At 40.3% G+C, this 135,298-nt stretch overlaps 3 protein-coding genes across 5 annotated transcripts in view; 2 read left to right on the forward strand and 1 right to left on the reverse strand.

Moving 5' to 3' along the window:
* The first annotated feature begins 23,617 nt into the window (after window positions 1–23,617).
* On the forward strand, window positions 23,618–25,971 carry LOC117471479 (small EDRK-rich factor 2-like). Its single transcript, XM_034116535.1, has 3 exons — window positions 23,618–23,753; window positions 25,073–25,175; window positions 25,532–25,971. Exons 1-3 carry the CDS (start codon window positions 23,747–23,749, stop codon window positions 25,614–25,616), a joined length of 195 nt encoding a protein of 64 aa, XP_033972426.1. The 5' UTR covers window positions 23,618–23,746; the 3' UTR covers window positions 25,617–25,971.
* Window positions 25,972–32,346: 6,375 nt separating this feature from the next.
* On the reverse strand, window positions 32,347–97,580 carry LOC117471481 (semaphorin-4B-like). 2 transcript variants are annotated; one of them, XM_034116537.1, is made up of 15 exons: window positions 84,245–84,420; window positions 68,192–68,605; window positions 55,123–55,283; window positions 53,749–53,811; window positions 53,052–53,150; window positions 50,258–50,369; window positions 49,704–49,820; window positions 49,274–49,431; window positions 42,434–42,615; window positions 41,870–42,020; window positions 41,117–41,327; window positions 40,412–40,527; window positions 39,401–39,558; window positions 37,956–38,047; window positions 32,347–37,254 (listed from the first exon to the last, which is right to left on the reverse strand). In XM_034116537.1, the coding sequence occupies exons 2-15, from the start codon at window positions 68,310–68,312 to the stop codon at window positions 36,479–36,481; spliced, it is 2,517 nt and encodes an 838-aa protein (XP_033972428.1). In that variant the 5' UTR covers window positions 68,313–68,605; window positions 84,245–84,420; the 3' UTR covers window positions 32,347–36,478. The 2 variants fall into 2 exon arrangements, with proteins under 2 accessions (XP_033972428.1, XP_033972429.1); XM_034116538.1 differs by lacking the exon at window positions 84,245–84,420 and adding an exon at window positions 97,419–97,580 and having other exon boundaries at window positions 36,479–37,254.
* A 27,316-nt stretch (window positions 97,581–124,896) lies between these two features.
* The window catches only part of znf710b (zinc finger protein 710b), a 25,050-nt gene continuing 14,648 nt past the window's right edge, over window positions 124,897–135,298 (forward strand). The window contains exon 1 of one of the 2 annotated variants that reach the window (XM_034116539.1): window positions 124,897–125,075. The gene's annotated coding sequence lies outside the window, so the exon portion shown is untranslated. The remainder of the gene's footprint in view (window positions 125,076–135,298) is intronic. The other variant, XM_034116541.1, reaches the window with a different exon arrangement.

Raw genomic sequence — 135,298 nt, forward strand, 5'->3', positions numbered from 1 at the left:
GGCTCTGTTCTTCTAGGTCAGGAAACACGTAACAATCCGATCAACATTTCTTAATAAATAGGAGTTTATGTTCAATATGCCAACCATAACAAATGTAGCAGCTTGTTGGTTTAATGACATGCCAACAAACGGATTAGGATTTGTTAATGAAACAAAATTAGGCTAATTTTGCTTTGCCAGCCTTAAAATATGACCTGTTTCGATGTTATCTAAGTCAAAGCACAACAAAGGTAAGACTGTGTCAGTGTAAATGTTTCTTTCTAGCAGCACTATGGGAGTTAAAAGTTAAAAATGAAATGATAAAAATGCAGGTTGGACCGCTTAATGGGCTGACCATTAAAAAAGCATTTTAATACACTGAATCCACAATACGTGAATGTTTTTACTATGTTCAAGTTATGGTAGCAACAGTATAGCTAACTGTATCTGCTGTACCCAGGAATCCAGCCCATATGTAAGTTATAGTAGTAATATAATTTAGCCAGACATTACAGAGTGGACTCAAATCAAATGAAAGTTGTGATGCCATATGACCAAACGTAAAATTGTAAGCTTGTATTTGGCAACATATTTTCTCTAAATAGGGAAGACAGATGTCAGCAAACCTTTATTGGATGTCTGGGATCTTTCTTGTTAAGGGTGTCGAGTTATCATTTTGAGCTCTCAGGCAGTGCTTTACAACAGTGTGCGTCAGTCACTCAGTAAAGGGCATCTGCGGCCATAGGCCACCCTGCTTGTAAACCTCATAAAATGTTCGCTTCCAGCGTAAGGAAAGACATTGTTAAAATCCAGTATTACTGGGGTTAGAAGTCTCATTGAGTTACGACAGTGATCACTAAATGTGAAAGGTCAAAGTTCAGGCAAGTATTGCACAAATTATTGATGGTAAATGTCCTAGCATCCGGGTTTCACATGACATTTATAGTCAAAAAGCAATGAATAGAACAACTGAATATATTATGGGGCTGCTATGTTCAAAGCTCAATCATTTTACATATTTAAATATACCTAAGCAATTGTTTAACTATCTATTGTTTTAAGTTGATCAAATCCTTAACTGTCTGGTGAAGTACGCAAGGAGCTAAAATAATAATATTCTACGAGGCTAAGGATGCTTATCCTGATGAGTTAATGGGCTTAGTTGTCGTCTTTTTTGACAGTCTCTCCAGCTTTCAATCCTCTTGTTGATTTAGGCTACACAGGAGAGCTGTTATCTGTTAAGAAAATCCACCTGCCGATTTATGTGTCTCAGCAAACATGACCAAGCTGAATGACGGCAATTCTAAGCAACTTAAGTGTTTGCATAACTGTGAGCAAGCACACAAGTGTAATGGAGGTTAGCAAAGCAGATGACTCTGACTTGTAAGCCTATTTAGGTAAATTACTAAGCTACTCCCTGAATGAAAGTATAGAACAGGAGGGGGATGGGTTACTTGCGGTCAAAAGGGAACAGGTGGTGCTGAATCTACAGGTTATGCTCTTCTATGAATCTGAGATAAAAAAGACAACAACCTATGTATCTTCTGACCACTATGTCATTTTAACAACCAATATATAGGAACAATCAGCTCCAGAAGTGATTGCATGCTGTGATATTGTATTGTGCGGCACTCCATCCCCCCTCAGATGCATAAAGGTTTGTAGTCGCTCCTTCAACAGCCAAGCAGTGCAAGATTAACCCTTGGCAACCCCTCCCTCCTCTTTACCTGGCTCGTCTGTCTTATCCACTCATTGTGTGTGGCTTGCCATCTGCTGCATGGGAAACCGCTAATGCACACCGATCCCCTGGGAGTGACGTTTCACACCTGAGGTCAGTGACTCCCAGGACACCTGCAGCTGGTAAGAGGCAGCCTGTTCACATTGTGCTATTGTCCCTAATGCTCGCCGTCTTCGGTGCAAAGAAACATGTGTAAAAGGATATAATGGGTTCATAACATCAGGTTGAAATACACAGGTTACATCACAGCATCAAGAGGAAAACCTAATGGTCTATGAAACATAATACGCACATGGGCCAGGGTCGGATGGGGAGAGGGCTGTTATGCGCATGTTAGGCCGTTTGTGCATGTACACCGTCTGTGTCTTTTTGATACTACCATTACATCAATTATCAGTAACAAAAATGTTGAAATGTAACAGAGAAGGTGCTTAAAAAACTAGTTTACTACTCTAACGTTTTAGCATTGTTATCCTTCAACATTTTCTAACACATAATGAACAATTGAAACGAAAAGGATCAAAATCAATGCAGTAGAACCAGACATATTGTCATTTGTTTTTTCATACCCTTTTCTTCTTTGCCAAAATCTGGCACCCACATTGCAACGCGAACGCAGACAGCTTGGCTATGTATTTGGATGTGGTATGCTAGTAGTGGCTGAAGTAGCCTTAAGGATGTATCCCTAAATAGATATGAGGAACCACAGAGGACTGGTAAGTTTTTCACACACACATATTTTTCATTTTCTAACTTTCTAACTTTTACTTTCTAGCTAAGCTAACCTACATTGAGTGAAGTGACATTACTTGAGAAAAAATCAAATACATGTGATACAAAAGGCATCATTCAATTTGTTTCTCACATGCACAATTACTGCTAAATATCTGTAAACTGACTTTGATGTTTAAAATCAGTGCAGTTACCTTTTAGACATCTAACATCACCACATTTATATGTACATGTTAGTTTCCTAAAGTTAAAACATCACAAATTCCAGCATTAAATTCTTCCATATCAACTTGCTTCTTCCGTTCATGTGTCATTGAGATGGAGTAACCTTTTCTACGCACGCAGTACGCATCACTGCGCATTTAACTGTGAAAACCCAGTTAAATGTTCACGAAGATGGAACAAATGACTCAAAGGCTGAAGCTCAGAGCATTGTTATTTCTGCTGGCAGCGATGGTGTATCCGGCGGAGCGAGAAAGTGCTTATGAATTTGGGAGAGGTATCGGGTTAGACACACTAACGCCTTTTGTTTGAGACTAACACTTTGCCTGGTGTCAAACTCGAACAGGCAAAATATTAAGATTTCCTTTTCGAGCAGCCGCTTCATTAGAATATTTACTGACTCCAGCATTCACAGATAATCTAATAAGTATTCATTTATTTTAATGAGCTCATAAAAGCTGATGTATAGAGGTAGTAATAGGTTCTGTCATATAAGGCTGATGTTTAGACACTGATGACTTTAGCTTGTTCTCCCTGGTTAAAAAAAGGATGCACTGTGATGAAACTAGAGGCTGAGCTGTAATAAACATCACCTAATTGAAGTTTCCAGCAGCATATGTGATGTTTGCAAATGATCATGATTTCAGAATTATAGATTTATCATTACGGACTGTCATACTTCAATATGACAGATAAATGTCTCATGTTGTCTCACATCTCATTAATAAATATTACTGCAAAATGAGCCACTAAAATGTTGGCTCACCAAATAAGATGACACATTTTATCAAATGTTTTAACAGACATGACACATCGCTAGAAGGACTAGAGAATAGAGAAAGCTTTTAACTGTATTTACATTTAGTTATGTTTTTTAGGCTTGGTACCAGTTTTCTTCAATGTATGTGCACTAAAATGTAGATTAACACATTTATTTTCAACACTCTGTATTAGAAAAACACTATCTTGTCCAATGCTATAAGGCAGGGGTGTCAAATTAAATTTCATTGCGGGCCACATTAACATTATGGTTGCATTGAAAGGGCCGGTTGTAACTTTAAGACTATATAAAAATACATATATAAATATTTAATATATATAAATTAACGTATTATATTACATTATTGCCTCTGCATTGGATTATTTTCGGATAGGGTAATAACTTCATAATTAACTACGTCTGAAAGAAGAAGTCTAGGGCAAATTGCAAGTCTTTTCAGTGAGAATGTCACAAAATGATTGAAAAAGAAAAGCCAAATTCTGGAAAAAAAAGGAAGTGACATTTTGAAAAAAAGTAACATTTTGAGAAAAAGGTAAAATTTGAGATGCATTGTGGGACATGTAGTTTATGGGCAACGTGCTTCTGTAAATCGGCATGTAACCGTATAATAAACATATTATATTCTTTGCAAGCTCTTGTGGGGCTACAGAAAATGAAGTCACGGGCCGGATTTGGCCCCCGGGCCTTGAGTTTGACACCCCGGCTATAAGGTATACTCTAATTGTATTTTACGAAGAAGTTTTAATTCAAATATTAACCAAATAAAAACGATCTTTCTCTCTTACTAATATTCCCATTTGTCAGCGGCATTTGAAATTGAAATGAAATGGTGAGGTTAGTTTGACCATAATCTTGGCACACAGCAAGGCTGCATAGGCTAGTAGGCTTTTCAACGTTATCAATGAATCCATAGATAATCAGTTTCATCATTTTGTCCTGGTGTATTTTGTTATATCATATCTTAAAGAAGCTGCTCGTGTTTAAGGAGTCACAAGATAAGCCACCGCTGTCTGTTGACCGTTAATGAACCTGTGCCCCCGTGACCTCAGAGGTGACACAAAGAAAGAATAGTTGTTTCCAAATAAATACAAAAATCAATAAATCCACATTTCTGTTTTAAGTGTTACTAAATAGGTAAAAGAAAAATGTGACTATTCACTGGGCTAGTCTATAAAGCCTAAGTGCAAAGTTGATTTAGGAATCCTATCATGGTTGCATAAAGCCAGACTGAAGGCGTCTGTGTTTCAGCGGTGGAGGAATTTCAACTCTGTGTGTTACTTGGGAGGCATGTTGGCATAGACCGGCCCAAGAGCTCTCCACGTACAGAAGAAAAAATGTACACCTCCTTTGGAAGATATCGAAAAGAGATCCACGTGGATTTCCATGGTCATAAAAAATTGAATCTATTGAAAAGTAATGAAACTTTTCGACAAAGAAAATGCTGAATTTTTAAAACGATCTCCATACAAAACATTTAAAAACAATAAAGTCCTTTAAAAAAATAGGTTTGTCCTACTTGTCTACTGTAGGAATACAATTCAGCCTTGATTTGGAGTAAATAAATCACATGATATGTAAGCCAATAAACTAACACGATACATTTGAATAAATACATTTTTTAAAACTAGGGAAAAAAAATAGGTGTTCCCAACTCACCAAGTATGGTAATACAATTCTGAATTGACTTGGAATCACTAGCTCACATTGTATGCAAGCGATTGTATTTTTCAGGTAAAAGACTGCTGTTTTCTCATTAAAATATTAAATAGAACACGCAATAAAAAGTTATCATTAGAGGTGTGTCCTACTTATACAATTCTGAATTGATTTGGAGGCAATGGGTCACATGACATGGATGCATTTGGATCCAGAGTGATTGTCAGCGAGTCTCCAACCTAAAGCTAAACCCAGTGCAGTCTTACTTCACATTTACTATGCAATAAGTGGTTTCAATATGCTCCCATCTAACCCCAGGCGCTGTCAAACCTCTCCTTTAAGGAATGTGATGAGAGCTTATCTTTTGCTCTGCTAAGCATAACACAATTCATATCATGTTCTCTTCAACTTGGGTCCAAGGACAAAGGCTGCAGGTTTACTCAGCAAATTCTGTGGATTAAGAACACATCTGAGATTTTCACATTTGTTTTTACTGTCTTCAAAGTGAAGGTGGTCGCAAACTCTCCCACAAAGAAACACAATCAGACTTTGGATTCAGCTTTCCATTCCCTCTGAATGTGTGTCTATGTGTGTGTGCGTGTGTGTGTGATCCTCTGTGTCTGTGCCAACCCTCACACATGCATGTATGCACTCGTTGCTAAGCAGACCCAGGTGCTTGGTGTTTTTACGGAGATCACAGGGTCTTATACAGCCACCACTTTTACTGTGACTGTACAGGTGTGACTGATCATTCCACGCATGAAAAGAGACAGCAGTCAAACAAAAGCTGCTCTGTGTTGGAAAGCATCCTCACAGAGCTGTTATGCATCCACGTAGTAAACACTTTTAAGTATTCAGGGAGTTGTTGGCATCAAGATGTTATTAATTGTTTGGGTTTCAACAATGGTCATGAAAAAGATATCATGATGCATCTCCAACCATCCATATCCTCTGTTGTTTCATGCTTCACTGTTTTCAGCCTGAGTTGTGAAAATACTCCGGCAAACCGCCACTTTGCCAACAGCGAAATCTCAGAAGTGCACGGGACGGTTGATGTGTGTTTCTTTACAACATAATTGGCATAATTGGACAATTTCTGATTAAAATATCAGTCTGCTCTGGCACAAGCAGCTCTCTGCCACCACACACAATAGACAACAATGAATGGCGCCTGCCACTGGAACAGGATTGGGTAATTGTGAGCAGGAGACAATTTCCCATAACAACAGAGGCACAGTGACAGAGTGATCCAATAAAAGTCAGACACCAGACTACTGAAGCAGTTATATCAAGGGACCAGGACGAGGCTGAGTCTTTGAAACCATGTTTTTGACAGAGCAGGGAAATGTAGTGACCAGACATTTACAGTCTGATGAATCTGAATCTAATGCCTTTCAAATCCAAATAGCATGCAGGCTGTGACTTTAAAATGCATCTGCAATATCATTTTAAGGATTTTATTGTCCCAAAGGATTAATAAACTGGCTCAATCTTGGCTCTAGCATATCTTACTTGAACACATGACCTCTATCAATTTAAATATGAGCATCTGTATGTACTGTGACCTCCTGCCTCATATAAAAAAGCAACATGTGACATAAATCATTGCATATTTATCCCTGCGCCCTTTGTACTCCACACCATTTTACCATTACACATTACATGTTACTTGTTAGACGCTTTTAAAAGCGACTTACATACTCAATACTGTGGGCAATCCCCACAGGAGCAATTTGGGGTGAAGTGTCTTTCCCAGGGACACAACGACATGCCAATAATAGTTTAAATGTCTTCCTTACAATTGTAAGCAGTTATGAAATACCTGTTTGTGAAAGGTTATTTTCTTTATTGTTCCTATAGAAACCACTGCTTTCTGCTCACTGGTGAGTTAGCCTATGAATGAGTGTTAAGCACATCAGGCTGGCAGTTGTATGTGCATTGCACTATGGTAGTTGTTATTTGCACATTGTTAATCCTGGGCATCCTTAAATTGTTTAACTGTGAGGTGTTATAAAATTGAACTGTACTCTGGAGACAGAGAACACTACTACACTTGTGAAAAGGCCAGCTTGTGAAAGGTCCAAGTGTTTGTTTTTTTTAAGGTAAAAAAGAAACAGCATGATGGGATGTGCAGTACTAGTAGAGAGAAGCAAATATGTGAAGCACTTTTTTGTTAATGTATGATTTGCTGCATATAAGGAATAAAACAAAATCCTCTGTCGTACCATATTGAATTGTATCATTACTTTGCATTGTGTTGAATCGCATCGTATCGCCCCGTATCGCATAATGTTGAATCAAATCGTATCGAACTGTTTCGCAACAGGGGTGAAGCGTATCGTATCGCATCGCCTGGTGTTTCCAAGGTATCGTTAATGTATCGTATCGTTGGTAGCGTATCGAGATGCGCATCGTATCGGCCTCAGTGATGGAGATGCACATCCCTAGTACATGGTCATGGAAGAAAGGAGTCGGTATCTGTAGCCATGTTATATTTACCTTTGTACTGCTATACTGACCCTGTTGTTAGCCTCATGTATATTTCTGTCCATGTACATATAGAGCATCAAAACACAAATTCCCTCTATATATGTAGGCTACACACGTTCCTTGCCATTTAAGCTAATCTGATTCTTAAATAGCAGCTCTCTGAGGCTGGAGCTAAATGCTAACGTTACCATGCTATAAAGTTGTTAATGGAAATACTAACATGCAGATGTTTTGTCGCTTATTTTGTACATTTTCCTCGTCTTGCTTTGGCGTGTCAGCATGTTGTCAATATGCAAAACTTCTAAGCAAAGCCTTGGCTGACTCACGATGTTCTGGTTTTTCTGAACAAAAACAAATCATGTGTTCTTTTTGTTTGTGTGTGTGTCAACCACATGATACACGTTCCCTTTGAAGCCTGATTAAAGTCGTTGCTTGTCAAGAGCTTCATTATGTCTTACTAGCAGGAAATCACACTTGAAAGTCAAAGGACTAGAAACACACAAAAGAGTTGCTCAGTGTCTTATCTCAGAGTTTATTACTACTTATTCTTTGAATGTTGTTCAGCCGCCGGATGATTGGAGCTGCTTCATCCCGAGCTTCATGGGTGGGGGGAGACGGCTACAGTCATTCAGCTCACTTGAGTTTCCCTGCAGCTCTTTAGGGTCTCGATGACTCACTGAGGCCACATACGTCATCTTATTCAGGGCAGGTGCCTTCATATTGCCACAGCTGCACAACATTTCCATGAAGGAGTGAGAGTGAGAGTGAGAGTGAAGAATGTGCAAAGACAGAACAAGATGGGGTATTTCAGCCTCAAATTTGGAAAATGTGTAAAAAATTACAATTGCTTCTCTATCAAAGTTTAAAACAAGTCATTTGTGCATGTAAAAGTGCCTCTTATCAACTAGCCAATGTACCAAAAAGGACATCATGCACACATCTTCATAGTGACTAAATGTGATTGTCAGTTGGACCTCTTCTTCCAGTCATTTTGGGACATAAATGAGTCGTTAAGGTCAATGTATTTTTCATCTGATTGACTATTTCATATTGGCAACAGTTCAGCTGAAGACAGATTGCTGTAATAAATACATGAGCTTCATCAATCATTGAGATAAAACTGTATATTCCTAAAAGGGAATATACATGAAACATAAAGCACTTTGGCGTAAGATATGGAAAATGGCCAGTCACGTAAGTGTGTAAAACCGTGCAAAATAAAGCTGCAATTATCAATATTTATATGTTAAAACCGTGTCACATGTGCCATTAAAAGCAATTACATGTAGTGACAAACCCACAGCTCAGTATCACCTGCAGTTTCTCTCAGCTCTGCAGACAGTGTAGTGTCTTTCAGCTCATTGTTATGTTTTTTATAGCCTGGAACCTTCCTGTTTTGGTTACTTCTCATAACCATTGTTTCCAGTTGTCTATTTTCCGTGAAAACGTTTTAAAACTGAATTTACACTACATAATCAGATCAATGGGTTACCAAATCATCAACTAGCTGGTAAACAAAAAGGAACATTGAGATATTTTCCTCAGGGATTGGAGAAGTCCAAAACAGAGCTAAAAGAGTCAATATGAGACGAAAGCATGGCTCCAATTCAATTATCATTTTGAGTTTACTATGTTGATTTATAGGTGATTCTTTTTGTGTTCGCATTTTAATAATTATACTTCACAGTTTAATATACTATGAGCCGTTTCAATATCATTTGGGATTTCATTTGGGTTTAAATAATGATGGTTAAAATGTCATTAAATTACTCCCACACATCACAGACTGTGTTTAGGAGTCATCATTATCGAGCCTACACACACCTTTAAAGCTGAAGAGCCCTGGGAGCACGGAGCAAGATTAAAGGAGCAAAGTACATCTAATTCCACCCTTCATAATATTTGTCTCCCTGCGCTCTCCCAGGGAAAAGGCCCTGTGGATATATGTTACTTCTCGGACCGACAGTAATGGGCTTTACTGTACAGAACCAGTCTGATGAACTCACTTCCCTCGGCTCTGGTCCCAGGAGACCCTCTCTAGATGGGTAAGGGTTCCCGTGAGTCCTGCCACTCGGCTAATTGAGGACTAGTACAGGCGAGTTGCCATGGAGGAGTCTCCCACAAATGGGATGCTACTTTTAGTCTCGCTCTCTGGGGAACATTGGCAAACTCAAGATGAACGTTTATATATTTTTCTTGCAAAGAGGAACAGTAGAACATTTCAATTTGGCATCTGAATGATTTACTTTACATTACTCACATGTTTCTTTCACATACAGAGAAAAGGCTTAACCCTTGTGTGGTGTTCATATTTTTGTTACTCAGCCAGTGTTCGTGGGTCTGGTGGACACGCTGCCTTTTTGGGCTTCAATTCAACACAATCAAACTATTTTATGTTAAAATACTCAACAGATGTTTACTTCATCCCAATTACAAGCAATGTAAACAACATATATGGTTAATATTTGCCCTTTTACATTTGTTAGATCACATTAATTAATTAAAGTGCTACTTGTTGTTTTGCCCGCTGACAGGCTGGTCCTGTGGCTTGTCTTTGTTTTGTAACTAGCTGATGCTCAATCTCTTCCTCTTCTTCAAAGTCACTGTCAGACTCAGAATTCTCAGAAATGTGATCCTCACATTCTGAAACCTCTTCCTCTTCCTCTACACATCATCATCAAATGGTTCTCACTCTTCCAAAATCATTTGCAAGGCCCTCTGAGCAGAGAATCGTTTGGCCATCTTGATCAGTTGTGATAAGGACCCAAACTGGCGAAGCTTTATTTATTGTGTCTTGCCCCACATTTGCAGCTGGGATAGAGTGTGAAAAAAATAAAGATTGGTTCCCGCAAAACATAATGCGGGAATGTGAGAGCAGACAGGTGTCCATGCTTGAATTTATCAACAATGTTGCAACCTTGTGCGGGAATGGCAGGGGCAGAAACACAAAAGTCACACACACACACACACACACACACACACACACACACACACACACACACACACACACACCACACACACACACACACACACACACACACACACACACACACACACACACACACACACACACACACACACAACACACACACACACACACACACACACCACACACACACACACACAGGACCTACAATTTCCACACCCGAACACCCTGTATGTAATATAATGTGTAGGGGGGGTATACAGTGGGTGGTCATTGCAAATGAGCCAAGGCCATTGAGTGTGAGTTTGAAAAAATAATTGATCATATAATTTTTCTTTAGCTAAATAATGAAAACGGGTCCCACAGACCCGAACACAAGGGTTAAGATAAAAAAGGGACTTAAATAGAACATGTTTTGATTTTTGATTTCCGTTTGAACTGTTACCTTTATTCTATAGATGACAGTGTAGAAATGGGGTGCAGACCCTAATTTTCAATGTTTTAAGAGTCGTCAACTCTAATGCAATAAAACATTTCTCAAAATCTGAAAAGATCTCCTCTTTACCAATTTGTGTGCTGAAAAATATGGTCTTCTGAACCAAACAACAGTATTCCAGCCAGGAAAGGGGAAAATCCATGAATATATCAAAGGAAAATTAGTAGGAGCAATCGGAAAGTCAAATTCGGCACAACATTTCTAAATGAGCATTGACAAGATGGTTGAAATAGTTTGGGGTGTTGATTTTAAATACCACAAAACGTTCTCTGTAGTTGCTGACTCTACCTGTGAAGACAAATCATTTTTGTCGTCTATCAATTTCTGTAACTTCAGTTAGCGAATTAAAAAAATGTGTGAAAGTGAAAAAATAAGTAGATTTGAATGAATTTTTTAAGCTCTCTTTTTTTATTCTTTACCCATAAAATGTGTCATTTATCATGTCTCATACTCAAACAACAGTATGAATGCTTTCCAGGAGAGATGTCTGCACTTTGACGCACTGATGAGCTCAGATGAGTCAGTAGCGTCTCACGCATACAGAGTGTTTTCAGTGAGACGTCACTGCTCTTCCTCTAGATTTCACAGAGATGGAGTATCTCTCTGTACTCTACGTGCAGAGTGAGGGGGGGGGGGGGCGTCATTCAGATCGTCTGGAAACAACCAGGATGAGTCAGCCAGCAGAAAGTGGTGAGCTCATGCACAGCAGGAGGGCGAAGAGACAGAGATGACAAAAGAGACAAAAAATGCTCAAATAAAATCCATCTTTCAACTGTTTTTTTTGACAGTTGAGGATTTTTGTGTCTACTTTTGCGACCTGGTCCAATTATCCCCTTTGCACAAATCCATTTGACTAAGCAACCTTATCAGATACACTTGGTTTGATCCAGCACACCAGCCACTGTTATCAACTCTTCCCTATATTCTGGACATCATGCATTAGCAGAGAAAGGGCTGTTACCGTGGCAACCATTCGAAATACACATCATCTGGACAATGTCATGATTTCATTTCATATCGTAATGAGACCAGTCTTGACGTAAGCCCATTTTGACCACGTTGGCAGTGAAAATCCATGTAACATATTTCAGGATTCATCTGGAAGCTTTGCTCTTTTTAGTATAAATATTCTTCAGAATCACAGATGCAATGCCAAGGACTTCTTCTAACAACAGCCTGTTGCTTTTACACTTGATTGATCACTTTCCTTCATTTCGTGCAGTTTAAAGGCGGGTTACAAGTGACCTTAAGAAGGATACAAATGCAGAGGAAGACAGAGTGTATGTCTGGGGTAAAGTTAGCAAAATAAAATCATAATTTTCCCCTTGGATGAATGCTTTTGTTCCGCGCCATGTGAAAGAACATTCGGTTAAGCTTGATCAGAGGACAAGTTGTAAAGTTCAGATGCACACCGCAACACAGCAGTGTCACAATCTGACGTTTTCAAAAGGAAATGTGTAAATCAGCTAAATGTGTAAGTATCTTCCTGCTAGTCTAACAATGTTCACTTGGTGTCACAGCTCTTATCATAGGCATTTAGTTTGTGACTGCACTGATAAAAGGTTATGGTACAAACGCAAAAAAAACGTCTGACTCAATTCATGTGTGTGCCACTTATTTGCTTTTTACCGAGCCTCACATAGCATATTTCCTTTGTTCTCTTGCACCTGACTGAAATGTCCTCTGTGCTTTCAGTGGGTTACCTCCATAGTCCTGTCAGTGAAATTCAACCCAACCTGATCTCCACGCCTGCTGGCTTGTACTCAGTGTTTCCACGGCTCAGGGTCAACCGGTGCAACATCTGCACTCCAGGAGAAATTACCTTGACACTGACGTATCTTCTTTTGTCCCCAAATGACTTTTGATATAGCTTCCTTCAGGCAAAGCCTTTTTACCTCAGATAAAAGGTGAAACAATTGCTCTACGGAAATGGCCTCTAAATGATGCGAGAGAGGAAGTGAAAACACTAAAGAAGATTAGGAGAAGATCATTTTGTCGCCTCAAAACAGTAAAACTTCCCTCCCTTTTTAATCAGTACAAGAAACAGATGGACTCTAAAATGTGTTTGTAATTCTGAAACACAAAACTTGGATGTTTCAGCTATACTAAAGAGAAGACAAAATAAAGGACTATTTCTTTAGTTAAAGGTGGGGTAGGTAAGTTTGAGAAACCGGCTCGAGATACACTTTCTGTTATATTCCATGGAATGCTCTTAACATCCCGATAGCAATGAATATCTTAAGTGCTTTGACAAAAAATCCATAAAAAATGTTAATCTGTGGAAGCCGTAATACTGTAAAAAGCACGACCAATCATTTTAGGCGCCGTTTACACGAGGAGAAAACTGCTTGTATCTGCATAGTTTCGCGTGCGTATAGCCCTATTATTTACACGAGGCCGATAGAAACTGACCCCACAAACAATAACGGGTCCCAAGGTGGATAGATTTGCAAACGAAACGCTCTGGGGGGTCAACCGAGTCCATGTAATCACCTCGATACGAATATTTCCTGAAAAAATAACGATAGCCCCGCCTCTCCCCACCTCTCCTGCTCACTGCTGTAGCAACTATCAAAAATAGCTGTGTTAATTAAACGCACAAGGGGTTCTTGAATGAAATAATATTATAAAAGGCAAACCAGAATTGTTAACGCCCAATATACTCCTTAAACAAAATAAACAGAGTCAGATTTCATGCATTGATCCATTATATTGACAAAGGAGGATCTCACCCGGTGTTTGTAGAGAATATCTCTCTCTTTCTGAGCCGTCCTCTCCACGGAGACGTGCTTCTTGGTCGGGATGCAATATCCACAGATTCGGTTTCTTTCAGTTTCAGTTTCAGTTTCGGGGCTTAAACAGAAGGGTAGCCATGGCAACATTGCAGCGGGGCTGCTCGGTTGCTCTTCTTCGCGGCTTTTGGTGTATTTTGGCGGAAGTTACAGCGCCACTTACAGTCCCAGCATATGTACTACAGCGTTTCCAGCGGCCTCGTTTGAACAGACACGTTAAATGAAACAAATGCATGTGAACGGAATACTTTTTTGAATACGCATACTGTGCATAAACGCAAACGGTCCCGTGTGAGCGGGGCCTTAGCCAGCCCGGCTAAAATAACTGGATGACCTACCTGCCTGTCAGCCTTCCATCTGTGCACAAACTTATCTCGTGCCCTCATTGGTCATGTGCGCGTTCGTGTGTGTTGGAGGAGGGGCTCGGTAAGGAAGTGGCAGATTTTCTCCGGTTGTGTATTTTCAAATTATAGCACACTCGAGCCGGTTTCTCAAAATTACCTAGCCTACCTTTAAGTGAAAGCCTAAAAAGATCATCACATCATGAAACTTAAGTAAGATAAGGGCTGTAGACATTTTGCTATGTAATCAATAACTCCCTTTAGAATATGCACCCATTCTCCACCAGCCTATATCTTTATCTTGTCAAGGATTTCCCTAAAGGAGCCAACACACAGGCAAACATGCCCCATTTCCCCCAACAATGTGACACGTTAACCCACTTTAATGTTCTCTCCCACAATGCAAACCGTGTTTGTATTGTTGAAGGCGTTATGTTCAGCAGAGGAGGACAAAGAGCAGGTGAAATGAAGCACTGCATTGCATAATATAGAGGATGAGACCCATGAGAGCGGAAGAAAACAGCCTAACCTAAGAAACAGTGTGTCTGAAACTTCTATTCAATTCTTGTTGTATGTTATTTACTTTATTTCATGCAGTCATTAGATCACATAATGTGCAAATCTACAAATGTATTACTGAGGGAGAAGAAGCTTGCAATATAACTGCATCCAATCTGACAACTCTGAACTATGATCCACTGCAAACGGCATCCCTTTAAGTTTAAAGGGCCATAAATGGGGCAAAGCCTGCGAGCTAGTTCAGGCAGTCAACTCGAGCACCAATGATACATTAACACGTGACGCACCTCATCCCTCTTACAACCAACCAAACACATTCTCCTAAACATGCCGCTCTATTTAAGCTGCCAGGTCTTCCTGCCTCAGCCTCGCTCATGCTGCTGCTGCCACTGCTGTGTTCACTTGCTATTGCTACGTTCATGTTCCTGCTGCTGTGTTTCATGTTTCTGCTGCTCGCCTGCCCCACCACCACCCCAGCTCCACCCCAGCTTCCACCTGTAGGCTCGGGGGATAGTTATCTAATCATCACTCAATGTTCTATGTTAATCTGTGGAGTGATGAGGCCCGAGCCTAGACGCCAAACTCAAACTATATGCTGCTTATAATAAACATATTAAGAAACACGTGAGTTGTCTGACTGAACTGAAAACTAATGTTGGGCTATAAGAACATTCCTATTTTATTTTTGTTTTATTGGTAAGATGCTTAACGTACTATGATCCCAAGATCCCTTTAGTGAAAATCCTTTTGTTCATGAGCCACTGTTTTTGTGTGTCCTTATTTTTTACTTCACTTGTGCTAATCTGACTCTACCCACCATGCACAGATTAAGAAATATGATTGTATATAGTATAAATATTCAACTCTGCGAAGCAAACTGGATAATTCTTTGGCTAAGCATCATACAGCCTTTTGTTGTATTAGTTCAATCAGATTTACAGCAACAACCAAACAATGAGGACTCTTGTTGTGGTTGGAAAATTGAAACAACTTCAACAGCATTGCCAGCTTAAAGGTAGGATAGGTACATTTGAGAAACCGGCAGTGGCGGCCGGTCCATAGGGGCGCTAGGGGCGCCGCCCCACCTCTTCCCATATTAAAAAATAAAAATAAAAAATATATTTATAAAAAAAAAAAAAATTATTTTTTATTTTTAATGAACAAGGTAAATATTATATAATTGGTATCAGTAAAATGTATAATCTACAATAAAATCTCGTTTAAAATTGTGTTACGATGTCTAAAGTTACTGATAAGTCACATGTTTCCTGCCTGGCCTTGCCCGTGTACCTTCTCTCGTCTGGGCGCTAAGAGAGGAGCCCTCAACCAGTGCAGCAGCAGCCACTAGCAGCTGACTGTTGCTATCTGTAACATGTAAACTATGCCGCGAAAACATAATTTCAGCCAATCAGCGTCGTCAAATATGATGGTCACAGGGCTCCTACGTGAGCGCCCGGTGCAGTCTGTGAGTTGTTTGGACTCGTATCCAAGGAGACAAAACAGGAAGCTGTCATACACTCTGGAAGCTACAGCTAATGAAAACTCCGTTTTTTACATAAAAATGGAATTATGGATCATCAATCATTTTTCAAAGTGACAGACACATTGGATTAACCTATGGATTAACCTTCAGCTGCGTTTTTCTCGTTTTGATCAGAATTGTTATTCTGCAAAAGGTGAGCATATCTCCATGTTTTGCTACCTAAAGCTACGTCGTGTGATGTCTGTATTTGCTTCCCCTGTCGCGAGTTCTGATCGCTCAGTGATGATACTTATATTTCTAGAATATGTGGAATCTCAGTTTGTAAGCTTGTTTGTGCATATTCGATAAGTATATCGATTGATTTATACCTAGAGTGCGTTAGCATTTTTTCGCTCAGGGCTCATTTAGACGCTTCTTGTGAGACTTGTGTTTTGTTTCGGTAAACATGGTTCATATCATCAGTTAGATGCGTTTCCTCTGAGTAGGACACATGAATAGTTTATTACATTTTAAGAAGCCCTGAGACACAGTTTCGTGAGAAAAAAAACGGGGGAAAAAAGCCCCTTAACAGGTTAAATGGGAATTAAATCAGTGTTCCCAAAGCCCCGGTGTTCTGCAGTTTGTGTGGGCCTACTGTACTGTTGCACAGTTTATGCTGTAGAAACTATGTCCAGGACAAGGTGTTTAGAAGTTTTGGAAGATTCATAGCTAACCACACTGAAGTTATGGAGGTATTGATCAGTCTTCTCATATTTTTAAGCCTCAAATTGTCCTTCTCCCCCCCCTCTAACATCACCAGAAGTAATGATTTAAGGGGTCTTTTCTCAAAAAGAATTACCGGGGGAGCATCCCCCCGGACCCCTCTAGTATTGTTTGATCACCATTTCCACAGCCCCACCTAAAATATTTTCCACCAGCCGCCACTGGGCTCGAGATACACTTTTTGTTATATTCCATGGAATGCTCTTAGCATCCCGATAGCAATGAATATCTTAAGTGCTTTGACAAAAAATCCATAAAAAAATGTCATCTGTGGAAGCCGTAGTACTGTAAAAAGCACGACCAATCATTTTAGCCGGCCCGGCTAAAATAACTGGATGGCCTACCTGCCTGTCAGCCTTCCACCTGTGCACAAATTTATCTCGTGCCCTCATTGGTCATGTGCGCGTTCGTGTGTGTTGGAGGAGGGGCTCTGTAAGGAAGTGGCAGATTTTTTCCGGTTGTGTATTTTCAACAGTGGCGAGCCGTCAGGGCCCTCTAGGCCCTCTGTGAGGGCCTAAGATATTCCAAAAAATAATATTTAAAAACATTAAAAATATATATATTTTTTTTAAATATATATATTTTTAATATTATTTTTGTTATATTTTTCATTAGTTTTACCGAAAAAAAACTTGATTTAATAAAATAACATTTCCAAAGAAATAAATCCTTCGAATCTGCCTGTTCAGTCTCTGTTTGAATGTCAGTTACTATAGCGGGCCTCTCTGCGATTCACAGAGGGCCCGCTATAGTAACTGAACGAGAGAGTAATGTCAAATGACAGTACAATTGACCAATCATATCTTCCCTCTAAATGGGTGGGTTTTATTATCGCGGACTTTATGACGAGTTCCGGCCGCTGTGAAACGTTTCTTGTTTCCATAGCAACAACAACTTCCTGTCAACAGCGTGAACTCGCCTTCAAAATAAAAGCATGCCAAATTACATTTAAGACATACAACTGCAACGAAAGTAACAAACACAATGCAATATCATTTTCAATGTCAAAGAACACAAATTGGGTTCACAGGTGTTGTTTTGTGTGGTAGAGGGTCGCTGTCATTGATGCGTTTTGCACCCTGGGCCGTTGTTTTGATATTCCGCTGAAGTATACGCTGTGACGTAATAACTCTTTTTTTTTCTTTTTTTCGAGGGAAGGGGTGGGGGTCAGAGGGCCTAGGTATAAAGCTCACGGCTCGCCACTGATTTTCAAATTCTAGCCTTGAGCTGGTTTCTCCAAAATTACCTACCCCACCTTTAAGTAAAATGTGTAGACTTTGTTTGCACTTTGAAGCTTGTTTAAAGTACTGTACCTGCAAGAAATATGCGAAGAGAAAAGGCTGGAGCAGGACAATGAGGACATGGGACAGGAGGAGGGTCTTCTTCCTCGCTGCTTCTTAGTTTATTATCGGAGGAGCGCAAAGCAAACCACACTGCCATCTACTGCATTGGAACGTATAGAGCAGACAATAACTATTAGTTAAAAAGTATTAAATAAAATAATTCGAAAAAAGGTTTTATCTTAAAATGTCATAATTGAACATTTAAACATTTAAAATTGTTAAAAAATGTACATTTGTAACATTTAAAATTGTTTTTAAATAAACCAAAAAATGGAATACCCTTCCTTGCATTGGAGTGTAGACCTGAATTATATATCCTAAAATCAAAGACAAAAATAAATTTAAATTAAAATGATTTAACCCGATCCACGCCGTCCTTCGAGCTGCACAGCTTCTATCTGCAGGGACCATCTACTGTAGGCTACAAGGTGCAACACCGAAAAATGATCAAACTAAAATATAAAATAACCTCCCTGTCATAGAGTAAAGTTCTACCAAAATCACTTCACAGATTTGGCGATGCACATCTGAGCATAGCCAAAGACTTAACATGTAACCCGGCCCCTCACATGTAAAACCATTAACACATAAGCTTGGTTAGAATATGCAGTCGCTTTGTTTAAAGAGGTACATTTCAGTTGAGTTCCAGTGAGAAAATAGACGTTTTCAGAGAAGAATACTACATGTACAGTAGTTTGCATTGCAACACACGCATGGACAACATAATGATTTTACAGGCACATGTCAAAATTAGCTCCAACAATCAGGACACGAGGGACATTAAGGCGATGCAGAAGACGGGATCAGCAAGTCCCATCAATCATTCATGACAGCAGGCAGGACTCTGGCAGCGTGATGGATGACAGCGGTGAAATGAGACAGAGAGGAATGCACAATACGTCCAGCTTGTCACACTAAGTTTATGCTGCCACACATCAGTGCCTCCACCACTTCATAATCCACGTTAGCAAAGATCTCTCGAAACTGTGTTGCCAATGCATGAAGACGGTGCAATGAAATGTTGGATGAGAAATTAATCATGGTTGTCCTTTCGTCACATCATCCTCCATGAATCATCTGTTTTGTGGGAGTGAATAAAGTGGCAGTCCAAACACAATTACCCCTAAAAGAAGCAAAGCTCATATAGTACTTCTGATACTTTAATATTCTTATTCTTATAACTCCTTACTTAATAGTGAAACATGTACACACATTTAAGGCCCAAACTGAAAGCCTGTCTGGACTCCTACTGTTCAATTAGATGGAATTTAATGGAAAAAGTTTTTCTCCCCATCATCTCCATTTGATTAAATTGCAGACATGACTGGTAACTGAGGCGCAGCTGCAGCAGCAGTTACACAAGGGCAGCATTAACATTCAGAGGCTTTGTCGAAGCAGAAACAGTCAACATTGTCAAAATTACCAGGTGGTGATAATTGCACTTGAAGACAGAAATAGTTTGCTTTAAGCAGGAAGCTGTCACTGAAAGCAGCTGTGGGGAAAACAAGTGGAAGGCAGACATCCTGGGCCGTCCCGTGTGTCGCCAGCAGCCCAATAAACTGACCACAGTGTTCAACACGCTGTTCTACACCCTGTTAACGTCTCCATGCTCCAGCACGCAAGTGGCATGAAAAAGCCATTGCTCTGTATCCATTCGATTTACTGTGGTGTTCCTTATTCTGTTTACAAGTTCTCACTTTGGGAGGACTCAAAATAACACAATTTTCATGGGTCCATTTGTGATGGATGTCCCAGGATACAAAACAACATATTTCCTCTCTGGAAACATTTTAAAAATCTGGTGGAAGATGATTTAACTTCATGTGCAAACAGTTAGAGGGAATCAGGACTTATGAGGGACTGCAAATTGAAATGGAATATTAAGATGTCTATAAGATCACTGTATTTACACAGATATAGATGCACAATACAAAACAAACCATATGAAACGGTAAGTAAGAATATAATAAAATACACATATTATAATATTGACAGTGACATCTTATATTCTTACATACCAATTGTATGGTTTGTTTCTCCAAGTAATGTGCAACTTTATCTGTGTATGATGGGATGTTATAGACATCTTAATATTCAATTCAGTCTAATCAGCAATCGGGAAGGGACTATACTACAGCTGTCAGTGTTTTTGGACAGATATCGGTGATGTGAATAGCACTCCTACAAATGGTCAAAATATTTTTTTAATCATAGCAGATAGTGCTTTTAGACACTATTTTAGCATTGAGCTTCGTACAGCGTCACAAAGATGCTAGCATTGCTTTGGATTTTTAATAATTGAGTTAAATATTTAATAATTCCTCCAATTAAACTACAAAATATGTTGTTTTTAATTGCCCTTTAGAATAGCCCATATATGAGTTTGAGTGTTGATTGGGTTTGGTCCTTATAAATAATTCAGGGTAATGATGATGCCTATTAAGTATGTCCTCAAATTAACACATACAAATACCCTGTGGACTCGAGTATGCAATACATTTTAACTTACTACAGCAGTCTGAGCTTCATGCTTTTTGCCAGGTCAAATGTGTGCAAACACATATATATACTGTATATATATATAAGCCCATAAATCAGCACAGCAATAAACATTGTCCTTTACTGGTAATGTGTTTAGTGTATTCCTGACAGTGACGTGTGACCACTGACAAAAGGACATTTCAAATTGATTGCTCATTATGCTTGACCTGAGTAATGTCAGTAAGCTTTAGGGCTCTCAGCTATAGTCTGTGTTTGGCCATCCATCCATCAAGAAATAAAAACCTGAAGGCTGCAGAGCAGAGCAAACTTACAGCACATAATTAAATTCAAAGAAGACCTGGCTCTTCACCTAAATAGACAGCTGGCTAGACAATCCCAGCTGTAGTTTGATGGCTTATTGTATTCAAACAGTAATTATGTCCTAAAAATACAGTATTCCTATTTCAGAAAGAAACCAGGCCCTGTCTTCCTTCTCCTCCTTCAGCTCATTTCAACCAAAATGTGCATATTTAAATGCAGATGCAATGTGAAGACTGTATAGGATAGTTATTATCATATCGCAACAATGAATTTATGTTTCCAATTATTCCCAAAATAATGTTTGGCTGATTCTTTTGAAATATATCTTTGGATGTAAACAAATGTTATATAGCTGCACAACAGAGGTGTTTCCATAAGTGTAGACTTGGAAAACTCTCCTTATGCAGTTGTTTGATTGTGGCATGATGCAGGTTCAGCTACGTTTTCTTCTAAAAAACATTTATTGCCGTGCAGGTTTTCACTTACAATGACTCTGCCTTTTGTGCATAAAAAACATTAAGAGGAAATAAAGCAATAGGCAAAGCAATGTAAAAGGAACAGAACAGAAATTAAGAATAACAAAAATACAGTTGAAATAATAAATAGATTGTATGTATACAATAAGTTTTAGAAACAGAGAGTATAGCGTTGCGTCATGATGTGCATGGATGGCCTTCTATTTAAAGTCTCAGTGTCTGGGTAGGAGTTTAGTTTTGAGCAGACATGACTCAAGCATTTATTTAATTGCCAGACAGTTCATAAAATCACCCAACCAAAACTGCAAGGAAAACAGCATGTGGTTTTCTTATTGCAGTAAATAAATTAAACAATTAGGAAAATTCCATGTTGCACTCTAACCCAGGGGCTAGGCCATAATTCAATACTATCAGAGGAATCTTATTATGGAGATGGCTCAGACTGTTATACAACACTATGATGTCCAATTAATGACTGCAAGCAGTTTGTATTTACAGTTACACAATCGAGTGTGAGATTAGTCTAATTTAATAAAACAACAGTGGGTTGCGTATCATAAACCTAAGTATTTTACATGTTCCATGTCTATTTAAGCATTTGATTGTAACATTTGTAAAGGTTTAGTAGCCTCTGTTTCGATAATTGGTATAGTAAAGAGTAGTCTGACTGCTTTTATTTCAAAATGCACATTAGCTGAGTCTGCCACCTGCTGGCTAATTTGTAGTAAGCTTTTCGTAAGAGATAGCTGTGGATGTATTTGAAGTTAATGTCTCATATTGCAACTGAGCTTTTATAGTAAAACGTTGCCTATTGTAGCCTATGCCATTAACAGAGGAAACGATTTAAGACATCCAAGGACAAAACTCTCTGTGTTTCCATCCTGGCATTGGCCCGGATAGACGGACAATACTAGGCTTCATGTCCTTCAATCAAAGCCTCAGACTGTACAGGCCTAATAACACTTCCAATCCACTGATGAGTACTTTCGTCGAGAAATTAGCTGAGTTTTAAAGTTCATTCTTCACATTGCATGCTACAGCTGAAAGAAAACAAAGTTGTCCCTATACTGTATAAGGGTTTAGTTTAAAAGTATGCCAAAGTGTTTTTTCTGTTTGGGTAAACAATTTAAATAATAACAGTTAAGCACCTCGTTAGCCAAGTTACAACACATACATCGAAATTATGACATTTTGTGAGTACATTCTGAATCTGCATCTTCACCACTGAAATCTATATGTCAGGTTAATGCAGTAGCTACTTGGCTAAAGTATTTTCTCTAAAGTAGAAGTAACCACACAGTAAGGAAGTTTGTATTTATAAGTTTAATAACAATTAACTTATGTTTATTAAACCCCTTGTGAAAATATTAGGAAAGGCCTAAATAAATACATTTTGGATGCATGCCTTCCCATTTGAAAGGTTGTACAACTAATGTCGAATTCCTGCTCTTACTTATAAGTTCAGTATAATATATGTAAAGGCAGTGGTGGAAAGTAACTAAGTATCATACTAAAGTACAATTTTAAGGTACTTGTTCTTTACTTAAGTATTTTATTTGTGTGCTACTTGGTACTTCTACCCCACTAAAATTCAGAGGTAGCCTAAATAGTGTACTTTTACTCCACTACATTTATTTAATACATTTAGTTACTTTGCAGATTTGGATTAATGTGACATAATCAACACTTAAATAACACTTTAGTAACACCACAAAGGACTTCAAAGCTCCACCTTTTCAAGCTGTGATAACACATTAATGTATGAATAATAATAATCAAAACATGATATATTATTCTGAAATGGGCCTATCAGCATAACGAGGACTTTCGGTACTTTAAGTACAGTGTTGTTTTGATGCCTATACTTTTGTCCTTTTACTTGAGTAACATTTGCTATGCAGAACTTTTACTTGTATTCCTAGACTCTGGTACTTCTACTTTTACTTAAGTACAATATCTGAGTACTTCTACCACCTGCTCTGTGTAAACAAAGGCTTTAAATATGTAACTCTTTGATAGTGGGCTGCATTGATGAATGACTAGCGCATGCGCAGTGCAGTCTGTGTGAGAGAGACGGAATGTTATAGTTCTCGCACGAACATCTCGCGAGAACGTGGCAGCCTCCGAGGTGCAACGAAAGCAGAAAAGCGGCTGGAGCCACGAGAAGAAAAACTTGGATTTTGGGCGACAAAAGCGAGGATTACCAAAATGACCAGTGGGTATCGAAATATATTCGGACTGTAAGGCATTCGTGCACTTAACTGGGTTGAATGTAGTCTGTTGTTATCTTTTCCGCTCGTTAGCCATGGCCGCCGTTGTCCTGGGCTCCGTCTATTTGCTGCAAATTACGTAAAGTTATTTCTCGTAATTCACGCCAGTATGGGTTGTTATTTACGCATGGGCTGGCTGTTAAGGGGTTAAATAGAGTGCACGGGTTTATGCAGTGTGTCAAGTAGGTGTTTATTTTAATTATGTGCGTTTTGCATTTGTCAACATCGATAGGTGGTGTATTGTCAGGCTCTTGCGTCGGAGCCTAGGCCTGCAACATCAGCAGAAACATAACACTTGCAGCTGTTTTTTTCGCGGCTTGTAGAAGCTATTTTCATAATTTTAGTGTCCTTTTAACACGTCTGTGCCTTTATTTACCATCTTTAAATAACCGATTGGACACACATGACATATGACATATGACATATGATGTCCTCTGTTGTTCTGAAGCAACTCCAGAGCGCCTCCTTGCCACGTCGGCTGCACGTTTTGCACCATTTTCTGTTACTGACGGTCTGTCTCTTTAAATGTAGTCTAGTGTAGACATTAAGAGAAAGCCCTTTCAACAGAGGTGGAAGAAGTACCTATATATATATATATATATATTGTACTTTAAGTAATATAAAAAATACCAGAGTCTTGGAATACTCTGTTACAAGTAAAAGTCCTGCATTGCAAATGAATGTTACTCAAAGTACAAGTGTACAAGTAAGTGTTGGCATCAAAATATACTTAAAGTAAAAGTACTATTTATGCAGATTGGCCTATTTTATTATAATATATATCATATGTTTCTATTATAATTAGTGATGCATTATTGTGTTTATCACAGCTGTTAAACGGGGATCTAATTTGAATTATTGTGTACACTGCAGGGTAGCATTTGGATTTACTCCAGGTGTAACTAGAGTTTTATTTAAGTGTTGATTATATTTCACATTATTAATCCAAATCTGAAAAGTAACTAAAGGTTTAAACTAAGTGTAGTAGCGTAAAAGTACACTATTAACCTCCCTGAATTGTAGTGGGTTAGAAGTACAAAGAAACACACAATTAAAATACTCAAGTAAAGTACTAGTAGCTCAAAATTGTACTTAAGTAAGTGTACTTGTGACTTTACACCACTGCTTTTCAAGTTGTTACTTTTTGGGTTCTTGAGTAATAGAGGTGTTTAAAGGGTGTAGCTGACATACCTGATGTGTAGCTCATCATAGTGCCTGTTGTTGTATTACATTGTTTTCTTTCTTTCTTTTGCATGACATGCAGGAGGTAACCAACGTGAGCTTGCACGTGCAAAGAATGCCAAAAAAGGTGGTGACAAAGGGAAGAAGGCCGATGATGGGCTGTCTGCCGCGGCCCGGAAGCAGAGGTAAGGTTTGCATGCGTTAAAGAAATGGGATGAACACAAACACAAGATATAGATTTTTGCAGCACCACACGCAACATGTGTTTGATCATGCCTTGAATGTTGTTGACTAGTTCACTGATCATGCAGTTATGTCTTTTTTTTGTCAGATAATTTAATTTCTTTAAACATTCCCATACGGAAGAATACAGATACAGTGCTGCAAAAAATAACCGCACAGCATTTTTTTGTATTAAAAAAACCATCCGTTTTATTTGTTGCTGTATAATCCTTGCCAGATAACCAATAGCTAGGTGTGTGTGTTACCATTTAGTTTGCCTTATAACATCTCTCTTTTTAAATGTCCCTCTCTCCCCAAGGGATGCGGAAATAATGCAAGAGAAGCAGAAAGCAGAGAAAAAGGGGGCCGGAGGAGGAGGGAAAGAAGAAACCAAGTCCAAGTAAAGAATGAAGAGAATTCAGAGACAGATCCGACTCAGTGCTTCAATAGCATCCCATGTTCAGCATTCTTCCTGATATTTATGAGAATGGTTCTGTCATTTCTGCCTCAAGAATCTTGGATCCTTCATTCTTCCATATTGCAAATGACATTGCTTGTTGGATTTGTTATCTTTACTTGGTAATATTATATCTGAGCAATTTAACGGTTGTCCCACGTTGGTGCAGCATGTGCACCAGTGGTGGAAGCAGCAGGAGAAAGATGAACAATTGTTGACACTAAGCACCCACGTAACATTTGTGTATTTTTGTAAAAACATGTCCCCGGCAGGTTTTAAATAAAATGTATCTTTTTAATTCATGCTTTCTTGTATTCTGATGGTTGGTGTTATATTTTGACATGACACGCAATACTTTTGGGAGCTTTTGTATTAGTATTTAAGAAGGGACAATGCACATCAATTAACATGAGCACTTCAGTCCTTCTTGTGAATTTGCCAGATTTAGGGTCTCATTTTTTTTATCTGTAGTCCCTGGTAAAAGAAAACATACAAGAGCACAGAAAGACAAACCCATGAGCAAAATGACAACACATTAGCACAGGTAGAAACATATTGAATAGATGACTGTTACATCAGGTAGTATTTTTTAAATTGGCATCACATTGAAATGCAATTTAAATATAAAATGTAATATGACAGGGAACATAAGGAATCGCCACTAAATGAACTATTACTTACTAGATCTTCCTCAATGTTATTTTATATTTAGATTATTTCACTTCTTGCTTTCAGTCAGTGTCTTAAAAAACATTGCGAAAAGTGTCTCGACAAACAAAAGGTGAATAATTGCTGTTTCGGATTTTAAATATAATTATTCCCAGGCCCTTGAAACATGTTAGACCTTCCCTGCATATAAACATCTCAAATCTATAAATAAAGCAATGTCAGGTACAGAACAGTATGCTCATGACCTACTTACATCAATGTAAGCCTCGGCAATGTGTACACCCCGGGAAATATAATAGGCCACCGTACTATGCAGACAAATTCAAGTGGGCTCCTGTCGAACACGAGCAGAAGACTTACATCCAGTATCAGGGTCAGTATAGCAGCCAGACACCTTACAAAGACAACCTAAAAAAAAACTGTTTTCACAACTGCAGTTTGGTTTCATATTTAATTGGCTTGATTTATGATCATGTTCCTGCCTTAGAGAACAAAGTACGTAGTTGCATTCAACAGTTTTCCTTAAATGGTTAAATGTTAGTGGAAGAGTTGTACAGAATATCTCTTATTTGAAGTCCTATTTTCCATAAATAACATGAGACATAACATCCTGCCAACACAACGTGTGGTTTAGGAAACGATTAATCTCTCTTCTGTCTGTCTGGGTTGTGTAACACTAGAGTCTGCCAAATTGACTGTAAATAGAAGTGTACCAGCAGACAGAACAACACCTCAGTGGCATTGTATGACCACTAGAGGGAAGCACACATCAAGGTATTTTTTATATTATTCTAACTGAACAAGTGAATCGGATTTTTTAGAAAGCAGATCAATTGTTTGGTCATGGGTGTCCCCTATTTGTTAAGCCAGTTTTAAAAGCACACTGTTGAAGTTATGTGTCAAATAAGGATTTAAAGGCCTTTTGAAGTGAAAAAGCTTTCTTACTATTGTCATGAAGTACACATTTTTATGACTGTCGTGTTCAAGCACAAAGTGCATATTGCAGATGTTTTATAACATTTTTAAGCTACAGCTCAGCCTATTTTTAGTCAATAAGCTATGTGTCTACTTACTGAAATCCAGTGAGTTTTTCCTCAGTTCTCAGATTACAGGGTGTATAATTAAGTCATCAGTTTAGCCTTTTTCCATCTCAGATTCCAGGGGAAGAAGCTGAAAAGCTGAATAGCAATGAGGAACAAATGCACCATCAGCAAGTTGCTTATATTCAAGAAAATTCAAACCTTATCCGCTATCATCCACGATACTCTGCTTACAGCTTGGACTAGATCTCCCTTAAATTCCAGCATAAGGCCCAACACACTGACTGTGGGTTCTGGCAAGTTTTCTTACATCAGACCAAGAAAGGACGTCAGTGGTAATGAGAGACGCAGAATGCAAAGAAAAGGCAAGTCAGCTCGTCTAATTAAATTCATACAAGAAGCCTCGTCTCTTTATGCCTTCTCTGCTGGATCTGTTGAGATAGGGGAGCAGCGCTGCATGAACATGCATTGTTGTAGCAGAGCTGATGCTACGCTATTTATGATGTTGAATAGTCAAGTGTTAAAGTGCAAATTGGGGAGAAGATGGACAACAATGAACTGTAGCTGCTTGGCTTTACATGTTAAATATGGCTTAACATTACTCCACAGCAAGCAAGAGTGTGGTTATTTAATCGAAGAAAAGTCAAATCCTATTTAAACATTTGCACATTAGAAATCCAGTCAGCTTCTACTGTGTGGTATAGACATATAGGTCAAATAGAAGCTGTCAATGTATATTGAAAAAAACTCAAGTCAAAGACCACAAAAAGATAGGGTCAAATACGGATCTGGTAGCTACATTTTGTTCCAGCCTTGGTGGTTTCTTTAAGATCCAACACTTCACCACACACACAACTCAGCTATGCTACCCCCTTATTACGAGGTCAGTCCCCAACAGTGTAACTCTATGGTTGTGCTCTGCAGCTCAGGTGTGAGTCTGCATGTCCACTGCTAGAAAACAAGGTTAAAAAAAACTACATTTTGACCCCGGGGATAAAGTAGTCCCTGAGAGTGTCCGGAAACCCAATTCCCCAGATTGTACCTCCTCCAGACTGCTGCTGTGATAAGGATTTAGTTCCTTAGGGTATCCTAAATCCACTTACAATAACACTATCCTCCTGTATTCTGGCCTTTTCTCACTTCATCATCACATCATTTCCCCATCTGAATCACACTTTTGAAAATGTAATAAAGCCAGACTTGCCAATCGTGTTCATCATGTGGACGATGAATATAACCACAGGCAGGTATTATAGTTTCATCACGCTGAAGGTGAAGACAGTACAGTGTTTTAGTCATGATGGTTTCTGAAAAGCATAAATCTGTGACACTGCTCTGCTGCTACCACTTAGATAATGAAGCAGAGTGCTGGATGTTATAAAACATGAAACCAGCTCCCACTACACAATGTTTATCACAGAGCCGTCTCTTCATACTTAAATCATGATGGAGAAGGAGGTATATACATCAACTATAACAGATTAGATTGCTGTAATCCCCCTAAGATGTGTCTCACTCTGCTGCGTTTTAAATCAGCTTTGCCCAATGCTAATTACATTTGATGTATTCGTAAATATTTAGTAGCACAATCGTCATTTTAATACCACATGTCTATATAATTCTATATTGACACTAAAAGTTTAATTGAACAGAAGGATAACATCATTCAATGCTTTGAAGTCGGTACCGTACAGTATGCTGCTTGAATCATTTGACTTTTCCTGCCCTGCTTCATGTTTTTATGACTGCTTCTTGTGTGCATGTTCAAACGTACAGTATGATGCATATGTGTCTCCATGAAAAGTGTAATAAATAATTGTTTTTTAGAGCTAAATAATTGGCCTCTGATTGGCTAAGATGTGGTTGTAAACAGTTTCATATGAAAATACAATCCTAAAAGCACATTTTACACACAATGCTTGGAGTTCATGCAATAGTTTGTAACCTTCCACCCAAAAAAGACACAAAAGCTGCTGAATTAAAGCTACATTTTTAACAGTTATTAGTAAAAAAAAGCTTTAAAAAATAGACTTTTAGGGTAATTGCCTTTTTTTGGCCTCTGCAGGTTTCTGCTGATTGTGTGGAGATCCCAGGAAGTTACTGCCAATAAATAGTACCGCACTTTATCACCTGTAAAATGGATAATAGCCATTTTCTACACTTTGTCTGATGTAACATGTTAATTAGTGAGCTTTGAGATCACTCATAAGTGGATTTTGTTACCTTTGGACAGAGCCAGGCTAGCTGTTTCGACCATTTCCAATCTTATGCTAAGCTAAGCTAAATGCCTGCTGGCTGTAACTTCATATCTATCATATAGAAATTGGAGAAAATGAATTAGCATATTTCCCAAGGTATTAAACTATTCCCCAAGTGATATAAAAAGGAGTAGAAAAGAAGGTTGAATTTTAATTATAGTACGCTCTCACATCGTTACATAACAGAAATACGTGTCATTTCTATTTCTGGATGAAGATTCTCCTTAATTAGGAAATGTTTTGGGTTATTACCAGAGGAGGGAAGCATAATCATCCATTCAACAATATTAACTATCACATGAATAGACAATGCTGAAGAGCGATGAGATGGTGAGTGACCCGGGAAGTTGGCTTCGGCCTGATTTAGAAGATCTTCAATCCTTTCACTGACCGTGAAAACGAAATCTGCTTTTCAATTTCACTATCAACGAAGCGTCGCCATGAAATATGCAATGAAATGCAGGCTGACTGTAATTGTTTTCAAGGCCAAACAAAAGGCTCTTTTCACAGCGCAGTGATTTGTTAATAATGAATAGCAAATTACCGTCTTTGCTCTTCATTAAATGCTCGGTGACAGTCGATGAGCGGCTTGTGTCGAAAGTAAATGAGATCTGTCACAGAGCGTTAAAAGAGAGAGAATACGTTTAGATTTAGCCAGATCCAGAAGAACAGAAAGAGAATAAAATGGGTTTGTGACAAAAGAGAAACCTTTTGTTTTAATTCAACCTGAGTCACTGTCTCTGGGTCTCAACTGTATGCAAAGACCATGAGAGATTTCACACACATGGGCAGTGTGTGAGGGGGGAGGCCTGTTGTCATTCCTGCTGGCAGCTGATCTCTGTCTCAGCAGGGGTGTTAGGACATCAATAAGGTGAGATTTATTCACAGTGCACTGTCCTGTCCCAGCAGAGTCTCCTGCAGAACATCTCGTCCATGTTGAGGCAGGTTTAGGGTCTGAGAACAGATGACTGTGGGTTCATGCTGTTGTTAAGGTGGGCTATAATTACATGTCCTGATGCAAGCACATAACGTTGAGACAGAGGACTCAGTGAAGGTGTTCGTGTTGTCGTTATACCATTTCCCGAGCTTGTTTTGCTACTCATCACTATTTCAGTAGATTATTGTGAATTCGTCATCAAAAACAACATGGAATTTGATGTTGATGTACAATTTGACAGTGCTGGCAGACAAGGGTGAGGTTTCAAGGTTACAATTAACTGATGGGGAAAGTGGTTTCTAGATCAGAGTTTAATATTTGGAGAATTTAGACTGATGTCAGAATGAAGGTCAAACATCTCTGAACTGATCTTTATTAGACATAATTAGATCCCATTTATATTGTAAGGGCTTACTTAATTGTTTTTCATGCTTGATTTGGTTTTAGAAAGTTGGATTATTGTGTAAAAGTCTATCCTGTGTATTAGTTTAACCTCTGACTGAAACTAGTTCATGTTTACAAACAAAGTGACACTAACCTCTGGAAAGACACCCTGTGCTGTACACAGATCAAACAGTGTCATCGTCCCTCTGTCCATTCTGTGTAAACATTCAACACTGGACGCAGCTACACAGTGTCTATAAATGGCTGAATGTATTGATTCCCACAGCTGACGTTTATGACAGGGCTGCCCTCTGAAACAGTGTTCAGCAAACTGAATGCTCTGTAACTGGGGTGAGAAGAGCTCAAGCCATCACTGTCCGATGTTATGTAGTGTGTCAGATAAATACATTCCCATACTGCACACCTGCATGGATGTGGAGGGAGGTTTCAAGTCAGCTGGCAGCCAGGCAGCTTAACAATGAGCCACAGGGGGCACACACTAAAATGAAGCAGCTGTAGCCCATCAGCTAATGCAAGCACAACTTCACTATGGAGAAATGGAAATACAATTAAGTTCCAAATAAATAAATAAATACATCTAACATTTTTAAATAACCTAATTTAGATGTACACACAGACTTTACAAATAAAATATTAAGAGCAGAACATGTATTTAATGAACTACTAAATTGTAGATAGATGTTCAGGCATGATTCAATTGGATTACAAAAACTGCAAAAATGCAATTGAGGTAATGCTAATGTTAAATAAATAAGATATTCAAATAAATAGACCATATATAAATAGTATATTTATTATTGTATTATTCATAAAACAGACTATGGAACAGTGTGAATGTGGAGCTAAAGCGATGTCCAGACATTAACCAGTTCAAGAGGAAATACAGAGAAATTATTTTCTCGAGGTGCAGGGATGGGGAAGGTGTTTGACTATGTGTATGTGTGAGTATGTAGGTGTGTATATGTATATGTGCGTATATGTATATATGTGTATGTGTGTGTATGTATGTGTGTATGTACATGTGTATATGTATATATGTCAATCAACAGGTAAAGAAGATTAATAATAACAATAATAATTCATAATAATGACAATTATTGCAGATTATAGATTATAAATAAATCATTTAGGGACAAGGGGGTGAGATTAAATAAATTATACTTCTTCTCACTCCTTGTCGAACACTAGATGTGGGACTGTTTATGTTGCTAATGCTGTTGTAAATGTCATTTTCTGTTTTGATTTTTCTTACATGACTATGCACTGCAACATTTGTTTTGTTTTGTAATTATTTATTTTACTTTGAAATCAAATGTATCAATCAATCAACACATGCCTTATATGTCAAATTCAACGACTTGGCTGCAAACTACAAATTAAAATACACTCACACTTTTTTCAAAACATGTATTTTATTCATTTATCTTAAAAAATTAAAATAAAGTGCTTTTTATGTACAATATAATAAAAACAACAGTCACAATCTCAATGATACAAAAAATACAGTTCACAATGTTATTTGTACACAACAAATAAAAAAGGAAATCATGCAGGCAAGACCACATTTGTCTAATAGTTATTCAGTCAACTAAGCTTATGTTGTTCAGTACGCTGAGGCAAAGCGCCGCTGTGTCTCATGGCTGAGCCGATACGGAGGATTTGGAGCTGTGCTTGCATCTTACTGCAGCACAACATCGTGCAGCACAAATGATTAATTACTTCTATTGTGCCGTTTCATTGTAGTATGACCGTTTGAACAAAATCCTAATATGGTGTTGCAATGGATTGCCTACTGAAGCGGCCTTCCTAGGAAAATACACCGCTGTAGATGCTCTACAAAACATGTTATAGTTGGCTACATTCATGTCCTGTACAGTATGTTGCATTACTGAGGAGCCACTCAAAATGAAGCATCATTCACCAGGTTATTATTGACTTTTTTTGTGAAAAGCTTGTCATTAATAAATATGCATTCATGACACATTATTTACTTTTTTGGCATTAGGTCAAATAGTATAATTCTTAAATATTGACCTCTACAGAAAGATGTTTCCTATATGCACAGTATAACGTCTGACACAATGCGCAGAATAGTACAACATTTTGAGCGGCTCCAGGTCCTATAGTTTGCAGGTAATGGTGGCATGTAAAATCTACTGTTGACCCGTGTAGTGTTGTTGAGTTAAGTGTGCCCACGGAGGGCTACAATCACGGCCTTCACCACATCTCCGGTGGTGAGGTCACTGCTGGGTAGAGCTCGATGTGGCACGTGGCTAAAGGCAGAGCAACTTCATCTAAAGGCATTTTGAAAATATGCAGTGAGGTTATCCACCAAGCATCTGAAAGCAGGGTTTTCTGTCTCCAGAGAAATGTTATACAGTTCAGAAAATCTGATTTAGCAGTGATGTCAAACAATGCTCTGGGCCAAGGCTCTTAGAGGCTGATATTATTGTTATGCATCTGTTGGAAAAGGCTTTACTCTTGTTTATTTGGTTAGCCACAGCTAAAAAGATTAAATCGAAGGTAGAATGTTTGAGAAATACATGCATTAGTTTGTTTTGCAAAGAGTAAGATGAGAAGAAACACAATTGATGTCTTTATGGTGAATATAAGCCAACAGGCTCAGCGCAAAGACTAGAACATTGAGGAAATGATGTTCAACGAGGCAAAATGTGCATACCAGCCACTCTAAAATGTACCTTGTGTTTGTCACTGCAAAAAAACTGTGAGAAAGTGGGGCATTGAGGTTTTACAGAGAGTTATCTGCCGGGCTAGTTCCTGGCCGTGAGGAGTGACGTTGTGTTGAGGTTTTCTGGCAACCTCAACACAACGTCTGGGTGTTACTTAACAGTTTTTTTTTACTTTTGGACAGAGCCATGGTAGCCCTTTTCCTCATTTTCATTCTGTATGCTAAGTTAAGCTAAGGTTAGCATCTATCTTCTCATCTGACTCTCAGCAAAAAAGTGAATGCTCATCCTACTACATCACACTGCACCTCTAATTGAGTTTGACAAATATAAACAACAGATACTCCTCCTGCTTTGACATGCTTGATGAAAACCAGCCCAAGTGCTGATCTAACAGCATGGTAAGAAATGTACTGTCTTGTGTGCAAGATTGGAAATGTTTGCTGAAGTAGGCAGTAAAGCACTATGAAAACAAAATATCAGCAGTGTTCACTCTCTAGTTTAAAGACTATCTCTACAACACATCTTGCACAAGGTCCCTTGAAAAACACACAATATTAAGCACAGATACTGTATATACACAACAAAATCGAACGAAAAAGGAAACACTGACCACTGTTGCGCAGTATGCTGTGCAATTACTTTGTCAACTTGTAGCAGTTACATAACACTTCGTCATCTGCTCAGTGTTGTTCATAGCAAAAAGGTTTATTCTGTTTGATACTGGAATATATACTGTAGGCTTACTTGATCAATACAGTGAATTGGCGATGTATTCTAAGACATGTGGTGCCATATCGTCTCTATGGCCGTGTAAATGTTTCTCTTTCAGATTTACACAACACAATCAGCATCCTACATCTTTGGGAAATTCTGCTTGTTAAGTCTCAAAAGTCCAAGCTATGTGGGTGCAATGTGTTCGTCATGGCTGCACTGGTCCCTGTGATTTCTACAAATCATTTTCCTCAGCAGCTACACCTCATGTCTCTCAGTAGAGTACGCTCTGATTTTATTGACATGTGCAAACCTGTAGGTATTCAAGACCCTGATTACTTGTGCTTTCACATTACCATCGCAATGACATCTGACTGAGTGCGGGGAACGCCATGTATGTTAGAAATGTAACCTGCTGGGGAGGCGGGGGGGGGGTTATATTGAGCCTATACAGCGCTCTGTGCAACTACATCACTACATAGTGCAGCTGCAGTGTGGAAAAGATAACATGAAATATCATCCCTACACTACAGAGACAGTTATTAATAGTTGTTCATTTTGAGTTATTGGCGCTTAGATGAACAGTTTGTGTTTTTAGCGCTCGTCAAACTAGTTGTACCTGTATGTTTCAGTGTATAGTAAGAAGGCAAATAAGTCCTTTAAGGGTAGCTAAAGGAAAAACTGGAATATTTTCTCACCTGACAACCGCGAGACAAGTGTTCACATGAAGAAACCTTCCTCCTTTGGCCCCAGTTCAGATTCTCCATGAACGTCAATTATTTTTGCTCAACACAGTCTGAAAAGTTCGTCATGAGCTAACAGTCTTCGAGAAATGTCCATCTGTGCACTTCACATTTGTTTATTATTAGTGCCACTTTTGTGAAACCCACTTCTGGTTCCTCCACCATGTGCTCTTCGACAGTGATCAATGCTAACGCAAAGCATGGAGTGGTCATAACAGAATGGCACTATTGCATTAGATAAGACAATCAAGTTGTTTTTTTTGGCACAGTGCACATGATGATTTTGCTGCTGCCCTGAAGATGGAGGGGTTGTGGACGTTCCTTTTTTTCTTTTCTTGGCTCTCTGTGCTTGTAAAGTCCGCCTTGACTGACGTAACAATGTCAGGTCTCTTTTCCATATTTATTTTAAGAGCCCATCATGGTACCTGCAGGTTAATACTGAAGAACATGGCTGCCTCAGAGATGTAGAGCAACAGGGTCCCTAATCGTCCATGGTGGGGTGATGTGTAAATGATCCTTTGAACAACAACAACAACAACAACATACATTCAGGAGGTAAATGTCAGTATTTAGGCCCTGGAGCATAACTTATGATCATCTTTCTTTTAGTTATAGTCCTTTTAATGTTTTTTCCAAGAGCATGTGGCGTCTTCTCCTGATCAGCCTCATCTCTCATCATCTTGATCCTCATACACTCATGGCATTTATTCAGCAAAAAGGGAACACATGTGCTCTTGACTTCCATAACGATGGATCATAAATGAATATGCAAAAAATGATATATTCTCCTAAACCTGAACTCTTGGTGACCATGTAGCTGTAGCTTGGTTCTAGTGTGCATAATAACAGAAGTACATCTTCTGCAGAGCATGTGTTAGGTTACAGGTACTTAAATAAGGCTGGGAAACCTATCAATATTCATAAATTATTTTATAATGTCATTTAATTGACATTAAGTAGACATTTTAATGTTGGATCTTGCATACCTTAAGTAATATGGTGATAAATATTGATATCAGAAGAAGGTCTTCTAGTTACTCTGGTGTTTTTCTTCCTCGTATTGCCCAGCCTCACACACATCAGTGGCCGTGAGAATGACAAAGAGTTATATTCTGAGCAGCTGCCATGACTGTTGATCCTGGGCCTGCCTTATGCATCGCACCAGACCAACCTCTGGCTTGGGAGTGGAAATGGTTAAAGAAATGACCTCCGCATTGATCACAGAACAAAAGATGACTAAAATAAAGGATGTGCTGTGATGTAGAGGGATGTCAGGGTCTCCTCTCCTTTGCTCGGCGGCCTGTATCCCTCATGGAGATACAGGGGGGCAACTTTTTTTTAGCGAACACTGTGCTCTCATACGATAGAGTCTTTGATCTCGGAGCCTAGCCTCACTCTGGGCCGGGGGCAGGTCGGGGAATACTCCACGTGGCTCTCCTTCACATTGAGCGGCCGCCTGTCGGAGGCCTCGGAGAAGCTCTTGCTGTTATCGGGCGAGGACTCGTGCGTGGGCGTGCTGCAGATGTAGTTGTCGTTTAACGTCTGGTAGCCCTTGTGATCAGAAGTGGAAACGGGGATGGTGCTACCGTTTAGGGGTAAGCTCTCAGCGGGCTTTCCCACAATCCTCGGCTTCTTCTGCTGCATGTTAGGGCACTCGCCTTGCTTCAGCATGGACTTCATGTGATCTCGGTTCCTGTAGATGACGAACAGGGAGAAGACCACGAGGGAGAAGGCCAGCAGGGCGCACACCACGATCAGCTCGTTCCAGTACGTCTTGGTGTGGAGGACCTGCCCCGAGCGAGCCTCGCCCGGCAGGATGATGCTCTCCTCTCGCTCAATGTGCGGGGTGCGCGAGTGACCAATCAGAGTGGTGCTCTCCTGGCGAGGCTCCGCCCTCACACAGTAGTTGGCCAACAGCTGGCGGAAACCCTCCTCTTCGGACCAGCACTCGTAGGTCTCCACCCTGTCGGCCTGCGCCACCACCACCAGGTTTCCCTCTGGAGTGGCGTACAGGAACTGGCTGGCCGCGTCACTGTAGCTCCACCTCCTCTGCGCCAGGTTGGACCGCGACTTACAGGGCAGGACTTTGAAAGTGTTGATTGGGAGTGTGATGAGCTTGCATTGGGAGCCACCTATAAATACGTATGAAAAAAGGAGACAATAAAGCTTTAAATGACCTAAAGTTTCAGTTCATTAAACCGTAAGGAACAGTTCAAATCTTGAGCCTTTTCACATTTGTCTGTTTAAAGGCTAGAGACAAAACAGCGTTACAAGTCTTGCTCTATCCAGAGGTAACACAACCTGCCTACTAGCACCTTTAAAGCTCACAAATAAACATGTTGTACTATATTTGTTTAACCTCAATCGTACCACCTGGGGTACCGGCAGTTTTAAAAGATGGAACTATTTATTGAGTTTATATTTCCCATAGGTGCTAATTAAAAATATCACACACTATCAGGGGAGGTAGAGCACTCCGTCAGTCATTTTAAAAGGAGGCAGACTCAAATACAGCAGTCACAGATTTCCTCATGTGCCCGGCCTATTTTTGCTTTATAAAATAAGCAAATAAACACATTTTCCTCATAAAGAATCTGTGTGTTTTTTTTTTAGATGAGAGAGAAAGAGATTTTTGTGGTTACGGAATTATTTACTGTATTAAACAGTATATATATGACTGCATATTAAGATGATAATTAAAGTGAATAGTTACACAGAGAAGTGTTTGCTTTTACCTGCACTCATACAAATAAGCTAATATTTGTGTTGTTGTGGTGTCCAGTAGGTAAAAACACTTTAATTACAGAGCACTACACAAAGAGCGCCCACTCACGAGAAGCGGCTGGTCGGGCAGCTCTGGCGCTGGGGATCGTCCGGTTACAGATTGCTGATGTGTCCGCCTCCTCCACATCCTGCTGCCAGTGACTGAGACAACACACACCACAAAAACAACAGTGTGAGGGATGGCAGCTGTAATGAGAGGAACCTGCTGCAGTTGTGTAACCCTCTGTAAGTCTGTCATTGTTTCACCTGAAGTACAGCTCCATCAGCATGACTAAGAAAACAATCTTCTTTTAAAAGCTTGCTAGTCAACAAAATCAATAGGAACTTTGCATGCATTTGTATGTCTTTGTTTGGGTCTTTTAAGTAACCTGAAAAGGATGTTTTAATACCTGTACTTCAAAATGTGTGAAAAAAAGCTTTTCCAAATATTCATCAATTTGGAACCAAATGATGGTTCCAAATTGTCCAAATGTCAACGCCTGAATGCAATGCAGTGCACTGGTGATAAGCAAGGAAGTTTAATTGATAACTTGCAACTAAATCACCTAAAGAAATACTCAACTAGAATACCTTTCTAGAAAAGATGGATGTACTGTCAAAGCTGGAAGTTGAAATTAATTGACTTCAAAGAGATGAGTACTAACAATCTTCACTTTAAAGTGCACCTATCATGCTATTTTTAGGTAATAGCATAGGTCTCAGATATATAAAAATATATAAAAAACATGTCTATGAAGGGTTTTGCTCAAAATACCAAACAGATCACCCAAAAAAAGAATTGATACAAAAGAAAAGGAGGGGGCTGAGCTCATGCGGGAGATTCTACCGGCAGCTACTGCCGTGATGAAACGCCATATCATGGATTATCAAGGATTATTTCTGAAACAGTATGGAGCTCAAAGGCTTTCTCTCTTGCCGGTTATACCACAAGGTGAGTTCCTTTTTATTTCCTGCTTCTTCACACACATGCTCTGTGCAGTACAGGTTAGCTCTGAGTGTTAGCGATGCTAATGTAAACACAGACCATATTACATCCAAAACAGTCAGGCATTGTTTCTGATAGCAACGTTTCTGATAGGGCCGTGGGTCCACATTTCCGATATTACGTCATATCGGACGCAAATCTGGATCAGCTCCGTTGTAGCCCCGTTTTTAGAGATTTGGGTACGGAGGAAAAGAGAGAGGGTTTTATTTTCTGACGCTGCGTGAGTTCCCCGACACACCGGGGACACATATTGATGTATAAAAGACATCAAAAAGTGCATTTTGCATGATAGGTCCCCTTTAAGTAAAAGCGCAAATGCTCCTATGAAAAGTAAAAATTCAAAGAAAAAGCACCTGGTCAATAAACTACTCAAAGTAAGAGATACTTTTGGTTTTAATACGGAGGGCCAGATACATTTAGAAGTCTATTTCAGGCAAGATAAAGTCAAGTCTGGAGTCTTTGGTCAAGTCTTGTGTTTATGTGTCTTGTGTCTGTGTGTGAGCGCTCACCTGTCAGGTGGAGCCATCCTGACGTCCCGGCACAGCCGCCCGGTCCAGGCGCAGTATGGGTCTCGGGACAACACACACTCTCCACAGCTCAGGTAGTTGGAGCAGTTTGCCACAGGAACCTCCACCAGCCCAGAGTTTGACGACACAAACAACAGACCCTGCGGATGAGACAAACACATGTGATACTCATTCCTCATCACAAAGGTTAAAGGGCTGAACAGAACGTCTGCTTTGGGTTACTTATCCTGATTTCAAAAGGATAAACCATGCCAAAATAATTACTCAAGACAAACAGAAGAATAAAACCTAAACAAAGTACTAACTCTGGCCAGCTGTTCTCTTACTTGATGCCAGCCAAGTCATTTGATTGTGATCAAAAACATATGGCAGCGGTGCTCAAGTGGTCTCTACAGAGCATTGTCATTTACTTCATTACATTAACCTCACTTTTAACTCATTATGTATCATTGTGCTGAAGTGCTATTATCCAGAAATGCATTTGCTCCATGAACGTGATGCTGACGTACATTACGCCACCCTCTTCCCAAAACGGCAGACTATATTTAGGCCATGTTATCTACCAGTATATTAGATATACATCATGTGGATTACGTCTGTCCCTCATATCCCTATTTGGAGCTAAGAACATACTCACAAAAGTATCTTGGACTATATTGGAATTACATAATCTTAGATAAGATTGCTGTTTGGCTGCCCCGGGAGAGGCCATTATGTAATAAAAGGGAGGAAGGTAATGAAATGTAGCTCCGGGGAAAATGCCAGGGAGGATCAGAAACTAAGACCTCGCTACAGCTTCCAGGAAAACTCAATGGACCGGCCGCTGTGGAAAGAAAATTCCTGTAGCCAGCTCCGGTAAATCCAGCTCCTCCGCAATTTTATTACTTGAGAGTTTACGTATAGAAAAGGTAAACAACATAACATTAAAAATGAACTGACACAAACCAGTATGACAACAATGATTATAGATGAGTATTAGGAGGTGAGATTTACCCTCTGAGGATCGAGTTCGATGTGTTGCACAGGCTGAGGCTCAGGAAACAGAATCATCTCCTCGATGATGTGCATTTTATCGTTGGCATTGATGGCTTTATGGAGCTTTCCATCATCTGCGAGACACAGGGGACAAGTAGAAGAGACTTAGACTGTAGGCAGGGGACAGCTTGTAGGGGAAGGAAGCCATTTCTACTGTTGTGAAATCACAGTTTAAGTTCGAGAATAATGGGAGAATACCTTGTAATGTTATTTTTCATTTTGATGATTTAAAGGTAGGGTAGGTAAGTTTGAGAAACCGGCTCGAGTGCGCTAGAATTTGAAAATACACAACCGGAGAAAATCTGCCACTTCCTTACAGAGCCCCTTCTCCAACACACACGAACGCGCACATGACCAATGAGGGCACGAGATAAGTTTGTGCACAGATGGAAGGCTGACAGGCAGGTAGGCCATCCAGTTATTTTAGCCGGGCCGGCTAAAATAATTGGTCGTGCTTTTTACAGTATTACGGCTTCCACAGATGACATTTTTTTATGGATTTTTTGTCAAAGCACTTAAGATATTCATTGCTATCGGGATGTTAAGAGCATTCCATGGAATATAACAAAAAGTGTATCTCGAGCCGGTTTCTCAAACTTACCTACCCCACCTTTAAGGAAAGACCCACAAATAATAAATAAGTAGTTGTGTAATGAGCCGCACCTGTTCCGATGAAGAGCACGTCGTAGGCCCTCTCCATGCCTTGGATCTTGTGCACGGCGATCTGTGTGTAGCGGACGTTGCGTTTCAGCAGCAGGGGGGCGCTGCGGATCACACTGTCCATCAGGAAATGGTCCTTGACGAAGTTTAGTACTTTGTCGGGCATGTGCAAGGACGACTGGATACCCATTTGCCTGGCGTGGTTGGTTACACACTGTAAGGGAGTAAATTAGAAATGAAATATGACTTATGAATTCCAGGTTTACTGCTTATCCCAGTAGACCTAGAAGTATAAATCACGAGACAAAATAGTGTCTGGTTTTACTTATGAAGTACATTAAGATTGGAGTGAGGTATCATTGGAAACAAAGAATAAATACGTAGTTTTGTACGATAGCAGACCTTGAAACTGCTGCATTGACTAATATACGTTTGTAAACATGTTTTTCTAAGCAAATATCTACTAGTTTTAAGCTTTTAGGCATTTGTTTTGCCCCAGGGAATTATGAAGAGTTAACTGTCAGCAAGAAAGCAGATTTGGAAGATTAAAGGAGAACATCTGCTTTAAATCAACCCGTTGAACAGCCCTCGGTAACAACCAGAAATGTTTTGTAAATGTGATAACAAAATACATATTTGACATGGTAAACATGTGACTCAATAGAATCTGATGCTAGTTGAAAGATCAGATGCACAGACTGAACCAAAATAAGCTGAATTGCATGTTTATCACAGGGTATTTCATGCTCCACTCACCGCCCCGGGCCGTGGTTCTGGCACTGGATGGTTGTAGGTGTACCACTGCTGCGTCTCCCTGTTGACCTCTCGGTAGCGCCCGCTGAAGGCTCTCTCCACCTGGGCCATGGTGAAAGCACACACTGCCGAGCTGCCTGATGCTCCTTTATACCTGTGACAACATAAGACATGTATTATACCTCAGTTTCAATGCATGCAACCCTTTTTATTCACCTAATCCCTGCTTTCTGCAGTTGTCATTCATTACCTGGCAGCTTCTGTGTGGAGAACAGTTGTAGAGTGGGCACTTGAATGATTCCCATATTACAACCTTTATTTTGTTGATACATTAATTAGACATTGGGGTTGCATGGGCTTGTGTTTGAGCTTCTTACAGCTGCTCGAAATTCAGAGGAGCCAAGTTGGAAAAAGGCAACTAGCCAAGTTTCCGTGCAGATATTAAATAAAATCTGGCTCAAGATGGTGTGTGTGTGTGTTTGTGTATAAACATAAACTGTGACAGCTCCATAAATCAGATTCATCACATGTATGTCAACGTTAAGTGAACCTCCTCTCGTTTCTTACCACTGGGAGGTGAAGACGCCATAGAAGACGGTGCTCTCCCAGCTGTCTCCCATGGGCTTCAGGACAAACATGTCCTGGATGATGTTGAAGGGGAAGCCGTCGTCCGGGAGGGAGCAGAGGAGCTGGGCCTTCAGGAAGGTCGTCCATTTCTTCTGCAGCACACGCTCGCCGCCTCTATCACCCTGCAGACAGAGCAAGTGTGTTAGAAGAAGACCCAAGGACAAAAAACATCTTAGTTTTAAGGCGAGCACAGAGACACTTTCTCCATTCAGCAGATTGATGATGAAACATTCTCGTGTCAAACTCTTCTCATACGTACTTAAGCTAGACCAGGGTATATGCAGGAATCCTGAAGTCAAATGTAATACCTTTTTTAAGACCCTTTCCATACATTTTAAGACCTCATCGCCACTTGGAGTTTTAACCGGTTACATTGGCGACACACTTTACCTCACATTTGACTATATACAGTATTGATTGTCCTTCCTCCTTATCTTTCAACCATTTGGACGCAAACTTGCATTTCCCCATAACGATGTTGTTTAACAACCGGCATAAACGGACCTTCGCGCGCCATCAAGCCGTGAGCGTGCGATGTCCTGTTCAGATGACGTCAAATCCAACGGGATGCCATAAATAAACTACACAGAATCACACTACACACCTACGCAATGATTACATTCAGGCAGACTGTGGAATACAACCTCTTTGGACAATTTATATACTTATTGAAAACAAGCTACAAAATGTAATACCTTGGAAAATGCCGCTTAATACTTTTTAATAGCCATTTTCGCTAATTTGATTTATCAACTTTTAATACTTTTTAAGACCCCGCGGACACCCGGTAGACTTAAACATCCCAAAGAAATCTGTCAATAAGCAAACTTATTCTTTAGTGGAGCAGGATTAGATATGGTGTATTTATCTAGCAGTTAGAAGGGTTAGAAAAGACCTGCAGATGCAATCCTTCGTCTTTGCTTCAGGTGGTGCTGTTGTGATCAAATAAGGAAATCAGAAAGTGATATTGGGACAGCAATGACCCTTTTTGGGGGAAATAAACCGGACAAATAAAAACCAGGACTTTTAATGCAGCTCCAAGTATTTCAATCCTTTCCTGTGGTGTTGTGCGGAGCATTGTACCAAACTACAAAAGGACATTTCCCCCATAAAATGAAATACTTAAATGAAAAAAAGATGCCTTAGCACACCATATTGGTTGCTCTTTGAAGTAGAGGAGGTGGTGAAATGGAAAACAAACAATGGTTAGTTATTAATTACAGCTTTGAAATCAGCATCAGTGGTTCTCTCCTCTCTTCTCCTCCGAGAAACAGAGGAGGCATTCACTCCTTTTAAGCTGTCACTAAATGTAAAGATAAACAGTTATCAGACTGCTCTGCTAGGACTGGCAATTATCAAAGATCTGTAAACACACCGAAAGAAACTCCTCCCAAGTACAGCTCGCAAGCTGAAAAACACAGGAGGAGCACGAGGAGGAGGAGGAGGAGGAGGAGGAAGAGCATGACCAAAACAAGTGGTCTCGCCCAATCTCAAGATAGTTTCCTGCCTCAGATCCAAAACACCACCAGAAGGAGCTTAAAAAACAACTCCTTATAACAGCACAGGAGCGAATGACCCGTGAGGAGATGATACAACTCAAAACTATCAGTGGTGTAATAAGTGAAGTACATTTACTCAAGTATTGTATTTAAGTAAGATTTTGGAGTACTTGTACTTTGCTTGACGATACTTTATACTTCTCCAATGTTGTACTCCACTACATATATTTGACAACATTAGTTACAAGTTAGTTTAAAGATTCAGCTTATTGGCTAAAACGAAATACAAATAAACTAATAAATAAACTATGATATACAGTATAACTATAGGTTAGAGATATTGAGCACTAGTATGTAAAGTACTTAAATTAGCTCCACCTTTACCAGCTGTGATGAACACATTAAAGGGGACCTATTATGCAAAATCCACTTGTTCATGTCTTTTATACATCAACATGTGTCCCCTCTGTGTAAAGAGACTCTCTCTTTACACAGAGGGGACACATGTCTCTTCTACATCAACATGTGTCCCCTCTCTAGCGCCGTTTACACGAGGAGAAAACTGCTTGTATCTGCATAGTTTCGCGTGCGTATAGCCCTATTATTTACACGAGGCCGATAGAAACTGACCCTACAAACGATAACGGGTCCCAAGGTGGATAGATTTGCAAACGAAACGCTCTGGGGGGTCAACCGAGTCCGTGTAATCACCTCTATACGAATATTTCCTGAAAAAATAGCGAAAAAAAATAAATAAATAGCACCTCTCCTGCTCATTGCTGTAGCAACTATCAAAAATAGCTGTGTTAATTAAACGCACAAGGGGTTCTTGAATGAAATAATATTATAAAAGGCAAACCAGAATAGTTAACGCCCAATATACTCCTTAAACAAAATAAACAGAGTCAGATTTCATGCATTGATCCAAAGGAGGATCTCACCCGGTGTTTGTAGAGAATATCTCTCTTTTCTGAGCGGGTCCTCTCCACGGAGACGTCGGTCGATGCAATATCCACAGATTCGGTTTCTTTCAGTTAACTTCCCCGTAGCATTTATCCATATGCTGAGGAAATTACTATATCCCGCTGAATACCAGCAATCGCCACACACACTTCCTACTGTCAGTAGCTACTGCTAGTGCTACTGCTACTGACCATGCTACAGATATTAGTGCAAAAATCTACAGCTCCTCTACCACAACCATCAGCAACAAGTGGACATGGAGAATTACATGAACTACATGTTGCTAAATCCACGGCGGGGCATGAACAGAAGGGTAGCCATGGCAACATTGCGGCGGGGGCTGCTGGGGCTGCTCTTCTTCGCTGCTTTTGGTGTATTTTGGCGGAAGTTACAGCGCCACTTACAGTCCCGGCATATGTACTACAGCGTTTCCAGCGGCCTCGTTTGAACAGACACGTTAAATGAAACAAATGCATGTGAACGGAAGACTTTTTTAAATACGCATACTGTGCATAAACGCAAACGGTCCCGTGTGAGCGGGGCCTCTGTGTAAAGAGACTCTCTCTTTACACAGAGGGGACACATGTCTCTTCTACATCAACATGTGTCCCCTCTCTGTGTAAAGAGATTCTGAAAGTTTCAGGAACAAAGATTCTCTCACTTTTTGTCCTGATCCATTTATATAAAAACCTGTCTGAAAATCAGCTGATCAGATTTTGGCCACTTTATGAACGATTGTTTTGGCTTGTGTAACCATTAGCCAATCACCAACCAAGGTAACCCCCCCCCCCCCCCCCACCTTATCACCTGAATCTCCTCCTAGAGCACCATTGAGTTCTTTTTAACCAAATATCTCTCAGAGGGGCGTGGGGAGGGGCTCCTTATTTTCATCTGAAGTAACAGACAGAGAATCAGCACTTTTGAAACAGGGCTGAAACAGAGGGGATTATGGGATGCTACATTGATCTGTTTGGTGTTTGGAGACAAACACTTCAGAGACATGTTTTGTATATATCTGAGACCTATAATAAAGAAATGAAAAACAGTATAATAGGGGACCTTTAAGGCATCAAAAAAAGTAATCACTTTTTTTTCATATTCATCTAAAATGGGATATCTCGCACAATAAGTACTTTTACTTAAGTATATTTCCATACCAATACTTTTGTACTTTTACTTAAGATTTCAAATGGGCCTTTTACTTGTAACAGAGTATTTTTACACTGTAGTATTTCTACTTTTACTTAAGTGAAATAGCCGAGTACATCTCACACCACTGAAAACTAAAACTATGAGAGACATTTTCCTGCCTCAAAATCCAAAATATCATGAGCACGAGCCTGCAAAACAACTCCTTCATGACAGCACAGAAGTGAATGAAAAACATGCTAAAACTATAACTCTCCCTGTTTTCTCCTCTGTGTTGTTACAAATAAACAATCTTGTTGCTCAACGCTGAGGTGAAAGCTCGTGGGGCCGATAGATGCACGGTCTGAGAGCCAATTACTAGTCTGTGGTAGTAGCCCTTCCTCATAATGAGGAGACCACATTCCTGCTCTCAGCTGTCCTCTGCGCAGCTACTCTCAATCGCATCGACCACACCCCCGATAGCTTCTCTACAAAAACACACTCGCTATTTTGTTCTGGATTACACCTCTCTTATATTTTATCTGCATTTAAGCATTACAGATTCCTTATAGATGAAAAGAAGGTAAAGAAAGTAGTGCCACACTGCGTTGATAATCTGCCTGCTTTCCACAGTCAGTGTGCGCACCTGAATAAACAAAAGAAAGAGGGAGCAGAAGAAGGGAGGGGGAGAAAAAACCACTTCGGAAGCAGAATTACTCGGAAAACCCAAGTTAAACAGTAGTGAGGCCAGCAGGAGAAAACTGAAATGCCTTTGATATCTCACGAGAAACATGGCTTCTTTAAAACGTCTGGCAAGATGAACATATTCAAAATATTACAGATATCAAAATAAAAGCACATTAACATTTTTGGCCTTAGGGTATGTACACAGAGAGCATGCTTTCTGTCAGTCTGCAAGAGTGTGTTATACTAAACACACACCTTCATACCTCGCCGTTACCTAATCTACACAGGGTGTGTGTTCAGATACGAGACACTGTTCTGAGAAAAATAATAAGATGAATATGGTAATAGCTGGGGATGTGAGCTTGCAGCAATAGGGCGGGTTTCTCAAAATCAATTGAGGCTTTAATACTGGTCTGATGGGAGGAAAAGACACTGTGAGATGTGGCAGGTGCATGCGGCAGTTCTGAAAACAACAGGAAATGAGTTACTGTAGCTGGTCGCTGATTTGTCTCGCTCACCAATAAGATCTGCAGCAGCAGCTCTTAAAGGCAATTACAGTGCTTTAAAACCCTTGGAGCCTGATTGGAGCAATTTGCATCTCCTTCTGTGAGTCATATAACTCAGTGAGATCTAAAAACACAGACATGATATGCATATTTTTGAATTCAGTGTGACTTACATATTTAGAGGATGTCTTTATCGCTGATGCCCATCACACATAAACATCTATAAATCACCCTAAGAATCGTTAAAAGATGCCTCTTACAACCCCAGAATTTGCCTGAAAATCATCCTGTTATTTTAAGTTTCCTTTAATATCAAAGTAATCCAGTTATAGCTTTCTGTACCTCCAAAGGTATGTTGCAAACAGAAACTGCCGATACCCTATTTTCAACATAAATGAAATGGTACCAAAATGGTAACAAATGTTATACACGGGGCTTAGTTGTAGCTCATAGCATAAAAGCTGTTAACATCCCCAAAAGCATCATGGGAACTGTAGTTCCATGTTGAGCGTGAGTTATTGTCTGACTGAGGGGGGTAGCACAGTGTCAGATTTTAAAAATATCTAGTCTAATGCGTGTTTCACAAAAACAAGAACTGACTTATTATAAGCCTAAGAAGTTATCCAACCCTCACAAGCTATATTTAAATTACAAGCAATGTTTCCATGGTTACAATTTGTGACACTTGTCCTTTAAGTCTTAATATACCCAAAATCCCTGGAAAATTAGTCCTTCTATCGTCTATCTTAAAACCAGCTGCAGTTCTATGATATCGGTTGCTTGCATGCATAGAAAAGGGTGTTGGAGAAAAACATTTGCAAGGCGTTCATTTGCACATCATTACAAACTACAAGAGCATTTATCTTAGTAGGAAGTGGACAGCAGTTGGAAGTCCTAAGCCTCATCTCAAAGATTTGTTCATGTCCGTAAGAATTACCCCAGTAAATTGGTGATTAAACCACCTGCTTCCCTGCTGTACTGCCACTGAACAGCGTCTGAAAAGATTCCTGTCAGGGGAACGAGTGCTGCTGCATTCCAGAGAAATAAAGGCGCTTTATATCGCAGAGAAAGCCATTCTTCCGCCAGTTCATCTGCAGCAAGTTGCCACAGTCTGGGGGCTTTCTGTCAATGATTTCCATATATAGAACCCAGGAGGAGCTCTGCCGGCTGAGAGAGGTGTCGCAGCTCCTGAGTGCCAGAGTTCTGCAGGACTAAGTCATTAAGCTGTCACTTAAGATTACATGCTGCCCCCGTGATTACTCACATTACTGCCTCCACGAACAAGAGGCATCAGTCAGGGACGGATGCGGAGTGCATTTATAGCGGGCGGCCGTTTAATTGATCTGATCTCAGGTGAAAAGGGATAAAGTCTGCTGCTGATTATTCAGGATGATCGAACCAAACTAAACTCTTGTAGAGGAAGAGCAGGAGGAAGGGGATGACGTCAGCAGTTTAAATGATGCGAGTGAATTCTGCAGGTACTACAGTTGGCATGCCTTTCCTGCAACAAAAACAGGCCATATAGTAGAGTGGAAAAAGCATTTCATATTGCTGCGAAGCACCCTTGAATACTAATAATGCCTGCAAAGCTCAAAGCGCTGGTGGAGAAAGGCAAAGAGCTGGAGGAGTGGACGAATGCAGCTGACATTGTGAGGGAGATGGAAGGAGAGGGGGGGGGGGTGACATTGCAGAGGAAAAAGGAGGGAGGGTGGCGTGTTGAGGAGGAGAGGATGATTCAGGCAAGGGGAAATCTGTTGAAAACATGTTTGCACAGTCAAAAAGAAAAGGATTTAGCGCACCCGTGACATATTTTCCATTGCATCTACACAGGCATGACGTACGGCTAAATGTGACCAAACGTGCTTCGACATGGGAGCGTCCCTTCTTGTTTGGAGGTAATTGTACCGGGATTAGAGAGAGGAAGCATGAGGCCCGTACTGTGCCTGTTATTTGTGCGTGGTTGCCTTATTTAATGACCCAAACCCCAGGTGTCTTACCTTACACACGCGAGCAATCCGCGACACAATGGTGTTGTCAAAGAAGTCGAATTCCTTCCCCGCCTCGCTGAAGAAGAAGTAAATCTTGTCGTCGTCTCCTACGGGGTTGCCTACCGGCTGACTCTCCTCAATGTAAGCCGACCCGACAAAGACGGGATCTGTTAAAAATAGATAAACACAAAAGAAACATGTGTTATCATCCACGCTAGGAAAACAATCTTTCTCCGCTTTAGTATCGCTGAAAAATGTATTTAGAGAGCTGTGAACACTCTGGCTGTTTTGAAGTACATGTGCTGCGACTGATAGGGCCTCTCAGTCTGCATGCATTAGCCACTGCGCCTCGCTAATGATCGCTACTTTCTGGAGCTCATCTGCTCTGTTGGGTACATAATGGAAGATGAGTACAGTCTGCCATCTGAGGGGAGTTTACCTTGCAGCCATTTTAAAGAGTTCTCCGTCTTCAGAGCGGTTCCCTGGCCCAAACTCTTGTAAATGACAGGCTCGTTCCCTTGGAAGTTGCTGACAGTACCGGTGTACAACTCACCATCTGGAAGAAAAAAAAGAAAAGATTGTAAGACTTTAAATTAAGAACTTGATGTTGCTTTTAATCACACATAATGAATTACAAAGAATTGGTGCGCTGGGGGCTTCTCAACGGTAACAGATGAAGTCAGTAATAGCTTGGAGCAAAGTGAGAGCGGTTTAAGGGAGGGATTACAGAAATAATTTCTTCCACTAATATGCAGCTCAATTATTCGCTAATTGCTCGTCAAAGAAGTTGAACACAAACGCCTGTTGGTGTCCAGCTATTTATCAGAAGAACGGACAAACAACATTAGCAGGCCCAAAAGGACTCATTACTGCATCAAAGTGGTAGTTTACATCACAGCAGCTTGGGAAACAGCCCATAATAATACCTTGTTCCTCGCACGCCAAAAGTTTAAAGTGACACAAATGTAGAAAAATAAGTGTGTGACTTCATACCAACAATGATGGCGGTGGATTTGTACTCTGGATTAAAGGGGCAGCGGCTGCGCCCGTCCTCCATCACGACCTCGCCCACTTCGTCTCTCTCCAGCGTGAACGTTGACGTGTTCTGGAGACAAGACACAAACAGAAAATGTCCCTCAGGCACAGTCCAATTAAACTCTACTTACAGTAAAAAGCCAGCTCGGGCTCTTTCTCTGCACTTCTTCATTACAATATACACCGCGAACAGACTTTTAGGGAGTTCAGTCACTTTGAATAGAGAGTAGCTCTGTCTGGTGGATAACATAAGGATTTAGGATACTGTTAGTGACAGGAAACGATGTTATGTATACAGTAGATAGAGGGTATGGCAGTCACATTTATAAATCCTTGTTGATCTGATATGAAAGGATCTGTTTTGAGATACTTTTTAAATTGGCAACAGTGAATTGATCCCATTTCCTGGTTAGCCAAAACCTGATTTATCCTATGCATCAATGCTTTCGAGCTGCTGTTAAAAAACATCATTAGGCTTCACTGATTACTATCACTTCGAACACAGCTACTGTAGTTTTTTGTGAATCAACAACACATACACCATGCTGTTCCCATAAATGCTAAATAATGTGTATTAATGTGTAATCCTTTGCTCCAAAAAAAGGCCCAGAACTCCTCAAACTCGGGTATAAATTATGCAATGCTTCCAACCAGCTGTTGCAGGAATTAACTAAGCCTCTGAAAACATTTTTATGATATAATGTGTGACCTGCTTTTAAAGATTTATGTCATAAACTAGGACAAATAGACTTTGGGCTGAGTGGATAAGCAGATCATCATTAAGGGACAGATTTAAGTTCTGTTAGCTTTAGTATTTTAATTTGTTGAGATTAAGCAAATTACTTTATCCTTTCAAAGTACTTTTTGTTTCTGTATTCAGGCAGGTTTATTTGATTAACACCGCAGGTTGGTTAATGTACATACAATATTCTTTGTTCAAGTGTATATGTCATTATATAGGTCATTATTTAGCCTCTGAGAACAGCTGTATAATGTCTTCTTTGGCTCTGGGGAGCTTTGAGGGAAAAAGTCTGAGAAAATATGACATGAATTGCGTAATGTCAGGGTTTGGCTTTTTAAGGGAGTCTGAGTAACAAACAGAAGTTTGAACATGTTGTTACCGGGCAGGGCAGGGAGAGTCTAGAAAACAAGTCATCATGTTGCATTATGTGTGGGTGACGTCTTCAAAATACTCCTTTGTCCGACCAACAGTCTAAAACCCAAAGATAACTTAAATGACTTAAAGAAAAGAATGGCAGCACATTCTCAAATTTGAGAAGCATGACACTTAACTATACAAATGTATCGATTATCAAAATTGATTTCCTTTTCTTCGACTGATTAGCCAATTGTTTAAACACTGTTTAAGAGTTTAAAATCAAAAAAGATGTGACAAGTCTTGAAAAAACAATCCTAAAAATTAAATGATAGATTCTCATTTGTTCAATCCATCTTTAAACAAACCTGACGTGTCTATATGTACCATACAAGGGTGCTCAACAACTGTCTGTAAGATATTATCTTCACCCAGATTGAATGCATTTCTGCACAACGTATATTTATTGTTCCCCATCACTTAAATTGAAATTGCTCACAGAAGGTATCTACTTACAGCCAGTACAGAGAAGAGGAACTATTACAGTGAGCAATAAAGCATTCAACGTGCGTATGAGAAGGTGAATATTGCATTTACATAGAAAAGATTACGTGTTCAATTTGCGGTAATAGCAATACCTTGTTCCATTTAATCAAATCAAATTAAATAGGACAGTGTCGAGTGCCTGTTTCCTGGAAAATCTTCCCATGCTTAATCACTATGGAGTTGTTTTTATAGCCAGGGGTTTGTTTTAATACATGTCTGTCATCTGATCTCACACACACACACACACACACACACACACACACACACACACACACACACACACACACACACACACACACACACACACACACACACACACACACACACACACACAACACACACACACACACACACACACACACACACACACACACACACACACACACACACACACACACACCACACACACACACACACACACACACACACACACACACACACACACACACACACACACACACACACACACACACACACCACACACACACACACACACACACACACCACACACACACACACACACACACACACACACACACACACACACACACACACACACACACACACACACACACACACACACACACACACACACACACACACACACACACACACACACACACACACACACACACACAATCTGAGTTCAGGGCATAAAGTCGTGCCAAGTGATCTCCAGTCTGAGACGTCTGGTGTTTGTCTTTCCCTCTGACGTCAAAGCGGAGATTGTAATCTGTTTTAAGAGCCGAGTTGTCACCAAACTGGATGGCCTCCCTATCGCTGAAATCAATGTCATCCTCCTGCTGGTAACCATCACTCCAGATGTACTCCTTCGCTAGATAAACAGATCTCCTGCTGGAAACCACGCAGCCCGTGTACCCCCTGCTGACTTGTCTGGCTAAAGTGCCTCAGAAGCGTTTGGTTACGCTCGGATAACCGCAAATCCAATACTGACACGGTGGATGAAAAGAGCTTGATTCAACCAGAACACACAAACAATACATCTAAATTCAGAAATGAGAGGAGAGGAGAGAAAATGAAGGTCTGATAACAGGAGGAAAATTAAATCCTGTAGGTGAACAAAAGGTAGACTGAGAGGTTGTTACTTACTATGTAGGCGCAGATTGGGCTGAAGGCGTAAGTGCCACACACGTAGAGATGAGTGCTGTTCAGCCGCAGGAGGATTTTGATGTAATTGAAGCAATCAGTCTGGACAGGGAACAAATGGAGAGAGTGTGAGGTCCATGGGTCCACGAGATATTCTAACCGTTTAATGTGTTTTTATTAGAGCTCCTTCAAATCTGAGCCTGAGATACTGAAGCTTGCATCATAAGTCAATCTATTAGACCAAAAGGAAATAGTTGGAAGGATCTTCTCTTTTCCTCAAACGCTGTGGGGAAGACTTCACATGCAGTAGCCTGGTGGGCTTTTCTCTGTAATACACAGACTAGAGTTGTATACTGCAGTGTAAAGATTTCCAAGGTTTGTCGCCTAGGGATACAGCAGCTGGCATGACAACAAGGTAACAGGCAGACAGAGAGAAAGTAGCAGTGCACGGAAAAAGAGCAATTCCCCGGCGAGCGTGCACACTTGATGAATCTATTTGGTGGAAAGGTTCGTCGACACATAACTCAATGCTCATTTTATCTTCTCACGACTCGAGTGAAAGGACTCACACAGACAGCAAGGGAAGAACAAACACCCGGTGCAAGAGAACCCATGCTCTAGTTATTGTCATTATACAGCTCTCTTCCTGGGGTGTTTCATTATTGAGCGTTTTTCTGGAGTAGTAAAAGATGCCTCTCACCTCCAGGTCCTTCCCTTTGAAGCTGCACTCCTCTCTTTTTCCAGCAGGAGTGCCCCACGTCAGCTGAAGATGAAAAAGAAGAAACACTGAATAAGTAATGCCAAATACAAGGAGCCCTGCTGTTTCTACTGAGGAGGATTGTTTCTCTAATATCAAATGTATACACAGAACTGTGTGGTATAGAAATAAACACAAATGTGAAGTGAAGAAAGCTGCTATTTAACTCAACTTATTACATGGCTAAGTTGAATACTCGATCTATTTGGACATTTCAGAGGTTGTTTATACTCGCTAACATATGGCTAGCTAACATGCTAGCCATAACATGACGCTAAGAAGGATCAAGGAGGCTGTGGCGTACAGGTTCAAACCCCACTGCAGTCAGCATGTCGTTGTGTCCCTGGGCAAGACACTTCACCCCAAATTGCTCAGTATTGAGTATGTAAGTCGCTTTGGATAAAAGCGTCTAACAAGTAACATGTAATGTAATTATGAGCCTATCAATCGGCAGTAAGAAGTTTGGTCGATTAAACGTCAGCTTTGGACAACAAACATTAGTTTTCATCCATCAGAAAACGGACAATTTTTTCTTAGCGGAAGCAGTAAGATATCTTTTGAGTCAATAACATACTTTTCAATTACTATTGGGAGTTAAAGGTGGGGTAGGTAATTCACTTCAGATACACTTTTTGTTATATTCCATGGAATGCTCTTAACATCCCGATAGCAATGAATATATTAAATGCTTTGACAATAAATATATACAAATATTTCATCTGTGGAAGCCGTGGCGCTGTGAAAAGCAAGACCAATTATCTGCCTCGCCTACCTGCCTGTCAGCCTTCCATCTCGTGCACAAACTTATCTCGTGCCCTCATTGGTCATGTGCGCGTTCGTGTGTGTTGGAGGAGGGGCTCTGTAAGGAAGTCTGAAGGAAGGGGCAGATTCTTTTCGGTTGTGTACTTTCAAATTCTAGCGCACTCGAGCTGGTTTCTCCATTCTTACCTACCCTACCTTTAAGGCGTTGGTTTATTTAGTATGTGGTTGTGTAATAATAAGCAGGATTAAGTCAAACGTTACACATTATCCCTTACATATTTTGAATTTATAAACAAGATTAATAATAGATTAAACTAAATCGATCCTGAAATGCTCTTTTTTTAAGATTATTTGGCTAGTTCAGCCTTTACAAAATAAATAGATTTAGAAAGTGGGAGATAGAGGGGATGACGTGGGTAAAGGGATCGCAAACCAGATGTGCAACAGCACATGAAATGCCATTTTAACCATGAGAGTAAATTATCTCCAAGCCAACTTTATCTTTGCATTGCATTTTTTCCTCCCCTACTCCACTCTGCATTTCTATAAACTCACGTTCTTCTGCAGCTTGGCCTTGCTGATGTCCGACAGGCTGAGGGCGAACAGCGCCTCCCTCGCTCCGACGTAAAGCATGTCGTCCTCCTGGCTGAGCAGCAGGGAGGTGTAATTGAAAACGCCGTCCACGGAGAATCTCTTGGCCGACCTCTCCTTTGCATCTGGTAAACAGCAGGAAGAAACACACAGCGGAGATTATCATCACAAATCAGGACAGAACGGAGAGGAACACACTGGTACAGAACACATTCGGATGCTTAAGAACAAGAACACACTAAAATAGGTCCCCAATTACAACACTCACAAATCTGCTCACAATGTTAAGTTGTTTTTGTCTTCTGCACGGAGATAAACAATTATTTCCATGTCACAGTGCCAATGATTTGAAATGCATGTTGGGAAAAACATTTTGTTTTCTTGCTGTTATAAAAACAAAATACCTGACACACGGACATTGTAAAACCAGACAAAATAAAATAAAAAATGTCATCTGCTTAGTCTGGCCTATATTCATTTTAAAGCTAGAAAAAGAGCACCTTATTTAAATAAAGTGTACATAATTAAAATATCTACATAAAAGTACACCATTTTGTCCAATGCAGTGATTTTTTTAAACTAAATGAGAGCATTGCATATTAATATGTTAGTCTATGTATCTGATGATGGATTAACCATTTAATCAGTGAAAACCCATTAGTGTCTTTGTAAAAAGGCCACACATTGAAAAAAAAATATTCAAATGAATATATAAATGTAAAAAATGACAAGATATGCACTGAAGTTGTGGTCTGTGTTGAATCTAGGAAAAAAAAAGTACTTTCAAACTGCATTATAACACAAAAAATCCCCCAAAAATAGTCCCGCATGTTTTACTTCTCCTAGAAAATCTTCTTCAAAGCCTCACAGAGAGCCACAAATCTTGCAAAAACAAGTGGAAAAGACATCGCATTAAGTCCAACTGCAGCACAACACAGAGTGGTGAGCTTAAGTCAAATCAATTTGAATACAAAGGGGGAAACCCACTAAGCATGTTGTCATTTCTGCACCCCTCACTCCTGTCCTCTCCGTTTATCGCACAGCGGCAGCTACAGTAGCCCCATGAGAACCTGTCACACCAGTGAGCCACGTTTACACTTCCTCTCTTTACAGCGCTCAGACCTGGCAGCACAGTAAAAAGCCTCTTCCACTTAACACCAATCTAAATCTCCTTCATTCTGCCGCTCGCCAACCCTTTTCAAATGGATCCATTTAGCAGCGGGCCACAAGTCAAATCAGTTACCTTTTTCCCACAGCTTTAAGTAGAGATTAAATGTACACTTTTTATAGAGCATTTACCTTGGAATCACTGACATGTCAGGATCCTCAACAGTGGCTTCAGCAGCATGTGTTTTGTTTACGACTCTTGACTGTAAAAGTGGAGTTTGGAGTGATTTTCGTAACAGGCAATAGCGCTGACAATTGGCCACTTTTCCGTTCAACTTAATGTGCTCAAATGACCCAAAATAAAAAGGCAAGTCGGAACTCAAGATTGAATTTTCTTATACAGTAACCTTGAAGCATTGACATCCTTACAGAAACAACAACTGCATTTGCTCAAATGACCCAAAATAAAGGCAACAGGAAGTCCAGATTGTATTTTTGTACAAGTCCTTGAAGCATTGAGATCCTGTTTGTGACCATGTGGATCAGGATGTTATCACTTGATATCTAACAAGAAGACAACATCTTTCAGAGGTCATCAAAGACATCGGACATGTGCAATCAGATATTTGTGAGTCCGTTGCTTACAAACTTCTTATCCTGTTCAGTTTTCTTGACCAGCTTTGTAAATGTTTATCTATTGCCTCTCATTCCTAACATATTAAACAGACTGGATGTGCTCTCCAAGCCAAATCGCTGGGGGTCACAGACTCCATTTGCTTGTCCAAATAAGATTACTGGCTCGTATCTGGAGTCGTCAACACTAATATTTGCCGCTGTTAAACCATTTACAACCTTTTCCTCGTGTCAAACGAGCACACTGCATTCAAATTGAGATACTTTTTGAGTGGAAGAAAAAGTCACCAGCAGTACGTTTATCTCCAGCACTCCAGGTGGTGCATAATGCAAATGGAGCCAGTACACTGCAATAAACATTTACAACCCACGACTTAAACTTTACAATATGCTCACAAACAAATGGTTCTTATAACGCTGCAGGCACTTTGGCACATGATTGTTTTCCCCTTATGGGAGTGAAAGCCAGCTGCACAGCCCCCTTCCTGTCCAAAATCAAATCTAAGGCCCTTTCCAGATCAACAGCCCTCATTCTGTTTAAAACGTTGTGACATCTGGAGTCAATGAAGAGAGGACATTCAAATCCAGGGAGGGGATTCACAATTTAAAAAGACTTTCTATTGTCATGCAGGACAGGAAAACATGCACACGTTCTTACTTGGGGAAGCTGGTTTTTTATTTCAAGGTAAATTAAAGTCTGTTGCAAATGTCCTAAATGCTCATAAAGGGAGCTTTTCTGAGTCCCAGCGGACCCCGCCGATGGCAGACAAAGGAGAGCCATCCCTCCTCTCAACAGGGGGACATATCATAGCTCGACTGTCACGGCTCCCCTGAGTTTAAACCATTCATCGCGACCAAAAACAGCCTTCCCTCCGCATATTAAAACTCTCTGACATAAATCACAGTGACATCCTCTTAGACAGACAATGGAATAACGAGCAGAGGAGAGCAAACTTATGAAACTTTAACTCAGAGAGCACTCTGGGGCTACTTAGCAGGCAGGGTGAATGTGTGTGTGTGTGTGTGTGTGTGTGTGTGTGTGTGTGTGTGTGTGTGTGTGTGTGTGTGTGTGTGTGTGTGTGTGTGTGTGTGTGTGATGTTGACCTATGAGAAAAACATGCAGACAAGGGAGGAACATTTGATTTTTCAAAGAACTCTGGGATGGATTTCTCAATAAGAGCAGAAGGTCAAGCCAGTAACAAACTTGGGTTGTGTAAAGCTCTGATGATTTTAAACAGAAACGCAACTCTTTCACTCTTTTTCCTCCACTGTGGGTTTTTTGGGGAGATTTTCAGCACTTCCAATGCAGCAGATCCGTGTGTTTTAACATGCTTGCAGCAGAATGCCGGGCATCTGCAGGCCATTTCACAGCCAGGCACCAAGGCCATTCATCACCCACATGTGTAATCAGTTGGCTGTCACCAAAGCAGGGCCCTTAACCTCTGCTAATGCTCATCACATCACACCGTCCATCAAAATGGCTGCTTTATTGCCAGTGTTAACATGTTGAATTAGTTAGTCCAGCAGGTTCTTTAAAGTCAAACTGTATATTTATGCCTCAATTCTTTGTTTTAAAAGTGTACAAGCTGCAAAGTCAATTGGCAAATGGTCCAAACTAGAGCGCATTGGCACGGATGAAAAGATGCATTGTTGGAGGACAATTTCCAGATGGATGATAAACCCTTGCATGCAACACTCACAACATTTAGGAAGGGAATATATTTTCTCTCCCTGAAATTGAATTGTAGCAGTACAGTCCTGTAGTCATTCAATTTTTCTTTTTCTAGTTGAGGTAAAGATGGCAGGAACAAATCATCCCACGGAGGATTTCAGTGAGCAACTGTTCTGTGATCAAAGAACATGTTTGTGAGAGAATCAGACTAAATCTGTGCACACACAAGAAACAGATACACACTTGTTGAATTAAAATGGAGATACGAGGACAAACCCATACTTGTTCTTCACTACCGAAGGTTGCTAATGTTAATGCAACTCATATAGGTTAAGGCAGACACACAAGAAATAAATAGATTTGCATATACCCCGCTAAAAAGCTAAATTAGTTATCTTAATTTGGGATCAGATGTTTACGTACCCAAATTGTGTTAAATTTGGATAAAGAAATTCTAGTTCTCCCCCCTCTCCCACGTGTTTCCCGTCTTAATGCTAAGCTAAGCTAAGCTAACTGGCTGCTGGCTGTAGCTCATGAGTTGTATACAATTTTTCTCATCTAGATTTCCACAGAATAAACAATAAGTGAATTTAAGTTTTATTAAATGAGTGCTCTTCAGGGAAAACACTCATGAATCATTCAAATAATTCATGTTCCAGACACATTAATAAAACTTCCTCCAAATAGCATCATATCTTTGACTTAAAGAATCAAATAGCTAACTCTTTCAGTGACCAGACCTCCAAAATAGAACAGAGATATCAATTAAGACTTCCTCTGAATCGCTTCATTCACATCACAGTGTTCAGTGTGTGCCTGCTCCCCATTGAGGTAACTAAGATATCATCACAGGGTGCCAGCCTGCAGACAAGAGTGTCGCTGAGAAATAAAATATATGCACGCACTTTGGCAGGCTTCATATTTCAGAGGAAACTGAGCAGCATCATCCCATTTTTCTAAAGTTTAATAGTACTCCAAGGGCGGGGCGATTGATTGGCTGCCTGGTAGGTATACAGTTCGCCTGCCAAGACACTCCCAAAAGCCAGACTGTAAACATGCCCCAGATTTACTAAAGCAGCGTGAGCCAAGTCACAAGGCAAGGGGGCAACGGGGACAAAGGGGTTTGCTTGCAGTCAGGCAGAGAAAACCCAAAGGAGAAGAGAGCCGAGCTGATATTCATCTCACAACAAGCTCTGCTTATCTTACATTCACGACACACATTTATCCAAAAATAAATAAATAAAACACTATCCATCTCTGCCCTCTGCAAGGCGAAGCGACACAACAGCGCTCAGCTTCAAGGCTCTCTGTTTGACGTGATTTGACAATAGAGCTGATAGCGGCGCAGGAGCTCCTGACAGGAGTCGCCTCAAGGTCATCGCAGTACTGATCCTTGTGATATTTGGGTGAGTGATGGTTATTCAATCGCCGGTGACTACTGGCAACAGGAGCTGCTATAGTATGCAAGCCAAGTCAGCACAGAAACACTGTTTGTCTGCAGTTAGAGGACACACACCCCTGATGGGCGGACAAACTGGGTTAGAGGAGAAACTTTAAATGTTTCCTTTCCTTCTTAAAAAGGGACACTAAACCCCTTAAAATGGTTCAACGGTTGGTGCACAGTTTTGTATTTGGTGTAGTTTGGTAGAAATGAATATGTCCTACTTACAACAAGGACTATTTTAAGAGACCGGTTCATGATTTCTGGAAAGAGACATTGCTGTTATGAATCCGCTATCAATATTTTTGCCGTTTTAAGCACCACAAGCAAGTAACATCTAGTTTCTTAATATTTAAGCAAAAGCAGACATCTCTACAGTATATATATCTCACACACGACAACTAAAGCTAAAACAATTCCAATTGTTCTCAATAGTTCTAGGAAAAATAATTGAAAGCAATACTTTGGGATACACGAGTAGATTATTTTAAATTTGAAAGAGTAAACATGCAAAGTATAATAAAGTGTGTACAAATCTATAAAACCCGATACAAACAGAGATGTGGAGAAAGTAGAGCAGAGAAAAATCACACTTTACTGGACTCCAAATAAAAGCTGACAGCACTGAATCAGTCTGAGAACGAGTGCGCTGTATCTGTAGAGCCAGGCAATAAGGCTCACAAATGTGTTGTTTGTTATCACCGGGAATGATGATGTGGCTGTGCTGCAATTTTGTGTGTACTCTATATGCTGTGTACTATATTCGCACTTGGGTGTGAGTGTGTACCCATCGTGCTGAGAGACAGCTGCACCTTGCAGATAATAGCCAGAGCCTGACAGTGTGTACGTCCAGTGTTTGCTGTGTGGAGAGGATTATGCAGCAAAAAGGTGTAAATGGTGCCACATGTGCAGGCTCAAAATCAGGGCCATGAAATGACCAACTATTTGATGGTAATGCGGAACATTTGTGTGCGCTGTACAACCCTTAAACAAACTGGAAAATGCACCAGCTACCCTCTGAAGAAAGGGTGTAGGATGATGCTGGTCTATTAAATGCTGCATACCTCTAAAAGCAAAGAACAATGAGCGCTGACATAATGCCCTGCTCTGTAATTATTGGCTCTTAAGTGTCATCCTGATGCACTCTGGATTGGCAGGCACCCACCCAACACTCAGAGCAGCGGAGCGATGGCGCACAGTGGTGTATCGCGGCTGAGAGCTCAGAAAATCCTGGCTATTAGCTTGGTGAGACAGAGAGAGACACTCACTATGTGGTTATTCAAACACAGGCTGAAACACACAGAGGGAGACATAGTTGTTATAATTTTCTCACACCAAATAGACATGCCTGTGCTTGTCATGTGTGGGATGCTTCTTCAACCTCTTGTTCTCTCCATCCTCCCACTACCCTCTCCCTAAAGACAGTGGATGTCACAGGATTATGATACAGAGAGAAGGAGATTTTGAAAATGCATTTTTTGGGCTTCTAAAAAGTATTAAAAAATGCATTAATTTTAGCCTTTACGAACAAAAACTATCAATTCAATTATTGTGTTAATACGGTTTAGGTTAAAAATTCAATCCGTGAACACAAACCCATTTTATAGTCCCTTTTTCTTAGCCAAATCCTTTCAATACCTCTAAATAGTTTTCATTGTGTGTGGCAGGATCCCCCATTCCAACATTGGATGCAAATTGCATTCACACGCATGAGGGATTCATAGGAAATGTATGTGTGCAATCCAGGATTTAAATTTGCAACACCGACATGACAAAGCTGTATTAAGTGACTACTAAACTCAACATATCCTACAGATTGTTTTGATTGAGGAGCAGCCACAAGAACGCCACAAGAACGCCACGCGTTTCCCTGACTACGATCAATCGTCAGAGATGCATCTAGGAAAGTGTATAAGAGGAGTTGTGTTTCTGTCAAAGCCCACGCAGAGTGTTTGCTCCAGCATTTACCAAATCTAACAAATGCTGACTTTAATGGAGCAATTTGGGAAGCTTATGATTTTCTCAACATCCTAATCCACCTCTTACTGATTCAAGTGTTTTCTTAGATCCTTACACACACACACAAACACACACAGACAACAACACCAAGAAAGTTTGGCTTGATGAACAACATGATATGACTCAGCCAAGAAGACTTTAAGGAAAAGTAGAAAGACTTTTCTGTTGGTGCTGCAAACATTCACATCCAGCTGGCTCACACATGCCCGCGAACCACTCTGCTGTTTTCTAGTTTGCACAAATGTCAAGGCACCTCTTGAGCTGTGTGCAGTTACTAAGTGCTCTCACTCTGGACCTGCATGTGTTGGAGGCCTTTAAGTGATACCACAGCATGCAGACATCCCTCTATCCTGTGTGCGTGTGCGTGTGTGTGTGTGTGTGTGTGTGCGGAGACCCTTGATGAGAAGAGCAGACAGAGTCTCCTGCTCTCCACTCATCTACCATGAAGTAAAGTAATAAAGAGTAGGAACGGTCAAGCACATTTGTTTTACACACACACACACACACACACACACACACACACACACACACACACACACACACATTTCTGTCATATCTATTTCCTGTAGTCATGCTGATATCAGAAGCCTGGTGAGATCAGGGCCTTCACACCTGCACTGTTAGCCTCCAGATGTTGTCTCTCAGGGGTCTTTCTGCCCTGACATAGTTTGAAAACAATCCGACTGTATCCCTGTAACAGGTGTCATTCATATTGATAAGGACAACGCTCCCTATCAGGAATACATGACAGCTGCATGCATGGTACACTGAACAGTTGTCATAAATGAACAAGTCAAATAAAAAAACAATTAAATAAAGAAAATCTGACGGGTAGGATTTGTATAAAGTGGGACGGTGTAACAGGATCCTTCAGCTGGGTCTATATAACCTACAGTATATTCAGCCGGGCCTCACAGGGACACGTACCTCTCTCTCTCTCTTTTTTTACATACAGCCACAAGTAGGAATAAGAGGCATGTGGAGTGCATTAACATACTGGAACTGAATCAGGAAAGTTCTGACTTTTAATGAAAGATACATGAGACGACTGCGTTTAACCATTTCAGTTCTGCCTCAACTCAGATGTGAAAACCTGAAGTGTTTCCTGAGCACATGATTATTTTTAAAGAGCACTGGTGTTTGTAATGGTGTAATATATTGGCAATGGCAACACAATATTATGTTTTATTTTGATGCAAATTAGTTTTACAAACAATACCATACAGTGTAGTTTCTTGTCATTATTCTGACAGAAAAATTGGTTAAATTAAACTTAAAGGTGGGGTAGGTAATTCACTTCAGAAACACTAGTTATATTCCATGGAATGCTCTTAACATCCCGATAGCAATGAATATATTAAATGCTTTGACAATAAATACATTAAAAACATGTCATCTGTGGAAGCCGTAGCGCTGTAAAAAGCACGACCAATCATCTGAGCCGGCCAGGCTAAAATAACTGGATGGCCTACCTGCCTGTCAGCCTTCCATCTCGTGCACAAACTTATCTCGTGCCCTCATTGGTCATGTGCGCGTTCGTGTGTGTTGGAGGAGGGGCTCTGTAAGGAAGTCTGAAGGAAGGGGCAGATTTTTTCCGGTTGTGTACTTTCAAATTCTAGCGCACTCGAGCTGGTTTCTCCATTCTTACCTATCCTACCTTTAATATTGGCCAGCTTGTAATTCTCCTTAGTCCTGAATTATTACTTTTTCAATACAAAGAAAATTAATGTTTGACAGAGAAGTTACAGCTTTTTCCACAACAAGAGGTGGTTCAAATGATTAGATTTCAACCATTTTGAATTGCCATTAGGGTGCATTTACACTTAGCTTTTTTTAAGATTGTATAGCTATCCAATCCGTCCAGATTTTCCTTTAAAAGCGGCTTCAAAGCTTCTTTATGCTGAGTTTTATACCAAAAAGAAGATGCTTTTTAGCAAAGTGGACACTGAAATGTGACAAAAAGCATCTGTTTTTGTGTGTCATTTAGCAAAATGTTATGTTGTGTGACTTGTCTAGAATGATTTACAGCGAGCAGCCCAGAATCCATATAAATCCTACATGCCTCATCTAACCATGAAAAGTTAAATCGTAAAATGGTGAGTTGTGTGTGTCACAGTAACTGTATAACTATGAAAATCAGTGATGCAGAGGTCAGTGATAAACCAAACCATGTTTTAGTCTTGCAAAAAATCTACACTGCGTCCCAGCAATCCAATATAAAACACATAATGACTCTTTTAACCTCACATTCCTCTCTGCCTATCCTCATTAACGGTACACTGTTACTCCTCGCTGCTCGCCATTGTCTTCAAATCAAATGCTCCTGATGGAAATCTGCGAAGACTGAACTTTTCTGTACATTCCCTGGAGCGTGCAAGTGATGAAGCCATTAAAGCTTCTGAAACAGATGGAATTGATGTGTTGTAATTATGCTCCATTGTTGCGCCTGTTATGGCATTACATGCAGGCACTTGTGAGTGCCACCTCAGCTGGAAGCCACAGACTGCCTTTCTTTCAGGATCAGGGGGCGTGTCCTCTGCAGGGTTTTAGGTGGGCATCGGAGCATGTCACGAGCATTTTGACTGACCCCCCCCTCTGGCTGCCCCTCCTCTGTTTCTGCACTGCAAACCCACACACTGCCAAGGTCACCGGATTAGCATGCATGAGAGAAAGCGCACAATATTCTCCAAACATGAACCAAACGTAAACGAGAAAGGACACAGGGTCCACGGAGCATACACAGCATGCTGGGTAGCTATGCCGAAAAAAGGGGCGTCGGTTTGCTTCTTTGCTCGCATCCAGTATGAAAGTACTGAGACTTCTTGTCTGGATATTTCCTTTGTTATACCTTCAGTACATTACATACATACCGTGTTGATACTGACTGACAGAGGAGGCCTATTGTGATATTGTAGGTCTGAAATCAGGCTTTGTTGTGTACAATGCCTTTTCTCTTCCAGGTAACCATGTCAATTATTATACAACTGTTAATTAAATATGATTGAAATCAAAGTAAGTTATTAATGAACCTTAAGGATTCTTAATGCTGATTGTTCTAAATCACCCCAGTTTGATGGAAGAAAAAAAGGCATGCAGAATAAAGGATATTAAAAAGGTTATCTATACCCCAAATTACACAAAGACACCTGATTAGAGGAATATATAAAATAGGATGATTTCTAATTTATCAGAGGAACTATATATCTAAACAACACTGGAGTAAATGTAGCTGATTAATAAAAGGAATACTTGGGAAATACGCTCTCATGTCTGTATGGTAAATCTAAATCTACAGCCAGTCTTAAATTCTAAACTAAGCTGCTGTCTGTGGTTTCATATTTAACACACAGACATCAGAGTGGTATCTATCATCTCATCTTACTTTTGGCATGAATGCAAATTATCATATTTCCCAAAATGTCAAACTGTTGATTTAAGAGGAACCAGAATCAGGGCGACATACAATACAGTTCATGTGCTAAAAAGAAAAAGAGAGAAATCACGGAGGCTGCCAACCAGCTCATTAATGTAAACTGTTCTTAATAAGTGCAGAGCTTGAATTTCTCCCTCTTGTTCCAAGGGAAAGAAAAAGAAAAGAGGACAAATAAATCATCTCCTCCACTCATATCTGGAGAAAGACAGTAACATCCTGCCTGAAAAGTTTTTGATAACCAACAGCGATACATGCCGCATGCCTAACCGATGCTTGCTGCTTTAAGTCCCATGATCCTTTGTGCCGTCTCTCTGCACAAGAGCCCTAATGAAAAACAGACAAGGCTCTCCCACTGCAGCAACCACAAAAACCTCCACTCACTACACATGAGGGATTAGCCTGCTCATTAGGAGAGAAGGAATGAGCAGGAGGAGAGGGAACGAGGACAAAAGAAAAAGGACGCCTTTCCAGGAAACAGGCCATGTTGAGGCAAGGGTCCCCTCGAGAGAAAACAGCCAGGTCGCCCTTTTCTTACAGACTATACAAACCACACTGGATGTTTAAAACAGTGACCTGCTTTACATGTGTTGCTTCAATGGTGCGAGTTGAATTGAGGCTGGTTTTATATACGAAACGTTAAGCATGTCAGTGATTCTGCAGACCCGGTTTATGTAAAGCTGTACCCTTAATAATTAGGTTACAATCGGCGTCAGTGACATTTAAATACGATTTTCTACACTGTTTTATCAGCTGAAAAAGCAAGTCTCACACTATACCACTTATGCTCTCCAGTTGAGAGAATCTCAAACTGCCGCCGTCAAAATACATGACATTTAGATTATGACTGCTGAATGGAGCAAAGCAAAGCAAAGAAAAAAGAAACATCAGTGGTTTGCAAAACACTCAGTTGCTAGGAACCAGCCTTGGGCCAATTTAATCCATTTAGCTCTTTGAGAGACAAGTTAAAAGGCTCAAGTATTTGAAAGGTTGTTTTTTGGGTATGAGCGATGCCAATTTGAGATGTGTATAACTGCATGATGTCTCAGTGAGTTAGCTGAGGAGGGGAAAAAAACATGCATCAGATTGTTGTTTTCAGTGGGAGGAACTTCAAATTCAGACAGGTAGTGTTTACAGGAGCTGACACACGCCTTCATCCGTGTAAGCCTGTACTTTGGTTGCTGCTGGATCGGCACATTTTCTTGTATGAGCAGTGTAGCAAACACAAAGTCAAGACAGGATAAAAATATCTTGTAGGAGCCACGGAGCTCATTTAAAAATCAATTCGTGAACTGTCCTTTTCTAAAAGTTGCAATGAAGGATGGTAAAAAATAGGTGTTAAGCGGTCCCAGTCAATTTTCCACTGTGCGCCGCATCCAAACAGCAACCTTTTTCTTTGTCCCCTCATTTGTCATAAGCTCCCATAATGCATCAATCAATTACGAAAAAGCTGTTAGCTGAGCAAATAGTGAAAACAGCACAATGTTTTATCTTATAGAAGCCTAATCCACAGTCATTATAATAACAGGAGTGCTGCAGCGAGTAATTACATGCAATGATGAAGTCAGGTGAAAAAAGGTCCTCCAGTCAATCAGTGGAGTTGCCAGGAGAGACATTAGGTTTATATTTCTGGGATAACTTGTTGCATATAGTTGTGCAACACAAGTTCAATTGCTAGTCAAACATTTGGGAAATATGAATGCTTTTGAAAGCATGAAGGCAGTCTAAGAATACTCACAGGGCCCCAAATTGTTTTCTTCACCCAGGCCATGCATATTTCACCCCAATAATGTGTCATAGCTCGGGGTAAAAAAACAAACACACAGTGAATTCCATGCATAGTGACAGCTACTTTAATATTTAAAGACACCTTCAGGGCACAAACTTATAATTGTGTTGTAAGTTTGTTGTTTCTTCAAGTTGGCATGTGTACATGTGAGCCTGAAGGCACCTGTGGTCTCTGTGACATGTCAGAGGGTGTTTCACTGCAAATTTGTTGAAGCTGTGGTTGTTGTCTTTTTTTTCACCATTGGTCTAAATGTGGTTATTTAATGTGGAGTGACAGACTGTTAAACCCCACCGCCTTAAGTAAGTGCTGCATGTACAGATAGACAAATTGAGGCTACCTAATTTTAACAGCAATGTTGATGGATGGCATGTTCTCAGTGTTGTTGACAAGCGTATTAGGATGACGTTAGCTTTAATGAGATTGTTGGAAATAAGACCAATAAGGTGTACAGGTCTTTTAAAAAACAACCCCAGACAGGGTCATACATATGCAATTGGGGGAGGGGAAAGTTTCACTTTGTAGGCAAAAAGTCAGCACCTTCACCATTTGAGGACATGGAAATAAAAATACTTTTTTTGCAGTGTGGAACTTGGTTTTTGTACATTGAACAATAACTATAAGTTCAGACTGATATTTGTTTAACTAACTGGCTAGTTAGATGGACTGGGAATCTTACATTAGAGCAGAATAATCCAATCTTAATTCCAGTCTTCACATTTTCGCATATCTTTTTTAAAGGATAAATAAAGAAATCTTCCTCCAAACTATAAAAAAGATATCACTCTTACTACGCAATTCTTTTCACCACATTAAGAAAACCAAAGCATGACAAACCTGCAATGCCTTGAAGCTGTAGTTGGACAATAGTTTTCAGGGGAGGGGCTTGTTAGTGGGCGATAATAACAAGAAATATAAAAATTGTTAATAATTATTCAAACTTACTGTAGGAGAAACTGATGCGCGGTGTGACGTCGTCCTCAGTGGCCATCAGCGATTGGAGGCAGCTAGCCAATAGCATCGCAGCAGCCAGGAGACAGTGGACAGTCGCAGCTAGTGTCCACATGGTTGCCTGATCCTCTGTTTTTAAGATTCCTTAGAATTCATTAAGCTCCTCTTGACTCCACAGAGCTTTATTCTCTCACTCCCATCTTCCTGCAGGCTGAGGGGGAGTAAGCGTGTCCTTGACTTGATTCTTGTACTCCCAGTGGTCCTTACACTCAGTTAGTTGACTCTTAGCACAGAGATGAGGAATCCTTTCTGGATTAAATCCTGCTTGTTGTCATCTTCTCATAGTGCTCTCCGACGGATCAGCACTAAGCTCCGACCAGTGGCCATTTAGTAAAAGTCATTTTGGATCTGCGGAGAGAAGAGAGAGAGGTTGTTTCTTTATGTATGATCCAAGAACATGTAAAAGCATGAAATGGAGCGAGAGTAACAGATCCATATCCAACTTCTGACGCTATAACCTACAAATGCACAAGAACTGATACAGCTGTTCGAGGTTCGTTCTGTGGGATGGTTTGAATTTACTGCAAACAACAAATCAAGCAATCAAAAGTTAACATTTTTTTATCATGGTTTAATCTCTGTCCTGCAACTTTAGCACACTGATGGCTTCATCTACAGCTTTGATGACAAACACAAATATTTAGGCTTCAACTGTTTACTCTTTAACCAAACTGCCGAAGAAAACTCAGAAACCATTCAGACCACCAGCCAGCCAATACGAACACACACATCATGTGCTAACCAAACAGTCTTTCACAAATCTTTAAAAACTAAGTGAACGTCCAACTCGCACAGCAGCCCATCAAGTTTTTCTGTGAGATAAAACACATGTCAGAATCCTTTTTAATCCCTGTATTTAATTACGCCGTCATCAACAATCATGAGAGAGATCCCTAAGAAGATAATATGGCGGCTTGGCTCTAATTGTGTGGCTATGTGGGGAAATAAATGAAAGAACAGTGACTCCCAAGACATCTCTGTAATTTGTCTCAAAGAGGCGCAATGAACACATCTGCTCTCTGACTTCGATTGGCCTCAATGTGAGCGTGCAGATAAGGTCCCATGTAGATGTATAATGGGATTTTATTTTATTAAGTAGGGGATTGTCTTTCTTGGAGAACACTTGAAAACGGTACTACACAGGACATATTAAGCTGTATAGCTTTCTGATTAAAATAAACTGGACAATTGTGTTTTGGTATAGTTCTTAAACAAGCAGTGTCACATTTTTTGGCCACATAAAGAAAGCGCAAACCAGCTGTAAACATCACATCGAAAGATTTTAGTTTGTATGGTGAACTAGTTAGTTACGAAGCTACATTAGCCTTTATTTGGAGTCATGTTTACGGCCACTCGGCAGATCCAATTTGTTCTCCTTTTTGGTCTCCAACACCAACACAACCTATGTTACTCTTAAGCTATTTAATGATCCATATTCACTAACTAGTTACTTTGTCCATTTAACTGTTTTAGTACGGATTTCTTGCCTGTAAACAGCTATTTACTCTGGCCCAAAAAGATGCTATGAAACCGGGGAGTGAACCAAACCGTGAAGTTGGAGAAGTAAATTAAAGTGTTGAAACCATTTAAATAGTGTAAATTAAATGCTTATGTTTAATTGTTAATACACCAACATGATATGGCAATGATAAAATGTTGTTTAAAGAGTGTCATGTTTTACGATGTGAACCACATGTGAACGTGCTAACATTTGCTAATTAGTGCTAAACACAAAGTACAGTTGGAGCTACATTTATTCTGAAGGGGAAATGAACTTCTCTACCACGTAAATAGTATTTATTTATGATTTAGCTGTAGGCCAGAGTTGTGGATCTACCAACACGTGTGTGGATCATACACATGAAACAGCTGCAGTCAGTAAACACAGCATAGCTTGCTCCTGTGATAGAACTGGACTCACTACTCCTTATATCCCGACAGCGCAGGACGCCTCCCCCTGAGCTCCCACATAGGTGGTGACGTTTAGAAAGTAAACACCAGAGAGCACATGGTGTCTCTGGTTGAGAGCTTGCATCACTGCAACAACTCCCACAGGACCTCATTCAAATATTTACGGTAGCTAATAAATCCAAGACTAACGGGGGCTCAGTTAGTGGCCCCAGGTTGTCTGCTGAGAAAATGCCCTGCTGGGAAACACAATTTCTGCACAACATGGTCGTTCAACAACAAAATGCAGGATCAAAAGGGATTTACAAGTGCGTCTCTCCGCTACCTTCCACTGCAAAGACTACAACTTGGCTAGTTGGCTAACACACCTATGGCTCCATGCTAAATTAGCAGATGGTGTGTTTTGTTGAATTGATGGGTGGTAGCACACAGATTGTAGTTCACCAGCAAGCTGTCCATCTTGCATAATGACTGGGTAACTGGCATTTTTGTAGGTAGGTGTAGGGTCATTTGTCTCACCTTTGCAAAAGCGAGTAGATTGGTTTGGTTTGGTTTGGTTTGGTTTGGTTTTACTGACTTTTCCTTTGATCTCTGCATCTGTGCCTTGCTGTCACAACCTTGTCTCTGTCCACCCCCTGGGTCTCAACCACCAATATGTCCGTGTCAATCTTTCCTTCCCTACGAGCCTGCTTTGGTTCGTGCTGCTACTCTCGCTGAGTGGGAGGCTGAAACACCCGTTCATGATTGTGTAATATCTCCTTCCTTCTCGGCTGTTCAGTTTTACGCCTGCTGAGACTGCAACAACAAGCATGGCAGCCCAGCGTGTGTCACACACCCCCCACCCCCCCAGGTCTCCATGTTCTCAGGGCTTATCCTTCTGCAACTCTAGAGGTTTTTCAATGTTTAATCAAAAGACAGAGGGGTGCTTTTAGGGGGCGAGCTAGCACTTTGATAAATTAGGACACTTAATGGCCAATTCTGTGGAACAGTATTGCATGCATAAATATCTCAACACTGCATTGAACTTTGGTGCCCAAGTGATAGTGGTCGCCATGCACACAGCCATATTGTCTAGACGAGATGTTATAAATGGTCACTACGGACACCAGATAACAAATGATGAGTTGTGGATAAGTTCACAGAAAGTGTTAAGGCCTTGAATGACCCCTCACTTGCAATACGAGCAAACACAAGCAATCCAATGGAATCTTTTGTAACAAGTTAATTTAAACTAGTTCCACATGACACCTAAATAAATACAATCGTTAAATCGTAAATATATTCATTCAAGTGCAATAAGTACAATGGCTCCAGTGCAGACATTGCCCTCAGGTTTATATATCTTTCTTATGGTACAATTAACTGTCAACTGTGGTGATTGTTTGCGGAAATAGTTTTTGTAAAATTGTATTTTACAAGTTTTTTAACATTTCATCTTCAAACTGACTGATTAAGAGTAGCAATTTCTAGTTGGGTTGTATTCTCTATGATGAAGAAAAAGCTTGTTGAATGAATGGCAAACATAATATTGATTTGGTCCTTTGAATGTTCTAAAATATCAAATATATGATCATTATGAAAACAGGACAGGCTGGTGCTCAGTTGTGAAGTTACTTGTACAAACCAAGTAAGGCTCCTAAGTAAACATGTTTGGAGTATATCACCCAAGTCCTACAAAAAAAACAAATCTGTAGTCTCTTTAACTTGAACACGTCTCTCAGGTGCCTGCTCACAGTGACAAAGTACTTTGAAACAAACAAAAAACTTGGCTCATACGAGTTATGTCAATATAAAGAGGCCCCTAAAGCACTCTGGGAAAGTAAAGGTATCTGGGGAATCCAAAATACAGGATGACTCATGGGTGTGAAGCCCGCAATGAGGCCAGCAACTGAAAGGACAAGATGGATGTTCCTCAACCCCAGAGACAGATCTGAGGCTTAGCAAGGGCATGAGGGGCAAGTAAACTGCTGTAATGGCGCACTTATCCCGTTTTCTTTACTTGTTCCCCTTTATACCATGTCACAAGTACATGCTTGTTTGTCAAATTAGTCATGTAGTGTCCTAATCCATCCTGAAGAAAAACGCAGAATAGACCTGAAGAGAAAGTATGAAATATTAATAAGCATTCAATCTTAAATTTGACAGCAAGTAGTCGGCCTTGGGTCTCTTGAAAGGCGCTACATAAATGTAATCAATTATTATTATTATTAAGTACTCAACCAAAGAAAGTGATCTTATTAGAAGCAAATATTGTAAGACTAGTATTAGAGCTCTATTCATCTGGAGCTGTTTCAGTACAGGCGACCCACGACGCTCGGTGCCACAGGACCCATCTGCTCGTCTAGGAGAGGGTCTGCTGCTTCTTGTATCCATGAAGGGTGAATCTGGAGCCATATTGCTTAAGGCTACAGATTCATTAACCTTGTGAACCTCCCTGGAGGCTCCCTATTTAATACCTGCATCTGTTTAGTGAGAGAGGATGTGACAGACACTTTGGACCATACACACGGCCAGGTCAAGGCAAGTTCACTGTATAGGGAGCAGCATGAACGCTAACAATTTGGCTAGCTTTGTGTAAACGATGGGGCTTTGTGCTCCTCAACCAGATCCCAATAAGTCATCCCTGCAAAGTGACTTGTCTCTCACTTGGTCTTTGGCACAGACTGAAGCACTTACGGAGATAATCAGCGGCGGGACCTTGTGATGGGAGCTCAATCAGAGAACTCGACATGAGGCTCGATTAGGCCGACGTCCAATCCATTAACAGTATCATGAGTACATCTAAATCCAAAGTGAAAGAGCTTTAAAAGCTTATTTAATTGAGTAACTGCAATCACATTTGAAACTTCTGTGTTTTTGCCAAGTTTAAGGGTCACTTATACAAAATATATCAGTAACTGCTCCCAACCAATTTATAAAAAAGAAAACACGGGTTTGTTTTCCTAGGGTCTCAGATTTGTCCTTGTCTGACACTAGAGTTGATTTTTGTTCCACGTCTGACCCTAAAAACAACATGGGTGTAGGTTACTATTCAGGAAGATTTATGGTGCTATTGTGTGGAGCAGAAAAGACCTCAGTAGGTGACTGACGAGGCAGAGGCTCCTTGCTGTGCCGGCCATTATAACTCTCACTTATCGCAGGCTGCTTAGCTGAGAGCGCAGCGCATGATTGGTTTGAATTCAAACGAGGGGATGGCAGGGGGGGAAGGTAAACCATTTTATCTAAAAAAAAAATCTATGTTTACAATGTTTAGCTATTAAATGACGCTTAGATGTTTGTTCATTTTAGAACATTTTATCTTTTATGTTAAGTATAGTTATTATAAAATAACTTTAGCTTGTTAATATCCCTGTCCTTTCACTTGTTTCAAAGTGTATTTCTATTGCTGAATTTGTATTGAATGATACATTAAATATTGAAGCAGTGTTGAACAAGTCACCAGAAAAATGTTACGAGTTATAACAACTCTGCAAAACTCGATAACTTAGTAGATAGTTCATATTTACATTACTTTTGTTACCAAGCAGATACGAGTTTGGATGTTCTCACCATGCTAATCATCAACAGCTACCATAGCTAGCTCGAAGCCAGTTCCCACAGGAATTACCCACAACTCTGAACAAATTAGAAACTAAAACTGGGTGTACACATGGATAGCATAAGCAAGCAACCTGAGATGACACAACATGAAAAGGTTATAACTTTCATCGTCTTATTAGAGATGCTAACCAACCTCTTACACCTTTTTAGCCCTGGGCCCTTTCTCATTACACTAATTACCCCTCCTCGACTCCTCGACTCCTCAGACCTTTGCTAGTGACCCGGAAATGGATTTCAGTGCACCATGTTGAAGGACATCTCATTTCTCTAAATGCACTTCGAGGACCGAGGATCGAGCATCGAGGAGGCTCTCTGGAGGAGCTATGATCGAGGATACACTGATGGGTCCTCCGCGCCAGTCCGCGGATCCTCCACGGATGTATTTCCGGCAACAGTGCAGTTAAAATATATCCAGTCTCTGATAGTGTTACGTTATTATGAGAGTGCTCTCATACTTATTTGATTCTGAAATTGTATATATTTATATAAATATATATATAAATATATACGTGTGTGTATATGTCCGCATCTGTAGCCTGTTATTGTCTCATTATACCGCACTGTGAATTAATTAAAAGTAAATATATAAGCCGTCATGAACAGATCTGTCCATCAGACAGAGGGCTGCTGTGCCTCCTGTCATCATTAATGGATGTCTCTTTAAAATGACTGCTCAGAGGAGAGGATTTCTCATTTCTCTAACCGCCTGCTGCTTCCACTCCTCTCTCCTCGGTTCCCCTCCTCGACTCCTCCGCTCGCATCTCCTGTGGGTGGGACTAAGACACGGGGAGGGGAGTCGAGGAGGGGAGTCGAGGTGGGGAAACTTGTGAAATGAGAAAGGGCCCTGGTGTCAAACGAGCTAGCTAACTATAGCACGACCTGGGTCCGTCTCTCAACTGAATGAACAGAAAACTGTATATTATGTTAACAGCTATATCTTTGTTTAACTCTGTATGCACTGTAACTGACAATTTAGTCATTATGACATAATGTACAACCAAAACAAGTGTTCATACGTTGTTAGCTAACCTTTAACTTTTGAATCCTAAACCTTCAAGTCAGGGGTTGAACGTTGTTTTTTATAAGTCTATAAAATACAGCGCTATATACAGTACTTTGTGTCAAAATGGGTAGGTCTACAACACTTCCTCTCAACCAGTCCACAAGAAAATGGGACAGGGGGGAATAAAAAAGAAGGGTTCAGTTGGGCAGACTGCTCCCAGCCCCAAAAACGCAGACTCCTAAATAAATCACGACTAGGTTAAAAATAAACTGTAAAACCTTCAGTGTGTCTATACTGGTGCTTAAATGGCTCATTGCTTTCTTAGGAATGTACAGCGGCTCACAGGTAATACGTCTATCAGAAACAAATCTCCAGGATATCCTCTCACAGAGGCCTTCGAGGAGTTTTTAATATGGACAGCATCAGCATATCAAGCTGAACACAATACAGGCCTAACAAAAACATCTTTCCAGCCAGGCATAGTTCTGTTTTTTTAAAGCAAATTAATATACGGCAGGAAATGAATTGCTAAAAGTAAACATGTTATGTTTTTTTAATATGTCATGATAAGTAAAGAAATGAAAAGGACATTAATGGTTGAAGGTGAGCAAAAGCAGCTTGACTTCTCCTTCCACCTTTTAGTTACAGAAAAAACACACACGGAGACAAAATGAAACCACAGAGACAAAATGTTTCTTATATTGTTTCTCCAATATAATTTCTACCCCGCAGGTATAACAAACCGAGAACTCTGTGTCATTACACAACAGAAGAGACTTTAACGGGCGATCAAATAAAAAGCTGTATGCACGTTCCAACGTTTACATCTATAATATGGGACAGCTGTGCACCAAAGACTCAGGATACTGATGCCTGAAGGCAGACTTCCTGTTAAAAAGAGGGACATTTGTACAATTGGCACTAAAGAAACAGATCTTATGCTAATCAAGAGCCATTGATTTAACGTCCCATTTCCTTTATGCTAATGTTCTACCCTATATGATAGCAAGCCGCTGGTACTATATACATCGTAACATGGTACATCAATTTGGTATTTTTCCAATCCTTTGCAATATGTATGTTGGTAAAAAGATGAATCCGGATAGGAAGAAATATATCTAAAAAAACTACTACAAAATGAAATTACATATTTCTTCATTGCACTTCATAATGCTTTTTAGTTTATCGTCAAGAAAGTTGAAAATCAGACAATACAGGACATTATTTCCTGGAAATAACATAATATAGATCCTGACAGTAATATAAGAGTCTCTGGGAATTGAAACCAACAGCGTTTCCTGAATTATTGATTAACATGTGTGATCCCAGAGTGATAATATGAGGATACTGACATTTCCTGCATGTATTATTAATAATTCATCGAATCATCTTTGTATTGATGACTGGCTGTAATGCATCCTGCTGTGGTATGTCTCTGATGCATTCAAATACCCAATGGTGATGACTTTCAAAGAACTAATTACAGGAAAATACTTTATGACAAATAGGGAATTTACTCAAGAGGCATTAAAACTTCCTACGAAGCTGAAGGCAATTCAGGTCATAAGCCAGACACTTCCCATGACCCAGAAATGAGTCACTCACTGGAGGTTCAAACAGCTTTTGGGTAAAAGTGGATTTGGATCAAAGTTTTCTTTTAGCGTAACAGACAAAAAAAAGTATACTTATTAAACTAGAAATATCTCAGTGATGGCATTGTTCTGCCAGGGCTGCACTTTACTCCACATTTTTATTTTAGCAACAGATAGCTATAGAATATGTTGATCTGCTTCTGGATTCAGATCTGCACCAAAGACCAGAAACAAGTTTTATCTGTAACGGCTAACAGGAAATACGAAGATGAAAAGGGAAGTAAACTGTGTTGTTTTGCTGGGTTTTATTCAGTATTCAGTAAAGAGCATCTTTGTGAAAGGTTATATAGTGGAAGTTCCGCTTTACTTTATTGTTATGTATGAAAATACAATGTAATACTTGGGCTCAGTGGAACTCTTCCTCACATAGAAGCACACATCCACAGACAAGAACAAAAAAAGGAACTCACAAAAGACGGTTATACATTACACCAATGCACGGTGCATACGAATGCACTGTTTATACCCGACTGCCTGAAGAGAGACGCTGCTACTGAGATGGGTCGTGTGTGTGATTTGATTTAAAACCATTTCACCAATGTACTCCAACAACATTTAAATAATCCTAGTTTAAAATAATAATGAGTTAATCAAGGTACGCTTAGAAATCAATCTTAATGTGAATTTGAAAAGCAGATGTTGTACTCTGCTCATAATCACGGTATTATAATTCATAATACAACATGGACTGACTGTTCCAGCTCTTTGCATTGAGCAGCCTTTTCACAGGATAATCAGGTACAAGGCTGGACATTGAATATGCCTTAATTGACTTTGCATGACCCTGACCTAGCAGGCAGGTTTGTATTAATTGTTAACTAGACTATGTGCAACGTTTCCATGATCCCATCACGGCCTTGTCTGTGAGTCAAAGGCAGTCATTAAAATGTAGTGATGAACTCCGACTCTTCATCCCTCTGTGTTACCTACAGGTAAGCAACAGGACTTGTGTCGCTTTGACATCCATCCCAACATGCTATATAATCACACTCACATCTCTATAATCTGAGATACGACCACTTAAAGAGTAATCCCAAGCTCACATAGGAATATTCAAACTCCTTTTAACATTTGTGCAAATACTTGTCAGCTTTGCCACGCAGGAAGGAGCAATTATCATTTCAAACGAGTGAGTGAAGCAGAACTGGCAGAGGAGATAAGTGCTTAAAGGAGAGTAGGGGTCACCTTATTCCCTCTGATACAGAGTTGCCCTTGCCTCAAATTATTCAAGCCTGACAGGGAGCAGTGGGAGATCGGTTCTTGAAAACATTGCCAAGCGTCAATAATGAGCAGTGCGTGTCAGTCAGAATGCAGTGTGATCGGAGGCATCATTTCACACAGAGATCCTCTTGATCACAGCCCTGTTACAGAAACGATGGGCACCTTAGATCTGCAAGCTGATTTACTGCATTTAACGATTGCCTTGAGATTACAAACTTACTGGAGCAGAGATACTTTAGTTTTTTCCGTGCTTCTGGGTTAAAAAGCTCTTCAAACTTTTAAACTGATGACCTACACAGACTAATGAAGTATTCTGTCCAATCAGGAAATCCTTATGACAAAAGCCAAACATTTTGCTTCCTGTGGGAAATATAACAAAATTGAGACAAAACTTTCCATTTGCATTAGGCTATATACAGCATAGCTAATTTAATGACTGTCTGAAGACGTCAGCAGTGAGAAGGGAAAGAAATAACATTTCATTTATTTCCACGCCACTCTGCTCTCCTTGTGACTTTCCAGATAAGATGTATAGGGAACACTGTTGCTATCAAAGCTGCAAATGGCCACAACATCTCATTCATCTGCTGGGTTGATGATGATGTCGGTCAAGTCTGTGAACAAACTCTGTGGCGTGACAAAGAACACTTGAAGATTTACAGTCATGCAATCACACAATAGAGACCTTTGTGAGGTCTGGACCACACTGTGTTGGCATCACAGTTCATCTGCTAATTACACCATAAAATCTAGAGTCTTGGCGATCCATAGTAGGCTGTTCATCTCATGACTTAAACATCGAGTTGGGGGGGCACGATTAATCCCTTCAGTTAAACCAAGTGAGGACTTGTTTCTTTACTCGATTTGACAGGCAGGGCAATGGGATTTAAAAGCGTATCAGTTGACAATACTGTGTTTCTGGCCCCTGCTTCTCCTTGTCGGACCCACACTGCTGCAACATAAGCGCGTTCAGGTACGTCCACAATCGTAAGGACAAGCCTTGACCACAAAACTGTTGGCATTACTCATCCCAGGTGGAAACATGACACAGTTTGTCGGAGTCGTTTGTCAAGTTTGCCGCTTCAAGGCTGTTGGCTGTTTACTCTCTACAAACATGTCGACATCAAAAGTAACAGCTGAAGTACTTGTGCTTTGATTACTGTCAGGGGCTGTGTCTTTGTCTTACCCAGCAGTCGTCGCCAATAAAGGAAGTAATAAGTCAACAGTGTGGTCCTTCCTGGCAACAGTCTCACTGATAATAGGTGATACATGGTACAGATGAGTAATGGTATCTTTAGGCGCTTTCACACCAAGTACTTTGCCGTACTTACATGTGACTTGTTAGACGCTTTTATCCAAAGCGATTCATCGGAACTCTTTAGTTCCCGGAACTAAAGAGCAGATCGCGTTCACACCGGAATAAGTCCCTGAGGGAGGATTAGGCAAATGAAGCCACTGACGACACTTCTTCTTCTTCTGCTTTGGGTTTACTGGCAGGCCGCAAACAACTTCACGGCGTATACTGCCACCCGAAGTCCCCGGCCGGAAGTCCCCGGAGTTGGCTTCAGTAGAAGCTGCTGGGACTCCCAGCTGCTTTTTACGCGATTTACGCGTTCTTCCGAGTAAATCGCCAGAACGCCGACACCTCCTCATCTCCACCGCTCCCATGTTTTTGTTTGTGTTGCCATAAGTTAGTCGCTCGCCGTTGGTGCGCTGGGCTAATGCCAGCAAATACAATGGCGGCTTCACAAAACTTTTCGGAGTTTTACGGGGCGTGGTTTGCAATTCGCCCAGCCAATCAGAAATGGGAACCTTTTTCTCCCAGGAAAGTACCTGCTCTCTAGCAGGGACTGAAAAGGGGTGAAAAGGTTCGCAAAAAAAAGATCTTTTTGGTGTGAACGCAAAATCCCAGGAACTATCGGAACTATTCCTGGGAAAAGTACTCTGGTGTGAAAGAGCCTATAATGTATTTATTCACCTTATCGTGTAAAGAAAATAATTAGGAATGATAAGAAAGATGGATGGCATTATGATGCATTGATTTACAATGAAAATGCAGGGAAGGGACTGCAAGGAAATGAAATTATTGGGGATCGATACGTTTCCTGCCCCAGTCCCTAATACTTTCTTTAGATCCATCTTTGAATTAATAGAAATAATCCAATACTCTCCCTCCCCAAATGTCATGATATCTAAACAGTGATCTGTACAGTTAATTTGATCATGTTCCCTAATTTAAACATTCATATCCTAACAAATAATAATATAAAATAGCCCCTGAGGCAAGCGAAACCTGATACAAAATAAATCCAAAGTAGAAAATACACCCTCCATTGCTCTCTTAATAAAGTCAGATAATATTCTGGTCAACAAAAGGACAAATAACAAACCCCTACCCCATGTATGACCCCTTTCTCCCCTTATCATTTTCATACAGTCTCTTTCACAAAACCTGCTTGTAGCTTTGTATCACAATACTAAAAATGACTTGATATCAGAAACTCAACAAGTGGGAAATGAAGTAGATGGGCACACTGCAGTATGTGCTGTTGACGTGGTTTGTTTATGTTGGAAAATAAGCTTTAAATAGGATGTTTACATAGAAGTTAAATTGCAGTGTTCCTTCCAAATGACATGCCTATCTCTTCCAAGCAATAAAGGACACTTTTTGCTTCACTGCAAGGTCCTGATAACTCTTCCCCCAGCCACAGGTAGGAATATAACTTCTTTGTTTGTCTAGTAAAATAATATGGTTTTATTTTGTAATTTCCCTTGTAAAAACCAAATCTCAATTATATCTTGGAGGGAAAATATAAACACAATAATTGTATCCATATCACTCCAATTGAAAACTAAAAGCTGTAGTTATCAGCCAATCCACACAGAAAAACATTCCAGGCACAGAGAGTCTGTTTTCCATTACACAAGTCACAGTTTATCCTTTTCCCTATATTTCTTTCAAAACAAGGGAAGGAGAATGGGACAGACATTAATTTCTCTCTGGAGAGGAACAAGTTATATAATATATTTCCATCTAAAGACAGCCACCTCACCACTGAGGCCTCAAGTTAAAGCAGAGGGCACTCCAGACAAACCTCTCCACGTGTCAAACAGACAGGGAAGTGATATAAACCTGTTTTTATAATAAACCTGATTATGTAAACCAACCTGGTTTCACAGGTTACTCCCAACCAAAGCCTCTGTCCAGGCTCAACTTTATAATGCAAGTATGGACATGATTTTTTCATTATATTGTAACAATAATATGGTTACTATTGAGACATTCTAACACCAAATGGACTTCACAGTTGATATTTATGTACCTTTAAGATGTTTTCTCTGCTAAATCTCAGACTTGCGTGAACATTATTAGACTGTAGTACATTATCCTGTAATGCAATGCCCAACTAAAGAGCACAACATCTATTAAGATACATGACATGTTAGGTCTCCAGAGTTAACACAGCAGAAACCTGTTTTTAATGAAAGTATTATCCATCATCAGAGTTAGGTGTAACGCGGTTTCCGCCGCAGGTTTATATGCACGTAATCTGCGCGACTTGCGCGTCCACATCTCCACGTGCAGTGCTGCATAAACATGGCAGAGTCAGCGATAACTTTCGAGGGGTGGAGGTATGCCCATTATTTTGAGTTCGTCCGAAGAATAGACAGGAATGTGATGGTGAGGTGCAAACTGTGTCCAGGCCAGAAGCTGTTATCCACTGCTGCAAACACCACGTCAAACCTCAACAAACACCTGCAAAGAACACATGCTAAGGTGAAGCTAATAGCTAAGGACCCCCGAACCCAGAGTGAGGATGTTGTGAGTGCGCCGCCGCCGACTCCGAAGCGGCACAAATTAGAATTTGGAGGACCGGTAACCAAAGCAGAGATGGACAGGCTTGTAGCATCCTTCATAGTAGAGGTAATGTTGCCCATTTGCACAGTGGAATCACCATCGCATCGTTCAGAGATATACTGCGCAAAATACAGAGAGCAGGAGACAGAGGACAGCCATAGTCAGAGCTATCTGGATCAGTCTTATGCGACAATGGAAACTGAACTAAAGAGAACATTTGAAACTTTAGCAGTCTGCGTGATCTGCCTGTAGGGAGGGGCGGGCCGGCCATGCGAGTAAAGTAACGAGTAAAGTAACGAGTAAAGTAACGAGTAAAGTAACGAGTAAAGTAACGAGTAAAGTAACGAGTAAAGTAACGAGTTACTTTATGTAGAGAGTAACGAAGTAGTGTAATATATTACTTTTTTTTAAAGTAATATGTAATATGTAATATATTACTTTTTTTTAGTAACAACCCCATCTCTGTCCATCATACACTTTCAATCTGGTAAACAGCATTAGGCAAATATAAGTATGCCTATTGCCTGCTGAGCAGTGTTATGTAAAGACTCAGGTCCTGTTTTAAATTAATTCACATAGCATCCCTGCAGTCTCATACAGACCGGTCAAACTGAAGTGGAGCACATGTTTCAATATCAAAACAGATTTGTTTGTGAAAGTAATGCCAGAGTGGGCAAAGTGCAAGCCACAATGAAAAGGTATAAAAATCGAATTAGGGAAATATATTTCAGTTTATTTTTTTCATGGCCCCAGAGGCACATCACCTGCTTTCAGAGCCCTCTTCTGGCACCAACATCTAAACCCCTGCAGGGCCTGGCCAGCCTTTCTACAGGACCTGTAGGTCATACTGAATATGAATGGCTCTGCAACTGGCAGACAAAGCTATGCATAGACACAACAGGGACAGGGCTGGAGCCAAGTTTTAGTGGATGCAAATGTGAATCGCCCGTGTGTAAAAGCAAGGTGTGACTTTTCACAGATAACATTGCATTACGGCTACCAGAATTCTTGCAGATTCCTCAAAATGACGTGCCAAATGTTCTATCTGCAGGAAAACAAAACCCACATGGGATTTTCTTTTATTGTGCATGGGCAACAAAGCCTATTTGAACTCATCTGCACTAACTCAACTCAGCTGATGGAGAGACAGCGTGGTTGGCGTCATGCCGGCCCCGTCCTGGTGCAATCTGGCTTCAGCCCAGGGAAATGAGTGTTTTCCCACATCCCCGCACTGAATTGGATGCTGCACAGGGACCCTGAAGTTCCCATCAGATTGTACTGAGCACTTCCAGCGCCTCTCTGGACACTACGTGGGATATCACTAACCTTTTGGGGGTTAACAGCAACCATAGTGTGCTGCTCCCCTCCCCGGTTCCCACTTCCCTTCCAGCTCTTTTACCACAACCTCTCCACATGCTGACCATTCCTCTGAAGTTGTTACAGTGGGTGGGGTGTTGGGTGGAGTCAGCGCGTTTGTTTTGAGTGTTTGAATGTGTTAGTGATTGTGTGGGCGGGGGTCTGTGTGTGCTTATGTGTGTGCTTATGTGTGTGCTTTTCGGAGAAATAGAGGGAGGATTGGGGGAAAGCATGCAAGATGCTTTTGCAAGTGCTGCCAGAGAAAAGGTTTGTTTGCAGTAAGGGAGCCAGAGACTTTGAGTGTTATTAGAGTTACTGATACAGTATCACACTCTGGTAAGGGGAGCAGGAGAACAGCAGAGGCCCGAAGGGGAGAGACTGCTCTGCCGGTCATTTACAGTCAGATTCCAGCAAAGCATATCAGCACCATCTAAACAGAGAACCAGGCTGCAGTGCTCTCATGCATCATAACCTCCAGATTTGGCCCATCAGTTGAGGATAAAGTACACAGTTAGCAAAGAACTTGTGGTTTGGGCCTTACAGAAAAAGTAATAAAAAGGTGCTTAATTATCCAAGGTGGGAGTGTGTTTGTTTAGTAGAAATGCAGAATGATATGGGAGGCATTTCAACACATTTTACAACATAAAAGCAAAGATAAGAGGACTATTTGGAAAGGAAAACAGGATGGTTTCTTTAAAGAAAGTGTAAAATTGGACAGAGTCCATCCCAGAATGGTGTTCACAGACCTCCGTGATTTAACAGGGCTCACAAATGTTGCCATAACTCTCCTGAAAATAAAGCAGAGCCAATTCAACACAAGTTTTTTTTCTTGTTTCTTTGGACTGAATGCAAATAGCAGCTGTTTAAACACATGGGTAGAAAAGAGCTACCCACATACTGCTTTTAACTGAAAGGGCTGAAAATGCTGCACTTTATTTAGTATTAATTCAGATGTATGCATCCTGGTTTGGGGATGTCGGTCAGGAGCAAGCAGACAGTGTGTGCAGGAGTCCCACATCAAGGTTAGCAAGGATGGAAATGTCATGAAAGTAGCTCAGAGGTGAACAAGACCAAACTGTATGTAGGAATAAGTTCAAGGTGAGGCTTACACATCGACATTAATGAGGCAAAACACTATACAAAAATTGCAGTTTCTCCAAAAACCTTCATTTACACTTTAAAGCTCCCATTGTAGAATAAATGACTATCAGCGGAATTACTTTAAATGTATAAAAATGGCAGGCTAAACATTTCCACAAACTATTCTCCCCCGTAAAAAACATAAATGTACTGGATTTAGACGAGATTCAGGTTTACTACGCCTCATCTTTTCCCGTTGTAAAGGTGTTTAACCTGAAAACCGAGAACACGGAGCATAAAGACCTTACCATCCACAAGCTGCAGAACAGGAAAGGACTCGGTCACACCTTAAGTCTTCAAAATGGTTGAAAAAACTGTCGAATAATGAATCGAAACACCCTTTTTAAATCCACAGTGTGCCAAAGATTGAGCAGGTTATAGTCCGTGTGTGTCGGTGAAGTGAAGTCCATCCACGGTGCGTTTACGGACGAGCCTCCTCCTCCTCTCCTACTACACTCTTCTGAACTTTAGCTCCTCCCCCTGCACGCTGCCTGCAAACACTGCATACAACCAGCCTGCAACACACATGGCCTCTCATTTCCTCAATAAATCACTTATATCTAAATCAGGGGTGTCAAACTCAAATACGCAGTGGGCCAACATTTAAAAATCGGTACTAGTCAAGGGCCGGACTGGTTCAATGTTTATTGCAAAACTTATTGAAATGAACTTATTGCACATATTAAACCTGGAACTAAAAAAGCTTAAAGGTGGGGTAGGTAATTTTGGAGAAACCAGCTCGAGATCGCTAGAATTTGAAAATACACAGGGTGTTTCTCAATCGCGAGTACGCTTGCTTGGTAGCACATGTCTGCCGAGCATCTTGCTTCAGAAGCGAGGCAAGAATACTTCCTGCCATTCGGAAAACAAAGAGTGGAACAGGCTAGCAAGTGTGCAGGTGTGCGTCATATGAGAGGCCCCGCCTTACATCTTCCGCCACAGATTTGGGGAAATTGGTCCGTGCGCAAAGCATTGTGGGGATTTTAAGACCGCAAAGTCTACTCATGTGCAGACTCGATATTTCTCCAAACGGAGTACGCCGGGCTCGGTAGATTTCCAAGGGTGTTTCTCAATCGCGAGTACGCTTGCTTGGTAGCACATGTCTGACGAGCATCTTGCTTCAGAAGCGAGTCAAGAATACTTCCTGGCATTCGGAAAACGAAGTGTGGAACACGCTAGCAAGTGTGCAGGTGTGCGTCATATGAGAGGCCCTGCCTTACATCTTCCGCCACAGATTTGGGGAAATTGGTCCGTGCGCAAAGCATTGTGGGGATTTTAAGACCGCGAAGTCTACTCATGTGCAGACTCGATATTTCTCCAAACGGAGTACGCCGGGCTCGGTAGATTTCCAAGTATACTGGAGATTGGAACAGTACTTCGGCGGCACTCGATGACGTAGTATGCTTGAAATAGTGGCTCTGAAGCAGCTTTACTCGCGATTGAGAAACACCCACAGACGGAAAAAATCTGCCACTTCCTTACAGAGCCCCTCCTCCAACACACACGAACGCACACATGACCAATGAGGGCACGAGGTAAGTTTGTGCACAGATGGAAGGCTGACAGGCAGGTAGGCCATCCAGTTATTTAGCCGGGCCGGTCGTGCTTTTTACAGTATTACGGCTTCCACAGATGACATTTTTTTATGGATTTTTTGTCAAAGCACTTAAGATATTCATTGCTATCGGGATGTTAAGAGCATTCCATGGAATATAACAAAAAGTGTATCTCGAGCCGGTTTCTCAAACGTACCTACCCCCAGTGGCGACTGGTCATTAGGGGCAGGTGGGGCACAGCCCCACCTAGTGTCAGCAGAAAGTATTACAAATAATGATTACAAAAATGCAAAAAAAAAAAAAAAAAAAATATATAAAATATATTTTAAGATCATGTTTAATCATCTGATTCGTCTGTACATTGCTGTTTTAGTCTGTGTTCTTCTAATTAGTGTGTCTACAGTCACAGTGTGTGCCTATTGAGCTGTTTAGAGCCATGTGGGACAAAACCTGATTATGCCCCTCCCTCTCGCTGTGAAGTCAACGGTGACTGTAAAAACTACACTGCGCATGCTCAGAGTATTTTGTAATGAAATGTGTGTGGCAAAAAAATAATGACCAGAGGGGCATGGAGCTACCATCCCCACCATACGTCATCTCAAATCATTCAGAGCTGATTGGCTGTAAGTACGTGTGCCGCGAAAAGTGTGCTGTGTGAAGAGGAGACGAGAGAGCTGCAGTGGCGCGTCCTAAAACCAGGAAGTAAGCTGCAAAAAAGCAATGAGATTTCTCCAGAGGATTTTAGAAAATAGCTCGAAATAAGATCTGTGGGAAACGTACCTGTTAGATAAATGCACGTTTTGATTAGCCGGATAACATCCACATGTCTACCCTACTTTTATAATTTTTTTATCATAAATCTATGGATTAGATTTATGATAGACCTTTGAAACTACAAGAACATAAGGAGGACTTTTACAAAAAAGTAATAGAAATGTTTGTCCAGAAGGATAGGCAAATGGACTTCATCTTCAAGTCAAGGTAAGACCGCAATTTTATTGAAAATGGGATCTTACTAAGAGAGAACAATTCAATATTTAAATGATAAAATTACATTTTTTGGGTATCCTTTTGTTGAAGTGTCTGTTTAAAATTAATCGAAGCATCAGACAAAAAAAGCTTTTGAAAATAATATTATATTTTGGTTTAGGTCAAAATATAATATTTGTAAACCTGAAGAGTCAGTGCCAGTGCCTCACCAGCCATGAACCTCACTGCACGTCACTGCAGAAGCTTATATATAGACATCTAAGTTTTTTGTGCCCCACCACTTTTGTACATATAAAAACGCCACTGCCTACCCCACCTTTAAATTATTGCCTATAAAAACAACATTACACATAATCAGTTGCATTCATTTCTTATGGCTCTATCTGCAGCTTTTCCGGAGTCATTTCTTATGATTACATTTTTCCACAGGCCAACAACAGCTTCAAAAAAACAATTTCCCTCAAAGAAAAAACCAAACATGCCCTGTTGTCGCAAGAAAAAAAGTGCAAAAAGGAAACATCCATTGAAACTCAGTTTGCTGCTCTGTGATGCACACTAAGCCAGATACCGGCGGGCCAGATCTAAATTAAAATGAAATCCACCAAGGGCCTGATTTGCCCCCCGGGCCTTGAGTTTGACACATGTGATCTAAATAATGCAATAAAATATAATCTACATTTCAGATAAGATGTGCAGGGTTTTTTAAAAGTTGTATTTTAACTGAATGAGTTGAATACACTACATCCCAAATGTCCCTTCTTCACAGAAAAATAAAATAACAAAATGAAAAATCAACATACATAAAAATAAATATGAAACACTGATTATAAATGCATTTAATTATAAAACAACAAGGTTGACAGTGTGCAGTTGTCTTCGGGGGAAAGGGTAAAGTAGTCTACAACTGATTGTGGATTACACGCACATCAAAACACACAAAAAAAGAAATGAAAGAAAAGATTACTACTGTGTAATGTAAGATTGTATTTCTGTAAACGGTTGCATGATTTGTTGCAGAGCAGTATTTATGCAAAGATTTTGAAGGCCCTTTTTTGTTTATTATAAATGGCAGTATAGTTGTTTGCCACTTTATCATTGAGTGTAACAACACATGGCACACAGAGCTATATGTCTCACCATAGTAGCCTACGTTTTTTTAAACTATGCAAAGGTTGTCAAAAAGAGGGGAAATTAATTTTCATGGACAAAAAAAGCATATGATTTGACCTATCAGAAGGTAAGGGACTCAAATCTCAAAGCATACTCTCTCAGATTGTGACTATGCTTCTTGGCTGAGAAAGTCTTCTTTCTCTCTTCGGTATCAGTATTCCTCTTTCTCTTTCTTCTTAAAGCGCCCTGCAGCTGTCAAACAATGAATGATAACTGAGAGCGTCCACCACAAAGAGAATTACACAGGATTATGTACGAGGGCACAGACCTAAACACAACCGGACTCAGCCATTCAAGTAATCTCTTTTTATCCCCAAAAAGAGTTAAATGAACTGTGTGTATGTCTTTTTTCTTCTTGAAAGGCTCCTAACAACAGCCTGGCTGCACCATTTGCTCTGCTGCTGACGTCCAATAAAATGTATCTTTCCTTGACAAGGAGAGACATGAAACAAATTTGTATGCATAACACAAAACCACTTTTCACACCCGCAGGGAGAAGAAAACATTAATAATTAGTATCCAGCACCTTGCTTTCAGTGACATGTGACAATGTGAGAATTTGTCAGATATTTTGACTGTTAACACCAAGAGATGTGATGGCAGTAAGCAAGCCAGGCGCAGAACGCTCGAGGCTGCATCTTGATTCAACCTTTATTGTGGAAATGTTGTCACTCTCTGACTTATTTTGCATGACTGTGACACAGATGAAGCAAAGGCCAACCCTCCCCCAACAGGAAAAATATGTGACAGGTGGGGGTTACATTTACGACACTTCATTCCTCAGTCCCTGTCTTTCTATCTCTTTGACATGACTCCTTCTCTCTATGTATTTTTTTTAAATAAAAGACGGCCACAAATCAAAGTTGTTCTCCTTTATCTGCCAGGAACCCAGTAATCCCTCAAATTCAATCAAGGATTACTCTGATTCAAATCATCCAACTTTTGCAAAAGTCAGGTTTGTGACAGATAGGCCACTCAGCAGTTTGAATTCCTTTGAAAAAACCATTCCATTTTTTTAAAATTGCTTTTCTGTATGCAAATCATTTATGAATCCATCAAGCTACAGAGTCAACCAAAGTATTTAAAGGTGGGGTAGGTAAGTTTGAGAAACCGGCTCGAGATACACTTTTTGTTATATTCCATGGAATGCTCTTAACATCCCGATAGCAATGAATATCTTAAGTGCTTTGACAAAAAATCCATAAAAAGATGTCATCTGTGGAAGCCGTAGTACTGTAAAAAGCACGACCAATCATTTTAGCCGGCCCGGCTAAAGTAACTGGATGGCCTACCTGCCTGTCAGCCTTCCATCTGTGCACAAACTTATCTCGTGCCCTCATTGGTCATGTGTGCGTTTGTGTGTGTTGGAGGAGGGGCTCTGTAAGGAAGTGGCTGTGTATTTTCAAGTTCTAGCGCACTCGAGCTGGTTTCTCCAAAATTACCTACCCCACCTTTAAGTTCACCCAAAACAAATGAATAAAAAAACGAGGAGAGTAAATTAGTCTTTATCTCACACTGAAAAGTGAGAAAATGAAGTAGAAAGCAGTCAGATATTGGCTCTCCCAAACTGAAAATGCAAAAACAAGATTCTGAGCACTTTGCAGGTTTTGGTGAAGCACTTTGATAAGAATGAAGTGGCCTCCTGGTAATGAGCACGGCAGGGTTTATCCGTAGCATTTTATACTTTGAATTCATCAAAGTGTAAAAACCCTCAATTAGATTGCATTTAAAAAACGCTCAGTGGTTGTTGATCAAATCACCCTTAATCTGCCGCTGTATTAAAATAATATCCGCTTGTCCTGACAAGGAAGCAAACACCAGCGATTCATATTAAGGTCAAGGCAACCCGTGGAGCTTTTATTGGGGTTAAGCTTATGACAGACTCTTTCAGTAAATAATACACAACATCAGATTATCAGATTCACCAAAATAATTTACCCAATAAGCTTTTGTCAATGAGATCAAGTCATGTTTTATCTTTAATAGACACACTCAAATGCACTCTAGGTTTGGATTAGTTTATATTGTGTGTTTATTGATAAATGTTATCTGAATAGGCAACAACAATAACAACTTGAACAAAGAAAATGTGAACTTTTAAATTACTTTCCATGCTAGCTACGTGTGCATAAGTAGAACCAAACAGTTCCCATGGTATGGCTGTTTAGTTTTTATTTGGTTTATCGACAACTGGCTTTACATTAAAGTGATTGAGGTAGACCATTTTTATGCTTTTATATCCACAATGAAAAGTACTGTATTGTATACATTGTGTATGTTTAATGAGTATTATCTTTTAAATGGGATAAAAACAAGAATTCTTGACATTTTAAAAGTGTATTTTGTGCACAAGGTGACCATTGAGCTCCATCATTATAAGCTACAGGTCTGAAAAGTGAAGCAAAAGACACGTTTCTAAACTTGCAAAAAGAACCCTGATTTTATAGAAGTCTATGAGAAAATGTCCAGTCTCCTCAGTAAACACGAGTATATCATTTCAATCATAGGCTTCAAGTCTCCCTTAGTCCTGCATAATGTTCATTTAGTAAATTATGGTTCCATTTAGAGTCAACCGTCAAAAGAACGGTTATACTTTAGGGCGTGGCAACCTTTTGATTGACAAGTAACTACCGCTGTGTTGTCCGGTTTGGGTGTTGTCAGTGTTTTTGTCTTAAAACTTTAAAATAAATTGTTACTTCTTTGTGGTGAAAACATGCCTTGTTCAGCGTTCGGTTGTACAGTTACTTCTGGTTCCAAAAAAACAAGATGGCAAGGTCAAAACATCCCTAAACTTGAGGCTTTAAAACAGTAGTCCACAAACAGATAAGTGACTTCACGGTGACTACCTCCGCTTCTTGTTTACAGTCTGTGAGTCAGAGCAGCAGGTGTCTCCTGCGGAGCTAACAGCACTATGACTCATCGCCGTGTTCACACCTTGTTCTGCACTAACAGTCCCAAAAATGTCCCCAAATGTCACTCACCCTCTCTCTCTCTCTGCGCAGGAGGTTTTTCTCCTCACTTTGATGATTCATGAACTGTTGTAGCACGCACCTGAGTCTGAAAGTGTCCAATTTGCCTCCTCTATAAATGATCCTGGGCTGAGTTGTTGTGACGGGTGAGTCATTTATCATTGGTAGGAATGACTTGCTGTTTTGATAACTTTAAATCAAAGTGCAAGTGTTGGATGTGAACATGTGTTTTATGCACATTAGGAAACAGACGTGAACTAATGTTTCTTGGACCTTGAGAGGATCACCATATGTGTTTTAAGTTTGTGTGCCGTATGAAACCGTCATCATCCATTTAAATGTGTGTCTAATGCAACACAACTCAGCCAGTGAACTAAAGTACATTGGACCCTCAGTTTAAATCAAAATGTCAAATAGTCACATTTCATCATTGACCTCTAGTAATATCTATTCATACTGAAAGTTGTGCAGACATTAACCATAGATAATATTTCAAAGAGTTTATACAGAAGTGCAAGCCAACATGCTCACAATGACAACTCTAACTGTTTAGCAGATGTTATGTTTACCATTTGTACCATATTGGTTTAACATTAAATATGCTTTAAGCATTAAACACAAAAGCTGTGTCCCAAATCCATACCACTTGTTTCTGAGCAGGTTTTTATATGTATTGTGTCTACACTAAAAAACTGGCAATGCATGAACCATCCGGTAGCATACATACTAAATATGTTCAATATTTGAGTGTAATGTTGATGCAAAGCATGTTTTCTGGAAACAAAACAGCTCCAAAAAATTCTTTAAATCTTTTATTGATAGGCATGTTGAGTTTTTTTACATATGTTATGCTTTGGGCACCACAGATACAATTCCTCTTCAACTGTATTGCGGTCAGTCCAGAGATCTAAATATCTTAAGATCTCAGCGCGTAAAACAAAAAACTATCTGCATTTGGAGATACCTTTAAAACTAAGTTCGAGAATGTCTTTTTTTTTTGTAACCAAGGATTTAACACATCTCCAGGTAGATTTGTTGTTCAGCTAATTTGACCTTCAGTCAGAAAAGCAAACAATCATTGTTGCAAAAGATGGCAGCTCATGTCCATATCAAAGACATCCTTTCCTTCCAGCCCCCCCCCCCATCTCTCTCCCTCTCTCTCTCTCGATGTCCGATGCACACACACGTCAGAAGTAGGCTTGTGTTTATAGTGACAGGGAAAATAATTAAACAGGAGATGCAAATCATGTCCTCTGCATAAATTGGCTCTTACTTTCATTCCTGACATGTTCAATCATCTCAGAGTGAGTTTCCAAGGTTTCTTTTGGTTCCTCCAGATAATTAATGCTCAGAGGTTTACAACATGTCTTGTCCATGCTGCTGCTCATATAAAACAGGATCAGATAAAGACTGAAGTCTTGATTTTACCATCAATACACTGCAATGTGTTGTGACCAATATTTGTATTTCTTTATTTTTCTTTATGGTAACCTGCTGGGTAAAGGCGTTCATAAGAAAGACTGAATCTGAGAACCAGAACTCTAAACCAGACAAAGAGAGTGTGACATTGGGCAAAGATTAGGGAACCGACTCAAAACCCTTTGAAACCACAAAAACGTACTGGATAGCTGAACTGCTTGGATGCCTCTTTAATTTCTATAATGACTGAGCATATCTTCTGTCTGACAGCTTCTGTGCACACACCGGGGGAAGGGCTGACATGTGGCTCTAATACGAACACAATAGGATGTTATTAGATTAATGCACGTTAATATGGTCCAGTTTTCCCCTGAGAGCTTGGGGGAAGTGACGTCAATGACGGACAATTCAGTCTAAATGAAGTCTTCGGTGTGTGTGTGTTTGTTCAATGCATGGATTTTCTTTGTCTGGCTCCTTCTTGGTGGTTTTGAAGCTGGGAGGCGGTGGATGCTGCAGTAGGAGGGCATAGGTGAAGGTCCTGCACAGCTGCACAGCGTGAGGAAGGAAGCCCCCAGGCACTGGGAATGAATTAATGAGTTTCTGATTTTTTTATGAATTTATCAGCACAAAGAACATTATTAATCTTGACATTAAACATAGTCCAGCGTTGAATGAAATATCATTAAATGTAAGAAATTGCCTCTGTGTTTCTTAGGTCTAATGGCAGGTTTTTTCCATTAATTGTGTTTGTGTTCTTTTCCTGGAATTAAGAGCCAGAAAATCAAAACTTGGACCTCCGCCTCTGTCAGTAATGCTCTGCTGAGGATTGGGAATATGACCAAAAAAACAGCTCATTCAAAGAGAACGTAATGTCCATCAGCTGCTTAGATATTAGTAGTTTTAGATTAGATCACATTTAAAGTGCAGGAACGAACATACAAAATATATTTTCACCTGTTAAACAAGAATCATATTTTTCTTTGATCTCTTTCTTCTGTTCTGTGTTTAACCTCTGTTAAGACACTGTAACATATGTTCTTGGGCTCTGAATTGTGTCTATTTTTTGTTGTTTTAACCCAAATTTAAATTGGAATGAAAACATTTCGATTATTAAATTAATTTTTAAGTTTTGAAGTGGAAAATCTATTAAATCTCTTTTAAAATGAGTATGCATGATGGATAGTTATGGTGAAAAATATCTGAACCAGTGCAGCTGTGCGTCCTGGGTGTGGATTTTTACACAGCCCACCATCGTCACATGTTTTATTCTTAATAATACTCTTGGTATTCTGTTGAGTGAATGGGGAATACTACACTCTTTCTAATTAAAATAACAGCTGACAGTGTTCATGCCTGTATAGTGCCAAGCAGTACACACACATGTGCACAGTGTAAAATGGTGATTGAAAGATATGTGAATTGTTTTCTTTGATGTATTCAGAATCCAAATTGGTTTCAAAGTTGGCAGAGGTGATGAAATATTGATTTAATTGACCTTTTTTACTTCCCTAGTCTTAAACTACTCTAATATTCATATGCACGTCAATGCTTGGTTTGACGTCAGCACATCCTGTGATGGCAGGTACACATTTAAAGTGGACCTATCATGCTATATTTGAATAATATAGTGTAGGACCATACCTATATAAGGCATATTTATACTAAATATAGTGATTCACATAGATAAAAATACTAGGGCTGTCAAGTTAACGCGTTAATAACGCGTTAACGCAAAAAAAAATTAACGCCACTAATTATTTTAACGCGATTAACGCATGTGTATTTTTTGTCCTCGGCCGCCGTAGTTTCAGAGCGCATCGAGTTTAAAATACCATCTACAAGCTGATGCTGACAGCCCCGCTCCTGCTGCCCGAAGTGTGGCAGACCACACTTCCACGCTCACCGGCAGGACCGGACTGGCCATCGGGAGGACCGGGAGGACCGGGAGGGAGTGTGTATGTGTGGCACGACTCGCGCGAGCGAGGCACACCTTACGTGTTGTTAGCATCTGGTGCTAGCTAGCGCTAACGGATTTAAGGAGCTGTTTCAATGACATTTCGCCGACAATTGCGCCGAGCACTTGACTTTATGCAGGTAGCCAGACAGTGGGACATTGTACAAAAAGTCAGCACACTCAGCACGGATAGTGCGCGCAACATGATTGCAGCGTCCAGGCAGCTCCCATTCGAGCATATATGCCTTGAGCTGCACATAGCTCCCACACACCCCCACACCCACACACCCACACACCCACACACACACACACACACACACACACACACACACACACACACACACACACACACACACACACACACACACACACACACACTGTATTGTATTATTGTATGAGAGGTTCCAGGTTGAATCGAATATTTGTAATGTTCAGAGGTTGTTGTGTTTAATATTCATGAGAATATTTGTCATTGTTCAAATGATAATAAACAAACATATAAAGCATAGTTGTTCACTCATATGTTGATAAGAGTATTAAAAACTTGAAAAATATCCCTCTAAGGTACATTTAGAACAGATAAAAAATGTGCGATTAATTTGCGATTAATCGCGATTAACTATGGACAATCATGCGATTAATCGCGATTAAATATTTTAATCGACTGACAGCCCTAAAAAATACACTATACATTTTAAAAGGAAATATTGTAAATGTTATCAAACTAAAATGCAATAATCACGCTTAACTTAAATACTACATTGTTCCTATGCACTTAGGAACATAGCACATTCATTTATCCAAACCTTACAAATATACATCTCTTTAAAGATTTGTAATTCTTTGCTGCACGTCAAATTGCCCCTAATGCAACAACATGATTAACTGAAATAAAAGAGAGTTGACAACCAAAGTTTTCTTATATTAAAGTGGACCTATCATGCTATATTATAATAATATAGTGTAGGACCATACCTATATAAGGCATATTTATACTTTTTTTTTTTCAAAATACCAAACAGATCATGCATTTTAGCCATGCCTCATTTTGCTCAATTTGCACTTTTTTAGCTCTGTTTTTGCAAGGGCTGATTCTGTGAGAACAGCACCATCTACTGGCCTGGCATATGTACTACAGCGTCTCCAGCGCTTTCGAACGGCAATGGCCGTGGCTGTCTCCTCCTGATTGGTGGAGTTGGCCCAATAGCCGTAGCGCCACTGTCCTGACGTCAGGACAGTGTTCAAATCTGGATCAGTTTTTATCAGATCCGTTGCAGCCCCTTTTTTAGAGATTTGGGTATGGAGGAAAATAGAGAGGGTTGTGTTTTCTGACACTTGGTGAGTTCCCTGGAACACCGGGGACACATATTCATGTATAAAAGACGTACAAAAGTGCATTTTGCATGATAGGTCCCCTTTAAGGTAAAATCAGCATCAGAAGAACAAGTTGTGCATCCTCAAATGTACTCACAAGAAGCTGCAAAGCCAGAATTTGTGACCAAACAGATGAGAGAAGAGTCTTTCAGGGGGACTAACAGAGGAGCTGCTTCAGGGAGAATATTAACATTCAGATCTTCTGAAAGGGTCACTAAGTGCAGGGCATGAGTGCTTGTATATTAGTTCCAGGTTTTACTTTTAAAGGTCTTTCGGGCAGTGGGGAACACAATCAGGGCTGTAAAGGGATTCAAACAGTAAGAAATCAATAAACTATCTCAGTATGACCACACACTAACCTTTTAAGCACCTAAGTAATGCTTGAACAGCCAATAGGAACTTACTATGCACTGCTCTTCCTCAATGCCTGTTGGTTGATTTGTTTGTTTTTGGACCACCAACCTAATTACTTTCCATTTATGCCTACTGAGAGTATATGTCAGAGTTAAACAGCCTTGGGGAAGAGCTGTTTCATGTGCTAATCATTGATTAAAAAAATCCACCAGCATATTTGCACACACTGTTCCATGAGGGACTGCAGAGAATCTGAACAAGGCCAGCTGACTTCCATCTCATTGTGGGTTTCATCCTTAATTTGCAGCACTCATTGATAGTAATGACCAAGTTGAAAGGCATTGCAAAGCTAATTTGTTTGTTAGTTAATTGAAGAATGGCATCAATTATCTAGCGTAGGAAATACATTGTTTGGTTTGCTGCCAGTGATGTGGTGGGATTTGGGACTACACCTTCCAAACTTAGTAGATATTTGTTTGAAATGTATGTGATGCACAAATTAAACAACAATTAACTAAAGTAAAAAGGACTAAGATACCTAAAAATGAAATAAAATTAGGCATTTATATTGAAATTGAAAAGCACAATATTTCCAAATACAAATGTCCAACTTCCTCTCAGGTCTTTGCGATAAAGAAATGGACAAAATCTGGATGAATTAGTAATGAAAGTGTTTACACAAAGAGTAGACCAACCATTATAAAATATTAACATGACAACACACTGGACCTAAAAGGTTAGGTTGCAGTGCATTGCTACACCAAATGCAATTTAGTCAACCTCTGGCTTAGACAGGAAAATGCCCCAGTGACTTCCCTCCTCAGTTCTGTTATCATTAATGTGTAATTTAGCAGTCCAAAGCTGTGGCAATAATAGAATTACTTTTCCTATTAGACTCAATGTCATTGAGCCTTACTGTAAAAGAGCCCAGTGCATATAATGGGTGAGGATAAGATAGAGAGAGCATTGCAAGTGTCCAAATGTCACAGGCTCACACATTTACACCACATGCACACACCCTGTTTTGTCAGTGACACACAACAGGCACAATCTATACGTACATAATGAGACTGTCAGGGCTTTATTGTAGTCAATTTATTCTTTCTGTGCAGCGGGCAGGAGAGACACAAACTAAACCATCACAGGAACTCAATGCATTCACAGCTTTGGTTTGCATTCATGTGATTCCTTCTTCTGTATCTCAAAGCACAGTGACTGACATTTTTCAAAGAGGAAACCAGATAACACACAACACCCGGGAGCATGTTTAGTCTGCATATATCAGGCTGCACATATGCACAGAAACAGATTCATAATATCACTGAAAACACACACACATGTGCACCTCACCCCTGATCCAACACCTTACTAGGACACACACAGACAATAAGCCTGACTGAATGCAATCTATTGCCATGGCACCCAGCGCCTAGATGACCGGTATCTGTAGTAACTGAGCAACCTCACACCACTTCATTACTCCAAGCACCAACTCAGCGGCGAGCCTCTCCTCCCAGGCTGCAGCAATGCCTCCCGGCATTTGTCCGCCACTCTCTGCAGAAAAAAAACCCTCTCATCCTATTGTCTTATTGTGAAGCACCATCGCCTGCTGTCATAAAAGAAAAGAGGGACTCACCGTGATTTCCCCCCACGGTGCAAGACAGGAGCCAGGTGGAGCGAGCTGAGGCTGCAGTGGCGGAGGAATCCCCCTGGTAGTGTATGTGTAAAAGTGTGTGAGAAGGAGCGTGGAAGTCTGCATGTGTGTGTGTGTGTGTGTGAATGTGTGTGTATGTGTATGTATGTGTATGTGTGTGTGCAGGGAGTGAGAGCTGATCCAGCAGATGCAGGCGGGAGCCACCAATAGAATGAGGAGAAGAGAGAGAGAGAGAGAGAGAGAGAGAGAGGGGTGTGTGAGATACGGAGGGAGGGAGAGACAGCAGAGGAGGGGTCTGATAGCATTACATCATGGACCAGGGAATGGTAGGTTTGCAGGGGGTGGGATACGGGTGGGGGAAGGTGTGTGTGTGTGTGTGTGTGTGTCCTTGTGTTTGTGTTGTTGTCTGCATCCCCATCATTGTATATATTCTCCCTTCTGCAGCGGACCACAGGATGATTAAGTATTGTGTCCGCATGCTGCATACAGTGCAGCGTCGTCACAGTGGCTGCACCTGTGTCTGTGTGTGTGTGTGTGTGTGTGTGTGTGTGTGTGTGTGTGTGTGTGTGTGTGTGTGTGTGTGTGTGTGTGTGTGTGTGTGTGTGTGTGTAACAGACATAAACTACAGCTATAATCAAGAAGGTATAATAATTGAACCACATTTCATACATCATGCACCCAAACTCCTGGTAACTATAAATAAGTCTTACAGCTTTCATGTACAGATATGTTCCAGATGCTGATTTTCCTTTCCTTATTGCATTGATGTCATACAGGCTAACAGTTTTCTGCAGATGGACTTTAAAAAAATGGAAAAAATCTCAATCCCACCACACACCACCCCACCAGCTAATGGCTCCCTTGTCAGTTTGAAAAAGCACTGATGGACACCCTGTTAGGAAGTCACTGACATTTCAGGTGAGTGATTCCAAACACTTTCTGCTCTGACATAGCGGGCCTCTAAATGGAGAGAAAAAACACACACTATTTTTTACCCTATAGCAGCAGCAATCACCTGTCTTTGTGCAGCCTGCCATCCCTAAAAAGAGACAGAGAGGCAGAAGGATGGAGAGAAGGAGGGAGTGAGAAAGAAGGGTGTGAGTAGGAAAACAATGACAGCTCAGGGTCATCCTTGCACCTCTGCACTGTCTGTACCAATCTGGCACCAGACAGGCAGAAAACGAGATAGCAGCGTGTCAGGTGGCAGGAGCACGTAGATAAGGAAGTCTTTCCTCCCAGCTGTCTTCATTAATTTTCACAAGTTATGTGTGTTTAGCCCTGCAGGCATTGTGACTTACACCATGTTTTTATGCACTCTCAGTCAGGATGTAGCTTTTATCTTCGTCACGTTTCTACTCTTGCAGCGCTCACACTTTTAAGTGTTGTTTGCTTGTCTGCATGAAACAGCGGGGGGCTGGAAGTTCAGCGAGATACTCTTGGTCCTACAGTAGTTGAACTGATGTAGCTCACCAGCTAACTAGCTAGATGGCCCTGAGGGCTAGCGCTAGTCAGTGACGTAGCTACCAGAGCTTCTCTCAATTCCCTATGTAGTGTTCAGTTGACCTCACCTTGGTAGTTCACCATAACCAACACAGTCTCACGGCATTTCGTGTTATAGTCACGAAATGAATCTATTGATTCGTGTTCACCAACACGATTTCCCCATTTTTTTCGTGTCACACAGAACGATTTTAAAAGCAATGTAAATAATAACAAATTAGAAGGAAAAAGAGATTTAAAAAAATACAGATTTCAGTATTCTGACACAGAACGATTTTAGAAGCAATGCATTTATATTGGTAATACGTTTTCGTGCTTGCACCAAATAATAACAAAATAGAAGGAAAAAAAGATTAAAAAAAATACAGATTTCAGTATTCTGAGGCTCTGAGCCCCATTTCTTTTCCTCGCGGACGGTGAAAAAACTCAGACATTATACTGTTTAAAATAATAGGGTTAGGATTAGGCTTAGGGTAAGATATTGAGTAAGAAAATGTTTTTATGAGCCACACAGCTTCCGGTCTTCCAAGAACCGACTGGACAAAAAGACGTGGTGCAGGCACGAAACATACTACCAATAGAAATACATTGCTTTTAAAATCGTTCTGTGTGACACGAAAAAACGAATTAATAGATTAAATTAATTTCGTGACTATAACACGAAATGCTGTGAGACTGGGTTGCCATAACACCATTTCATTTTTTTGTAATGAGGAGGAAGATCTGCAGGCTTGCGATTGCTTAGCTAACAAATGTGTTAGCCCAGCTTGGTTGCAAATGCAAGGCTACGTTTATTAAAAATTGGTTGTTTGAACTATCTACCACTTTCTCATAACTGTCAGAACAGTTTTAAGTACAACAAAGGAGATTAAATAATTAGTGCAACACAGCTCATAGTAATAACAACTTTTTAGCATTCTCAAGATAGCTTGCTATTGGTCAATGGTGGGAATTTGCTTTGTCATACATCACCTAAATTGAACTGACCATTTCACACATGTACTGTAACCCTGAAACTATCAAGACATTATCAGGAGCTGTGCATGTATCTGAGAAAACAAATGTCCTAATCATTTGGCCCTGACATCAAAACGTCTTTACCCTGGCAGCAGCCAAGTACAACGTCTATATTGTGTGCAAATGAGCTAATGTGTGAATAGGTCTGCTTATGGTCAGGGACATTCACAGTGAGCGAGTGGGCGTGTTGATGACGTTATTTATGCAGCTGGTCCGAAACCAGAAGGAAATTGCTAAAAAGATTCAATTAAGGAAAATGTGCTTTTCTGACAATATTCAGAGTTCAAAAATGCACCTCCTTGGGCAGATACTTTAATCTTCTATTGGAATGAATTAATCGGCACAACATTAAACCTTTTTAATCTGTGTCCAGGCCTTTGGAGACCTCTGACCAAAGACAAGTTCATTATGTGTGATAATACAGGAGTGACAGCAGGACTACAGTTGAAAGACAATGATTCATCCTATCACACTGATTCATGTAGCATACTTTAAAGTACCATAACAACTAAACAGGGAAACAAACAAAAAAGGATTCTTTTGAATTAATTAAAGATTGTTCTCTTTTCACCATATTCGGGATTGCTTGTTGTTTTACCAGCTCTTAGAAGTGCTGCCACTCACACTCCTCCTGCCAATACAATGACATGAGATGGTGGATACTTTCACAAACACAAACATTCCCCTAATTATTCCTTCTTCTGTTTCAAGTTAGCGCAGATTTTGGCCATAATCAGACAGTAACTGGCAAAATAATGGTCCCCCTTTATGTCTTTGTCCTCTCATCTCCCACATAGGAATTGCTGACTGGTAATGCTCCATCCATCTGCTGTGATGTGTGCTGTCAAAGATCAGAAAAGTGCCTCATTTGAATTAATTGCAAGGTATTTGACGGGGCAAAGCAGTTGGAATATAACCAATCCAATTTAATTCACAGCAGTGGTTATTATCAAAGGAAACCATCATGTCAGAGGTATTGCTGCTGACTTTTAAATTCATCCCAACTAAACTGGATTCATTTGAAAGGTGAAGTGATAATGCAACAAGAGTTTCAGCTTTTTACATTGACATGTGATTATGTTTTTAAAAGGTTCAACCTTTTATTTTCCACAAGCCATTAGAGATCCTCTCAACTCACTAAATGAAATGTGACAAAGGCTAATGGACCTGTGCCCACACACCGGAGGAAGTGACTCATTAAGGCTACATGTTGCACATAACATGTATACGTCTTAAATTGGTGCGTTTTTGTTGAAAGCACTGTGACAGACTGGAAGTGACATTTATATATTATACACTTCGTATCCATTCAATCCAGATAAATTCAGTGTGAAATCTGTATTTATTAAAGTGTGAGGATTACGGTGCCAGAATATTGGATCAAACACACATGCAGGATTCATGACTATTCAATGTTTGGTAAAGTCTTAGAAGTGCATAACATTTACACTTCAATTGAAGATGAGACGGCACTCTGAAGCTGCTTACATTACTCTAAAGTATATGGCCATATCTTGCCTGTTCTGGCAAGCTTGTTATGTGTGAGTTCCAGTAAAGCTGTATCTTCCTAGTGCTACAAAAACAGAACCATGCCAGTTTTGGAGGGGGCCACATCTAAAGTCAACACGGTGGCAGGGTTCCCAGGCTCTGGAAACTAAGCAATGATTAAGACCGTTGACATGAGAATGGATGGCCAAACTGCAGTGGATCAGTATGGCATGTGCGCATACATGTTTCATTTGTTGTCACGGGTTGCACAACAGCATGCAGTTGTACACTAGGAAAACATGACAAAACAAAACAGAACAAAATCAGTGGTGCATTCCTGTAGTGATTTTTTTTTTATTTGCATCAGGAGGAATGTAAACAGAAGCAACAAAAACCATGGTGAATTCTGGCTGGTTCGTTGGCAGATGCAGTTTGTGGCAGATGCAGTTAGCGGCGATCATCCCTTTGTTGACCTACAAGGCCTTATAATATAATAAACAGTTTACTTGACAATATATAGGCTAGTGGAAAGACACCATAATATTATCATTTGTACAATAAAATGTTAGTCCAGGACACAGTCATCCTTCTCCAACAATCTTGTGGACATTTGGATGTTTGAGTCCTACAGTATGTCATATGTGTACCTTATTCAAATGGGGATGGACCATTTTCCTTCAAGTTAAAGGGGACAATTTGTGAAAAAATAACATTTTCAGAACGTGTGGCGATACATTTGGTTATTCACTGTGAAATAAGACAACACCGTCAGTTTTTTTGAGAGCTGGCTAGTTCAGAAAACATGGAATTGAACAAGCCATTCAGATTTGGCTACCTTTTCTACATGCATGTCACATTGATTTGTATAACTGCACATTTTTTGAAGCGTGTTCATATTCCTTCCACTGGAGACCACATATCCAACAAAGCAGACATGAGGAATAGACCAAAGAACCCATTTACCCTGCTCTGTGTCCACCCGTGAGGTACATTCCCTGATATTGGGCTCTTCAATTTCAGACACAGCCTAAGCAGCACTATTTATGGTTTAATTTAGTTTGGTTTAAGAGAAAAAAAGAAGAAGAAAGGGGACCTTCTCTTTTTCCCCTCAAAAGGGTGTGGAGCATCTTAATGCACAAAGGTGTCCCCTGGCGACTCCAGTTTTCCTATCAGTTCAGACCCGCTCTTCTTTCCCCACCATGCCTGCACTGTTCCCTGTTGCCTTGGCAACCCTACGGCCAGGCCTCCCTCTCTCTGGATACACAGGGACTTCTGTTGTTGCCCCCGAGCAGCTGAGGAGGGACTCACTAGGGCTTTGCAGAGAAAAAGGTACATGCTTGTCCTTTTCTTCTCTGCCCGATGAGACACTTGCGTGACTAAAAAACAAGAAAAATAATAGCTCCACTCAAACTGAATGAAGCCTGAAGAAATGTATATTCTAGAGACCGGAGCGTAAAAGCCAAATGCTGTTAAAGCGCAACACTCATGAGGTTTTTGTAGGTCAAAAAGGTGCAATCTGTTCCGGGGAGCGCCGAGCACGAATACAATGATGTGTTGTGTCAGATTAGTGTCCATTACGATAATGCGTGAGCACAGACATTGTGTCTCTGTTGCTTTTATGCACGGCCTAATCCATTCAGCTAAATCTCATTGTTCAGGACAAAAAAGGTCCAGCTTTTAATAGTTCAACATTTGGGAAATTAGATATTTTTCTTTTCTTTCAGAGAGTGAGATGAAAAGATGATACCCTTCGAGTGTTATCAATTTCCTCAAACGTTTCTCGGAAAGAGAGTTCACAACTGCTTCTCCCAAAGTGCTTAAGGATAAGGTCAATATAACAATCCAGACACCTAAAAGAAAGGACTAATTTTGGTTAATAGTTAGTTACAGACACCAAAAGAGTTTTGTTTTGAATGAGTTTTTTTGTATTTAAAGGGGACCTATCATGCAAAATGCACTTTTGTACGTCTTTTATACATGAATATGTGTCCCCGGTGTTCCAGGGAACTCACCAAGTGTCAGAAAACACAACCCTCTCTATTTTCCTCCATACCCAAATCTCTAAAAAAGGGGCTGCAACGGATCTGATAAAAACTGATCCAGATTTGAACACTGTCCTGACGTCAGGACAGTGGCACTACGGCTATTGGGCCAACTCCACCAATCAGGAGGAGACAGCCACGGCCATTGCAGTTTGAAAGCGCTGGAGACGCTGTAGTACATATGCCAGGCCTGTAGATGGTGCTGTTCTCACTGAATCAGCCCTTGCAAAAACAGAGCTAAAATGTTTCAAATTGAGCAAAATGAGGCATGGCTAAAATGCATGATGTTTGGTATTTTGAAAAAAAAAAAGTATAAATATGCCTTATGTGTATGCTCCTACACTATAATATTCAAATATAGCATGATAGGTCCACTTTAAGGTATATTAAAAAATGTTTTTAAACATATCATGCAGTGTTGGAGAGCATCATTAGGTATGGTATCACTGCCTGGTATGGTAACTTGACAGTGCAGTCAAAGTCACAGATCGCTCGCCTAGTACAGACTGCTATGAAGATTATGGGGGTTAAAAAACACCCATCTCTCCAAAACATATACGAGCAGTCGATTATCAGACAGGCAAAAAAAATGGTGTCTGATCCCACCCACATACTCCACCCAGAATTCCAGCTCCTACCTTCTGGTAGAAGATTCAGGGTTCCCAGGAGCAGGCTGAACCGCTATAAGCACTCATTCCTACCTACGTCGATTAAGCTTCTTAACATTCACATGAAATGATATGTAGTCAAATGTAATGAAATGTACTTTTTTTTTTAATGTTGGCCATGAGGGTTGTGCAATAGGTCGCCATTGTCAGTATGTACGTATGTGTATTGTGTTTGTTCAAACGGTGTATGACTGATGATATGTGTATGTCTCTTAATGTCCACTATGTTTGTATATGTACATGGATGCACTGCAGGACGGAGTCCAGAACAAATTTCCTTACGGGGACAATAAAGTATATCGTATCGTATCGTATCGTATATAACATTTAATTGAAGAAATTACATTTAGTTAATTTCGAACATTCAATGATTCAATTCTGTCATATCAAAAATATGTTAAAATAATTTGTCTTTTCTTTTAACAACCACGGTCCAGCGGATATGAGACCCTTCCCAAGTTGATGATTTACAGCTGCAATGAACCTTGTTAAATGCCTACAACTGTCCCAGATACAAACTCAGTCATTTATGTTGCAGTTCAATGTGTTGTATTTTACAGTAAGATTAGAGAGGCTCTTTTGACCTCTTTAAGGGTCCAATTAGTTAGTATTCATGTTTGCTTTTGCCTTTTCTCTTCTATTGACTTTTTCTTAGTGAGGGATAACACAGAAACTCAACTTTATTTTAAACTGCATCCTGTGTGTTGCTGCATGAATCCTCACAGACACATTACGGCAGCCATCATTTACATTTTGAGACATAATTGGACTAGAGCTAAAGGGATGTTAGTGGACAAATGGAGGGCAGTTTTTGTCATTTGTAGTCCCATTTGACCAGAACATCAACATCGTACCTATGAAGAGGCCACGGGGCCTTTTCCCATGCTCTGATTGGAGTGATTTAATAAAGTGTCAAGAGAGCGGTTATCACTTTGTCTCTTCAGCTGTAACTCGTCAGCTTTAATTCCCTGGTTTTGTCTTGAAGGAACTTGTTGGTGTGTGTATGGTTTGTTTCCCCTTTGGAGGAACAAAGTGTCCTGTTCCTAACAAGATCTTCCAAGGTCTGTTCAAGGGCCTCTCAGGTTTAGGGGAACAAAGACTGGGAGGCAGGTGCAGCCTGAACTTCATCCTGTATACCTTTTCAGGAATAATGCACAAACACTGAAGGGTTTATCCGAGCATATATTAAACCTGTTCTGATTTGGAGTGTGCAAATACTTAAATAGATGGCATTTATCAGCTTTCAGATACAGCGAAAGTTGAAACAGATGCTTCCTTTAATGATTGAGTGCATGCAAGAGAGTGAAATTGATAGGAAGGGAGAGAGAAACAGGATGTCTCTCGACCCTAAACCATCACTTAAGCCTGTTTCATGAGGCAGTTGAGGAAAGGAAAGGAAAAGGGACAAATATGGAGCTTTCTGCGAGAGATCCCTGACTGTGACTGCCCGAGGTGAAAGGAAGATAGATCATCTGGAACAGCTTGTTTTGTTGACACTGGCAATGAGAGACACTAATCACTCGAGTAACCTATAATGAGATAATGACTCAATCATAAACACAAACAATGTCTGAAGTAAAGGCTGTCGGAGAACGAGATAATCTGTCCTCTCCTGACCTCTTTCCTCACCTCCATCAGCTCGACGGATCTTTAACAACAACTCCCAAGCTTCATTACCTGACCTTATATGGGTTTCTGAGATCTGATCTCTGCATAATATCATCTAGTTGATTTGAACCCAGATCACTTATTGTTTGCTTTTTTAGCACAAAAGAAAATGTAATGTAATATTAGTTCAAGATATCATGTTGTTTTTATCAAGTTATCTGAGCTACTTCATCAGGAATGGGACTTGTTTTGTCGAGAGTTTACCAACCCCACAAACAGAACATTAGTTTGTAAATGTAGACTAATAACAAAACGTTTATTTGAAAATTGGGTTTTCGTGGCCTTTAAAGCACAAGTCTTATGAGTCTTACGAAAAGATTAAAAACTAAATTGAATTGACCCAAGCAGTCATATTACTTTGAGCCATAAACTTCCATTGTTCTAAAATCATTAAAAACACATAATTAATACACACTTTTTTGCCCTTTACGATGCCTGTTCTTAAGTCTGCCTAAAAACACATCTTCATTCAATGGCTTTTATTGTTTTAGCTATATTATCATTGTACACAAATTGGTCAAGTGTGTCTAAATGTGCTTTTTTAATCAAATTGGAGTTAATTAGCATGAACACAAATCCTGTATTCTATTTCGAGTCAATTCAACACTCACTGCTGAATTAAATACACACTATTGCAGCAAATGCATATAAATCCCCTGCTGAAAATAGTCCCCAACAAACATGAAGGTATATATTCATGACCTTTTTTAATAAGACCAATGGTTTTTTTTTGGCTGAGAGCCACAAACAGCTGCTGGTTTAGTTTTTTAATGAGGAACAATAAAACATTTGAAAGCAAATGATGAGAGTCAGCCAGGAAACCAGCCGGTCGGTCACCTTGGCGGTCAGTCAGCAAAAGAGCCAACTAATTGTACAGTCGGTCAATCATTCATCCTGTGCCTCTGCCAGTCACACAATCACAGTCGGATTGCAGAGCAGCCTGCCAGCCGATTAATCAGCTCGGCAGCCAGTCATCCACAAGACTGATGACACAGTGGGAACATAAGGGAAATGGGAAAAAGCTGACGACAGGTTTTCCTTCAATGAGGATAAATATTGTCATAGATCTGAATCAATTTACTCAGTGCAGCAGCAGGATTGCAGAGTGGAAGAAATAGTCTGGATGTAAATGTGTGAATTAATTAATGTGTAAATTGGTTCCTGTGTGAGTGTGTTTTGTTAAAATTGCTGGACAACCTGAAGTCCATTGGGACATGCTTTACACAATTGCCCCACTTACAACCACTAACAAGAGAGATAATCTACAGTACATCTTTCAGTCAATTGAGAAAGCACCATGAACACCTCATTGTCCCAGGGCTGTGATTGGCTGTCAGGGTCAGGGTCATGTGCAAATGTCAGCTTAGCCACATTGGGCTTAGTTAAATGTTAAGGGCACTAAACTTACAAGAGCCAAGAAGACCTGTCAAGCAGTGGCAGACGTCCATTCACTGCACCATAGGAGAAGGTCCAACAATTGATGTCTTATTGTGACCAATGTGACGTCAAGGGGAGTCTGAGGAGGACACCCGTGATGCGTCTCAATAGTGTTTTCTGCAAGGGGCCAATCCAGGAATGAATACACACATATATTGTTCACTAAACCCACCATCTAGGGGTAGAGGAGAGTCTTTGAGATGTGACAGGAGGACTATTAGTGCCGTGGTTCGGTTCCCCCTGATGTCAACCATGTGACGGTTCTCATGTTGATGAGGTCAACTTCCTCCTGGCTAAATGGAAACAGATTCTGGCTTCTCTTAGCTGCATGTTTTGTTTTTAAATAATCTTTTGACTTCATACCAAGGGTGGAGAGTCATTTTACTGTGAGTTCAGCTTTGTGGCAGCTGTACTTCTTCCTCAACTAAATATGTGAACATTTAGTGAGATGTTTTTATTTAATTTCCAATACTTAGTCACATGTAAAGTCCAGTCATAACATATTCAATACAACAGCATCAAAGTCAGAGACGTATAGTAATCCGACTTGGTTTGAGTGTTATTGGTTTTTACCATTAAGGCAAGGCAAGTTTATTTATATAGCACCTTTCAACACAAGGCAATTCAAGGTGCTTTACAACAATGAAGTAATCCATTTTTAGAGGACAAGCTGCTTTATAAGTTACTCTAACGGTTGATCAGTCAGTCTTTTGGCCGTCACAGTTTTCCCCCTCAATTTTGTCCCAAGGTCATGTGTGTAGGTGTGAAGATGGGCTTTGTGTTGATGCCATTTTTCAAAAAGGGGTTACTGAGAGTGGACTATATAATAAAAAGGCACAACGCTTCTAAACAGACTAACATACCATGGCCAAACTCACCAATCCTTTGTTGTAGTGGGAGGCATCATTGGTCTCAGAGTTTGACTTTTATTGGTGAGGGTTAGCCCCGCCCACTATACGTAGGCCACACCCTCTTTATACACTGTGATCGAGGCAAGTAGCAGAAATTGTTTGTGAGGTTTGTGTGTGTAAGTAAGGAAGAGGATTAGGGCCACATGAAAAAAAATTGGAGAATTTGAAAATGAATGACTTTTTTCTTTTGTTCTGAGAAAAAAAGTCAGAATTGTGAGATTAAAGTCAGAAGAAAAAGGGAAAAAAAGTTTTCAAATCCTCCAAAAAAAAAATGTATGTGGCCCTAATCCTCTTTCGTATGTATGTGTATGTGTGTTAAAGTATATGAATTTACTGTATGTCTATATCTTGTATTGAGTGGTGTTTAGTAAACATGTGTTTCTGGGTCTCAAGTCCACTCATGCAGACTTCGCTTCAGCACGTACACCACTGCTGGATTTCCAAGAACTGCAAAAACATGGTGACATCAGACCATGATGACCCAACTGTCGAACAAACAGATACAGAGCCAATAAGTGAATGATCTAAGCAGGTTATGTAATATGTTTGAATATATAAACGATTGTATTGGATGTCTGATGCCATTTTGCAAGTAAAAGCCCCAAATCATATGCTTCTGTCTTTTTCCTGAGATGCCCGGAAATTATGCAATAAACAACTGTGTGTGTGTGTGTGTGTGTGTGTGTGTGTGTGTGTGTGTGTGTGTGTGTGTGTGTGTGTGTGTGTGTGTGTGTGAGTGAATGCATGCAACAGTGGATGCAAGCATGTAAACGTATGTTTGCAGCTTTAAAAAAATGAATACTAGTTTTCTGTTCAAAGAGACAACATTATAGCTTTATTATAGTGACTATTGACATGACACCAGAGGCCTGTACTACGAAGCCGGATTTTCGCTTAGCCGGCTGACTTCAGGGAAAACTCGGGCTTTCCGGTCCTACGACGCTGGTTCTCTTTTTAGCGGGCTAGATCTCCATGGTAACTTATGCTGAGCGGCTAACCTCCTCGGGAGGAGGTTAGGTTGCAGGCTAAGAGATCAACTCAGTGAAAGCACCGCCTGCTGACCAATCAGAGCTCCGTGTGCGGAGTTTAAAGCTATCAAGTCATATTACAGGATAGAGGAAATACAGAAAAACTGCCGTTGCAGGAAAGACGGCCGGCAAAAATCAACTGAAATCAGATGATTTTACTTTGTATTGTTTGATTTTTTTGTTCTTGAGTTTCAGATGTAATTCCAACAGTAATGTGGTTTGGAGGCAGTCAATTAAAACCTCTGTCGACTTATATCAAATTCCTTTGGTTTGACATTTTTCAATCGTCTACATACACAACTAAGTACCGCAAAGTACTTGGTGTGAAAGCGGCTGAGAACGTGTCTGTGCACGAGAAAAGGTCATTATTCTCATGTTTGGCAGAGGGGGCTTGATGCTTTAAAATGACATACAACTTTACTAAATATTATGTCTAATACAACATCCCAAACTAACAACATATAGGTTGGCTAACTAAAGAGAACAAAATAATCCTAGCTAATAGACAGTCGGTAATGGAAAAATGTACATTTGATTATAGATAATTTTTTGTTTTTCTCCCACTAAACAATTTATTAATGCTAAACATTGAAATGGTCAATTAAAGGGAAACGTTCACTTGTATGTACAACACACCACGGGATAGGATAAAGGAGGCACACAAGTTTGGACAAACACTAAGATGACGTGAAGTGGAAATGTGAAGCAGTGTTTTATTTGTTTGTAAATACTCCAGGGACTAAGCCCAGCAGTCAGAGCACACTGCTTCCCAGCTGGACTGAAGGATTGTGTCAGTTTTCTAGAAATAAATTGATTCAGGACCAGCCATGTAGAACAGTAATTCAATTCACATGTATTCCTGATGTTTGTTTGTCCAGTTCCAGTAAAGCAATTCTAAGTTGTTTTATGTTATCTCCAAGGAAACATGACTCTGCCATAATTGGCTTGACTCTCCTTCCTTTGAACCTTGAATTTTCCAAACAGAGAAAGAAGGCCAAATAGTAAAACCTTGGAATAAACAATCACGATATTGGTGTTCTGTTTCATGTCCACTGTTGTGAAGACATGAATCATCTACTCCTTGTCCATTTTCTAACAGCCAGGCATGTGTTTCTGTGATTTTGAAACATTTCTTTTGGCTGCATTAACAGGATGAATCTATGTGAATGTGTTCACCCTGGTACGCAAACTACAATAGGGGTTCAGTCAAACGCTATCTCATTATAAAGTCTAATGTAGACTAACAGAGGTGTGGTAAACTCTTTCTAACTTCACATTCTTATGCTATCCATTTTCAAATGTGTCTTCAGGCTGACATCAGTGACAAAACCGTAAGCAATTTATCAGCCTGCAGAGATCGCACTGGAGCCAGAATAGCACTTTTTTCACATAATGTATTAGTACTACCAAAGACCTCTGAACAGACCATTATTTGAACATTTGCTCGAGTTCCCTTCAACGCAACAACAACCATTGTGAAACAAGCATTTAGCTCCGAGCAGTTTATACAAAAAACTTGCTGTCAATAGTCTTCACATCTTTTAAATACTCTCCAAACGTGATGCAGACCTCTTTACAAACTACGGCTTGTCGGTCTGTTGAAAGCAAGGATTTGTAACTTTCTACAAGCATAATCTCTGCCCTAAACCAAAAACCAAGACCAAACAAACAGAAACGATACTGTGGCTGAGTCAGTGTTGATAAAATGACCCGCTCATCATATTTGCATGAATATGTAACTGTAGGCGCTGTGGAGTTGAGCGGCAGAATAAAGCTTTGACGTCCGTTGCCGGAGAGGATACACATATTTATTCAGCCTTTCCTCACCTTTGGCTTCAAGAAAACACTGATCCATATGTAGGGAAATGCAGTTACGCTAGTTTGTGAAGCAGTATAATTGTGCCCGAGGCGCCTGCCGCTCCCACACCATCAATAGACAATACAAGACAAGAGCAGATGCAGCTTCTGCAACACAATGGGCTCTGACAACATGGAATTATAGCCTCTGCAGCTGAAAAGTGGCTTTTTATTTCTGTGCTCTTGGGAACGGCAATAAAGGGTGGGACATACATTGAATAAACGCATTGATTCTCATACAAAGAGGAAAAAAGGAGGCAAAGCAAGCATCTGGATAGATCTGTCACTCATGAATCTTCTCCCAATCCACAAAGAAGAAGTAGAAGACTACGCAGAGGAAGAAACTCAACAGAGAGAAAAATACTGGGTGCGAGATGATTCATGAGGAAACAGAGCCATGTGATACATCAGCCCTTGGACTCTCCAAAACCCACATAGCCTCTGAGGAGCTTGTATTATGGTGTGCAGAGCTGTGTGCTCATGCATGTGGGTCTGTGCTCACTGAACAGCTGTGAGGCAGGCTGCAGGTGAAAGATGAGTCAAGTCCTACGGGGAGACATCAATCATTGATGGAGTGACACATCTGAGAAGAGAGACAGAAGGAGAGCCAGCAGAGAGCAGACAACAAACACTCTGACACGGTGGAGTTCTGACCTTGTTGAGAAGTGGGAGAATCATCGCTGTCCAGCCCATCCCGGCCAGCACTCATGAATCTTGTCAGCCCAGAGGGGGAAGAGAGGATGTGATGCAATGCATGACATGGGCTCTGATAATAAACAGTCATTTTAAGGAAACATGCGTCATATCCTGTACTTTAGCACTATAATGCCAATTAATCTCTAATTAGTGATGGAACTTTTGATTTTTGTGGCGCACGCATTCACATGTTTGCTTCCTGAATGTAGCATGGTAGTAGGCCAGCATCATACTGCACTATCAAAATGATTAATGGAGCACAGCTTGGTTGCTCTATGAGGACTATACGGATAAACATTGCTTATGAATCTTGAACTTACTCTTAAGAGCTTCTATCCAAAGTTGTGCATCTGGCCACCTGACAAATGTAAATCCAACTTTCCTTTTAGTTATGTTGTAGTTTGTAAAAAACTGTAAATACTTCACTTTAGCTAAACATGAACATTGCCTTTCCTAAAGAGGAACTTAAAGAGACAAAATAAAGTGTGATGTTTCTCCGAGGATTCTGCACTTTGAGTATATTTTCACAACACACATTATCATTTGATTATTGACTAATATTGAACAATGTTCATTTGAGATAAAGTTTGAAAGAACATTTTGTTTTTGCCTTGCAAATGTTACAGGGTGGTATGAAAATGTTACACCTTTTTCCATGCTGATGGTACAGCACCACCATACAGCACCACCATACAGCACCATCATCAGCATGGAAAAAGGTCTCATTAAGAGGACGTTTTCTACGGATTTTCTAATATATTCAAGGCCTGTGTTTTTGTGTTAGAACGATAGGGCGGACAAGAAAATAAGTTTGCTCTTGGTTTTTATTTACTTGATTTATGACAGAATGCACAGTGTTGCAATCTTAGTACAGTCGGTTGGAAGTTGTTATCAGCCCTCTAATATCCCCTGTGCAAGAAAGAGAACATATGAATTCAATTCTGTGTCCAGCGGCTGTATGTCCAAAGTCAGATGTATTGGTTTGGTTCTTGGGAAATGTTTCGTAACATCAAAAGTTCCAAACAATTTTCCCAGAAAGTGCAAACATTTGTTATTGTAAGCCACTCAACAAAAAGGGGTTTTGCACCCACACAAAACAGTTATCTTGTTGAGCCCTTAAAAACACATTTAATCCAAAAAGCATTTCTGACCTCACACATGCTGACATCAAAAACTGAACAGTGGGAGACTTTAATGTCTTAATGCACCTTTGGGAGAGGAGAAGAAGAAGAATGAGCCATCACTGCCCACAATGAAGTCAAGGAGATGAGACCATCAATGCCAGTGGGACACTCTGCTTCTCTTACATGAATACAATTGGTCTTTCATTGTTAAAGTGAGTCACTGCGAACAGGATGTGCTGAGGTTTCATCCCGGGCCCATCCTTTGACCTGCTCCATATTAAATAACCTTTGACTGATGGGATTTAATTGATGCATAAAAGCATGTGTGAAACTATCACACAGGACTGTGTCTCATATGAGTCAGTGGCCAGTGTCATGCTTTAATGACTTCTAATGGATGTGCATTTTGCTGGTGTGAGCTGGTAAGGTTAAATACTTCTCCTTTTTTCACTCCTTTCTACGAAACCTTAATTTCAGGTCTATTGAAAAGCTACAAAGGATTGCAAAAAAAGATTGCAGAATAGAATAAATAAAACAAGGCAGAATAAAACGCAGGGAAGGCAAGTGTCACATTGGAATGTGCGAGATGAAATGTTCTTTGGAAACGGCTTTTCAAAAATGTTTTTCTCTACTAACAGCTGAATGATAGCGTCAACAGGTCGGGCAAGCTCCTTCAGACACTTGAGATCTCCTGAGTATAAAGTACAGCTGTGTTTACTCAGTCCAAAGCCCCATCTCATATTTTTAGCCACGTGTTAAATGTGACCTCTGTGACATGTTTCTTGCACGCTCCAAACTCTTACCAGCTTTTCTCTATCTATTACTAATAACAAAATACTAGAACTAGAAACCGCTTTTTATTTAAATAGATATATGAAGTGAGCAATTTATGGAATATATTTGACCTTTACGTAACAAGAAAGCTTTATCAAAATCACCAAAATCTCAAAATATAGATCCATGATTTTGATCTAGATCCTTAAAGGGGTAGGTAAGTTTGAGAAACCGGCTCGAGATACACTTTTTGTTATATTCCATGGAATGCTCTTAACATCCCGATATCAATGAATATCTTAAGTGCTTTGACAAAAAATCCATTAAAAAATGTCATCTGTTGAAGCCGTAGTACTGTAAAAAGCACGACCAATAACTGGATGGCCTACCTGCCTGTCAGCTTTCTATCTGTGCACAAACTTATCTGGTGCCCTCATTGGTCATGTGCGCGTTCGTGTGTGTTGGAGGAGGGGCTCTGTAAGGAAGTGGCAGATTTGTTCCGGCTGAGTATTTTCAAATTCTAGCGCACTTGAGCTGGTTTCTCCAAAATTACCTACCCCACCTTTAATCTGTCCTTGTTATCCTTTACTTCTGTTTCGAGGTTCTTGGAAGTTGTGTATTCTCCAAACACTGTGGCATCTTATCATTAAACAAACAGACCTTGAGTCCAAATAAAGGCCCTTTTCTTCTGGACAAAAAGCCCCACTAACATCTGTCTTTTGAAGGTTACATTCGGCTTTAACTCCTGGGACAACTCTACAGTAGTCACGGGTATTAATCAGCTTTTGCTCAGACTGCTCAACTAGAAAACCTGAATCGGACACAATCATTGTTGCATCTTTGTGAGTCTTTGGAGTGTTTCAAAAATCACATTACTGGACACTTTAAACAGAGAATTCATATGTTAAATATATAAAAAAGAAGCAACCGTGGTAACTGCTTTCCGCCATTTACGAACCCCCTTTTCATGCAGGTCAGAATAATTTGACACACCAGCAGTAAAAAAACAGAAAGGCAGACTCATCCGCTGGCAAAGGAAAAGAGTCTATCGCCTAGTTTTAGAGGGTTGACCCATGTTACAAAGAACCTGCATCTATTCTAATGTCCAAGAATTTTTCGAAAACTGAGGCTGTTTATTGAAAAGAAAATCCAAACCCCTTTATGATATTGAGTCCATGAACCTCAGCTAACCCTTACTTTCTGTGGAAAAGAAACCCTCGGGGTACCATCTCATCCTCGGTTCAAACTGCAATCTAACAGGTGGATGGATTTCCTCCGGTCTCAGTGTCTACATCAAACAGAGACAGCACCTGGACCAGCCGCTCACCTAGGGCTACACAACACTTTCTTTTTGAAGGAGTAAGGGGACAAACCCCTAACAGGTGCACACGGCTTACATCCTCACATCCACCAAATCACAAGACTTGTATCAAAGCTTTGCACAGGAGCCAGAGAGACACCAACAACCTCACTGACACGTATCTTCTCCCAGATGAACAAGATTGCTCTGTTACATAAAAGCTGCTCTCTGCTTCTAGCGAGATGTATGTTTCCTGCAAGAGATCAGCTGGACAAGACGCAACAAGAATGTTAACTATTTAGGTTTTTGATGCAATAAGAAAAATGTAATAGGGCATATTAAAGCATCATGTTGAAACCCTCATAGTAATTACTTTTTTTGGTTACTAGAATCTATAAAGTAGAAACCCACCAATTTTATACATCAAATTCTGTTTGAAGGTCTGTTTAAAGATGAGTACTTCACATGAACAAAGTTGAATAAAGCCCTTTGTGGCGAGAACTCTGCAAAGACTGATAAATGTATTCAAGTGAAACCTCAGTATACATCTGTTGAGTCTAAAAGTTCAGGGTAACAAAATAAAAAGCTCCTCTCTGTGCTGCTTGTGGCTACTAGCTTTAAACACTGGAAACTCTGACTCAAATGTAAGCGGTCAAGTTGCATTTTGGGACATGTAGGCGTGAGATTTGACAAAGATTAATATAGCGTGAAATAAAACAGTGATATTTCTGCTCCTGGATTATTGCCGTTCTTTTGGTCCATGCCAGCATCAAAGGAGTGCAATTCTGAGTTACATAAATCTGTGGAGAACTCTTTTAAAAGACAACTTCTGTACATGTTTGTGTTTATTTGTAAAACATCCATACCCTTAAAATACTGCTGCTGTAGTCAGACTCTCACTTTACTGTATAGAGCAGCCAGCAGCCTCACTGTACTGAACCTGGGGACTTCTCTCTGTTCCTGAAGAGGTTTTACTGAATTGCCAATGTTTTCATTTTGGTTGGCTACAATCAGCCACTCTCACTTTGCTCTGGTCTTTGTACATTCATTCAAACATAGGTGATACCCAGCACTGGGCAATATACTGTAGTGTACATTCACATCACATTTAGAATGACTAAGTGATTATGTCTTGCATTTAACTGAAGGGAAGCCCAACCTAAGAATGTGTAACTACTGACAAATTGAATGGTTACACCTGCATTTATTGTTGTTATATTGTATGGTTGTATGAGACGAGTATATACAAACCTATTGAAATGATTATTGTATCTTACGGTACTGTACTAACTGTAAGGGAATGCTGTTGGCCTGAAAGTGTTCTCCTTGTTTTGAAACAATTGAAAATGACCAGCAGGTTTTGAAAGGGAAAATGTGGCACAAGAACAATAAAGTGCTTCGTGGTCTGGTTTCCATGCTGATTACAAGTGAGGCTTTCAAGGAAACTTGAAGGGTCGGTGCCATTTCCAACACCATGTAATGAGGATTTCCTTCGCAGACATGAACACATTTCCAACATAGGAAAAGGAAACGGCTAGCTAAATTACAACACCTCATTGTACTGTCAAGAATCAGAGTTCTACAAGACAGAGTGCATTTACAATTATTGCCAAGTTATAATCCTTAAGATTTTTATGAAACCTTATGTTTTATTCCTGAAAATGTAATGTATTCACACTCAGTAATCAGCTGTCTAGTCGTTAACATTAGTGATGGACTTAAATGGATTTAATTTGCCCCTAAATGCAAGAAAGATTCACAAGAAACTACAAAATCCAGCATAATATCAGACTCACTTTTAAATGTTTACTCTTACTTAAGTTACTGCTGCTGCGTCGCATTACAAGCATTCAACTGATGAAAAGGGGATGGTTTGTTACATTTTTTATGTTTACCAGAAGCTTTATTAATTATATTATACAGTAACAACAGGTGTTGCTAAATCAACCAGACTGAAATGTAAGGATTATCTCAAATTGAACTAGTTAATAAAGTATATTTAAAATATATTTTATTTGCTTATTGAGGCTATCTTAGCCGAGAGGAACGGAGTTAACACACATTTACATTCAAAGTAGAACAGAAATAGTCGTGGAGGGACCAATTAGGGATTAAATGCTTGTTCAATTTGTTCAGTGTCTGTGTTAACTGAACGAAGAGCTTCAGCAATTAAAAAGTATCCGGTGTTACATCAGCAGTGCTCTTTAACAAATCACTAAACCCTCAAAGGGTGACGAATGGTGGGAAATACCTGTAGAACTTGTGTCATGCAAATGTGTGTCAGCTTCAATGGAAGTACATGTTAACCCTCATCCATCTAAATCCCCCCAGAGTTACTTTTTGTCATATCGTCCAGGTGTTTTATTCTATAATTACCATTTTGTCATCACTTTGTCATGACATCTGTTTGTAATGATTTCATATCATTGTTTTTTTTCAATTACCAATGTATTAGGGTCCCAGTCAAAAGCTCCCAACTGTCATCTCAGTTTTGTTAGATAAAATAGAATAGGGCGGTGAATAATATATTTACATCATCACGCAGCATGAGCACTTATGGCGCGTTTCCACTACAGCGCGGAGCACGGTTTAAGAGGGCTGTGACGTCAGCGGCCCGTCTTTGGTTGCGTTTCCACTTGGCCTAGTACCGGCCGGCGGGTCCTAATTCACAGTTTTTTTGGCCTCATAAAATCGTGGTTCTAGGGCCAGGAACAACGAGGCTGAGTCGGGCTGAGTATGCTAAACTAGAGAGAGCATCGCTGGCAAGGGGGCTATAACTACAACAAGATGGACATATTTGACCGTGATTTAATTGTAATACACGTTTCAAAATGATGCCGAAGTAACAACATACTGATACCGGTTAGTAAAAACCATGAATTAATGCTTTGACAAGTCTGCAGACAGACGGCAGGCGAAAAACCTTTTAAAATGCGTGTTTTCTAAATGGAGATTGGCTAAGCTAACGCAGTATATGCTCCGACCGTCCACACTCAACAACGGCCTATACCAACCAGAGGCCTGTACTACGAAGCTGGTTCAACCTAACCTGGATATGTTTGAGTTAGCCGGTTGGCCCAATCCAAAACATACGCGCTCTCGCTAAGCTGTACTACGACGCTGGTTATCAAGTGGATCGCTCAAGCCAGCCGTGTCCTATCTAGTTAGGTGCGCGTTCACATGAAAGGGGTGGTATTTGGAGCATTCGACCAATCACAAACATGGACAAGCGTACTGACAGCGCAGCGTCATACTTCCTGAATGAAAAGTGAACTTTAATATTAGTCAAATATGAAGAAGTTAAACTTTAAACATCCATGACTTAAACACTTTATCCAGGATAAAAGCCACATAGCTGCACCTGCAAGGTGAATACAGCTGGTAAAAGAAAAAGCGTTTGAATGCGTACATTAACAGGTTTATGAAATCACTGCCCCGTCTAAGACACGAGTGGATCTGACTTTAATTACATTTGACTCGAGTGTTTCGTCAACTTAATGTGTTGCTTAAAATAATACTTCTGCATACAGTATGTGACACTGAGTGTTGCACGGCCAGATACGGCTCAAGAAGCTGACTCAAATAAGGAAATATATGATACGTGATATGATATGAATGATAATGGGACACATCGACGTCTGCACTCACAGTGCCACGGACTGTACTTAATGTTACTCTGATCCGGTTACTTGTGTTGTGGCAGATATTTAAGTAAGTTTTCTTAACGCTAATGTTATAATAGTCAGATTGCTCTGAAGATGGGAGGGGATATTCTATTAATTTTCACGTTCACACAGTCAGTCGCCGTCTTTCCGGCAACGGCAGTTTTTCTGTATTTCCTCTATCCTGTAATATGACTTGATAGCTTTAAACTCCGCACACGGAGCTCTGATTGGTCAGCAGGCGGTGCTTTCACTGAGTTGATCTCTTAGCCTGCAACCTAACCTCGTACCGAGGAGGTTAGCCGCTCAGCATAAGTTACCATGGAGATCTAGCCCGCTAAAAAGAGAACCGGCGTCGTAGGACCGGAAAGCCCGAGTTTTCCCTGAAGTCAGCCGGCTAAGCGAAAATCCGGCTTCGTAGTACAGGCCTCTGGTTGGCCTATACAGACATAAATAAAGCAGCGACTGTATTCGCCATGACACAGGCAGTCTGTGGTTTGTACTTGTTTAACTTTTGTCTAGTTTCTGAACATATATGAGGAGCTGTGAGCTCTGAGTGCTAACAGCTAACGGCTGTGTTGTTTTTCTGGGGTTCTCATTGAAGATGACGTCACGGCTCCGCCTACACTGCGTTACTATAGATACTACCCCAGTTCCTAAACTGTAATGGAAATGCGCCATAAAGTGAGCCAGTCCTAACGAGGCCTAGCCATACCGAGCGAGGCCGAGCGAGGCCGTGTAGTGGAAATGCGCCATAAGTCAGTCATTTTAAGGAAGACACAAATAGATTTTACAGAAAATATTGGAATATCAGATATTTTGAATAAAATACATCAGTTTCTTTACATTTCCTAACACTTGTTAGCCCACTTGCTCACTTTGTTGTATTTCTGGCTGTGCACTTCAAATCCAAACAGATGGATAATTTGTCTAGATTAAGAAAGGTTACAATAATAAAGAATGCGCGAGCCATATTGATTCCTGCTTGTTGAAAACAAATCACTATAAAGAGCCAATCTTTAAATCCTTTAAACGTCTCCCTCTTTCAGTGGACTCAAAGGCTCAGATGTAATGTTTATGTAATACATTAGCTGGTGGATGATGTAACTGTTTTTTTAAGTTGGCTAAAGAATCACAAATGAAGTACTTTATGCACTCAAGTAATCAAATCAAGTGCAGTTTTTTTTTTAACAAAATGTCAGATATATTTGTTCAAGTGCTATTCATCATGAGACGGAGTGGGAGTGCAGTCTGCAGCCATCACTCAGGTCTCACTTTTAAAGGGCCAGTGTGAATTATTTAGGGAGATCTATTTGCAGAATTTAGATATAATATCCATTATGGGCGTCGCAGCCATTATATGAGGGTGGGACAAGTCCCCCCCACTTTTTCAAATGATTAGTTTAGACCCCCCCACTTTTACTATGCGGAAAGTCCGTTTTTTTTCGCCCCCACACCCCCCGTTAAAAATGTCCCCCCCACATTCAGGATGCTTCCTACGCCCAATCCATAAGTATGTTTTCATGAGTTTAAAATCCACTGAAATGACATGGATCTAAAGAGATCCTGTTCCAAAACGTCCATTAAAAGTTGCACAGTTAGTTTCTACAGTAACTCAGGACAGACAAACCAAAAACCATAAGCGTTTTCTGTTTTTACCTGAAGGTAACTGTACATTTTCAATAGGCTTGTAATCGTATGTTAATGCCAGTTGCTACCTACATTTTGTTGCTTTTAAGTAGTGTAATGCTACTTAAACAGCTTCTGAGAGAGGTACCACAGAGTTATACGGTGGCTTGTTGCGGCAGTACAGCAAAGGTTGAGCGGTGGAGGAACTCAGGGGGAAATGGGGACTGGAATTTAAGATTTGTATTGCAAACAACTACACATTTACTGTTGTGCATATGACAATAAAGCATTTAAATCTTTGAGTCTGCAACTGCAAAGCTAAATGCATCCAAATACTACACACTGTCCCTTTAACTACATAGATGGTTAGAATGTAAAATCACTTCTCTGACTTTGTCTCTGAGGGGTTTTGGTTTGTTTTTTGTTTTAGTCAAGTGTTAACATGCAACTATGAAGGAGCAGTTTTGCTGAAATAAACAGAGCGACAGAACATCATGTACTACACAGACCTCCATGATGTTCTGCATATGTTGAGGTTACTACCCAGTTGTCGATTGAGACGTCTCTTCCCTTTTCCTTGTCTGTCTGTGGACAGTCTGTCTGCACAGTCTCTTACATTTGACACTGTACACTCCTTTACAAACCTAACTGGAGCTGTATTTCCTGAAATAGGCCAAAGATCTTGGTCTATTCAGGCCGTAAGTCATGTAGGAGGAGGATGCTCCTGTGTTGGTCTCTCATCAGGGGGTGAGAGTGACCCCGGCTATATTAAAACTCCTCACAGGAGTGGGATTCTTCAGACACTCTGACCCCACTGTGGCATTCACACGGCTGTCATAGTTCACATACTTTTCCTACAATACTGTGGAATGTGAGTCCAACACCTTTCTGTCAATGTGGCACAGTTTTTAAGCACTTTAGAAAGAAGCATATATAAACAGATTGAATCTAAAGTCAGATCTGCGCCCACGTGCAACAGCTGTCCAGGAAGCAGAAAGAATGCTCTCTGTTTTCAATGCTTCTTGAAAACACACTCTTTGAAACAAGCTCTTACGTAACAGCCTGGCTTTCTCCAGGGATTAGTTTTGAATTTGAACATGTGAACTTCACTTGCCCCAACACGCCCTGCATGTACATCTCTTGAAACCACTGAAAGCTCGGAGGCGAACTGTCAGAGGATGGATGAGGTAATGCTGTTACACCCCAATAAAAACACTGTCAAGAACAGGGGAAAACAGAGTACTACACTGACTTGAATGAATAGCAAACACATGGGAGCCCAAAGTTAAAATCCACTGGAGCAACAAATTGAACATGCTCTTTCATGTGTAGGCCCTCATGAATGCCTACAGTATATGAAGTGACATGAAGTGTCAAGCCTAGGTGAAGGACACAAACTATTGGATTTCTATTTGTATTGCTTGTTTAATTTCTTTATTGTCGTGATAGAACAAGTCTAAAAATCTATAGCCATGCCAGTGGCTCATTTGAAACCTTGGCTTTAAGCAACATGCTAACATTTGCATGCTAACATGCTCGAAAAAGAAATGCAATGAAAACATGCTGGTGTTTAGCATGTAGGCTATAATGTTTACCATCATAGCACAAAACACAAAGTAGGCCTTCAGCTGCTGTGATGGGAATGTCATGAGTATTCTGGATCAGTTTTTATCAGATCCGTTGCAGCCCCTTTTTTAGAGATTTGAGTATGGAGGAAAATAGAGAGGGTTGTGTTTTCTGACACTTGGTGAGTTCCCTGGAACACCGGGGACACATATTCATGTATAAAAGACGTACAAAAGTGCATTTTGCATGATAGGTCCCCTTTAAGTCTCAAACCAAAGCTTTGAAAGAAAATGACTTGAACAATGAACACCTGCTGGTGCTGCTGGAGGATAATCATGCATTTCTCTGAGGAACATGAACGTCTGAACGAAACAAATCACGGCAATCCATCCAGCAGATGTTAAGACATTTTGCATTGGATTAAAATGACAGATCTTGAGCAATGCCACTTGCTTGAAAACAAAGGCTGATAAATATTAGCAAACCTGGTCCCATGCAAGGTGAAATGTCAACAACACTGATCTGTTTTGTAATTAGAATACAAAGAAGACAACTTTTCGGGGGGAGATATGGGGCTAAAAATGTAGTTTGACTTTTGTAGAATCATGCAAAACAAGTGCCTTCTATTATATTTCAGGTATGCTGCACAAATCTGCCCAAATTCCTGTTATTCTCTGTCTTAAACTCTTGCATTTACTGTCAGTAACTTGTTACATAATTGGCTCAGATGACATCACCATTGGCTCTATTATGTGTAGTTTAAGAAGAAAATTATACTTGATCACAAAGCAGGTCTCAGCTAGCTGCGGCTTTAACAAGAAGCACATGTCAGATTATCTCTCTGATGTAGTTTTCCTTTAAGAAAATATGTTTCAGATTAATAATTGTGCAACATCTTGTCCTGAGAATCAAATACAGTCATACACTCATCACGCTATTCTTGCATCACTCTGGAAATACTGTACTTACAGGAAATACACCAACATTTATTGCTATGATGCAATGATACATTGGATAAAAGGAGATTTGATTTGTTGTTCAAACACGCCTGACAAGTTCTGCTTTAGCATCTTATTTCATAGAGAGAGAGAGAGAGAGAGAGAGAGAGAGAGAGAGAGAGAGAGAGAGAGAGAGAGAGAGAGAGAGAGAGAGAGAGAGAGAGAGAGAGAGAACCGTCCAAAGTGATGAAGCAGATGGTAATCAGAGTCTAGACAGGCAGGGCAGAGAGGAGGAAGGTGAGAAGGAGATAGGCCTCGCTGCTAAATCAACCACCCACAGGAACAACATTTTGAAGCCTTTTCAAAGACTCCACAGCACAGATTCCTGCAATGCGAAAAGCAGGCAGTCAAATTATCACCGTTGCGCATCATGATGAACCAACAGTACCAGACTAGAATATTAATATGCTGGCATGGCGGAAATAGGGAGCATGTGTTACTGTAAATCAAAGCAGTATATCACAATCTGTTTTCATTATGTGAACAGCACTTGTTCTGCTCACAAATACAAAAAAGACATCCAGTATGTAATGACAAGAAGCCTCAAATGGTCAGAACAAGTATGACTTCTGACCTTCACAAACACCCCCTTATTGTCTGGTTGTACACTCCAGTGCTGTTCTGTACCTGAGGGAAAACAAGCGGATTTCCCCCTCTGACAATGCCTGCAGTGTTCGTACCCTTGGATCTTCTAACATAAAAATCAATGAAAAACTCATCTCACTTCGCTGACACGGTTTTAACCTAGGTTTGAGACCCCCAACCTGCAGACATTTAAATTCACAGCGCATTCTGTATCGACAGGCCTCTGTAAACTGAAGGGCGCCACAGCAGCGGCTTTATGTAAAAAAGCATTCTGTCAATAACACTGGATAATCACAGGCTGCAGTGTGGAGACTAATAGCACTGTACGACAGGGCTGAAAGGAACACATATGACACACACAAATACTTAGAGTACATCTGTGTTTTTGTATAGCTTTACAGCACAATCCCTCAACCATTTTCTGTTTACCAGCAACAATTCACTTGATCATTTTGATTATCATTTCCTTTATTGGTGTAAAGCTTTACCGCTGAACATAAAGTGGATCTGCCTTGATCTTCTCTGACAGTTTACAAGAAAAACACTGATGTAGTTATTCCCACATTACGAGGAATTGATTAATTAGGGAATCATCTGACACATTCATTATTTGGAGTCTGCAAATTCACTGTACTTTAGCTCAGTGCCAGAACTTTAGTGGAGTTATTGTGCCCTCTAGTGACTGAATTGTGTCTTTCTTTTAGACACAATTCTAATCATAGTTATAATTATAGGGTTCATTTAACTTAATCTAATGTAGAGATACAGTAGTCACTGTGATAACTTGTCAAGCATAGTACAAATACAGGTCACAGCTTTCCTTTGAAATAGGTCTTGTATGTAAATGTATTTTTGTCACAATGTTATATTGTGTTAATATGTGTCTATCTATGTATGTGTACTTGTATTACTCAGTGTTGGGGGAAAATGTCTGCACACTGTCAAATGATGGAGACAAACAGCTGGTTCCCCCAAATGTACTCGTGTATTTGAAAGTCTAGGCTTGTTTTTCAGAGTCCCAACAATCCCTTCAAAATTAGGTTTTCTTAGATTTTTCAGTCTGTATGCAGTTTATCAATTATGTGGTTGAATAAGATAAGATATCTTTATTTAAGAACTGTTTCAAAGAAAGTGTTATCAATCGAAAGACATGTTTTAATGTCTGCAGGGGATCTTAATGGATTTTTGTCTGAATGCCTAAATCAGTCCTGTTTTCAGGGTGCAGGCAGCACCACCTGCTGGATTTAGTTTTTCCCATACAAAATATGTATTTTACAGTAAAAGCTAGTTTTATGTCACTTAATATAAACTAATGATGCAATAAAATAACTGGAAGATATCATATATATAACTAGGATTAGTATTTTTGAACCAGCAGCATGCTCTATTTGGCATTCCTAAACGAGGAAAAGGTTGTAAAGCCTGTTAAAAACATCAGTATTTGCTGGTAAATACTAATTTAAGGGCATGCTTTAATGGCTGCTTGTGAATTGCTCAAAGTCAGCCACATTCCGCCTTTACTTGTGGCGTTGAGGAGGAGCTCAGTTGTTTATTCATTCACGTCAGCCCCTCTCGCCTTCCCTTCCCTCCTTCCTGCTACACACAACGGGGACCCACCGTTGTAACTGTTTTTCCCATATTGAAATTAACCACAATCACGTCGCCACCATAAACCGATTTTGGAATCAGGTGAGTTACGCATTTCATATGAATTTCTCTCGGTTTTGACGGTTATAGAGGAAATGTCTGTGCCGCCGGAGCCTTGACTTGTCCGGCCCGGCGAGGCGGAGCAGTGTTTCAAGCGTAACTTATCAAATTCCTCCTGACCAGGATACAAAATGTATGCGCGTAATGTCTGGCTATTTTAACAGCCTGTGCGTTTTCGCTTTGCGGTTTCGGTGCGGGTTTTAGCGCTGCGCTGGAAACAAATGGTCGATGTAGGTCAGCAACTACAGTCAAAATGTCGTCTTTTCTTTTTTTACTTCCACATTCTCTCATGCCACAAACAGATGGCGTCGAGAGGGGGATGGAAAGAATAGGGAAAGAGACGCATGAAGGAGTAAGGGGCTACACCAGGCCACATTAGCCCGGGTCTGCACATCACTAACCCGGACATGCACGTATACAACATTACCCTCTCAGAGCCAGGACAGCAGGCCGAGATGTCTTGAGCAGGCCTGTCTTCAACAAAGTTTTTGCTCTTAAGTTGTCGGGCCTTTTCTTTTAAAGATACAGTGCGAGTTTCATATGAGGGGTGGGGGTAATGTTTATTTTTTTTAAACCGTCAAAAGTGTCCAAGATAAAGCTCACCCATTGCAGCTTCGGTACTGCATGCAGTGTGGAGCACATTGTGGTCAGTGCAGAGGGGGGTGTTTGACAGCTGAAGCACCGGGAGATGCACTGCAGCAGATGACCTGTAGCCTGGTGGGATGCTCCTCCTCTGGGCAGACAAGCCACCAGTTGGCTGACTCCTCACCGAGATCAGTGATAGGCCACAGGTATCCTCCACTGCTCTAATGAGGGCACTGCATCTCACACTGGCTGTAAAGGGATGTGATGATGCTCTACTGTATATATCTGGATCTGCAGACTCCTATTTTGGACTGCTTCAGTGCCATTTTAGATGCAAAGCTAGAATGATTAACAATGCTGACCCCTTGCACACCTGCCATGCAGTGCCTAATGCCAAGTGGATGGTGCACTGTATGCAGCAGGACAGATGCATACTGTGCATACCAGTTGGCAGCCCGGGGCCTATAGATGTGCTCCAATGTGGTTCAGTGTCAGTGCACTTCAGTGCCTGGCAGTAATTAAAAAGACATCCTCCCCGAGTGGTCTATGGGTCATCTGACTGATGGTCATTTAGATGGAAATATTCAAATGACTCAGCGTTGTTCGACCCAAGTAATATTGACATGACGATCTTAGTTCCTGCTGCAGATCTCAGTTTTGCAGATTGACCCATTTCTGCTGTCAGTTTCTCCTGAAATGACACCTTGACTAAACTGATTTAATCATCTCAGTGCCCAAGGGAGTGAAGGGCGTCAACCATCTCTATCCAACTCGACTTCTCGAGTGTTATAGTAGCCATTTGTCAAAAGATCCTATTTCATCGCAGCTCTTAGATTGAATATACCCCAGACTTTCAAAAGTGACAAGTGATGATGTCCTGGTGTTTTCTCCTCATAGAGTCCACCTCCACCTCTGTATTCTAAAGATTGCATTTAATAGGCCGCTCTTACTGGACTTCTTTTTTCAAATTGTCAAGCAGCTCCAGTGAATGACCAGCCATGGATAAATTGTTTATGAGTGATCAGCCTCCCTGAATGCAGTTTAGAGCTTCCTTGACTTACACCGTTTGATTTTAACCTCTCCAGTCTGTTTTTGCTCGAAGGCATCTCGCAAAATATTAATTCGCAGACTTGCCATCTCACAGTTGGCTGCTATATTTGGTTTCTTATGTGTTAACCTTGTGTTAATGGTGTCTATACAGCTCTGCTTATTAGGAAATGTTACCGTGTTGGTAAAGAATGATGCACGCGTTGTGTTTTGGTATTTCGACAAGACTTACTTAATATGTAGTGTTGAAAGATTGATTGATGATATAAAACAGTAATATACATTATGTATGGTCATCTAATATGTTTTCACATTGGCTCATACTTCCGCCAAAAATATGCCTCCAACTGTAACAGTACAGTTTATATTTAATTGTTTTGATCGATAATATGTCATTACACTGCTGCTGCTACTACACGATATGTATGCTTCTTAACGGGTCATAAGCCATCCATCCATGGATCATCAGTGGCAGGGTGGATGTTGAATGAGGTCGAGCAAAGCCAAACAGGAAGCACATCAGGACATCCACAATATGCATAAAAAAATACGGAATAAATCCTCCTAACTGACACTGAAAATTACACACGTCTTGTAAATGAAGATGAATAAAAATGAGCTGTTGTCTATTCTCTCTCCCTCCTGTCTTTTTCTGGATGTGTGGATATAGCTGTGGTAAAGGTTTAGAATAGCTGATGATGGTGTCAGCACATTGCGGTGCTCGGCTGTGCTGCAGGCAGGGTGTAAAAAAAAAAAGAGGCTGATGTTTCTCGAAGCACAAAGGCCTAATGTGTAGGGCCTGTTTGTTGCAGCCGTGCTGAACGACCTCCAGAGTTTAATGCCACTGTGTTTGTATGTATGAGTGTAACGTGCCTATTGGAACGCCACAATAACAAGGGCTTCTGGAAAAATACGGCCTGCAACATTGAATTAATTATAAACAACATTGAAATCTAGCTTTGTGTTGTTAAGTGGGTTAACAGCTTTCTCTATATGGCTTTATTAATAATACATGCATCTTGCTATTCTCCCATTGCATAGCAGATGACGTTTTGTTGAATCGCTGGCATGTTTAAATGTTTTAGCTAGATCACAACCGTTTGCATCATTATCTGACTTCTGGGCCATGTGAATAAATGTTATTTAAAATATAACTATGATTTGACATAAAAAGAGTGTTTTCAACATTTATTTTTTACCTATGAGAAAAAGCAGTGTTGTTTATAGAGATGCTCAACACAACATCTGATCTAGATTGAAACAGCTGATAGCAAATTGTCTTGTGATGGCCTGTGTTTGACCTAATAAGTAAGCTAATGCCAGGGATCTCTATCTCAAAAGCTATTGGAACTATTGCAATGATATTTGATATTCATGATCCTCGGAGGATGATCCCGGATAACTATGGCGATCCCCTAAATGTTCCTGTAGCTCCACCATCTGTTAAAAGTTTCCATCTATTTTGCGAAACATCTCAACATCTATTAGATAAATTGGCACACCAATTTTGTGCTGACATCCCTGGCTGAATCAGACAGACTTTTGGTCCTTTTTTCTCAATTGCCACAATAACATGGACATTTTGGGCTTGAGTGGAATGACTTGACAAGTACAGGATGGATTTACATGATTTCTCGTGCACATATACATGGATATATAAACTGCTAGTGATCCCTTAGCTTTTCATCTAGCGCATCGTCATGTCAAATAATTGTTTTCCCCAATACTTTTAGTACCTTTTAAAACTGGTGAAATTGCTGCCTCAGCTGTTCTTTGTGTTGTGTGTGATGTTGGCATGCTATAAAGCTAAGAAGATGTTGAACACAGTTGTAATCAAAGCCCTCTACTCACTGTAGTCTCTTAGTTGTGTTATTTATGCTTAAAATGTAGTGTTCATTTTTTGTTCCAAGCCATACAACTGGCAAAAGATATCTCTGTTGGTTGCTGATTACATAATAGAAGAAAAGAATTCCAATACAAATTGAGCCAGTCAGCTTCATAGAGTGTAAGCAGAAGAAGTTTTTAATAGACAACTCCAGTGTGTGATGCTTATTAGGTGCGAGTCATGCCTGTCAGTTTTGGTCTCGCTGCTGGTCTGGCTAAAAGCCGTGCCTGCCAACTTTTACTGAGCGAGGTTGTTACTAGTTGTCTGATGAGTTGGTTTGCCAGTCACTCCTCTCAAATCTGGCCAAACTCTCAGTGGGAAGAAAATAAGCTGTTGAACGTTTTGTTTTTTGCAGTTTAAGAGAACATGGTACCTCATAATCTGGTCATTATTTCATAGCTGAAATGATTTGAAGTTTAAAGTTAAAGTATTCTATTCTCATGTATAACGACGACTGATTGCTCCACGCTTTCCCTTTTTCCTCTTCTGGTTGGATCTTGATTATTAGCCACAGGGCTGACAATGATAATGTGTGTTCGGTCACGTGTAACCACATTTGGTGTTAGCCTGCAACCTTGATGTCTCTGAAAGCCTCTGTTCACTTAGCAAACTACCACTTTCCTGCCTAGTGCAGAGCAGTGGCCTAGTTCATGCCCTCTTGAATGTAATTTTAGCCATGTGTGTGTTTGAGTGCATGCATTGTGTGTATGTGGTTGTGGACGACTCTGTTTTGTCTCCTTCTCTTATCGTCTCTGTTTCCCGTCCTCTCATTCCCTCTCTGTCCTTTCACACTGTTACTCTCAGTCAGTAATGAGGCTTTTGTCATGACACTGCAGTACCTGAGCAGTGATGCTGAGGTAGTTGCATCTGTAGTTATGAAGTTTGTTGTGGTCAGCTTAGCTTCCCCTCTGTGGACAGACACACATTATTCTTGAGGGAGTTGACAGGAAAGCCATTGAGTATCGGTTTTATTGACACCTTGTGTTGTAGCCATTACTGCTGATATCTGGTTTACGCTAAGGCTGTAAATGGGTGACAAGAAGCTGTATTAAAGAAATTGACAATGAAGTTGCTAGTTTAATAGTATTTTGTAGATTAAAATGAGTATGAGGACTAAGAGAAACCATGTCTGTACCACATCAGATTCACTAAAGGAAAGAAAAAGCAATGGGATCCATACACAGACTAAAACTAAAGATCTGGTCGAGCTAATAGATAACATTTTGACTGCCATATTTAGTTCACGGTAATGTATTATTCATTTTCCTCAAATAAATATGATGCCATGACCAAGCCAACAAATCCTAAAATTAAAATAAGACTTAAACAAACACGTGCCCCAGTAAAGACCTCACAACTTGCCCCCTGCATACAGTCTGACCTTCCTGCTGGGTTCACTCAGTAACACTGTTTGTGTGCCGGCTGCTGAGAATCAGCTGTAGATGTGAGGAAGGAGCTTGCAGCGCATGAATGTGATGCAAATAAATTCACACTGAACAGATTTTATCCAAGAAATGCTGCAAGGTGTATAATTGCTTAGAATCCAGGCTGATGTTGAACTAACTATAGAAACATGTTATGGTAGAAGGGCAACATGTTTGTCACACATCCGCCAGTAAGCATCATCTGGACTGCCGTCAGCCTGTTAAACCGTTTAGGAATCCGGAGAAGGCGGGACAGTGTCCAAAAAGGAGCCACGGTTTGAACACTGTGAAGGACTTCCTAGGGAGACTGTCTGAAAATGTGCAAATTATTACCGTTTTAAATTATATCACTTTTCCTGCCATTTTATGACAGCATATTTCTTTATTCACCTTCTACTGTGGCCTGTAATGGACTCACTCTTTTGCATGCAGTGGTGAAACTGTTTGCTGTTACTGTCATTTAAGGTAAAATGGTAAAAAAACGGTAATGTAAGAAGATCTTTGTTTCCTTCTCTTTGGTGGCACCTAGGGCAATAAGGGGTCATTGTGTGTTTGTTGGATCTCACTTCCCAGAAATGCAGTGCTTTTGTGATTTTACCTGATACATCATGACACAAACACCCAAATGCAAGCGCGTTCATCAGTAGGCAAAATCACCATTATGTGTAGACTTAACCGAGTCAAAATTAAAATCTTCAGGATTATTACTAAAAGCGTATTTTCTGAAATTGTCACTGTTGTATTACGGGATCATTAAACCTCTTGTACACAATGTCATCCATATATTTTACTTATGGACATATTGATTCCCTTTTATGTTACATTTACATTTTCACACAGCCAATAGGTGCTTGTCTGCTGTTTATTTTAAGGTTTAATTTTGACAGCTGTCCGTTCTGTCATGAATTTCAAATTTTAGGAACCCATTGTTAGGTTAAGAGGGCAAAATGTTAAAGGTAGGGTAGGTAAGTTTGAGAAACCGGCTCGAGATACACTTTTTGTTATATTCCGTGGAATGCTCTTAACATCCCGATAGCAATGAATATCTTAAGTGCTTTGACAAAAAATCCATAAAAAATGTCATCTGTGGAAGCCGTAGTACTGTAAAAAGCACGGCCAATCATCTGAGCCGGCCCGACTAAAATAACTGGATGGCCTACCTGCCTGTCAGCCTTCCATCTCTGCACAAACTTATCTCGTGCCCTCATTGGTCATGTGCGCGTTCGTGTTTGTTGGAGGAAATTCTAGCGCACTCGAACTGGTTTCTCCAAAATGACCTACCCCTTGTTTCCTTGAGCAAGGCACTATTTCTCCCTCTCATCTCTGGGGGCGCTGTTGTAGATCATCTCCGATCAGATAAAGTCTGTTAGGGAGAGACTTGTTGAGTAAAAAATCAGCAATACATGAGTGTTAGGGATATCCTGGAAGAGAAAATATAAGAAGGAAGTGATGAAAAGGGGGTGAAAGGAAGAGAGAGAAAAGGGGAGGGGTGTATCCATGGAGACATGAGGAAAGAGTGATGGGAGAGGGGAGAGAGGAGAGAAGAGAGTGATGTATAGTTTGAAACTGTTTGTTACAAAGCTCTGGAACAAAATGGTAGACCCACAGCAGCATTTAACAGAGGCGACATTTATTGAGACTTTAAATTGTGCAGGTTCTCGTAATTCCATTCAAAGTGATTTGTTTAAGAGCTTTGTGTCTTGACATTTTAATTATGCTTTTCTGAATTTGAAACATACAGTAAGAGAGTGAAACATGGATGGAATAAAATGAAAATCTGGGGCCATCATTTAAAAGCTTAAAGGTTAATTTATGTCCTTTTTAAAGCCCTAAACAAACTAGTTTCATCTCGCAGAACATTCATATCTACATGAAAAATATTATGAATGTGTGTTACTGTGTATCACAAGTTAGGATGTTACCAGGAACAGCTAACACACCATGTTTTTGGGAGTTCTGGACCTTATTCCCAAAGGACAGCTCTTCATAAATATATAATACTGTATACTTGCCTGAAGCTCTCCAAATAGGCTTCTTAAGTCTGCCATTTAAATCTTGTGTAAGGTGAGATGGCATTTTCATAGATAGCAGTTGAATGTAGATTTCAAAACGTTAAATGCAAGGCATGTATATCTATCAAAATGTAATTGAGTTATATATATATATATATATATATATATATATATATATATATATATATATATATATATATATATATATATATAACAAAAAAGACAATTATATGAAAGAGTGGGACAAGTAAGCAAGCACTTCCAACTCTCTTTATGCTTAGACTTGCCACGGCAGCGTGCGTTGCTTCAACGAAGACGCTTCCCATTCACTTTGAATGGGGTGACGTCACGCTTTGCCGAACTGCATTGTGGTTCCGTCGTGTCGCTTTGCCTCCGTTGCTCGCTTCGAAAGTTGAGAAAAGTTCAACTTTTCAAGCGTCGACGGAAGCGCTAGCCAATCAAATCATACGCCAGTACAAGCTCTAGCCAATCAAACCGCGTGCTTGTGTGTCCAGGGCGGGAGATGAATGTGATTGGTTGTTGGTCGCACGCCAGACACGCCCTCCGGCAAGCTTCAACGCACGCTGCCGTGTGGACGTACCGTAACTGGTCACTGAGCTGCAGTTCGACCCAGGGTTAGTTACGCTCGACCCTCTGTGCTCACAACTTCGATTTTAAAGTATTTCAGTGATCCGTCCAGCCCTGTATGGAGGCATTTGCATTTCTTATTGGCCTCCATTTTATTCAGGTTTCCTTTTTAATTGTATCCCTTCACTGTAGAAAATGTTATTAGCAGGGCTCAGTTATTTATGAATTCTCATTTGAACCCAGTGTGGCGGCTCAATTCCCAGTTAAGTTTGAGTCGCCGAGAGGCTAAGCTTGGCTTTATACTGCGACGCGTTTTCATTGAGAAAGTCCATACTGAAGTAAGATAGGTTGAAGATATTTAATAAACAAAATCAAAATACACAATAACTTAGAGGGACAAGAACGGTCAACAGAAAAAATGTCAGCACAAGCTCACCCTCTGTCATCCGCACCCGACATGAAACAGGTGACCTATATACACAAACCACACCCATGTGACGATTGCCGGAAGTGCTCACAAATACAAATAAAAGTGACGTAAACAAATAATAATAATACAAATAATAAACTATAATGCTAAGTACTGTAGCATTTTGGCTCCTACACCCAGTATAATGTGTGTGTGTGTGTTAAATTGCAGAACTTTGAGTTCTCTCACACCCCATAACTTTTAATGATTGTGAGCGCTAGAGTCCAAAATGTAATTATTTTCTCTTACTATAAATAGTCCATGAGTATACTGTAGCTACATCTCTTTAGCAACCACCTCTATCCTGCTCGCATATATAATGACTATAGATGCAATGCATTCTTGAGTTTGCTTTACTTGTGGTTCACAAGTTATTTTTTTGTGTATTGTGTTCCAAATGTGATAAAGGACAAGTTCAAACTGTGTTCCTTATATTGGACAAAATCACCTGGGCCACTGCCTACAAATAAACTTTTTCAGACACTTGGAGCACTGCCCATTTTCACACTTACCTATTTTGAGATGCAATTACTACGAGATGTGGGCTTGGGTCATTGTGACTTGGACTAAAATAGAGTGGCGGTCACTTTCTTAAGGAACTGGAGACTGGTGAGGGACCTGACTTGGGACTTTACTTGCCTTAACTAAGGACTTCACTTCCCCAAGAATAAATTGCTTTTATTAAGAATTGGACCAAATTACTAGCCAGTTGCATCACTGCAAAAACATGCGTGGCTAACTCTCTAGTTAACCACCCTGATAATGAACTGCTGACAAGTTCATTCTTCTTTGCCTTTGTTGGCACTAGTTCTTCGAGGTCAGATTGGGAAGAGAGTTACTGCTGTTTGGCTCTCTTGGCTCAACTGACACATTTTCTAAAAGCATATTATCAGAGTTTTAGAGAGAAACATGGCGGTGCTGAGACAGTATCATACCATAGTGGTCGGCCTGACTTCTGTATTCTCCTGCACTTCCTGTGTCCTAGGAAGGCTTAAAATGACAACATGTGTCATCAATTCCAACTCAAAAGTTATGTATTTTTTCTAAATGTATTTTCATCACCCCTTTTGTTAATGTTTCCATGAGTACATATTTGTGTCACTCTTATAGTGGTATCATAATGTTTCTGATGAGGAAGAGATAACTTGGATGGAACTTTTATAACAGATTCAAGATAACTCAGATTAATGCACCAATTCTACTTTTTCTTGTACTGATCAAACTTCAGTTATTTATTTTCATATCAGTGCGGCATTGCTAACAACAGACCTGTAAAGGCTGAATAACTGTGACCAATAGAGGAATTATGATTACAATGACAAAGAAATCAAGTATTCTAGTACTAGTATTGGTACAATCTAGTATTTGCTGTCTGTACATTGCAAACATGAACTGCTAAAAGCTAATTCTGCATATTTTAATTCTGCCAATTTAGACAAAAAGACTTGTAGCTAAAAAATGACATGATTGAATATCTAGAAAACCAGGAGGAGATGAGGAGCGTGTTGGTAGTGTCTGAGGGGATGGCCCCTTTAAAAACCTCTGCAATAAAGGTCATTATCTGTGTTAAAATACAATTGACCCAAATATTTGTTGTACTCAACTGAACCAAAATTGAGCCTTTTAGGAAGAGGACCACCTCACAGTAAAATGGAGCAGTTTTAACCTTACACTGATTAACATTGGTCATTACAGCTGATGCTGGTTTATTATAATGTTACTGGTTGTGTGGTTGTGTGTGTGTGTGTGTGTGTGTGTGTGTGTGTATTTGTGTTGCAGAGAGGACTTGTAAAAACCAACAATGCCATTCTTCTTTTTATTTTTCTTCTCTTGCTGCAGCCATGTTTTTGAAACCACCAAATAGAGAGAGATTTTTGAGCTTTCCTTTTCCCTCGCTCACTCCCTATTTTTTTTTTATCCCTCTTTCTGTTTTTCTCTCTCCAGCTCTCTTCCCATCCCCCCCTCTTTCTCTCTGTCTCTCTCTCTCTCCCTCTGTCATTCTCCCTCCCTCCCTTTCTCTCTATTGCTCTCTGTTACCATCACGCTTTACCCCTCCCTCTCCTCTCTCTCTTTGCCTCCCTTTCTCTCTCCCTCTCTCACGTTGCACACTGCCCCTCCCTCCCTCTCCTCTCTCTCTTTGCCTCCCTTTCTCTCTCCCTCTCTCACGTTGCACACTGCCCCTCCCTCCCTCTCTC

This window comes from Trematomus bernacchii, unplaced genomic scaffold (assembly GCF_902827165.1).
Source record: "Trematomus bernacchii unplaced genomic scaffold, fTreBer1.1, whole genome shotgun sequence".
Taxonomy (NCBI): Eukaryota; Metazoa; Chordata; class Actinopteri; order Perciformes; family Nototheniidae; genus Trematomus; species Trematomus bernacchii.

Coding starts and splice junctions, on each gene's coding strand:
- LOC117471479 (XM_034116535.1), top strand. Junction 25,176..25,531: donor GCCGCGGCCCGGAAGCAGAG/GTAAGGTTTGCA, acceptor TCTCTCCCCAAG/GGATGCGGAAATAATGCAAG.
- LOC117471481 (XM_034116537.1), bottom strand. CDS start 68,312: ATGTGGACACTAGCTGCGACTGTCCACTGTCTCCTGGCTGCTGCGATG. Junction 49,821..50,257: donor ATCCACCGCCATCATTGTTG/GTATGAAGTCAC, acceptor TTTTTCTTCCAG/ATGGTGAGTTGTACACCGGT. Junction 38,048..39,400: donor AGGATGGCTCCACCTGACAG/GTGAGCGCTCAC, acceptor GTGTTGTCTCAG/TCACTGGCAGCAGGATGTGG.